The sequence below is a fragment of the Calypte anna genome, chromosome 6 (assembly GCF_003957555.1).
Source record: "Calypte anna isolate BGI_N300 chromosome 6, bCalAnn1_v1.p, whole genome shotgun sequence".
Lineage (NCBI taxonomy): Eukaryota > Metazoa > Chordata > Aves > Apodiformes > Trochilidae > Calypte > Calypte anna.
Window position 1 is genome coordinate 22134990 of NC_044252.1, and position 138325 is coordinate 22273314.

The 138325-nt window shown below is 50.7% G+C and overlaps 8 protein-coding genes across 10 annotated transcripts; 2 read left to right on the top strand and 6 right to left on the bottom strand.

Moving 5' to 3' along the window:
- Window positions 1–5962: 5962 nt before the first annotated feature.
- Window positions 5963–11955, bottom strand: KAZALD1 (Kazal type serine peptidase inhibitor domain 1). The gene is given in 10 exon segments (XM_030453270.1): window positions 5963–6818; window positions 7052–7199; window positions 8509–8673; window positions 9708–9749; window positions 9751–9861; window positions 9863–9957; window positions 9960–10061; window positions 10064–10280; window positions 11602–11740; window positions 11795–11955. Coding segments are annotated over 10 exon segments (1266 nt in total). The 3' UTR covers window positions 5963–6732.
- Window positions 11956–19079: 7124 nt separating this feature from the next.
- SFXN3 (sideroflexin 3) lies at window positions 19080–23030 on the bottom strand. The gene is given in 12 exon segments (XM_030453106.1): window positions 19080–19172; window positions 19462–19509; window positions 19929–19967; window positions 19970–19976; window positions 20108–20157; window positions 20286–20413; window positions 20815–20900; window positions 21292–21367; window positions 21601–21699; window positions 21869–22039; window positions 22290–22456; window positions 22948–23030. Coding segments are annotated over 12 exon segments (900 nt in total). The 5' UTR covers window positions 22963–23030; the 3' UTR covers window positions 19080–19158.
- Window positions 23031–24243: 1213 nt separating this feature from the next.
- PDZD7 (PDZ domain containing 7) lies at window positions 24244–32163 on the top strand. Its single transcript, XM_030453563.1, has 17 exons — window positions 24244–24301; window positions 24903–25310; window positions 25500–25640; window positions 26049–26223; window positions 26544–26720; window positions 26938–27085; window positions 27316–27376; window positions 27703–28128; window positions 28614–28817; window positions 29017–29058; window positions 29253–29410; window positions 29613–29704; window positions 29819–29910; window positions 30011–30082; window positions 30623–31117; window positions 31420–31520; window positions 31670–32163. Exons 2-17 carry the CDS (start codon window positions 25151–25153, stop codon window positions 31817–31819), a joined length of 2694 nt encoding a protein of 897 aa, XP_030309423.1. The 5' UTR covers window positions 24244–24301; window positions 24903–25150; the 3' UTR covers window positions 31820–32163.
- Window positions 32139–38516, bottom strand: LZTS2 (leucine zipper tumor suppressor 2). Its single transcript, XM_030453564.1, has 6 exons — window positions 38487–38516; window positions 36825–36893; window positions 35344–35811; window positions 34481–34996; window positions 33762–34031; window positions 32139–33680 (listed from the first exon to the last, which is right to left on the bottom strand). Exons 3-6 carry the CDS (start codon window positions 35770–35772, stop codon window positions 33000–33002), a joined length of 1896 nt encoding a protein of 631 aa, XP_030309424.1. The 5' UTR covers window positions 35773–35811; window positions 36825–36893; window positions 38487–38516; the 3' UTR covers window positions 32139–32999.
- Window positions 38517–39574: 1058 nt separating this feature from the next.
- TWNK (twinkle mtDNA helicase) lies at window positions 39575–44204 on the bottom strand. 2 transcript variants are annotated; one of them, XM_030452937.1, is made up of 5 exons: window positions 42819–44204; window positions 42069–42309; window positions 41367–41474; window positions 41102–41243; window positions 39575–40614 (listed from the first exon to the last, which is right to left on the bottom strand). In XM_030452937.1, the coding sequence occupies exons 1-5, from the start codon at window positions 44068–44070 to the stop codon at window positions 40393–40395; spliced, it is 1965 nt and encodes a 654-aa protein (XP_030308797.1). In that variant the 5' UTR covers window positions 44071–44204; the 3' UTR covers window positions 39575–40392. The 2 variants fall into 2 exon arrangements, with proteins under 2 accessions (XP_030308797.1, XP_008488667.2); XM_008490445.2 differs by having other exon boundaries at window positions 39575–40650; window positions 42819–44203.
- Window positions 44205–44253: 49 nt separating this feature from the next.
- MRPL43 (mitochondrial ribosomal protein L43) lies at window positions 44254–45293 on the top strand. The gene is made up of 3 exons (XM_008490444.2): window positions 44254–44412; window positions 44852–44958; window positions 45062–45293. Exons 1-3 carry the CDS (start codon window positions 44282–44284, stop codon window positions 45274–45276), a joined length of 453 nt encoding a protein of 150 aa, XP_008488666.2. The 5' UTR covers window positions 44254–44281; the 3' UTR covers window positions 45277–45293.
- A 40-nt stretch (window positions 45294–45333) lies between these two features.
- SEMA4G (semaphorin 4G) lies at window positions 45334–64348 on the bottom strand. Of its 2 annotated transcripts, XM_030452935.1 has the most exons (17): window positions 63930–64343; window positions 53522–53762; window positions 52365–52513; window positions 51774–51836; window positions 51596–51694; window positions 50433–50526; window positions 50069–50182; window positions 49706–49872; window positions 49384–49553; window positions 49093–49237; window positions 48790–49012; window positions 48588–48703; window positions 48079–48233; window positions 47841–47902; window positions 46513–47750; window positions 46196–46315; window positions 45334–46113 (listed from the first exon to the last, which is right to left on the bottom strand). In XM_030452935.1, the coding sequence occupies exons 2-15, from the start codon at window positions 53646–53648 to the stop codon at window positions 46894–46896; spliced, it is 2541 nt and encodes an 846-aa protein (XP_030308795.1). In that variant the 5' UTR covers window positions 53649–53762; window positions 63930–64343; the 3' UTR covers window positions 45334–46113; window positions 46196–46315; window positions 46513–46893. The 2 variants fall into 2 exon arrangements, with proteins under 2 accessions (XP_030308795.1, XP_030308794.1); XM_030452934.1 differs by having other exon boundaries at window positions 46513–47902; window positions 63930–64348.
- A 12662-nt stretch (window positions 64349–77010) lies between these two features.
- On the bottom strand, window positions 77011–106148 carry SLF2 (SMC5-SMC6 complex localization factor 2). Its single transcript, XM_030453536.1, is given in 21 exon segments — window positions 77011–79802; window positions 80949–81017; window positions 82436–82522; window positions 83927–84004; window positions 84817–84939; window positions 85380–85467; window positions 86169–86266; window positions 87595–87771; window positions 88308–88416; window positions 88844–88985; window positions 90247–90322; window positions 91986–92088; window positions 93752–93919; window positions 94171–94284; window positions 95223–95305; window positions 97613–98184; window positions 98187–98759; window positions 99580–99679; window positions 100655–101352; window positions 101785–101828; window positions 105916–106148. Coding segments are annotated over 21 exon segments (3645 nt in total). The 5' UTR covers window positions 106026–106148; the 3' UTR covers window positions 77011–79769.
- Between the last annotated feature and the right edge of the window lie 32177 nt (window positions 106149–138325).

Genomic DNA, 138325 nt, shown 5'->3' on the forward strand with positions numbered 1-138325 from the left:
TGAGCTGAGGTATAACCAGCACCACCATCCCCACAGACCATCAAGGGCAGGTCCTTTCCCCTGAGTGAAGCTGAGCATGACTAAAGACCAAAACTCATCTGTGTTCCAAGAACAACCCCCCACTCCTTCATCTGGAGAGATGGAGGGGCACTCCAGGCTTTCTTGGGCTGGTGGCACTCCTGATGGCCTTGCACAGGGATTGTCACCTCAAGGGGACAGGGAAGACACCACACTCCCTCACTGGATCCAGGTTCAACATCCCACTCAGAGTCTTAGTAGCGGGCATGCACAGAGTCACATCAGCAGCCCTTGGGCTCTAAAAGCCAGAGGTAGTGGAGCTTTCAGCAAGCATAGATAAAAAGCAGTATCAAGTTAAAGTTCCAGTAAGTTACCAATGCTGGCAGAAGCCAGAGGATGTTACCCAGCATCAGTCCCAGCATGAACCCTCTGCTGTCAACACCAGCTAGAGAGCCTGCCAAAGTTACCCCATGCACAGTCCTGACAGCACTTCAGCCAATCTTTATCTTGCTGGAAAGCCGTCCTTAAGATAGGAGGCTGCTCGCTGTGCTGAAAGGAGCTGCAGGTGCCCTGGAGGCCCTGGCTTAGCTCCAAACTGCTTCTTGGCTGGACTGGGACAAAGTCCCCCATTTCTCACAGCCTTAGAAGGGAAAGGACTCTCTGTTGTCTAATACAGCAAGAGCAAAGCTTGCATTCAGACAGCTGCCTCCCCTTGAGGCTATCCCCCCAAGTCAGAGCACAGGGCAGTCATGCATACATTTCCATAGGGAACTGGCACAGGTAAACCACCTCTCTGCCCCCTTCCAGCTGATGTGCTGGTCTCTTTAGTAGTGGGGCTTGCCAGGACCCTTCACAATTAAAAAAAGGCACTGCTACGGTACAAGACCAAGGAGAGGAAGTAAGCAAGCCACATCCCTGGGGGAAGCATCAGCATTCAAGAGCCCAAGGAAGGGACAGCAAGAAGCCAGTGCCCTTCTCCTGCTAGGTGATGAAAAGCCTGATGAAAGACTGTCACCTTCTTCATCCATCAGACACCCATCACCCGGAGGTGTCTCTGGATGTAGGTGGGCCATCTGCCTCACAACCAGCTTCATCCCTCAGCTGAATCACCTCCTTGCAGAGCAACTGCTTTTCACCAGCCCTTGAGCAGACCCTGGACCTGAAGAGATGTCCAGACAGACCAGCAAGCAGCACACACTCTTGCTGGAGCACCAGCCACCACCTCCTGCCTCAGACTTTGCAGCACCCACCCAGACACACTCCTCTCAGGAGCTCAGCTGCCCCCCCTCTGTCTGCTTTTAAAGGTGACCACAGGGACAGTGAGGGTGTAGAAGGCCTGGGCTGCCCAGGTAGAGCTGAGCTCAGGAAGCTATGTAGGTGAGAAAGTTTTAGGGGAGAAGGACTAAATCCGAGGCTTTAATCTGCCTTTCCAAATGTGCTGTGACACTAGGGCAGAGCTCAGCCAAGGCTGCCTTGGGTGGCTGAGCAGCTGTAGGGGTGCAGCAGGCAGCATTTCACACACTCCTCCTGTCCATGCCATAATCCCCATTCCCCCTGGTCTGGCTCACACTCCATGCCCTGCCCAGCAACCCTGCAGTTCCAGCCTGGGTAATGTGTGGCAAAGCAAACCCAGCTCTGTGTGCCTCTGCAGCCATCTTGGACAGCCTCCCTCCCCAGCCAGCATCCCCCTGCTTGCCGTGACTGATACAGGGAACCTGGGGCTTTTATTAAACTCCTTGCTTCCTGTTTTAAGCTTAATAATAAATTGCATGTCACATTACGGCTGTGTTTATTAAAACCCATTGGCGTGGGCTCTGCTCTGCAACAGCATTTGAATTATTGAAAGCAACCCCCATGGAGACCTATTTGCTGCAAACACAGAAGGATTTATTTCCATTTTGTTTATCAGATGGTGTAAGTGCTGGGTGGAGGCAGGGAAGTGGTCTTGTTCTTTCTATTTTCTGCCTGAACCTGCACAGCAGAGTGAAGAGATGCCACACAGAGCATGAGAGAAAATGCCACGCCCTTGCTGTGGGGACAGAAGTCCTGGGTGTAAGTGGCTGCTCTGCCTCGCTGGTCTCCCTGGCTCTAGTTGGATTCCCCACACCTGCTTGTTCCATGCCTCAGTTTACCTGTTATCAGGGTGAGGTTACAGCACTGCAAGTTTCCATTTAGGCATGAAAAATATTAGCTCAGGCTGGCTGAAGCCATCCCCTGCCAGAAGCCATCAGTCTCCTGTGGCAGAAGCCCATGTTGCAGGGGAACCATCAGTGCGGCTGTGAGGGATTTTGACCCTTTTACAGCCCTGGTTTAAAGCACATGCACAAGGACCGCAGCTGAACAGCTCCGGGCTCTGCCCTTCCCCAGCTGTGCCTTCTGAAGCCACCCAAACTGGTGTCAGAAGTGTGCTCCATCCCGAGGGACAGCTTGGCACCTGCATCCTTCGGGATGGCATCGCCCCTTCCCAGCAAGGCAGAGCTGCTTCCAGGGGCAAAGGAAAGGCATGGAGCAGGCAGGGATAGATTTGGGGGGTCGGCGTGCTTCAGAGGTGCCCAAAGCCCCATGTGCCTTCGTCGGCAGCTCAGCTCAGCCGCAGGGGCAGGCCTGACCGGTGGCTTTGCCAGGAGATGGCACTGTTTAGCGGATAATCGCGCTGGTGGCCTGAATCTCGACTTCTGAGGCAGGGGCGCAGATCTACCTCCCGCTTGGGCCCGGGGGAAGGTCTCGGCCACCCCATGGGCAGCGAAGGTCAGGGACAGCGTGTTCTCACTAGTGGATCATCTGTATCTTCCAAACCTGGTGGGGTATCCCTTCAGACCACAAAGCCTTATGGCTGCTAGGAGTAACTGCAGCACCCCAAACTCTGGGCAGCACCGGAGGGAGGGGAGGGAAGGATGAGGGTGGTGTCAGCCAGCAGGGACAGTCAGCTCGGCTGTTCGGGGAGCAGGGCAGTCTGGTGTCACCACTGGGACAGCTGCCGACTGTCTCGGTGGCCTTCTGGTTTCCAGCGTTCCCTGGAGAAGTCTGGGGATCCGGATGGTATCTCTGCAGCAGAGGCTGGAGTGGTGGGAAAAGCCGATGTCCCACCGGCAGCCTGCAGTAGGGGCTGGATGTGACACAACCCGCAGGTTTGGAACAGCTGCCTTGGAGGCTGCGGGGGGGCTGTTCCACCTGAAACCTCTTCTCCCCAGCACCAAGACCTATGTGTGCACAAAGGTGGACAAAACTTTTGATAGAGTAGGGCAATACCAGTCCTGTCTGTGTCCCTTCAGGGGATGGGGTCCAGTGGGGTTTGACTGTGGTTTTGGCTCTTGTTAGCATGTGTCTTCAGAGCCTTTCAGCACGACAAGCTCCCCTCTTCTTCATCCCCACTGACCTTCATCCCCATGACCTTCAGTGCCTGCACCCCACTCACCCCAGGAGGCCAGGAGGTGCCAGGGTCAGGATGTGCTTGGAGCTGATGGCCACATTAGTGTTTCCCAGTCCAGCTGACCACATCCCTGATCCCAGCCCAACATCTGGGCCAAGCTGCTTTTCTGAGCACTGGCATCTGGGCTGGCAGAAGCTGCTTGGCCCCCTCTGGCCCCACCACCCCCAGTAAACAGCCACCCCAAAAAACATCCAGCAAAGGGATTTGGCACTGGACACTGTTAGGGTACACTCTCTGTCCCCACACTAGCGCCAGGTTTTGCCGGTTCACCAGCAACCTTCATGTGCCCAGAACCTAGCGGAACATCTTCCTCCAGCAGAGCCTGGGGCACCTTCTCCTCAGGGTAGGGGTTGTGGGAAGTATCTGAGCAGCCACCAGCAGAGCTGACCAAACATTTTTAGAGCCAACAAATAACCTCAATTAAGCTCTGTGGCAGTGACCGATTCCAGCCATTCAGCGATATTGGCTCCTTTAATTTTTAAGTGGTTGGAAATGGTATGACCGAGAGACAGAGCTGAGGAGGGGGACATACCAGCCCCCATCATGCCCCCCTGCTGCCCCTCATCTTGGGACAAGCAAAAACCCAATACTGCCTGAGCTGCCAACCAGGAATGCAGACAAATATTTCCGACACTGGAACCTGGGGAAAATGAGACACAGCCCCCAGCTTGGGTAATTTTGGCCAAGGACTCCTGCTTCAGCAGCCTCCTCTCCCAGCCACCATACCCCTGCTGCCCTCCCCACGGGGCAGGAGCTGACAGCATCCCCTACCAGGTACATGGGGGGTACCACACTGGTTGTGGAGCTGAGGAGGGGCAAGGACTAGAGGCCAAAGTGCAGATGTTCACCTGTGCTCAGGCACGGCACTGCCTTGCAGAGCACATGGAGAGACTGACACCGGGATCCAACCCATACAATCCCTCAGAAAGCCAAGTGCTGCACCCACACTGAGCACAACTTGGATTCATGTCATCAAGGGCAAGGCAGGCAGGGAGAGCCTGGCCCTGGGGAAGGTTGGCATGGCAGCCCTGGCCAGGGGCCAGCCCTGGGCACCCGGGGGGGGAGACCAGCAAGCAGCTCACGCCTGCTGAAGTGCAGGGATGCTCTCGGGTTTCCCCGTGGCAGCCTCAGTCTGATCATGGCCCAGTTCCACTGGCTGGTTTGCATGTGAAATGGGGAGGGGATCAGGATGGCTGAAAATACCCCAGCTTCTCAAAAAGCAGGTTTTGCATTCAAACAAAGCAAAATAAAAGCCAACAGCACATTTCTGTCCCTATTCTCTCCTGAACACTCTCTGATTCTGATGTAGCAGCCCCAGAGGAAGCTGAGAGGTAGGAGAAATTAAGATTTGGGTAACTTTTGCATTTCTCCAGCAAAGAAAGGGTCTGCTGCTGGAGAGGACAGGCAGCTCAGCAGGCAGGGCGGCAGTGCAGCCGACTGTGCCCCATTAGGCTGCAGTGCAGGGGCTGGGACTGGCACAGCCACACTGGCTGCAGGAATTTTGCTCTGCTGCCAACTTCAGACAAATCCCTTTTATTTGCTTGTTCAGGTTTTGATTCTGTAATTGCATCATCTGATCCAGCTCTTGAGAAAAAGAGGAAGAAAAAAAAAAAACAAGGGAAGGAGAGCAGCACAGAGCTCAAGTCAACAGCCTTGTTGCATCCTGTCTGCTCCTGCCTGGGGACAGGCCAACTACTTCTTCCCAGGATCTGGGTCCCTGCTGCAGCTCTGGACCTCACTGGAGCTGGGGCTGAGTAACCTGGGGTGGTTTGGTCCTTGGGGTGGTTTCAAGTCTTGGGGTGTTTTACACAGAGATAGGAGTTGGACTTGAGGATCCTGATGGGTTCGTTCCAACTTGGCAGACTGTGAGTCTCAAAAGTCCTGCAAATGTTGCTGGTTTGGGTGGGGCAAAGGTCCCCTTGAGCGTGATCTCAGCCCCAGGATGCCTGTAAGAATGGGTCCTGGGAGCCTTCTCTGTGTTTGAAGGAGCACAGCACAGCTCTGGACTTCCTTGCCCTCTTCCTCCAAAATGACAATTTGCTCTAAATCACCATCTCTGGAAGGCAGATACATTTCCTTTTGAAATGGAGCATTTCCAGTGGAAAAAAAGAGCCTCCATGTCCTTCCCCAGACAGGTACAGAGCTGCTTTGCCCCCTCTGTGCTGACAGGGCTGTGGTCACCTGCGTGGAGACCCTGGTGCTGTGGGGCACAGGACCCTGAGATGAGGCTGGGCAGAGATGGAGTGGGATTCAAAGTGATGGGGGTGCAAAGGAGCCAACCTGATGCATCCTGACTGCAGAGGGGATGGTCTGCTGGGGACTCCCATCCCCAGTGAGGTGACAGGGACAGGACCCACGCCAGAAACAGCTGTGAGCACCAGGATGGGCAGGAGGGCTTCTCAACCCAAGCACCCCGACAACAGGTAAGGTAGCATCCACAGTGTTTGCACTCTCCCTCATGCACAGAATGAGGGAACATTCTTGTGAATACAGGACAGTCACCTGGTCTGCGTTAGTCTTGACTTACATGTATATTTTAACTAACATTAACTGAAATAGCAAAGTAAAGAGCTGCTTGGAATAGAAAACACAAATTTGCTTGGAAAAGGCCAAAGTGTTTCTGACCACATGGGTGGTTGGGCCAACATTGTCCAGGGGAGCAAAGACAGCACTGTGAAAACCACAGGAGTCTGGTTTCCTTAAATCACTACTTTTCCAGCTAAAAACAAACTGGGAAAGAAGGATGTTTCAGCAGCAAATTCCCCACGTCCTGGGAAGAAGCCTGTGTGCCCTTGCCTTGAGGGAGGCAGGTTGTCCTGAAGGAGACACTCAGAGGGTCCCAGCCCTCTGCTCTGGCTTTGCCAAAATAGTTTGCACAGGGCTGATGGCATTGTTCTGTCTTCCCTCTCCCGGGGCTGGTGAGGGTAAGCTGCCTCCACCCCCAGCATCAGGTCCTCATAGCTCATGCAGTGGATGCCCCTGCAATGTCTCACTTGTCACCACATCCCCTCTCAGGACTTGAGGACATGCCCACCCTTCCACCAGGCAGAGCCACCCTCAGCCCCAGCCCTGAGCCACCAGCCAGACAGTGTTCGCTCCCTGAGCATCCCCCAGCAAAGGGATTTGTCACCCTGTTCCCCACCCCAAAAAAGAGGCTGCTGTGCCAGGACTGTTCAGAGAAGGAGTTTTGGGCTAGGACGTTCTTGCTTCTGAGATGTCTCCAACCCCCTGGAGTAGCCACAGTGAGAAAGATGATCTCTGCAGCTGGACATCCCATCTCTGGGCTAGTAATAGTCCTCCTCACTCTCCCCGTAGTCCTCAGGCATCGTTCTGGGCTTTGGCAGGGAAAAGCCTGTCAGGTTGAGCTGGTCTGAAATGACAGCATGGGAATGATGTGACATTGCTCCTGCACTCCCAGAGCCTGTTCCTTTACCCACCAGGACCAAAGCCACATGTGGCACCTTGCTGAGGCATCCCCAGCACAACACTATGCACCACAGCTCCCAACATAGCAGTCCACCCTGCCCAAACTTCCCTTTCCTTTCCCTTCCCTTCCCTTTCCTTGTCCCCGTGAGAGCAGAGGAACAAGGACACAGTGCTCACCTGGTGTCAGGACAGTCAGGCTGGCTAATGCCATCACCTCCCCAACCCTGTTCCTGGCGAAGCAGCAGTAGGTGCCTTCATCCGTCACCTGCACACCCTGGATCTGGAGCCAGCCTGTCACTTCGTATTTCTGAGGGCCACCTCTGAACTGAGAGGATGGAGATTTTAGTTAGAACTGGAGCCAGGAAAGCCCCTCATGGGGCTGGAACAGAAAGGAAGGGGAATACAAGCCCAGGGCAACTCCTTGTCCCCCTAATATACAGAACACCTAATATACAGTCCCACCTTTTCCCACTACCCAGGGGCATGGGGAGAATGGGCACCTTGTCCCTGAGAGGGCCTGGAAGTCCTACTTTGGGCAGGACCCTGCAGATGTGCCCTGAACTCCTAGCTGTGTTCCCAGGTGTCTCCATGTACTTAAACAGCAGAAGGATGCTGGGGCTGGTGCTTTGCAGGGTGGCAGAAGCAAGGGGTGTCTGTGACACAGGGACAGGGAGCCTGGAATGGTTCAGAGGAGCCCCAGGTCACCAATTTTGGCAGACAACTGCTCTGGTGCCAACCATGCTATTTTCTGTTTGTCCCCAGGAAGAAATAACCTTTTCCTGACCCAGCTGGGCTGCAGCTGCCTTTGCAGGCTGCAATTATTGTGCAGTGGCCAGGGGCAGAGGACAACCAAGTCAATGCCAGCCAGGCAGGATAGCCTGCTTGGGCTGAATGTCTTCAGCTGTATACAACCACAGGCTGTGGGGTGGTGGGAAGGCCAGAAGGAAGGAAGGGGAGCCAGCACATCACCCCACAACAGCACTGAGTCCCACCTGCTCTCTAGGGCTCCCCCATCTAGGCCACCACAGATTCCTCTCCATGGGTGCCTGCTGCAGTGCACAACCCCAGTGCCTCTGCCCACAGCCTCTAACAGCTGGGCACACCCAGCTGGGCACTATATTTGGGGCCAGCCACAGGCAGGATGCTGATCCCTGGGCCTGCTCCCTCTGAGACAGGAGCGCAGATCAGAGCAATGGGCAGGAAAGGCCTGCCTGAGTCTGCTGGTGGGAGAGGAAAATAACCCAGGCTGAAAGGGGACTCAGGAGATCTCCTCCAGCCCTGACAGTGGGGTTATGAGTGAAGCCAACAGGAAGAGGAAACTAAAGGCAGAGAGGTGGGAAAATCCCTGCTACAGGACTCTGCAAGTCCTAAAAAATGTTCTGAAGTTGAAAACATAGTAGAGAAAATTGCAGAAGACAGCTGTGCTGATGTCTACCTATCAGCTGGTTCTCATGGTGTGCAGGCTGTAGTTATCCCTTCATATACATCCCCAGGTAGCCAGACTTGGCCAGCCACCCCCAGAGGATGACCATTTTCAGGTCTGATTGCCTCTGAGCTCTGGGAAGGGTTGGGTGACCCCATGGTCATGTCCAGCATCCCTGGGTCATATCCAACATCCCAGGTACACCACTCACCTGAACAGAAATGTGGGGGTCATCTCCAGGAAGCAGCATCTCTGTGCCATCCTTCCTCCACTCAATTGATGCCATGGGGTAAGCAAAGACCTCGCAGCCAAAGATGACATCCTGTCCAGTGACATTCCACGTGTCATAGGGAGGAGAGATGATCTGGGGCTCTGAGGTGGGGGAACAGAAGAGTGGGGTGGGCTTAGATGAGGTCCCAAAGACTCTTCTGGGCAGGTCTGAGCTAGTCCCCTGTGGGGTGGGAGCATTTGGATCACACAGAAATGCCAGGACCCTTTTCATGCCTCTCTCCTCTCCCACCTATAGCAGACCCTCACCTTGCCCCAGAACAAAGTCTGGGCTCCCCAGACCATGAGGATTGCCAACCCTCCTGGCCTCATTTTCTTGTCTGCACAGTGGTGCTCAGGGATACAAGGGGAACAGGAACAGTTCGATAGCAGCAAAGCTACAAAGCAAATACCTCCAGGTCTCACATCCCTTTGCTACAGGAATGGGACGAGGCATCATTCCTACCCACCCCTGCTCCATAACCACCACACAGCATGAGCTGTGGTCATGGGAAGGTCAAGGGAAGACTCACCTTTCAAATATATCTTTGGGGAAAATAATTGAGAACACAATATCTACAGAAAATACAGTCAGCTTTATGCCCCAGGCTGTGTGAGAACACTGGGTGACCTGTGCGTACTGGGGAAGGCTGGAGCGTGCTCCTCCCCCCAACCCACCAGTGCCTGTCCCACTCAGTGTCCTGCTGGGTTTTAAACAGGAGACAGAAATTGTGCAGCCAATCAAACCGACCCAGGTTTCCATTTGCAGGAGGCAGCCACATTTCTTTGGAGCACTGGGCCAGCATGAACCCCCTGTCACCGCCAAGAATTTGCTAACAGTTCCCTGGAACTTCCCCATCTGCTCCGGCAGGACTTGCTGCTTCATAAAACCCCTGCCCCCTCTTAGCAAAGCTGCTCCCAGACCTCTACAGGTACCAGATCTGCAGGAGCTGCCCTGGAGCAGCAGAACAGGGGGGACCCAGAGATCCTGGGAATATGGGTATTCTGTGCCCAGCCCTTGCTGCTGCCAAAGGTGTGTGCTGCCAGGTGAAATAATTAAACCAGATCCCCTGGCTTGTCCCTTCCAAGTGGTTGAACCTCTCTCTCCCTGCCCACGCAGCAGCTCCCAGGGCACTACCTGATTTCGCAGGGCCCCTCGTGGACCACTGTGAGGTTGGCATCAGGTATGGGCACGGGCAACCTCCAGGAACCTGCAGATCTGGGCATAGGTTTTGCCATCAGAGCCGCAGAGGGCCAGGTGGGAGAGGCAGCGCACTTGGGGCTCGGGCACCTCTCTCACGCTGCAGGTCCCCAGTGTCCAGCCGCATTCCAGAGTGCTCCCCACACTTGCCATAGAAGTAGTTGGTGTTGTCCAGGTCACAGATTTGTCCTCCAAGTTGGCGCACTCCCAGCAGCAGTCACAGGCATCCCGCACTGTGCCAGCCAGGCACCCCGCGCGGCACCGGGCACTCTCTGGCCGGCACTCGGCGCAGCCTTCCCTTCCTCCAGCAGCCGCTGCCAGCCCCGCTGGAGGTAATCAGAGGTGCTGGGAAAAGCATCGCCCAGCTGGAGGCAAGCCCAGTGCAAGGAGAGCAAGAAAAGCACGAGGCAAGAGGATCTCAGCTGGCTTGGTTTCAAACATCCTTGCTGCAGGTCCTCTATCCTGGTCCCACCATCACTTGGACAGGATCTCCAGCACTGCTCTGCCTTCCCTGGCTAGATCCAAGGAGTATCCTGGGCCTGCAAGGAGGGAGGATGTGTTACCGGTGCAGGGACAGCCTCCCACCCCCCTAAAGCCCAGCTGGCTTGCCTTGAGCAGAGTGCTATGTGAAGTGCAGGGAAGGGCTGTTCCCAGCTCCCCACCCCAGACCCACAGCCACATCCTTCCTACCTTGGGGCTCCTCAGCTCCTGCCAGGCTCCTCAACCAGCTCCCACCCTGAGACACTGAATATTTCCAGAAGGACAGGGCTGCTGATCCCAGACTCACCAGGTTTCATCCTTTTTCCCTGGCAGCCTGGTGGGCAGAGCCCATCCTGCTGTGACCCACCACAGCCCAGGGAGCTGTGGGACTGGATGGAGCTGGACAGGCTGTTCCACACCGTCATGGCTCAGATGGTTTGTACTCTGTTCCTCAGTTCCTCTCAGGAAACTGTCCTCCAGCCAGGCATCCCTTTCTTCTCCCCATTGCTTTGCAAGAGTCACAAGCCCTTTTTCCTCCCTCACTGTCCAGACAAGTGCAGTGGAGCGGCTGCAGACAAGGGGCTCTTTCCATGCTGGAGGCAGCCAGCCGAGAGAAGCCAAGCCCGCAGATGCTTCCAGTCATATCTGACTTGTCCTCTTCCCCTCCCCATGCTGTAACCACTCTTTTTATGCATCTCCAAACTGAGCAAGGGCTGAAATGTTCCCAAGAGTGCTTTCTGAAGCCCTTCAGTTATCACTTAGGTGACAGGCTGAGCATGGGTGAACTCAGCACACAAGTGGTCAGTCAGCAAGCTGGCAGCAGGTCCAGCATGGTCAGCCTGTACCAGCACAGAGGGGATCCTGTCCCCAAATCCCAAGTCTGCGTTACCTCCTAGGGAAGCTGAGAGGCTGATCTGCTCCTAGGCTTCCCATCCCTATTGGGGGCATATATGGGGTCTTAGAGCCCATACCCACAGGAGGTCATGATGAACCATAACACTTTATGAGCACAATCCAGCTGCCCTCCCTGAGATCGAGTGAAATTACCATCCCCTGGCCCTGGGCCACCCAGCAAGAGTTAGGCTGCAGAGGGGACCCAGGCGGCCAGGCTATCCCTTCCCCTCTTGCTGGGAACAGCAAGCCCACCCAGCTGCACCCCGTAGCCCCTTCACCCTCCAGGACTAACACAGCCTAGAGCTGTCGTGATGGGGATGGCCAGGCTGGTGGTTTACAAGATTACACATGCATGTACCCCCGGAGATAACAAATTGTGAAGGTTTGACCCATTTAGCAGAGACCACCGAGCTCCCCAGGGGTGAAAAGGGCTGAGGGTCCCAGAGCCCTGGGCTTCTTTACCCTGGGCTGCAGGAGCAAGGCTCCATCCCGCGATGCATGTGGGGGGCCAGGAAAGGGGGGAATAATGGCAAAGTTGATCTCTGTCTCCCCAAGTTCCAGGGTGCAGGCGAGGGCTGGTTCTGGGGGTTCTGGCTGAGTCCTGGGAAGGGGCACGGTGTACCTTAGGGTACCCCTGCCGTGAGCCTGCACTTACCGGAGGTGCCGGGGAGCGGCAGTTTCGGGGGGCGGCGGGCGGGCAGGCGCTGGTGCGCAGTGGCCGTGGCAGTGGGGCTGCTGGCCCCCGGCTGCTCCGGCACCCGCCGTGATGTCAGAGAAACGTGAGTCCCCCCGCCCCTCTTCGGGTCCTCGGCCCATCCCCGGACCGGGACTCGGGCTGGCCGGCACCCCTTCCCTGCCGGGGTCCTGCCACCGACCAAAGGCTTCTGCTACTCCGCCCTCCCAACACCAGCACCTCCCCGTGGACCCCTACACTGGAGTCACCCCAAGACGTGTCTCCTATCTCCGGGGTAGAAGGATACCAGGGTGGGGGGCCAGAGACTGACTTTGAAAAGGTGGAAAAAAAGCCAGAGGTGGGCATGACTGGGGAAGTGGGTAAAGCATCCTCCACCTGTAATTCGAGTGGGAAACACAGGCTGAGAAATTGCTGTAATTGAACAGGTGGAAAGTTCATGGGGGATGTCATGCTCACCTCACTCCAGGAGCCAAGTACAGGGCAGGTATTGGGGTGCATGCAATTTCATTACCTTGGCTGGAATGGAGCACTGGTGATGCTGCTGCACACCACAGCAGTGGCAAAACCATGGACCTGGGGCTCCAGTGCCCCCTGGCAAGCTGCCTTGCTGCTCCCTGCCTCAGTTTTCCTGGCTCCAAGGAGCAGGGAACCCAGTGTGCCTATACAGCAGAAACATGCCATGTATTTGTGTCTTGTTCCCACTGCTATGCTGTGGGAATCCCACAGCCCAATCCAGGCAAAGAATTTGTAGGATTTACTTCCCCTGTGAAGTTAGGCGAAGCAAAGCTGTTGGACTCCTTGGAGGATCTGGTTTCCTTTACCACACAGCAAAAATCTGCTTTTGCTTTCCAATACCCTCCTGAAAATTTGTTTCGGGCTCCAGGGCTTTTGCTCAGTCACGTTGCAAATCCAGCAGCAGCAAATGATGGAAAATGTGCCAAGCTTCGGCACCTCTAAATCCACCTTTGTGAGCCAACCCACTCCTCCAGCCCCTCCACCACAGAGGAGGGTTTCCTGCTGGCTCTGCCTTTGGCCTTGCCTCCCGCTCCCCTCGGTGGCCCCCAGCCCCTGGCTCAGGGCGGCCTCCCTCCCCAGCTCCCTTTGGCTGGCCCATCGAGCTCGATCTCAGTGTGCCACAGGTTTTTGGGCCCCACATCCACAAGTCACTGAGCAGCTGGGGCTGCAGCTGCACTGGGGGCAGGGAAAGAGTTCAGAGGGAGAGTAGTGAGGTTTCCTTACCCATGCCCCTCAGAGCTGGTTCAGAGCAGAGAGGGGACAGGCAGTAGGTAATGTAGATGAGGCAGTGTCACTTGCACGTTTGGGCATCCCTGTGCCAAGCACACCCCTGCCACTGCCCCACACTCCAGGCAAAGCAATAGGGCAAGCCTGGCCCCAAATGCCACCTTCAGCCTACACAGCTCCCAGCCAGCACAGAACAAGCACCAGTACTTAAATCCCTGTCACCTCTGAAAAGTAAGGCCAGCAATGGTCCCTGATTATTTGCTGCTCTTGCCATTGTCAGGGGCCAAGGAGGGACAGGCCCATATGCTGCTGGCTTTCCCCGGCCTGGCTCCTTCTCCTGTGTGCCATGGCCCAGGTACCTGGTATGACCCTGGTATGATCCTCATGGGGTTACCATGGCCTCTGGGTGGTTGGATTCATCTGAGCATCATTGTAGCAAAGGGAGGGAGAAGCCATGTCTCCAGATGGAGATGCCCAGGCCAGAGGTGAAACCCAATGACAGACCTGTGCAGGGAAAGCTCCAGCCATGGTGCAACACAATCCAGTGCCTGGAAGCCATGGGCAGTGCTGTGCAGTGCAGTGCAGTTCAGCTCAGCAAGATGGAGCTCAAATGTGGCAGGCAATTAAACCTCCTGTTTAATTAGACTATTGAATGTGCTGATAAGTAATAACAGCTAAGAATGAAGGGTAGATATCTGACCTGTGCTTAACAAGGAGCTATACTCGATCAGACTTCAATTCAATCAGCACAAGCCCCTTGCTGCTCCGGGGTCTTATGGCTCCAGTTTCTGGGGCCAGATTTGGGGGGGAAAAGCATGGTTGCAGCCCTTCATGGACTGTTACCAGGGTAAATGACACTCCTAGCTCTGTGCTTGTTATCCCTCCTTTCTCCTCAATTGCCCAAAGCCCACTGAAGCCCCTGAAATTGGGCTTTGAGGGTGTAGAGAGCCTGAAACACCAAGGCCCCTTTCCATCTCCAGCAAGTTGCTCCCCATTACCATTTTTACCCCTTATGATGGTCCTATTGAAGCCAGGAGTCTGTGGATACTCCAGGCAGAGCTGCAGCCATGGCATCGCTCCAGAGCCCTGTCATGAGGATGTGTTCCTGATCACAGAGCTGTAATGTCCAAAACATGCTGCCCCAATGCTCCTGGCTTCACTAACCTACCTCTGGCCCTGGGTTGATTTCTTGGACCATCCCACAGGGAGATGGGACTTCCAGAAGTTGAGGCCAAGGGAAAAACCCACCCTGGAAAAAAAGGCGGGAGCCAAGTGACTCAATGCATGTCACGTCAGGGAGGGCCAGGGAGCAGTGCTGGGGATGGTGGGGAAAGGAACAGGAGTTATATCACAGGAGGAGAAAACATCACCAGGAGATGCTGGGACAGGGGTGCTACTGGCATACTGCCTGGGGGGCTGGGCATCTCATTTTGATAATAAACCGTATCTCCCTTGTTTCAGCTCAAACACGCTACTTCTCATTTATTGTCATCTGGAGCAGCCTGAGACTGTCAGGATCTGGCCTCGCCACCCCGGAGCTGTGCAGCTCAGTGGGTCCCACCCACATTCTGGGGGTCCACTGTGGGGACAAGGCACGAGCAGCAGGCAAGACCCGCACTGGGAAGAAGCCAGGCTCAGATTTCTCTAGGCTTTTCCAGAGCAAATTCCTCCTGCGAACAAACCCGTCAGCAAATTCTTGGGGAAATGGTTGCAGCTGTGAGCTGGGAGGGTTCTCAGGCCACCCCCGAGGAGTAGTGACCGAAGGGCGAGGGATGCCCCAGGCCGCCGAGTTATATTTTCAACAGAGGCAAGAGCTCAGCGGTCCCGGGTGCAGCTCAGCTCCTTCCCGGCAGGAATCCCTCTGCTTGTACTGGGTTTTTTTCCACCAACACCATCATCCAAGAGCAGGTCGTATAACTGGGGGCCAAGAACTGAATGAGAGGCAGAACCCGGGGATGCCCCCGCTCCACCCACACCCCCGACTGACACGGCCGTGCCAAATAAGGCACCTCCAGGACGGGTGAGCACGGTTCCCACCCCCCGCCACATACCGGGCTCCTTCCGCTCCCTGACTCCGGAGCAAGCAGGAGCACCCCTAAACGTCCTGCCCTCGCAGCCTCTGCCTGCCCCAGCTCGGGGCTGAGCCGGCTGAGGTGCAGGCAGGAGGCTGCGGGGTCTCTGCTGCCACCTCCAGGGCGCTGATGGCCTCAACGCCATCCTATTGCCGTGACACTTTTGTTCCTGTACCCAGGGTTTGCAGACCCTGGAGCAATGCATGGCCACCTGAGCTTCCTCGCAATCTCCCTGCACCCCTAAAGAAGTCCACGCCCCATGAGCCCACCCTGGCGAGACCCACAGAAACTTAATGTCCTGAGGGGTTTGGGGACTTCCTGAGTCCTGGGGACCCCTCTGCTCAGCCTAGCCTGGGTGCATGGGCTGCTTAACCCCTCCGGCTGGGATGAGTGTTCCAGAGGATGTCACCAATTCGGTGGCACCATGTCCTGTGGCAGATGTCCCCCTCTGCCCCCAGCCTCCATCAGAGCCAGCGGGGCTGGGACTCAGCCAGGGAAGGTGACCCACCACCAGTGCCCCCAGCACTGGCTGCCACTGGGGAGGGGGAGCCTGCCCACCCCCCTAGAAGAGGCTGGCCATTTCCAGGCGTCATTAAAGAGCAATTAGCTGGAAATTAAGCTGAGAACAAGTATTGATTAGCTCATTAAGGCTGGGGGAGCCGGCTGTGGCAGTAGGGATTGCTGCCGCTTGCCCTCATTATGGACAAGGTTAAAGCTTGCGGTCGGGCAGCTCATTAAAAATGTCAGGGGGCAATCGATGTCCCTGGCCCAGCACCCCCAGCACCCCTGGGGACACCCAGCCACTGTCTTCTGCAGGACTGTCCTGTGACCTCTGGAATGAACTGGCACAAGAAAGGATTGGTCATCCTTCCCCCCCACATCCACTGCTGCATCCTGGGCTCCCCAGCAAAGGTAGTTGTCACCTTTGGGCTTCTCAGCCCCACAAAACTATCAGCTGGGGGGTAATCTTTCTCTCCTCTCTAATCAGGTGTCCTCTTAACCCAGTGAAGTGACTGAGCCTGTTCTCTCTCAGCAGTGCTGTCAGCTCCAGGAATGGACAGCCAGTGTGGCTGGCTTGTAGGCAGCACCCAGACCTGCTTCCCACCAGAGATGAGTTTGATGTGTCTCAAGTCTAGCAGTGCCAGCTTGTATGGGGGAGTCAGGCCAAAGGGGGTCTGAGGAGTTGGACAAAAGCAGATGACGATGTGGGACAGATGAAGAACAGCCAGTGGCTCTGTGCAACCAGGTGCTGCCATGCCACCCTGTGCTGCACCTCAGCCACACAGATCCAGGTGCTCTTGAGATTCGCCCAGATGGGCCAGGTCTAGCCACCCTGAGGCTCTATGTCTCTAGTCCCCTGTACCCTCTGATGTCCCTCTCATCCCCACCTCTGCCATGGCAGCCATTAGCTCAGGGCCAGCTCCTAGTCAGTGCACACATGGAGGGTGTCTCCACACAGGCTCCTGGCATGGGGAGTGGGGAAGGTGTCATCATTATTTTTGTTTTCTTTGCACTGTCCTAGAAATATATTGTATTCTCAGCTAATCCCGTTCAATTACACCACAATAAAACACATAATAAAAACGTAATTCATTTTTCCCGAGCGCTCCATCTCCCTGTGTCTTGGCAAGCTATTAAAAATTTGTCTTCATTTTTCTGGCAAGAGCCTTGTACCTTTTCATCTTTAATTTATGAGAGCAGAATAGCTACTGACAAGCCCTTATTGCACAGCAAGGAGCTGCATTATTTATAAGCCGCCAATGGCTGGCTCAGGGGACATATATGCAATATGCTCGGGACAGCAGGAGAGGGGACAGATCCCCAGTGTGCCTGTCCCAATCCACGCCCCCACTCTGAGTAGGTGCTGGGTGCAGGTATCCTCCTGGCCACCCCCGGGGGAGGGGACACCCCTGTCCAGCCTCTGCAGCCTCTGCGTACCAGGAAAGCTATGGCATGCAGTGGCTCTGGGCTGCCTGGACCTTATCTCACTTGCTGTATCTGCCCATCTTTGGCTTTGCAGCAGCTCTCTCTCCTGTCCTGGCTTGGTGTGGCACTTCTGCAGAACATGGTTGCCTTCATTTCTCCTCCCCTTGCATAGACATTTTGTCCCTTGAATACCATGTTCAGTATGGGGCCCCTCACTACAAGAAAGAAATCGAGGTGCTGGAGCATGTCCAGAGAAGGGTAACCAATCTGGTGAAGGGTCTAGAGTACAAGTCTTATGAGGAGAGGCTGAGGCAACTGGGGGTGTTTAGTCTGAGGAAAAGGAGGCTGAGAAGAGACTTTATTGCTCTCTACAGCTACCTGAAAGGAGGTTGCAGCAAAGTGGGGGTTGGTCTCTTCTCCCACATAACAGGGATAGAACAAGAGGAAATGGCCTCAAGTTGTGCCAGGTGAATTTTATACCGAGTAAGAGAAACAGGAGAAATTTCTTTACTGAAAGGGTTGTTGGGCACTAGACCAGGCCACCAAGGGAAGTGGTGGAGTCACCATCCCTGGAGGTATTTAGATGTGTAGATACGGTGCTGAGAGACATGGTTTAGTGGTGGACTTGTCAGTGCTGAATTTATCAGCTGGACTTGATGATCTTAAAGGTCTTTTTCCAACCAAAACATGGCTAACCAAAACAATTCTACAATTCCCTGACATCCATCACTACTTCTGACTGCCCAGGCCCGTGGGTGACACAGCTGCTGCTCACGGGCTTACTAGGGTCCTGCCACAGCAGCAATGTGCTGAGAGCTGTGCATAGAAATCAGGATTAAAATATCCTCATTGGAGAGGCAGGCGCAGACCTGGGGCTGGGATTGAAGCAGAGCATCGTGTAAGCAGGCTGCAAAAGGGGGTGGCAGTGTGGGCAGAGCCAGTGGCAAGCTCTGGTCTCTCCACATCAGCCTCGCGTGGCAGTGAGATGCAAAGCCTTTGGTGCTAAAAAAAGCCCTCTTGACAGCTGGATGAGCTTAACCATGAGCCAAGCCACCCGGCACTGCTGCAAAGGCAGCAGGCTGGGAAACAGGAGCAAAAGAGATCCAGGGGGCACAGGGCACCCCAGGAGCTGAACTGCCTGGTCCCTCCTGCTTCCAGCCTCACCCCTATGCCAGTCCCTTTCCACCATAGACAAACTGGCAAGCCACATGCTTCTCTTTGCTTTTATAAACAACTGCCTTATTATCTGATACATATAGGTACATTATACATATATCAAAAAATAACCAGAGGAAATCACAGTGCACTTAAAGCTATTTGAGAAGGTCCACCTGAAAGCAAGTGCTCCAGGAGGGGATAGAATGACCTCTTGGGGGAGTCCAGCCCTGAACAGAGATGCCATTAAAATGAGAATAAAAACTGGAACTCTCTGCTGGATTTAAAATGTGCCATTTCTCTGGGGATGGAAGGAGCAGAAAACCCAGATTAAATCCCTGTAACTGCCCAGAGGAGAGCAGAGAGTGGGCAGAGAGCACACGCCCAGGCTGGGAGAGCCTCCCCCTACATTTAAGCCACTGTCTGCACTTGAAATTGTTCACCCATGGCTATTTGGGTATGGGGAGTTTTCCTCTCCAAAAGCTGCTTTGCCATCTTTGGGCATCAGCTTCTGAACCACTGGGGACCTGGGAGGTGCCTGCAGAGGGGTTTAACCCTCAAGTGCCATGATTATTCATTGTCTCCTAAAGCTGGTTTATCCATTGTCTCCTAAAGCACCATTTTCTTTCCCACCTCACATCCCCACTCGCCAGGTCCCTGGTGCCAGGTAGAGAGCTCGGCGCAGTGCTGTATGGCTGTGGGCATCCCGGGAAGCAGGGCTGAGCACCTGGGACCTATGAACAAGGAAAAGCAGCAGCAGCCCCAAGGGGCTCCAAGGGGCAAAGCTCAGCGATGTGCTGGCCCAGTGGCTCCACAGCACGCGTCCCAGCTGCCCCGGGACCTCTGTTCAGAGCCCTTTGTTGAAGTAGACTGTCTCCAGCCATGGGTCTTTCTCCCGGATCCGAGCTTGAACTTCAGGCTCCAGGCGGCTCACAGACATTGAACTGCCGAGGGGACACAGATGCAGGGAACAGAGATGGAACACTTACTGGGAACCGTGGATTGGGAAACCACCCACTGCCACCACTTCCCCACCTGCGCCCCACAGGGATGTTGTCCCCTGACCACTGGGGGGGAACAAGTTGTGTGCACAGTTTTAAGCCTCCAACCACTGGAAGGAGCAAGAGCACCTCCTGGGGGGGGCTGAGGGCACATGGAGCCTACACCACCCCCTGCTTTACCCCATGCCCTGCCCCATGGGGCTGCACAGGCGGGCAAGGTGCCAGTCCATACCTTTTCTGTGGGAAGAGCGCGCAGCACAGTGGGGTTGCAAACACCAAGCTGCAAATAAAAGACACAGAGAGGAGAAGTTGGGCTGCATATCATTCGCTCCCATCTATGGCCTGACCTCACCCCCATGCTGGGTGCTCAGCCAGGAAAGGGCTAAGTAGATGTCCTCTCCACACTCCAGACCCTGCATTCAGCTGCATTCAGCAAAGCCTGTGTAACAGCAACGCAGAGGAGCCCATGGCAGGCTTGAGACACCAAGATGAAGCAAAATAGTTCCTGGCACCAGGACCTTGTATCCCATCTCATCTGCCTGGGGAGGCACCACCCTGGGTGACCTCCAGCATTCCCCCCAAGGAGCTCTGGTGTGGTTCTCACCTCCCCTGCCAAGCAGACCCTCTGTCAGCACTGCCTCCATACTGGGGCTTGGTCTGCACCTGGTGCAGCAATGGCCATCAATGCAGAGTTACTACCAGAGTCCACCAGGCCAACCTGCAGAGGAGCATTCAGTATGGGTACCGCTGCCGTGGACAAGAAGCTGCATGTCAGTGGGGTGGATGGGGTGGGAAGATGTTTATTCCCAAAGGGATGCCAGCACTGTGACAAGATGGCGAAGATGTCGCCCAGCCCACCCTCCCGGGACCACTAGTACCTTCAGGAAAGCTCTCTTCTCCAGTATATTCATGATCACTGGAGGGATGGCTGGGGCAGAGAAGCAGGACATGAACTCCCAGTGCTCACAGCCCCCTGTCAGCCATGGGACCCCATCCCAGGCTGCTCAGGCACCAGCTACAGCCCCCAGACATGGGTGGGGGCGCAGGGACACTCACCCATGGCAGGGGCTGCCATGCCAATGCGGGACACTACCACCTGGAAAATGGCCTTCTGGGCTGCAGCTGTGGACTCACCCAGGCGGTTCCCATTCTCATCTGTGACAGGGATCCCCAGCTTGAGCTCTCTGCAGGGAGAGTTGAGGTGAGAAAGCCATGAAGCATATGGGGTGGTGACATCAAGGGACAGGGCAAGGACACAGCACAGGGGCATGTCTCCAAGAGGCTGACATCCACCTGTATTCCCCATCCAATGCCTGCATAGTAAGTCGGGAGTCTCAACTGGACCTACATTCAGGCTTGAGGGGCTCAACAGGGCTAGATTGGGATGGGGAGCTCTCAGCCACCTTAACTGATAACCCTTTGGGATGCAACTAAGTGCTTGTAACCTCAGACCAACCCCCAGGGGAAGGGATGCCAGCAGAGGAAGCCTCTTGCAAGGCCAGGGCACTGATCCCCATGTTTCCCACCCATGCGTAGTGAACCCCAACATGAGTCCAACACCCCCTGTCACAGCCCAGGGACTCACCTCTGTCTCATCAGCGGGATGTTGATGCAGTTGGCAGCAGCCACAGCTGCAAAAGGCACGTACCGGCCAATGATGGCTGGCAAGTGCTGGGGGAGCAAGCAGGGAGCATGTCACACAGAGGATCTGGAGGTAGTACTGGGTGTTCCTGTGTCTCCTACCATACCCCTGCAAGACCCTGAGGTGTCCCAGCCCCACCAGGGAAAACATCGCCTCCCCCCTGCAATACCCAGACGATGAAAGCTGCACACCCCCGGGAGTGTCCCCTTCCAGCCCTGGAAGGAGGCTGAGGGCTGAAAAAAGCCTGGAGAGATCTGGTTGGGGATGTAGTAGGGCTGGAGGGACAAGCCACCTCCAGAGCCATCACTGGGGAGAGGGGCAGTCTTGTGGGGATTCCCTGAGAAACATTTTCTCCCCTGCCCCAGGTGATGGGGTGTATCTCTGGCTCAGTTCAGAGCTGACAGTCGAAGGCCACCTCACCTTGGTCAGAGACTTGAGCCCCAGTGCTGTGACAACAGCCCCTGTGGTTGCACTCACATAGGCTGTCCCCAGTTGGCTGCAAGAGCAGAAGGTGATACCAATAAACCACATTTCCCCCATCCCACCACCTCCCCAAACAGCATGCTCTTCAACAGCATCAGGATAGCTGGCTTCCTTTCCAGCTCTACCACTAACTCTGCCAGCCCCCCACTGTCCCCATCTCACAGCCCCTCACCATTCAAGACGCTGTTTAAGTCACCCTCCTGGCATTCTGAGGTCACCCAAAGACCTGGTCAGAGGGACACTTACCTGGGGGTGATGGGTGCATCCCCACTGCGGTTGGTGTAGTTAACAACAGCATTGAAGGACTGGTTGACCCACTGCCAGAACAGCACAGCCGGCGTGGTCCTACCAGAGAGAGGATGGTGCTGGTGACACTGGGGGATGCTACCTGTGCTCCTATGGCACAGTTGCATGGCTAGGTAGGGGACACGTGTCCCCTCCTCACCTCAGGGCCAGGAGGGTTCCCCTCCTTGGAACCCCTCTCCTGAGCCTGGAGTGAGAAAGGGACAGGTACCTGTAGAAGGTCAACATGCAGCCAGTGATGGTCATGTTCATGGGGACCTGGGCAGACATGCGTCCCACAAGGATCATCTTCTCGCCCGTGTCAGGGTGGAAAGCCGAGTCGTAGATGTACTTCGCCCGCCAGAGCTGGTCCTCTGTCAGCCCTGGGGGCACCACGCCTGCCCTGCCAGGTAAGGGTAGTACCTGTTGGTAGACCCTCTACCAGCACGCATGCTCTACCTGGTCCCTCACACTATGTGGGGCATCTGGGTGATGTCTCAGGGACCATCCCAACAACTTGGAAGGCTGCTTTTAGCTGAGGGAGGCCAGCCCTGCTCCTGTTCCCAGCTCTGCTCCGGTTCCCAGCCCTGGGGATGACTCTGAGGCCATGTCCTGCCCAGAGGCAGCACTGGGGGTACACTCCACTCCACTACCTGTAGTCCTCCACCACCCGGCGGGCCTCCTCCAGCGTGGCCCCTGAGAGCAGCAGGTTCCGGGGGTCGGTCACCATGAAGAAGTGCTTGGCCCGGCCCTGGAAGGTGCTCTGGTCCCAGCGGGGCTCCTGGATGTTGATGGTGGCAGGCAGGGATGGTGGCATCTTCTGTGGTTGGGGGCAGGAGAGGTACAGTTCAGTGAGATGAGGTGTCTCTGTGTTCCCTCCCTGCCCCCTGCAATCCTGATGGGCCACCTCTGGAGCTCCCCCAGCCTGGGAAGGATGCGGGAGCCCCTTTTGCCCACCCAGCAGCCTTCGGGTGGGGTGATCCCCGCACTGAACTCCCGCCACCCTGCCAGCTGTTCAGTGGGGAGCACCCCAAACAAGCAGCCAGGCCCACCACGCCCAGCAGGGCACCGGCCACAGGGCGGGGGGGTGACAGGATCCGCCTCACGGGGCTGGCGCTGCTGCCAGACGGCAGGAGGGCGAGGAAGGAGGGAAGGAGGAAGATCACCACGGGAAGGCGCCGCGACGCGGGTCACGGTCCCATCTCCACGGCCGCCCCTCCCCCCCTCTGCTCATCGCCCAGAGAGGGCATCCCCCTACCACGCGTGACCGCACTGCAAGGTAGCGGGACCCGGGCCGCCCACAACACTCACCGCGTTCCGGGGCATCGCCCGCCGTGCTCCAGCCACCGCCCCGCTCCCGCCCGCCGCGATGACGTCCGGCTGCGTCAAAGGGGGGGGCGGTGCCGCGTGCGGGGCGGTGGGGGCCACGCGGGACCGGGCGGGCGGCGGCGGGGGGGGCGCGGTACGTGTCAAGCCACACGCGGCATCTGCCCCCCCCCTCCCCACTCCCCACTCCCTCACGCCCCCGTCATCGATTGCGCGCGCGGGAGTGCTCGCGCGTGGGGACGCGTTCTCGCGTGGGTGCGCGCGCTCGGGTGGGGACGACCGCGTGCGTCCACGTGGTTGCACGCGTGGGCGCTCACGTGCGTGCCGGTTCCCCTGCGCGTGCCTTCAGGCCGGGCTCGGCCAGTACGGCTTCTCGCGGGGCGTGTACACGCGGGGGCGTCGCTGGCGAACTCGTGCGGACGTGGGCGCCCTTGCCCCGCGCGCGCCTGTGCTCCTATCGGCGTGCGCGCGCGTGTCGCGTAGGTGCCCACGCGTGTGCGTCGGGCGCTGCATGCAGGTGCGCGCGGGTGCTCACCGCTGCGCGCGCGAGCAGGGCCGTGTCCTCGCGTGTGCCCCGCCGCGCGTGCTGGGGTGGGCGTGAGCGTGAGTGCGCGCGCGGGCGGCACACGCGGGGCTTGCACGCGGGCTCTAGTGGGGGGAGGCGCGGACGTGCATGCCGTGGGCGTGCGCGTGCATGGGGTGCGTGTGCATGTGGGTTCGCGTCCCCACACCGCCCGAGCCCGGCGGCAGCGGGAGGAACCCCCCGCTCCGCCCCCGCCGCCCCCCCGCACTCCCCCCGCCGCCTCCCCCGCCCCCGCGCATCACCTGAAACCGTCACGGTGTCGGGTTTGTGCCGGCGGCGCCGGGCCCTGCCGGGGGGTCACGGGCAGCCTGGGGTGGAGGCGATGCCCCCCGGGGAGGGGGGACACGGGGGGACACCGGTTCGCATAACTGGAGTGAGCAGGGGAACACGGCAACCCCCTTCCCCTGGCCGTGCCTCAGTTCCCCTGGGTGCCCGGGGCATGCTCCGTGCTGAGGGAGGGACTCGGGGAGGGGGCACGGAATCCCAAACCCCACGCAGCCCCTTGGGGGGACCCACAACCCCCACCCGGCTGTACGTGGGAACACACAGACATACTCAGAACCCCCCCTCCAGCTGCAAGGCCGGCCCTGGCAGCTCTTGATTGACAGCTCCCGGTCCCGATGGTCCCGCCGGTCCCTCAGGGACAGCCAATCTCCGCGGGCAGGGGGCGGGAGGCAGCGCTGTCCCCCGCCCTCGCCTCTCCTCCCCCCCCCGCGCTGCCGGGTGTCTCTTTCGCAGGTGGCACCATGGGGACAGGTGAGGAGGGCATGGGGCTGGGGGGAGGGACGGCGGCTGAGGGGTCCCCAGCGACCCTTTGGGGCGGGGACACCGCTGGCTGATGCTGGGGAGTGGGCAGCGGTGGGGACCGTGGGGGGCTGGCAGGCGGCGGGGACACCGGCGTGTCCCCCCGGCCGGGGCCATCATTTATTTATTGAGGTCAGGCTGGGTTGACCGGGGGACGAAGCGGGGAGGGCCGGTGGTGGCGTGTCACCCACGCCTGGAAAATCCCCGCGGGAACTGCTCCGGGGGGCAGCGGGCCCTGCCACACAGAAGCCCTCCGGCGTGTAAATCCAGAGGCGCTTTCCCCGACCCCGCAGCAAAGCCTCCTTAGGGAGGGGCCGGGGGCTCAGGTCCTGCTCTACCGCGTAAAGCTTCGATCCCTGCGTCCCCTTTCCGGAGCTTTCCGGGTTTACTCTGCCACGCAAAGCCCCTTTGCGCCTCCGCATCGTTGCCCCGGGGCAGGACCCTGAGCCCGATGCCCCACTGTTGGTACCCAGGAGACAGTTTGTCCCCCAGGGCGCTGTAGAATGGGAGGGGACAGAGCTAGAGGTGTCACGAAGCTCCTCGTAACCTCCAGGCTGTGCCGCTCCGTCCGGGACCCATCCTGCCAGCCCCATGCACCCAGGCCAGACGGCCCCGGCATCGCGCTGCTAAGAGGGAGGGGGTGCCCGAGCCCGGGCATGTGCTGCTGGACTATGCCATGTGTCCCCCGGGCCGCCGGGCAGCCTCAGCCCTGTGAGGACACGGCCAGCCCCGAGCCGGACGCCAGGACGCCAGGCTGCCCAGTGCCACCATGGCCCAGGGCTGGGACATGGGCTGTCGGGGATGACGTCAGGCAGCCGGTCATGGAGCTCCAGCAGCGAGGTCAGTCTGGCCCCTCGCTACCTCCTCAGCAAGCAGAGCCGTCTGCTCAATGGGACCACACGGACCGGCCGCACCAACTCCCCCATGGGGCGCGTCATCCTTATCAACACCCCTATCGAAGGTGCGTGGGGTGTCCTAGCCCTCTGCTCACCCACATGGCCAGGAAGGAGGGGGCAGGACACCTGGGTTCCCTGGGTTTGGGGGCAGGGAGATTTGCCTGGGATTGGGGACACCCCCAGCAAGAGAGACACCCCCCTGTCGTTGCTCACACCCAGCCTAGGTGACAAGGTCCTGTCCCCCATCCCCACAGCCAGCAGCAATGAGAGCGACATCATCAATGCCATTACGGTGGAGAAGAGTGCGGATGGCAAGCTGGGCTTCAGCGTCCGTGGAGGCTCTGAGCATGGGCTGGGAATCTTTGTCAGCAAAGTGGAGGAGGGCAGTGCTGCAGGTAACTGGGACAGGGTCTGGGACATCAGTGGGGACAGGCACATGCCAGCAAGACCCTCTGGGAAGCTCCCAGTGACATGATGCTGCAGTGACAATACCATCTTTCATAGGTGGCAGGCTACCATTTTCTCCCTGCCACCTCTGGCCATGGGGTTTTCAGGTTTCTCCCAGAGAAGGGCAGGGGAGAGGAGTGGTCAGCCCTGTGCTGATTGGTCTGAGTTCCATCCCTAAGCCACAGCGAGGTGACAAGGCCCCCCTCCATGTCACAGCCTCAACGCAATTGCCACCCATTCCCCACATCTGTTTCCCTGGGGTTTCAATCAGGGTGGGGGCATATTTAGGGAGGGGACACCAAACAAGGACACTGGTGGTTGATGAGGTGTTCAGCTGAGCCATGTGTCCCTCACAGAGCAGGCCGGGCTCTGTGTTGGTGACAAGATCACAGAGGTGAACAGCGTGAGCCTGGAGAACATCACCATGAGCAGCGCTGTCAAGGTCCTCACTGGCAACAACCGCCTCCGCATGGTGGTCCGGCGGATGGGCCGTGTGCCAGGCATCAAATTCTCCAAGGAGAAGACAGCATGGTGAGCAGAGCATCCCCAGTGCCAGCACCCCAAAGCCCAACCCTAAGAAGGTCGTTGTAGAAATGCTCATTGGGGAATGATATGAGGACAGGGAAGATCCCAGAGCTGGAAGACCCCAAGGGTGGTGAGGCATCAGAGGTCTCTGACAAAGGTGGGCAGAGTCCAGGGTGGAGTAGAAGATGATACAGGAGTCTTGGGCAGTCAGGGCAGGTGTAAACACCATCCTCAACACCCTTCATCTCTCTTCTCCATGGGGTGATACCAGTGGCCCCACCCTGATGGAGGATGAGAGCCCTCCCAACACTGTGCCCATGCTCCAGGGTGGATGTGGTGAACAGGCGCCTGGTGGTGGAGAAAAGTGGTTCAACGACATCGGAGAGCGGCTCTGAAGATGGGCTGCGACGTATTGTCCACCTGTACACCACCTCGGATGACTACTGCCTGGGCTTCAACATCCGTGGTGGCAGGGAGTTTGGCCTCGGCATCTACGTCTCCAAGTATGGCCGCCCCGGGGAACACGAGGGAGTTGTGGCACCCCTTATCCCTGCTGTGCCCACTCTGGACTCAGCAACCCCACCTTGGCTGATCCCCTCACCACCATAAGACTGGGCACCACCACCATGGGTGCTGGGGGAGCAGGGTTGTCCTGGTGTGGGGTAGAAGCAGAGCTCCAGTGAGGCCTTGGCCCCATCCTACCCCCATCTGCTGCCCTAGGGTGGACCCAGGAGGGCTGGCAGAGCAGAATGGCATTCGGGTGGGAGACCAAGTCCTTGCAGCCAACGGAGTCAAGTTTGAAGACATAAGCCATAGCAAGGCAGTGGAGGTGCTCAAGGGGCAGACCCACATCATGCTAACCATAAAGGTACCAGCGCTGGCCCCACAGAAGCCTCAGGGTGAGGACGGGGGTCTGCATGTCCCCATGCTGGTGCTGCACCAGCTCAGCCCAGTGCCCATGGGGCTGGTGCGGCTGCTGGCTGGTTGGGTTTCAGGCAGGTGGGAGGGTTGGGGGGGATGCATTATTCATGGCTGGCACCAGATCGGGTTCGCCCTGGGCAGCTGGTGCGCACTGACCCCCTCATCCTCTCCACCTAGGAGACGGGTCGGTTCCCTGCCTACAAGGAGATGGTGGCCGAGTACTGCTGGCTCAGTCGCTGTAAGAGCACTGCTGTGCGGGTACTGGCAGGGACACCGGGCTGGGGTGTGGGGGAGTTTGGGACCCTCAGGCAAGCAGTGTCTAGTCATGCTGCCCCCACAGTCCTCATGGGCTTGCTGGGTCCCTCCCAGCTGTCTCCTACTCTTGGAGGGGACACAAAGATCCCTATGTGATGGACAGCAGCCAGGTGATCCCCACAAACCTATGGGACCCCGCATGTGACCACCAGCAGCCTGTGACCCTACAGGTCCCCACATGTCCCTTCTCCTCAGGAGCTCCCTGTGGCTTCACAGTGTGTCACCCATGCCCCCTCTGTGCCTTTGCAGTGACCAATGGGCAGCTGCAGCAGCTGTCTCAAGCCTCGGAGACCAGCTCCTCCATTTCCTCCTACTCCTCGGGGCCACCACCGGGGGCAGTGAATGGGCTGGGGACAGCCACCTCAGCACCCCCCACCCGCACTGTGGATGTGGCCATCTCCACAGAGGATGGTCCCCGGCGGGGCTGGGTGCGGGAACGTGCTGAGCGGGCCATGCAGACTGAGCCGGCTGCCGAGGGGCTGCCAGAGACACGGAGGACAGTGCGGCCCCCCGAGCTGCTGAAGGACACGGCCATCCGGGGCCAGGGTGCCCGCGAGCTCCATGGCACCTACCCACGTCGGACCTTCACCCACTCACCCAAGACGGCGCTGCTGCTGGCCCTGAGCCGGCCCCGGCAGCCCATCACGCGCTCCCAGAGCGACCTCACCGTCGCTGGTAGGCACCAGAGTATGGTCCCAGGCATGGGTCTTGCCCCTGGCTAGGGTCCCTCACCAGCCCTGCACCCCCAGTCCCGCAAGTCACACAGCTCAGCCCCTGCCCCATGTGGAGCCTGTCCCCTGCTCGAGCATCTTAAAGCTTCTGATTCACAGGGATACCTGGCCCCACTCATGGCATCCTACAACCAAGTCCCTACCCTGGCATCCTTTAGCCCCCAGCCTATATGGGCCTCTGGCCACCAGCTCTGGGCATTCTGTAACTCTGCATAGCCCCAGCCCTGTTCCTGGGGCTTGCTGGGCATCCCAAAGTCCAGCCTGAAGGCCTCTGGAGACCCCCCCCCTACACCCCACAGCAAGACTCTCTTCCAGTCAGTGCCTCCACAGTAGCCACTGTAGGCCCCCCGCCCAAGCTCCCTGTCCCCAAACTCCATTTGGGGTGGCATCCCTTGACCTCTCTTCTCCTATCCTGCTCTCTGTCCCCAGAGGAGAAACGGAAGAAGGAGAGGCCAGAGGGACAAGGGGCACAGGGGGCTCCCCCAGGGCTGCACCGCTCCAAGACGCTCGTCAACCTCTTCTTCAAGGGGGGCCGTGCTGCCAGCCAGAGCTGGGCCCTCCCCAGCCAGGAGCCCCCCACCTCTGAGCGCTGGGCACGCGCCAAGTTCCCGGGGCGTCCCGATGGGGACAGAGGTACCAGGCTGGGGGACAAGGCAGAGTGGGACCCAACTTAGAGCTGCTCCCCACTTCTACGGGCCCAGTGGCACCACTGTGGCATTCCTGGCATGGAGGAGGGCATGGGGAGGGGGTCCCCAAGAATGCAGTTTTGGCAGTGAGCAGCAATACCACTGCCCCACCGCTCAGTGCTTACCCCTCTCCATCTCCCTTGCAGTAGGCGCTGTGCAGAAGTTTGTCATTCGGAGCTTGAAGCGGGGTAATGGGGATGCCCGTGTGTTGCTGGGGGGCTGCAGGGCAGGCTCTGCATGTGCCTGACCCCACACTGCATGTGTGTGTCTGACCCTGGCATGGAGTGACTTGTTAGACTGGTGGGCATGGAGGGGCTTTTGGGGTGCCCAGGGCAGTCCATGCCCTGCTGGCCACCTCCTCTTTTGCTGTGCCTCCCCCCAGACAAAAGCCGGCGTGCCAGTATCCTGGGACCTGGGGGCATCGCTACCCTGCAGCCCAACGGCAGCGACCCCGAAGCTCGGCTCCTGCTCATCAAGGACTCCGCAGCTCGCCTCCTCAGCCCCGACGAGGTGACGGCCGTGATCCGCCACTGCTCCCGGGTACATATGGCAGGGCATGGGCAGAGTGCAGGCAAGGCACAGGCAGGGCAGGGCAGTGCTGGCACTGTGGGCTCATCCCTGGGTAGCTCCTGCATCACGGAGGGACACCACAATCAGCCCTATGTGCCCACATTAGGTTCTGGCAGGTAAGCTGAGGCACAGGAGACACACCTGTCTGCTAACATTCCTCCTGCACCCACAGTACCTGCATGAGGGCAGCGTGGAGGATTTGGTGCGGCCACTGCTGGCCATCTTGGACCGGCCTGAGAAGGTCCTGCTGCTGCGGGATGTGAGGTGGGTACTACTGGTACCCTGGGAGGGTCTGGGAGCTTCACATGCACTCTTCAGCCCCTGTCACAGTCCATCGCAGAGGCTGCCACAACCTGTTCCCTCTCTTTGTCCTGGCAGGAGCGTGGTGGCCACCACGGACCTGGGCCGTTTTGACAGCATGGTGATGCCCCTGGAGCTGGAAGCCTTTGATGCCCTGAAGAGCCGCTCAGGTAGAGACTGGACCCTCAGGGACTTTGGCCAGTGGGGGGAGTGTAGCAGGCAGGAATGGGTAGAGTTCTGGGTCTAACCAGTGGCTCTCCCTGATTGCAGTGCGCTCACCTGCTCTCCGCCCAGCCCACCATGATGTCCCCCCCAAGAGACACCTCATCACACCAGTGCCTGGTGAGTGCCACCCCACAGGGTCTGCTGCCCAGTGAGGAGGGTGCAATGTGGAGGGGGTATGGGGAGGACAATCTCGGGGAGGAGGAAGGGGGCTGGAATGGCTGTGTGCAGCATGTTCCTGGGGAGAGGGCATGTGGTGTCACCGCATGCTGGAAGGTCCTGGAGTAGCAGAATCTGAACACTAGCCACCAGGGGTCTTGAGGAGGAGGTCTGGAGTCCATGGAGAAAGCCTGAGTGCCTGAGAGTCCCTAAGTGTATATATATCTATATATTTGTGTGTTTATATATATATATATATAGAGAGAGAGAGAGAGAGAGCGTTCTGAGGGTCCACAGGTGTCCCTGGGATTCTAGGGAGGGGAGCTTTGGGTACCCATATGTCCTTGGAAGAGCAAGATCTGAGGCCCTTGGTCCTAATGGGATCCCTAGGTGGTAGAGGTCCCAGGGCTTTGGGTTCCTCAAGGGATGCCTGGGTTGATGGGGTCCCAGGGATCAGGGCTGTATGATTCTGGGGAGATCCTTGAGCCCCTCTCATTGCAGACTATCGGGGTGGGTTCCTGCTGAAGCCGGCAGGGGCCCCAGAGCCAGAGGAAGCCGGGGGGCCACAGGCAAGCCCAGCCCGGCCATGGGCCTCCCCCAGCCCCCGCCGGCTTCACCCCCGCACCTACACCCCACTCCCCGACGTGCCAGTGGATGCCTATGCCTGCACCAGCAGACCCCTGCCTGCCACCGGCCCCCGGCCCCCCAACTGGCTGCTAACTGAGCCCCCCCTGGGTGAAGGGCACAGGCAGCCACGCAGCCCCTGGCCCACCCAACAGAAGGAGTCCCCTGGGACAGTGCCCGATGGAGGGGACTCAGTGCTGGGGAAGCCCCAGTGGGCACGGCCCCCCCTTGCACCTCTCTTTAGAGGGACAGGGGGTGAGGCAGGGGCTGGGGTGCCCACCAATGGTCCTAGGGATGCTGGCAGGGAAGAAGAAGAGGAGGAGGACTATCGTCTGCTCACTGTCACCCTCTCCAAGCTGAAGCACTCACTGGGTAGGTGGCACATGGGTGGGACCCCAGGGGTGGGGACCTTCCTCCTGGCATCATCCTGGGATGGCTGGCACCTCATTGGCAAGGGGCACCTCATTTAGTGGGCAGGGTGCAATACTCCAAACACTCCTCCCAAACCAGTAGGGGAGAAGAGGAGCTGCCCCTAGCTCAGCCCCTTATCCATGTAGGACCTACAAAAACAGGGCAGGATGGAGGCATGCTTGCCCAGGGGAGGAGGTGATGTGCCTGGGAGCAGGGGGGATTCCAGCTTATGTGGGTGTGAGGGTTTCATGGCTCACTTGCAGGGATCAGCATCTCCGGTGGCATTGAGTCAAGGGCACAGCCAGTGGTGAAGATTGAGAAGATCTTCCCTGGGGGAGCTGCCTTCCTCAGCGGCATCCTTAAGGTACAGAGTGACCTCAGGGAGACCCAGCATACCACAGGGGGTGGGCAGGCATCCAGGCACCCCTTTCTTTATGCAGATGGGTTCTGGCAATCCCCTGGCACCAAAAAGTAGCTGCGTTTGACCTTGCTCTCTTCCTTTGCTGGGGCCAGGCTGGGCAGGAGTTGGTGTCCGTGGATGGAGAGAGCCTGCAGAATGTCACCCACCAGCGGGCTGTGGACATCATCCGCCAGGCCTACCGCAACAAAGCCAGGGAGCCCATGGAGCTGGTGGTGCGAGTGCCTGCAACCTCCCCGGAGTGATGATGCAGCCCCTCTCCTTGAGGAGCCATCCTGTGCTCCAGCGGAGCTAGATGGCTCATTGCTGCACCAAGCTGTGGCCAGTCTCAGCACAGCCAGAGTTTGCAGAGCCAGCCTTGTCCCATGGGCACAGAGGAGCTGCATGCAGTGAGACCCGAGGAGGAGGCACCATTGGCAACACAGGAGGACAGGAGGCCTCTGACCCCACTCTGGACACACAGACGCAGCCTTGAAAAAACACAGCCAGGGGCTTGTTTTTAATCAATGTTTTCAGGTGGTACATGGGTGAGCCAACAGGACACCACCAAAATAAAGTTCAAACATTCCCCCACAAAGCTGGGGGCGACCAAGCCAGAGCTGGACACAGCCAGGCTTTTCCTTTGGTTTGACCCCCCCTGGTGCCAAACTTGAGCCCCCCACCTCTGCCCACCTCATGGGCAACCCTAGGGTCCCCAGCTGACACCCCAGGCACCACACCCCTCTCCCCTGGTGGGTTGAACATCACAGGGGCATGAACCAGGCTTTTTTATTTTTGGGAGGAAGCAGAGGATTGGTGGGAGCATGGGTATGGGAAAGGCACAGAGGGCAGTCTGCCCCATGGCAGGGGTGAGGGGGCACAGACAGGTGGGGTGTGAGCTGGGAGAAGGTGATATGTTTTGGTAGGTCCTATAAAAATAGAGTTATTTAAAATGGCACAGAACCAAATCCCCTGACAAACACACATGTGGCAGAGGGGAGGCCACCATGGGCAGAGACAGGGCATGTGTTGTCCCTTCTGCAAGTGGGGAAGTGGCTGGGTGACTGTCAGCAGGGATGAGAGGGAGGGAGACAACCCAGTCCTCCCCCTGCCCAAGGTGACCCTGGCTGAAGACAGCACTGCTAATCCCCCCGGGTGCTAAGAGGATCAGTAGGAACCAGCTCCGGGTAGCCCTGAGGCTAGGACTCAGCACTCACCTGGCCCCACGCCTCATGGGCACCCCCCCACGCTGTGGTGGGTGCATCCAACACCTCCATGGTGCGGAGGGGGCAGTGCCTGCGGTCCTCTCTGCCCCCTCCTGCTGCCAGCAGCCTCTGCAGAGCCAGGGGGCAAACCAGGAATCCCCTGTAGCCCCACTGCTCCCAAAATCCCAGAGGCTGGAGGATCCCTTTGCCCTCCAAACGTGGGGTGAGGGCAAGCAGCACATCAGATCTCAGTGGCCGTGATCTCCTCAAAGGGCAGGTCAGAGCCTGGGGGGTCACATGGCTCTAGCAGGGGGTCCTCACCCTGCAGCCGGAGGTGCTGGAGCCGCTGCTCCAGACGCCGGTTGCGGCGGTACATCTGGATGTAGCTGTACTGCAGCTGCTTCTGGTAGCGGATCACCCGCTCCTTCTCACCCTGCCATGTGCCCCGTTCCTGCTCGAAGGCATCCCTCTGCTCCTGCCCACGCTGCCGCTCCAGGGCCACTTCTGCCTGCAGCCGCTCCAGCTGCCGCCGCAGCCCCGCGCTGCTGCTGGGCTCCTCACCAGGCGGGGAGTATCCTTCACTAAGTGGGGGGCACCCCTCACTGGGTGGGGGGCATCGCCTGCGGGCAGCTTCCCGCAGCCCTGCCACCTCCTGCTCGAGCCTTCCAGCTTTGGCACGGAAGAGGTCAGCTTCGCTCTTGCGGCGCTGCAGTTCATTGGCGCAGACCTCCAGCTCCAGCGCCTTGAGGCGAGTGGCCTCCTGCAGCCCCTGCGCCCGCCGCTCACCCGCCTGCAGCTGTGCCCGTGCTTCCCGCAGCTGTGCCCGCAGCCCCAGCAGCTCAGCCCCCCGCTGCGCCAGCTCCCCCTGTGCCTCCTTCAGCTGCTGCTTCAGCAGAGAGATCTCCCCCGACTTCTGACACACCTGCAGAGGACAACAGGGCTCAGGCACGGACCAGGACACCTCCCAGCTAAAGCTCGAACCCCTCGCCAACAGGTGACTCACCTCCCACTTGGTCTCCTCCAGCCGGGGTGCTAGTTCGTTGCGCTCGCGCTGGAAGGAGGCACAGCGACGGTCCAGCAGCTCCCGCTCCTGCAGCAGCTGGGCCAAGTCCTCTTGCAGCTGCTTCTTCTCCTGCTGCAGCTGCAGCACCTGGAGCTGCAGGACCTGCTGCCCACGCTGGGCTGCCTGGGCTGCCTGCCGTGCCTGGGCTGTGCAGCGCTGCCGCAGCCCCTCCAGCTCCTGCTCGCAGCACCGTTGCTTCTCCTCGTACACCTGGAAGGAAGGACAGACATGCTGGTGGTGCAACATGGCACCTCCCCACTTCTGCTGCTGTCCCTGAGATGGGTACCCCCTGCCCACAAGGAGGGGGTGGCATGTCCCACACACACACAGAAGAGGGGTCCTGAAGGAGTGCAGTGTAGCAGTGCCTCTGCTTCTCATGTTCCCCATCCCTTAGCATGTTTGCTCCCACCAGTTTAAAGAGCTCCCACAGCCTCACCAGTCAGTACAGCTGCCCCCTCAGATCACAAAAGGGTTCCCCAAGAAATATATTACACCACCCACCAGAGGAAAAATCCCTCCTCCCAGCTTCACTATAAAAACAATCCCCATACAAGGGATCCCCAAGGGGGTTCCCTCACCCTCCAACCGAGGAGGTGACATTCACACAAGTTACCACAGGGAGAGGGACAAACACGGGACAATAGGATCCCATAGCATACCTGGCAGATGGCCACCTCATTCTCATCCAGGCTGTCACGCAGGAGCTGCAGCTCAGCCTCCCTCTCCCGCAGCTTGTCCTCCAGCTCCCGCACCAGCATGGCCTCCTCACCAGGCAGGGGTGAGCGCCCGCAGGAACCACTCTCTGAGGAGGGTCGGCCCCGGCCACTCAGCGAGCCTGTGCTCTTGCTGGACGATGAGCGCCCACTGTCCGAGTTGGAGGGGCGGCAGCCTCCCGGGGGGTCAGAGGGGCCATGAGGGGTGGCTGACAGGACGCTTGCCTCAGGGTGCTGGCTGCAGCCCGTGCTGTAGGTGGGCAGGCTGGAGAGGGAGTTGCGTCCCGAGTCCGAGAGGGTGCTGGCACGGCAGCTCAGGGAGCCAGGCTTCTCAGCACCCAGCAAGTGGGTGAGGCTCACCTGGCTCTCCGAGAGACCTGAGCGAGTGCCCTGCTGGGAGCTCCGGAGCTTGGGCACCACTGGCTTGAAGGCCATGGGACGGATCAGAGTCTTCTCCATGTTCTGTCAGGGGAAAGAGGGGAGAGCTGGGGGGCTTGGGGACCTACGATCCTCCCAAGGAGGTGCCTGGAATGGTGATGAGGGGCTGGACAGCTCTGCACTCAAAAAGAGAGAAGACCCAGCTGCTGTCTGCTCCAGTGCCCTCCATGGGGTGCCCCGGTGAGCTGCTCTATACACCTCTGGCACAAAGAGGGGAATATCAAGAGCACGGCAACCACCACACCCCCAGGGACACAAAAAATGCAGCTATGCAGCCCTGGCTCACATGCCCAAGACGACAGCCCCACATGGCACAGAGAGCAAAGCCAAGATCCCAGCACCCACCCATTCTGCTCCCAGCCCTCCCTCACCTCCTCCAGCTTGCCAGAGACCGGGACAAGCTTTGGGGGTGGCCCCTGGAGGTGACCACTTGGAGCTTGGTCATCATGGGGTTCATCAGAGTCACTGCAGGGGCTGACCGGAGAGGCAGAATCAAGCCAGTTGCTGCAGAAGCTCCCATTGGCGTAGACATGAGTGACGCTGGGCACAGCTGCACAGGACTCCTCAGGGGGAGGCAGGTTCTGGGGGGTTGCCCTGAGCAGCCTCTCCTGCTTGTGGAAGGAGGCTGGGGGAAGCTCCCCATCGCAGGGCTGGCCGGCACGGTCGTGGCGGGGTCGGCTGGGAAGGAGGCTGCCCACGCTGCCCATGGTTGGGGGGGGAGAGCGGCCAGTGGTACGGAGATGTGTGGACCCCTCAGCAGCCGCCTCGAGGGGCACTGGCAGTGTCTGCACGATGGCCATGGTGGGGCGGCCCCCAGCGGGCAGGGGCACATGGGCAGCCTGCAGGCAAGGGAAATGGTGTGTTAGAGCCTTGGGCACCACTGCCATGCACTGCCAGTGTCCCCCACAGAACAGGGGAGACCCCAGCCCCCTGTGTACCATCCCTGATCTCATGGGTGCAGGCCAGGCTGAGGGGAAGCAGGCAGAAGGAGAAGCCAAACAAACCAGAACAAAACTGGAATTAGCTGGGAGGGTGGCACTAGCACTCCCCCAATCCAAGTTCAGTACTCCAGGGGAGCAGCCCAGGGGGACCAGGGGCTGTGGGGTGCTGGTGGCAACGTGGACATCAGTGATGCCATTCTGCCTCCTGCCATGCTGTGGCATGACCCCACCACAGGAAGCATGCCAGGGCTGGAAGTGAATCCTGAGAGGCCCATGGAGACCTGGCTCTCAGGCAGCCAACCTGCCTGCCCCACAGCACTGCCTGCCTCACAGGGCCCAATAGCAGAGCCCTGACAGAGATGGGGGGCAGCCCCACACAGGCTGCCCCACAATGCCCATCCCATCCAGCCACAGCAGGCCGCAAGGTCCCTTACAAAAGGCCACCAAGGTGGCAGCTGCCAGGCACGAGTGGTCCACAATGTGGGCAACAGGATCCTTCTCAGCCCAAACACATGGGAGCCCCTCCATCTCACCCCTATGGCCCCCTCCATCTGGGAGGGCTCTGCCAGTGCCCCTGCCCCAGCCTATGCCATACGCTCGCGTGACAGTAGCCAGCCAAGGGCCGGATCTGTCCCCCGCTGCCTCATTGCATCTCGCACATGGCTGCGGCTGGCACAGGGTGCAGGCGGGGGGGCAGCTGCCGGCATGGTCTTGCCCGCCAAGCTGTCACCTGAAATCAATCTGCCTGCCAGTACCCGGGAGGGGGTGAGCAGGGGAGAGATGCCAGCCACCCCTCCCACCATCACCCCCACCCACACATGCCACCTCCAGGCACCGTGACCTTACATTGTGCCCATGACACCTCTGGCAGGAAGGTAGGTGGCCCCCTACCCCTGTCCAGCACCACTCACTTTGCCAGCTGCTGCCCATCCGTCCGGTCCACTCGGGCCTCCACACCACGAACACGGCTCTGCTGGCCCCTTAAGTAGAATGGAGAAAGAAGAGGGCACTGAATGGCAGTGGAGGTCCCCATGTCGCTTGAAACCCCCCCTGCTAGCAGGGCCAGGACAGGCAGTGCACAGTGTGGCACATGGGGCAGCAGGGGAGCCCGGTGGCAGTGACGTTACTCCCAGCACCCAGGGAGAGCTGTGGCCATCCAGGATCAGTGGTGGGGACCCCTCATGGCTCCCCCATGGGGACCTGCTGCTGCCAGAGGTGCAGGAGCAGGGATCAAGGACCAGGCAGGGACACTTGGGACATCTGGGAGGTCTTCAGTGGCAGCCAGTCAAGGCACAGATGCCCACCCCAGCGAAAGTCCTCGAGGAACATGCAGGTCAGAGGGTCACCCCTGGGGATAGCTGGATCCCAACATAGCCACAGAGGCAACATGGCCACCACCGGGGCCCCCTGCTTAGCAGTTGTACGAGAAGGGACTTCATCTTCTCCCTCCCAGGACCCACCAAGACGGTCCCACTGCCAGACGAGGGGGGAAAGTGCCTGGGAAGGGGGTGGCCATACTGGCCAAGTGGCTGCGCCAAGGAAAACTTCCCCCCAGCCACCCAGTAAACCCAATCAGCAACCACTTGCTCCAGATGGAGAACAGAAAAGTCAGACCCCACTGTTCCAACCTCAAAACAGCAAGAGAAGCTTGCTTGGGCTCTGCTTGGCCAGACCCCCACCCCAAGCTGCTGGATACCTGTGCCTCAATGGCACCTCAGGACCTCCCAGGGCAGGGGGAAGCAGCTCCCCATCCCTCTCCATGCATCTGGCATGTGTGGGTTGAACATCCCACCATGCCACCATCCCCTCTATGCCCTCCACATCATGAGGCTCCCACGGTGGTGCTGCCCCTTGTTGCCCACCCCATGCACCCCCCTCTCCTGCACTCCCACCTATCTCACATTGCCCCACTTAGCCCAGCCTCTCAGGCCCTATAGTACTCCTGGGCCACCGCTGCCCCATAGCTCCCCCACAGTGCCCTAAAAAATACCCCCAAAGTTCCCTAAAGCGCCCCACAGAGTTCCGGGGCTGAACTGCCCCACAACAGCCCCAAAGTACCCCAGGCCACCCACAGATTGCCTCACAGAGCCCCTGAGTTTCTGTTAGCCAACAGACCCACCAAAGTGCCCGTAAGACACCCCCAAAGTGTTCCACAGAGCCCTTGGGCCTCTGCTGCCAAAAAGCTCCCTTAAAGTGTCCCTAAAGCACACCCCAAAGTCCTCCAAAACACCCTTAAAAGTGCCCCACGGCACCGCTGGGCCTGCATTGCCCCACAGCTCCCTCAGAGAGCCCCTAAGACCCCCAGAAGTGCTCCGCAACCCCCGAAACTGCACCGCAAAGCCCCTGGACCACTGCAACCCCGGAACAACCCTAAAGCGCCCCTGAAGCACCCCAAAGTGCTCCAGCGTCGCCGCTGCCCCCCAAGCCCCCGGGCCCCCCCCCCCAAACACCCCCAGCGCCGGAAAGCACCCCCCTCCCTCTCCGAAGCTCCCTCAGAGCCCCGACCGCCCATGTCTCGGCCCGATCGCCGCCCCGGCCCCCCCGGGACCCCCGGCCACGGCCCCCGCACTCACCGCGGCCCCTCTGCCGCCCTCCCGCGCCGCGCCCCGCCACAAGCCCCGCCCCCGATGAGGCTCCGCCCCTTGCACAAACCACGCCCCTCCATATGCTCCGCCTCTTACTCAGGCCCCACCCCCCGAGCGGGCTGGGGGTTCGGGAAGCGAAACCCCCGTGGGTGAACACAGCACAGCATAGCTCCTACCTCTTAGATCACAGCGTACCCCGGGGCCTGGCGGGGACTTATCCTCTTCATTGGCCCTAGCCAAGCGCACAGCCCCTCTCCCAATGCTCTCTGTCCCCCAGGGTCATACCCCAGGATTTCCCCCCACTGAAAAAAACCAATTATCTGGGGAGCCCAGCAGCCTGCCAGGGCGGCTGTGAGGGAGCGTTCTGCCCCCCGTTTGGTATCATTACCATCCTCATTTCTCCATGAGGTATTTCATCTTTTGTCAACCCCTAGCTCTCTAGCCCCAAACTGGGGTAGAATAAAAATAACCCTGCATCATCCCCAAACCACTGTCCGTGGGTGGCCCCTGACCCACGGGGGACTGGGGTCACCCAGGTCCCCTCCTCCCCAGGCCCGGCTCCATCATCCCCTCCCAGTCCCCCTGGGAGGGATGGATGAGAGACAGGGGTCCTCCCGGCCATTCCCACAGCCCCAGTTCCACCCCACTGCCCTCATCCTGGGCTGAACGGAGAGGAAACTGGGGGCCAGGGAGCATCCTTGGGCTGAGGACACACACTCAGTGCCCCCACCCCTGCTTGGGGTCCTGGCTCCCCTCACCTTACCTCTGCTTCCCCGGGACCCTCCTCCATCACCTGCCTTGGGGGAAGGGGTCGCGGGGGAGTGCTGACAACAGCACCCAGCGGTGCTCCCTTGGAGAGCTGGTGCACCCCGGAAACCTGGGGCTGGGTGTGCCCCTCATTATGGCTCAGGTCAAAACTATTCCTGGCATGGAGGATGGGAATGACGCTGGGATTGGGGTAAGAGGCTGGCACCATGTCCTCTGGACCTCTAGACACCCTGGTCCTCTGGACTCTGCTAGTCTAGGGTCCCTCCAGCCCCAGGGTCCCCTAGTCACAGAGACAGTGGCACAGGGAAGGCACTCACCTTTGTGCTTTAATAAAACTAAGAAAGGGAAGAAAAAAAAAAAACAAAGGGATCAGAGCAAGATCTGGCCATGGACCTGTCCCACCACGGCAAGAACTGGCCAGGTCACAGTATTTGCTGCCTGCAGCCCAGAGGGCAGCGGGATGGCCATCCCCCAGCCCAGGAGAGCCAGGCTGGGCTGCTGGTGATGTCCCCGCAGATGTGAGCCAGGGGAGACCCCGAAGTCAGCACTGCCTTCACCCATAGCTCCCACCATGCGGAGCTTCCACCCCCAACATCCAACAGATACTACACAGCTTTGGAGCTACAGCCCCCCACAACCTCCCACTCTTCCCTCCAAACCTTCCCCCACGCTGGTGCTGTCCCATAGACCCCCACCCAACATCCATCCCCTACAGTCCTTTCCACCGGTGACAGCCCAGGATCTTGGCTCCACTATAGCTGCAATCTCCCCAAGTACCAGGTCCAGAGAAGGTCCTGAGGTGCAGGTCACTGACCTCCATCTTCCAGACCTGCTCTCAGCTGACTCCACTCCTTTTCCATGCTCCCAGCACCAGTATGGAGTGTCCCACATTGTCCAAGTCACCCTCCCCTGGCTGCTCTTCCCTGGAATAAGCCCACTCCTCCTTTCATGGTGGCCCCACATCTCAGAAACATCATGCTGGTGGCCATGAGGTTTGTTTGTGCAGAAAAAAGGCCACAGCGGTGTGTGGCTGCTGCTCCCAGGGGAGGGGGTCTGGTGTACCCCAGCCCTGTGCTCTCAGCACCAGTCCCTGTACCTGACAGATTGAGAAAGAGACCTGCCAGGCTCAAAGTTTCTTGGAGGCTCCTGAGCCTCCCTCCGGAACTTTCTTGGCTAACAGCGCCTTCTCCTCCTTCATCTTCTTCACCTTGACCTTGCTTTTGCCAAAGGATGAGAAGGAGAGTGAGGCCTTGTTGAACTCCAAGGGGAAGATGCCCACATCCCCATCAAAGCGGTTCTTGGACACCTGCAGGTATCGTTTCCCTGGCCCCGTCATCAGCTTACGGTCCTGCAGGATGAGGACATTGTCAGCCTCCTGGCTAGCCTGTGGGAAGGAAAACATCTCCAGGAGGATGCTGGGGACACAGCCGGAATCACAAGGTTCAGAAGTAATCACAGGCTGCCTGCCCTGCTCCTGAGAGCCCATCCCTGTATGCACCCTCCCTGGCTCCTCTTTTAATTATCTCACACAGCACATCCTACTTGGAGTCAGCAAGCATTAATTAACTGCATCTGAAACCCCAACAGAGCTTTAGCTGGCAATGGCTTTGCACTATCTGCATCTCCCTGCCAAGGCCTGGCCTGAGGGACTCTGCACCTCTTCAAGAGGTGACAGGAGTCCTGAGGACATCCTGCCCTTCAAAGCATCTTTCAGGTCCCCAGAGATGACTCAGAGTACTGGACAGAGCTGGGGACAGCTGCCTGAGGTATCCCAGCCCTTTCCTGGGAACACACTGTGCCTGAGGAACAGGATGGGCCACCTTGGCCCAGCTCACCTTTGCAGAGCCAAAGATGGAAGCCGTCTGCAGTTCCTTCTCATCATCTTCCTTGCGAGGATGGATGACCAGTGTGATGTGGCAGGTGTTGTCTGTGGCAAATTTGCGGAAGGCACCAACAATGTAGTCCTGGGCAGCGAGCCTGCCACAGCAGCAAGAACAGGGTCAGAACTGAAGGGACACCCGTGCAAGTCCCCAGCCCCTGCCATGACAGCTGCAGGACCAGCACCAGCAAGGAGGGTAGTAGAGGAAGGAGAAGGGCTACCTGTCCGAAGAGAGGTGCTCGTGCCCCATCATGAACTGGAGGTTGTCAACGACCACATGGGTGATGTCGTACATGTAGACAGCGTGCTGCATGGTGTCAATCACTGTCCTGCATGGGGGGAACCCAGTATCGGCCACAGTGATGAGTGGAGGTAAGAAGATGGCAAAATGATAGGCAGAGCAGGAAAGCACCAGGATGGCTCCTGCTGGGCCCAAGGCACCTCCACATGCCCACTGTCAAAGCACTAGGACACCCCCATCCCAACCAATAAGGGCAGCTGGATCAGGAGGAGCCAGCTGTTGCCCATGCAGTCTCAGCCCACCACCCCACCATCCCATAGGAACATTTAGGGCATATGGGGGAGTTTGGAGATGCCTGTATACTTCCTCAGCAAACAGCATCGCTGCCTGGGGATGCACATCCTGCCAGGGGCTGAGGCTGGCTTTAGAGCAGCCACCCAGCACAAGAACAAGTCCCCTCCCTCCAGCCTCACCCCAGCAGGAGGCTGTTACAGACCCCACAACAGCAAGGATGTGGCCAGTTGAGCCATGCACCCCCCACATGCCAACTCCAAGCCAAATGTGCCTCATGACAACCCCAAATTCACAACCCAGAGAGGGAGCAGAGCCCCAGTTCCCCAGGGCCCCTCAGCACACATCACGAGGGGTAAGCATCACTGAGGATGAAGGTGTATGACCCTACTTGATGTTCTGCTGGCCACGGAAGGTCATGAAGTAGAGCGGGAGGTCCTCAAAACGGTCAGCCCACTCATCGTACAGCTCCAGCCGCTCCTCCAGGCGCTGGGCAGCAAACTGTGTCAGCATGATCTTGGCCAGGCGGATGTTGCTGATCTCGAAGCTGCCCCACAGTGTGCACACACCCTGCATGCACAGGTCCAGTGCATACTCGCTGATAAAGGTCGTCTTCCCACTGCCTGTCGGGCCTGGTGCAAGGACAACAACAGGCAGAATTAGCTGGAGGAGATTCAACCTGTCCTGAACACACCAGGGGGTTGTTTAGAGGTGGAAGCACTGGGGAGTGGACTCAAAGCAGCCCATCTGCAGCAATCCCACCATAAACAAACCCATGTCTCACTCCAGGCTGAGTGGTGGGCACGCACGTGTCACGTCCTGTGGCCAGCAGGCCCCTGAAGGGAAGGGCTGGGCAGACAGCAGAGGGCACAGAGAGTGCTCAGATACAAGGCAGCCAATGGGAAACGGGGAAAGGAACAGCTGGGAATTCTGGCACTGCCCCAGGCATGGAGCCCATCCTCCTGCCTGGCCCCACTGCAGACAAGAACATACCCCAATCTCTTGCACATGACCGCAATGGGCTCAGCTGAAGCCATGAGCTGAAAAGGGACCAGGAAGACTCACAAGGCATCACCCCCAGGAGAGTGAAGCCACCAAATTGCTCTCTGCTCCCCTCATCCACCAGCTGTTTGCCCATCACCTGTGAAAACAGTGAGCTCCCCCCTGCGATGCCCTTTGAGGAGCTTGTTGAGCTCGGGGAAGCGTGCCCACTTGATGCCAGCCACCTGCTCGGTGTTGACCAGCTCCCCAAACACCTCCTCGCGCAGCTGCCGGAAAGAGACAATGGATTTGTGGCTGGCAGGCAGGGCAGCACGCAGGATCTTGGTGAGGTTGAGGCCCTGGTTCAGAGCGTCCAAGGGCCGGGGCTGCAGGTCTCCGGGGCGCACCAGGGAGCAGCGCTTGAGGTTCAGCTTGCGAGCAAAGAGCTTGGCAGCTTCCCAGGAGCGCAGGTCCTCTCCCAGCCACAACGTGATGCGCTTGAACTGCTCCAGGTAGGGGAGGAGGGCAGGGGGCAGACAGGTGGCCCCTCGTGGCAAGGCCACACTGGCCACCCCTGCAGCTTGGTGCAGGGCCAAGGCATCCAGCTCCCACCCAGTTAAGACCAGCTCTGTGTCTCGGCGGCCAATCAGGGGCAGCCCAAAAAGATTGTGGTAGGAATCTAAGCGGGGCAAAGTCTCTTCCATGTACACTGTTGCATCCTCCTTCTTCTCTGCCCGCATGAGCTTCAGCCCCTTCAGGCTTGCATCACGAGGGCTGAACCAGGGGAAGACAAGGGACTTGGCGGTCCTCAGGTAACGCACCCCAAAGCGTTTTAGGGTGGCGTTTGACACCAGGGAGATGCCAAACATGGCCTTGGTCTTGCTGGTCTCCTCCTCGTCCAGCAGCTCCCAGAGAGGCAGTGCCCGGTCCCAGATGCAGCGGGCATCCTCAAGAGCCCGTCGGTCGTCCTCCTCTGGCTCCTCTGAGCTGGCGGGGGGAACCCCACGGTGATGCAGCTCCACATTGGCCTGGAAGTCCTGCCAGGTGCCCTCGGCCAGGGTGGCCGTGCACAGGAAGCTGCCCGTCATCTTGTCAATGAAAAGGGTGTACGGGGCGCCGGCGGCCGGCGGCTGCTCCTTTTGACCCTCCGTGAAGAGGCTGGGGGTGTGCAGGCAGCTGTACCCGTCGTGGAAGGGGATGCCCTGGGTGCGCAGGTACTGCCGGATCTCGGTGATGGAGACGGCGGGCACGCGTCCCTCTGGGGAGGGCAGCACATCCTTCTTGTACCGCCGCTGGGTGAGGCGGCCGGGCGCCCCGGGGCTGAGGGAGGCCGCCTTGCTCCGCGTCCCCCCGCACAGCAGCGGCAGGAGGCGCCCGGAGGCCCTGCAGGGCCGCAGCGCCACCACCGCCATCCCGCCAGCGCCCGACCGTGCCGCAGCCAACCCGCATGGGGGTCCCGCTCCCGGCCCGGTCCCGCTCAAGCCATTCTCACGTGGAGCTGCGCGGACGCCGCCATTCCCCCTGTCCCCCGCCGCCGCGCTCCCGCGTCACTTCTCCGCGCGGCCGGGAGCGGAGGCTGCGTCACTTCGCAGCGCCGTTCCGGTTCCGGGTGAGAGTGACGCCATGACGAGCCGCGGGTCGGCCAGCCGGTTCCTGTCCGCTGTCCTGCACAACGGGGTGGGACGCTACGTGCGGCAGCTCCAGCGCCTCCAGCTTCTCTTCAGCCCCACCTCGGCCGACGCCCGCGGCGCCAGGTACCGCCGGAGGCACCGTACCCCCTGTCACTGAGCGCCTGCGGTGGGAAGAGGGGGAACAGGCCGGGTGACCTCTGACCTCTCACCCGGCGGGCGGGGGCTTAGGAGGAGCTGTGGTGACCTCTGACCTTTCTGTATGGGGAAGGGGGAAGCACTGCTGACCCCAGGGGTGTGGGGCCCGTGACCTCTGGTCTTCTGCTCAGTGGGGCTGGGGGGAGAAGGCAGTGCTGACCCCCGTGCCTACTGCGCAGGACAGGCTGGGTGATGACCTTTGACCCGCACAACGCCACTCACTCTGCACTGTGACCCCTCCCGTGGGCAGGGGCACCAGGGTGGAGGTGACCCCACCTGTGGCTTTTGCCCAGGGGCAGGGGGTGGCTATGGTGACCGCCACTGTCTCACCCCGCTGGCGCTGACATCACCTTCCTCCTCCCTGCAGGCAGTTTGTGGAGGAGGCAGCACTGGAATTTGCCCAGAAACACCCCGATGTCGTCCTTTATGTCAGCCCCCACTCTGAACGGGCCCCGGTGCTGGTGGCTGAGTACTGTGAGTGCAGGCTGGGGGGCTCAGGGGGTGGGATGGGAAAGGGGGAACAGCAGCTGACCTCCGGGGAGCAGCCCCAGCCTCACCCCCTTCTGCTCTGCCGCAGTGAATGGAACAGTGCGGGAGGAGCTGATCGCCAGCAAGACGTGTGAGGAGATCCTGCAGCTCGCCACCAAGCTGGCCCGACAGTCCGGCCTGGACATTATACGCATCCGCAAGCCCTTCCACACTGACAACCCCAGCATCCAGGGCCAGTGGCATCCCCTCACCAACAAACCCTCTGCCCTCACCGTCCTGGGCCCACGACTGCAGCCCAAATAAAGCCTCCACCCCCCCAAGCCTCTGCATCCATCCTTTTCTCCTGTCCGCAGAGAAATGCTGCCACACCGCATCCTGACAGAGCCGTGTTTATTGCTGGGGGCATGTGGGGCTGTGAATGAGGGGTGTCAGACACAAAGGGCAGAGCTCCTACTTGGGGGGAGGGGGTGCTTGGGGTAGCTCACCCCCCTTCTTGCAGGTAGAAGAAGGGTGAGAGCAGGATGGGAGAGCCCAGGTGTCCAACTTTTGCATTTTCCTGGTCAGCCTCACTCTTCTGGGGCAGGAAGGCTTGGGCTGCAGCCTGTTTGGGACCTCACGGGCTGCCACCTCTTGCCTCCACAGCAAAGCTGGGCTCCAGGCAATGTCCTCATCCAGGAGGTGCTAGCAGAGTACACACTGGGAGGGGAAGACACACACTCCAGCAAGTCTGTCCATCCTCAGCTTCTCCATTGTCACTGTCATCTCCCCAGGGCATGAGATGCCACCCCAGTCCCATGGGTTCCCCCAGGAGGGTGCAGGAGCAGAGGTAGTTGTGGGGATTTAGGGACAGTGGCCGCCCATAAGAAAGTGCCATGAAGAGCAGGATGCCCCAGAGGGCAGCAGCAGGGCTTCTTCTTGCCCTGAGGACATCTCCCCTCTCACACCTCCCGTGAGAGACAGGGCTGTGCCTGAACCCCCAATTCTCCAACGGTGCCACACAGAAGGGCAAATGTGTGGTGCCTGGGGGCACTGCAGGTGTCAGGAGGATGCTGCACAGGTCCCTCACCACAGGGTAAGGCAGTGGCTGCCTGTCCTGTGGCCACTGTATCTTGCTGCCTGCTGTTGCATCCTGCTCGTGCCCTGGAGAGAGGGGGCAGAGCCTTGTCAGGGCTGGAGGTCCCAGGGGGGGCACCTCCCTAGGGCACCCAGCTCTGCATCTTACCTGGAGTCTCTTTGTAGTGGGGACCTGCCACTCCACCAGCTGTTGCAGGGTGCTGGGAGGTGTGGGTTCCTCAACCCAGCTTCATCCATCGACGAATTGTCCTCTCCCAGAGAGAAAACCCTGGGGAAGGAGATGTGGGAAAGTGGGCAGGGTCTGGCAGCCACTGGGGCCACGTCTTGCAAGATGCATCCCCCATGGCCCCTCTCCTGCCTGTGAATGGGCAGCTGGGAGAAAGGCCGCTGGCCCCCTGCCAGGAAGGAACCCCAAAGGGTACAAATGTGTGGCAGCCCACAGCCCCCTCCATGCTCCTCACCCACCTCTCAACAGCCATCCGGGGATGCCCAATGGGGCAGGGGATGTCCACATGTCCACGTCTCTCTCTTGCCTGGATGGATGGACTGACAGAAAATCCCTCCCCCCTGTGTTCACCTTCAGCCAGGTGCCAGCTCCTGCCTCCAGCTCATGGCCACCGTCGGTGAGTTTTTATACATAAATAGAGCTCCCAAATTTAAATAGATTCTTTTTCTGTACAGCAAGTCTTAAGAGTGAAAAGCCAAAGGAATGGCCGAGCCCGGGCCCGGCCCAGCTCTGCCATTCTGGAGGTAGTTTTGCCTGAGTCTTGTAACACTGCTGGCAGGGCGTGGGAGATGGGGCTGGAGGAGAGGGTCCTGCTAGCAGCAACCCCCCCCTCACGGCCCCTACACGGAGCTCTCATCCAGCTTCTCCACCAGCTGCGTGTGTTTCCGCTTCTCCAGGATCTTGCTGAGCTCCTCAGTGAAGGATGCACTGTAGAGGGGCGAGGCCAGCGGCTCCTCCTGCTGCTGCAGCAGCATGTAGCTGTTGCCATTCATCTTGCGAAGGACGTTGGGCAGAGCCCCCACGCCGTTGGTGAGCTCAGCTGGCAGCGGCGGCGGTGGCGGCAGTGGGGGCACAGCGGCTGGCAGCTCCTTGACTGGGGAGGTGGCAGCCGTGGGTGCCTCACCAGGGATGATTCGCAGGCAGCCATCAGGGTAGGTGAGCTCTTCCTCCTCCTCCTCCTCCTCCTCCCAGCGGCCCTTGCGCAGACAGTTGGCCGAGATGGTCTGCAGCTCCACGCTGGCTGGCCGCGGCTCCCCAAGGACGTACTTGCCCTTGCGCTTCTCCAGGCAGGACATGTAGAGGAGGATGGTGCTGAGCACGCCACACAGCACCACCAAGGCGACGATGACAGAGATGTAAGCCACCTTCACATCACCACCTGCCTGGCTGGCAGCGTGAGGCGGTGGGGCGGCCGTAGGGCTGAGAGGCAGCTCAGGCAGCACGGTGAGACTGTAGGCAGCCAGCAGCATCCGCAGACCTCGCTCCTCCCCGTAGCAGCGGTACTGCCCACTGTGCTGGGGCAGCGTGTCAGTCACCAGCAGCCCGTCCACCCCCACACGCAGCCGGTCCTGTCCGGTGACTGGCACCTCTGTGCCATTCAGTAGCCAGATGGCTCGTGCCAGGTTGGAGCGCTGGTCACAGGGCAGCAGCACATCATCCCCCTGCAGCACCGTCCGGTTCTTCCAAGGCAGGAAGCCTGTGGGGGTATGCACTGCCTCACACCCCTCCCAGCCACTTGGAGGGGCAACAGTATCCCCCGCTGTCCCGAGGGGCAGCATGGACTCACCCCGCCCAGAGCTGCTCCGGCATCCCTGGTTGCCACTCTCTATGTCCTGCACCAGCCCTGAGCTGCAAGATACAGGGAGCTTCAGCCATACTGCCCTGGTTGAGACCACCCTTGCGGGGGGCGTCACAGCCACCAGCAGACTTGCCACTGGATGCCAGACCCTTTGGGTGGCACTAGGGTGACTGTGCCATGGGCTAGGGCAAGTGGAGGGTTTGTGGGAAGCCCGGTGGGTCCCTACCTGTCCTCAGCAGTGGTGATGGCACAGCAGGCCCTGCCGTCCCAGGCGCAGTAGGGGTCCCGGGCAAGGATGCAGTCATAGCAGGTGACGTACCTGGCACAGGAGGCCAGAGGCACCTGCAGGACCCCACTGGCTGCCCCCACGTACAGGCTCCTCTGAGGGGGAAAGGACTGGCTCAGCACTGCCCTGGCACAGGGTGGCTGGACTGTGGGGTGCCCCATGGTGCCCAGAGATTCCCATTCCCCCCCAGCCCAGCTTTCCCTTGGTGGGGGTGCAGGACCCCCACTTACTGTCAGTGCACACTGCCACAGCTGGCACCTGGCAAGGAGGAGAGAGCCAGGATGGTCTCTTTTCCCAGACTGTCCCACTGGGGTCTGACATGTATTTCCGGCTGGGTGACCCACTAGTCATGTCCCCCACCCCATCCCCCATACAGCTCAATAGCAGCTTCACAGCACAAACATGGCCCCTGTGTGGTGTCCCTGCACTTTTTCCATCCCACCCCTCACCTGGGCCTGGGAGATCACCAGGCTCTCCACAGGCTGTGGCTCCCTGAAGACTTGCACCTCCTCCATGATGTGGATGCCAGAGCCCACCACCACAGCCTTGTGGATCCAGCCATCCCCTGGAGAGCAGAGCAGTGGGTTCAGGAGGGAGTGCGGGATGCCCCTCCTGCCCAGCAGAGCCCTGGCAAACTCATCCCATGCTCACCTGTCCCCATGAAGAGAACATCATAGGAGTGGCCATTGAGGGCCCGCACCCTGTCCACAGCTAGCTGACTGTATGCCACATTCTTCTTCACCACCAGCGGCTCCCCACTGGTGGGCTTCACCTCCTCAAACATCAGCGGGTGCAGCTTGACAAAGTCCAGGACGCTGTTGGGCAGGTCCTGTGAGGAGTTGTAGCCCTTCCTGCGGGAGTGGTCCGTGATGCACTGCCCAGGGGGGAAATGGGGGTCATGGGGGAACACAGCTGGCCCACCCCCGCCCCTGCTCCTCACCCCCAGGCACTCACAGAGCCAGGCCGGGGTTCAGGCACCGCACCATCGTAGCGGGACCACTTGCGGGCTGAGTCCTGGAACTCCATGTAGGGGCCCTCAAAGGCACGCTGCACCGCTGAGATGCTGTAGCGGCACACGGCCGAGGCCTCCATGGTCCTCCTGGGGGCAGAGCCCTGCCTGAGCCCAGGAGCTCCCCTCCGGCGTACCCCCAGCTGCTCAGTACAGGTCTGCATGTCCCCTCCAGCATCTCCAGTACCCCTGCGCTGCACACTTTTACCCCCACCCACAGCTGCTGCCCCACTCACCACTGTGCTGAAAGGGTGAAGGCAGCATAGAAGACAGTGCTGGCCCAGCCACCCCCATCCAGGTTGCAGACACTGCGCAGAACCTCGTAGTAGGGGATGTAGCAGACCAGGCGCGCCTTCATGAACGACGTCCACTTGCGCTGCAGGATCTTCTTACCCCCCACATCGCTCTGGGAGGGCGCAAGAAGCATTTCTGCAAAGGCTGGTGGAGGTGTGTGTTCCCTGCCTCTTCCCATGCCTCAGTTTCCCCCAAGGTGCAGGCATGCAGCCCCTACACTGGGAGGAGCAGCTCTTAGCTCCCTGTAGCTGAAGACATGCCTACCTTGCAGACACGGGCGACCCGGGCAACCCGGGCCATCTGGCTCTTGTCAAAGAAGGACGTGGTCTCCTCACCCGCCCGCTCCGTGAAGAAATAGTAGATTTTGTCATCATCACCCACAGGGCTGTCTTTGCTCTCTTGGACCAGCACGGAGGACACGAATTCAGCATCTGGGGATACAGAGTGAGAGGTGGAGATGGGGAACCCACCACAGGATGGGGGATCTCCGTAATCAGTTTCCCCTGATGTAACAAACCACACAAGACTCCAACACCACCCCCACCCCTGCTCCATGCTCCTCGAAGCAATGCACAGCATCCCACAGCCTGTGACACCAGTCCCAGGGGACACGCAGGGCTGTCTCACCGTTCAGCCAGTGCAGCGGGGACTCCTCCGTCTTCAGTGGTCGCTGGTGCAGGTTCCTCCGGATGTCAGGGAGGCTCCGAAACTCGTAGCGTGTGGCCGTGTACAAGCCACCATCTGGGCAGGGCAGGCACAGCAGGCATGCATTAGCATGACCCTGCACTCCAGGAACAGAACAAAAAGCCACCCACATCCCCCTGCCCCAGGCAAAGAAGAAGGAAGAGAAGAAGGACCAAGTCCTGGCTTGCTAAAGCCCCCCACATACAGGATCTGCCTGGCTGGGGACCCCTCTGGGTGCGTTGGGGATGAGGCCAGGGTCAGCAGCATCCCACAAGTCCCTGCCAATCCGGGGAAAGGTGCTGCTTACCCACAATGAGGCCAGTGTAGCCACGGGCAGGGTCGTATGGGCACTTCTCCTTCCCTTCCTCAAAGTGGGACGGCAACATGAACCTGTCAGCATCCTGGAGGGGGACAAGGAATCAGATCAGGCCAGAGGGGACAGATCCGTCTTGCCTGCCGGCCCCAGCCTCCCTGCAGGGAAGGGACAAAGAGATGCCCACAAACCTTCCCAGCAGCCTCTGGATGTTCAGAAACCACACAAACAGCCAGAGCCCCCAGCCAAGAGTGGAGAGAGGGCTCAGGGGGGAAGGGAAGCCCCAGCACCCCACTTTGGCATGGCAGGGACACTGGGCAGGAGCCAGCCAGCACAACCAACATTCCCAGCAGATGCTGCCCAGGTGGGATGGGTCCCCCTGGGTAATGTCCCTGTCACAGCAGGAGTTAGTTTCTTTGGGGTTTGTAGTTCAAAGAGCATTAAATAATGATGGGGCCCTTCCAGCTCGGCAGCTCCTCCACCTGACTCCCAGGGTGTGCAATGGCCAAACCAGACTGGCGGCATGGCCACGGGAATAGGCATCATCTCCTCTGGGGTTCCCTGGCCTCACTGGGGACACGGTCCCCAGCCTATTTGTCTCCCAACTTGGGGAGCGAGGTGGGCAAAAGGTGGCCGAGTCACCAAGGAGCCACTGCATGGGGGTGAAAGTCCCACTTCTGGGTGGCCAGAAAATCCCTGAGAGGCTGCTGAGTCAGCCCCACCACTGTCACCCTCACTGCCACCATCACCTTCCCAGGGCATGCTTGCCACCAGCCACCCTGCAGCCCCTGCTTTGGGGAAGGACCTTGCAATAGCAGAGGCCAGTGACCAGCTCCAGTGCTGGCACGACCCACCCTGCTTGCCCCACTGAGTTCACACATCCCCCCCATGGCACCAATCCACCCCCAGCCACCTTGCTATGGGGTCAGAATCAAACCTCAGCACGGTGGTGGGGACTTTGGGCATCTGTGTCATGGTGACAGCATCCCCAAACTGACCCACCCCAGCCTGGGTCACTTACCTCCCTCCCGAGCCGGAGAGGGGCTGGGGCAGAAAAGGGAGTGGGGCTGCAGGTGGAGATGGTGGGAAAGGATACAGGCTGTACCACCCCAAGCTGATACAGCAAGGGGGAGAGGTGACAGCCCCAGGGTACTCACAATGGCAGCGCAGAGAGGGTGGAAAGCGTAGGTGCCGCAGGCGTAGAGGTGTGTGCTGTTCAGTCTCTGCAGAAACCGCACATGGTTGAAGCACTCGGTCTGTGGAGGGGGAGGGCAGGCGTCACCACTCAGGGAAAGCAGCTCCCCCGGCACCCACCCACCCACCCACCAGCTCTACCTTGTTGTTTTTGCCCTTCTGCAGGCAGTCCATCTGTTTCTCTGGGGAGGCTTCCCAGTGGATCTGCAAGGGGAAGAGGGACTATCACTGCATGAACTCTCCCATCACTGCATGGTTCCCCCAGCACCACAGGCTCCAGCCTCTGCCAGAGATGCTAAAATCCTCTCTTCTATTTAGAAAGGGGATGGCTGCTCTGAGCATGAGACATGACCCTGCCCACATTCCCCAGACCAGGGCAAGCGCCCAGGGTGAGTCCCACACCCCAGCCTGTGGGCAGAAACCCCACAGCACCCACAGGAGCCTGGAGGATTTTGGGGTGTTCTTCCTGAGGGGAGAAAAGGGGCATGCTTCCCCCCTGCCTCTTCGTCTGACAGGATGTTCTTGAAGCAGGTAGCTCGGTGCTTCTCCCATCACTGGCTGGGGACAGGTACCCACAGGGGACCTGGGGCAGACCTGGGGACAGCACCTCCAGTCAAGACTTGAGATGGCAAGCAGAAGAATGAGCAGGAATAGAATGGCCAGAATTTTGGGCAGGGACAGGGCAGGGCAGGAGAGGACAACCAGCCATTGGTGGGCAGAGGCCAGGCTCACCGTGCGGTGGGAGCCATCAGCCACATCGCTGGAGTTGAGGGCGAAGATGGCTCCCCTGGCGCCCACGTAGAGGATGCCCCGGCTGTCCTCCAGCAGCAGGGTGCTGTAGTTGAGGGTGTGCACACTGAAGCGCCGGACGCCTGACAGCTCTGCAAAGGGAACAGGAAGCTGAGGGGGTACCCTGGGGCAGGCACAGTGCAAGCCAATGAGGAAGAGAGAGGATGGAGTCTCGGGGGTGGGAGCTGCGATGTCCATGCCCAGCATGGACCAGCTAAACTGTCTGAGTGGGGAACTGTTGGAGGAAGTGAAAACACCAGTGGTGACCCCAGCTCTGCAGTGAACCCAGCTGTCTCAAAAGGAAAGATGCAAAAAATCTGAACTAAAATTTATGCTTCTGCAGCAAGGCTGGCTACTCCCTGCCCACTAAGCTGAAGGAATACCCAGTTTGGTGTGCTGAGAAGTGAGGTGGGACTTGGCCCTGTCCAGAGGGACTCCAAGCCATGCTTGGACCCTCCCACTGCAGCAGGAGTAAGTCCTGTGGGGCTTAGGACCCCAGAGACAGCTGGGAAGGGAATGACCCCCTTGAAAGGAGGCACTACCTGGGGAGAAAAAGGGACCTCATCTGCAAATTAAACCCTCTCCCATCACTGATTGCTGAGCTGGTTTACAATAACAAGGTCAGCAAAGTCAAGTGCATGACCAAGGCATGATGACACTGCAGGGCTGGCTGACACCACAGAGGCCAAGAGCCCAGTGGCAATCAGAGAAAATCATGTATGGAAGCTTCCTGCTGACTATTTGGGCCATGAGAGCCCATCCCAAGTGCAATGCCCAACTCAGGACACTCTCCAAATACTGCTGGGCAGGGGCAGGGGCTGGCCAAGGCAGGCTCCCTGCATGTCCTTGCCTCCCCCTTGGCTTCTCGGGAGATGCTCCATCCCCCAGTGCACACTGATTCAGGGCACCTAATGCCAGATAGCTCCAATTTCTGGAGCCCAGAGGACCAGAGCCTCCCCCTGTACCCATTACCCCATGCTGAAACACCCATTCCAGGGGGCTGGCAAAGGCTGGATGCAGTCATGACACACTAAACCTGGGTGCTGGGAAGATCCCAGACACTAGCACCCTCACCACCACCAAGACCCACCTCCCCTTACCTTCAAAAGTGACTGTTGTCCTGGGGGTGGCATCCAGGTCATTGGCAGACCGCCGGGATGGGTAGCCCATGGCTCCTGCTGCCGCCATGAAGAGAGCTGTCAGGAGATGGGCTGTGCCTCTACTCATCTTCCTGCTCCCCCGGTGATGACAGCTGCCCAGCCCGCTGCTGCTGGGCTGGCACAGCCAATCCTCAGGATGGGCTCCCCAGCTCTCCAGGATGGGGCCAGCCACCAAACCCTCCTGAAACACAGAGCACCAGGTCAGAGCACCTGTTATCCCCAGCATCTCATGGGCCATCAGGCTTGGGAAGGAGCCAGCCGCACACATGGATGGACCCTTGATCAGGGTCCTCAACCTGGGAAAGCTTCAGGGAAAAGCAAATCCTCCTTTGGCAAAGGGGGAGTTGAGGCACAGCACAGGGAATCGAGCCTGCAGCCATTAAAAGGCAGGGAGAGGAATTTGAGGAGAGCAATCCCCTGCGACATCCCTCCAGCTCAGTGTCCCCTCTGTCACAGCAGCAGCAGTCACTGTCTGAGCACTTGGTTTGGTTGCTCAGAGGCTCATTTTCCTTCCACCTCCTCCTGCAGCTCCCCCTGACATGACACAATTCATCAGAGCCAGCTAACCCCCCATTTCATTTTCACACCCAAAAAGCAGGCACATGTTCCCCCAAAAGCATAGATCTGATCCCTTGGCGCACCAGGGTAATCCAAGCCCTGCTTGCTTGAGCAACTGCGTCAGGACGAGGGCTGGGGGGCCTCTGAGGAGCCAAAAGGTTCTGCTCCTTAATATGGCACAGCTGGCCATCTCCTGCTGTGCAAGATACTCGTTCCCAAACTCATTCCCCTCCTGAAATGACATGACTCTCGAGGGCAAAGGCAGAGAAGGATGCTTCAGGCACGCAGTAATGCAGGGTGAAGGACAACCCATACAGGAGCCACTTGGTATCTTCATCAAGCCTTTTCAAGCAAGAATAGTTTCCCCACCCCCAGAGTGTTTTTCCACAAGATTTCAGTTTCTCTTTCATCCCAAGCTGCCTTGAAGCTCAGACTCCATCTCAGCTCTCAGGTTCATGCATCTGAGCCCTCCCAAATAACCTCCCATCCCTCCCAGTTGTAACAAGCAAAGCCACCATTCTTCTTGCAAGTGCTAAGGAAGAAGGAGACAACTGGGAATCCCCAAGCAAAAGAGCTCTCCATAAGCAACCAACACCTATCCATTTGCTTGGAGGCAGGGGGGATTTATTTATATAAACCAAATACCAGGCCCTGTAGAGAAGCTGTTCAAACATGCTTGGTGCACATGGTTTCCCTGAAGCAAATAGCTCACCCAGGTCTCAGGCACAGAGGAGGCAAAACCAAAGTGAAACAACAGTGAAAAGGGCTTTGGGGCTGAAAAGGAGAAGCGAGGGGCTGGATGTGGGATCTTGCCACAGTATGGAGTCTGAATTGAACTGCAGTTTCCTTTAGGGGAGTTCAGAGCCAGATCTCGCACCTGCACTGGCCACTGCCCCACAGCATCCCTGGAACAGGGCAAAGGGGAGATATCCTACTCCCTCCTTCCTGCCTCACGGTGCCCAGGCATCAGCCCAGCACACAGTACCCATACAGCACCCAAGGCTGGGGCAAGCAGGGTGCTGCACATGGGGCTGGGTTCCCTGGGGAGCAGAGAGCAGTGACCCAGAGTATCCTCCCTCCAAGGAACTCCATCGCAAGTAATGGGCCTGGCAGGGTGACGCAATGTGGCAACTGGGGATGGAGGTCAACAAGTTGCTTTGGTGGCACCCTGTCTGGCACAAGCCACCAAGGATTTTGGGCAAAGCAAGTAATGACGTCACATCTGGAGCACCAAATAGCCCCATGCTTACACCTCTACATCCCTCCAGTGTGACCAAGGCCACCCCGCGGGCTATGGGGACCCTTCCCCAGGCCTCTGCACATGGTCATGAGCCCACAATCCCACATAAATCACGAGAGCTGCTGTGCACCTGGGCTGAGAAAGCAGAGGGGAGGGACAACCTTCTTAGGACAAGACAAACAACCATCTCTAATAAATGAGTAACAGCCCTGCGAGCTGCTTGCACACTGCTGGGCATCCTTGCCTTATCACGCTCGAACAAACAATCCCTGAACTTTGCCTGCTGCCCAGCTCCCAGTGTGACAGGGATTGGAGCTGGGAGAGCAGCCGAGCAGGGAGGCAGGGACGCTGCTTATCGCAGGGCAAGCGCAGCATTGTGAGCCAGCCCCAGCTAACAATTAACCAATGTGAGCACCCAGCCAGCACCAGGGGGAAAAAACAAAAATAATGCATTCATCTGTGTACAGGGCTCCCAGCTGGACAGGGGGAGGGGGGAGCAGCCTCCTGGAGTTCTTTACTTTTTCAAGGGAAGAAGCTACACCCATTTCCAAAAGCTCCTTTGCCCAAGATCAGATGTAACTTTGTCCTAAATAACATTTAATCAGTTAGCTGTAAGAGCTAGTTAATATTTTACCCAAAGGGAAGGGCTGTTCTAAGTTTCTCTATTTATTTTATTTTTCATACCTAGGGTGGAGGAGAAAGAGCAAGAAGGTACAGAAAGCCACCTTGGCTCCACTTAGATTATAACACTGGGCTGCAGCCACACCAAACCCACCTTGGCTCCACTTAGATTGTAACCCTGGGCTGCAGCCACACCAAACCCCCCCAACCCCATCAGTTTCCCCTTGGCAGGGTGGAAGTTCAAAGCACTGGGCAATTGTGAGGGCTGGGGTGGGAGACAGAGGAGCTCTCAGCCTGTAGGACCCACCAGTTGGGCTAACGGCGGTTGGGTTGCCCAAGCCTACCACTTCTGTGGGAAACAGGAAAACCCAGGAGACGGAATGCCACAAAGCTTTTGCTGATGGAGAGACATAGAACAGGGAGAGAAATAAGCTGAAAAACAGCAGCAGCTCCAATGAAATCTGGGGTTTAAGATAAAAACTGCCTTGAAGAGCCTATTCCATTCTCAGGAACGAGCTCCCAAGCCCCTCAGCACCTCACCTACTTCCCAGAATAGGGGAAATTCAACATGGGATCGAAAATCTGGCCCCAGCTCCTGCTCTCGCCAGGGATGCTGAAGGAGAAGGGAAGTTGAGGAGGGATCCAGCCGTGGGGTTGAGGGTAGCCCTGAAAGCAGGATGAAGGCAGGAACCGGCTGCTCTAATTGCAATGTGCAGTGCCCAGAGGGGCCGAGCCTCTACTACCTCTCTCCTACCACTGGCTGAGGATGCCAGGAGCCAGAAGCTGAGCAAGCTGGACCCAGGAACCAGCTCCCACCGGTGAGATGTGTTTGCTGGTCCCTGGGAAAGGCCAAGGAAAGCAGTGGGGTGGCAGAGGCAAGCAGGCATGTGTGAGCGTGCAGGAGAACGAGCGAGACCTGGTCAGGTCAGACTGGGTTTACTGGGTCACGACGGAAGCTGTGTGAGTGTGAGTGTGACTGTGCTGGCCTCAGCCTCCCACCACCAGCCAGCACAGCACAGCACAGCACACCCAAACAAGCTGGCCCAGTCGGCACCTCCTTAAAATCCCCATGACCAGCAACTCTGAAGGTGCAAAAAAAAAAAAAAAAAAAAAAAGCTTTTGATGAGTGAATTTCCCAGCAGAAGGTCTTGCCAACCTGGATCTGGCCAAAGAAAACAGCCAAGAAACTGCATCCCTCAATGGCCATGGCACTGGGAGCTGCCGCTGGCCATGGTGGTCCCTTCCCACTGCCCCCTAGTCCTCAAAGCCACAAGACAGGAAAACCTGTGAGCACAAGCTGTGGTGCATGGAAGCTTCCTGTCAGTGGGGCTGGCAAACATGTGGCTTATGGGCCCCCCATGGCAGCTTCCTTGGAAGTCCAGCTGAAGATGATGCTGGCTATTAAAATAAAGCCAGGGAACTTAAAGGGAACCCAGGAGAAAGAATGGAAACACCAGGTGGGAACAGCCCTTCTCTGGCTCATCCCCAGCATCCATCCTGGATAGCAGGACAGATTTGCAAAGCAGACTCAGGTGCTTTTCCATCCTGCCATTCCTCAAGACAGCTTATGGTTGCTCCACTGAGCTCTAGTAAAACACAAGCAGGCTCCTAGAAAGGACCTTTCTCTTCTACTCTTGGACTCTGAGCATCCCCACGAGTGAGTGTTGCTGGCTTCCCAATGGAAGCTAGAATTCCCAGTGTGTCTCCTCCAGATTACAAGCTTTCAAACCAGCCTTAACATAGCTCCTGGCAAGGACTGCACCAGGAGACACCATTTACACCTTGCTTTCTTATGGTGGCCCAGCCCAATCTTCAAGGCCCCTGTTGCAAATTCAACTTTATTCATTGGGATCCAACCCAGGATGTACCCCCCCCCCAGTCCCCTCAGCTCTCCCACCACTTGCTCCTTGAGCTGCATTCCCACAGCCCAGCACTGTTTTACCCCCCGAGGACCTGGATAAGTTGCCCTCAGGTTCAGCCAAAACAGCCCGACCCATTCCCCATGTCTGGGTCAGGGGGAGAAGACACCCACCCCGGGGGACAAGATGGGGAGAGCTCCCAGCTTTCTGGCATAGGAACAATCCAGGGAATGACAGAAAAGCTATCCAGAGAGAGGAGAGCCCAGCCTGTGTCTGGCTGTGAGCATGGTGTGTTTTGGGCCTCCCTTCCCCTGGAGCCAGCCGACCTTGGGTGGGAAATCCTGCGAGATGTGGGAAGAGGCACCAGGATGGAGGTTGCCAGGCAACTTTAATTCATCCCTTGACGAACTTCCAGCACTTTGCTTCTGCTGCAGAGCCCAACAACCAAATGACAAAACAACAGCAGGCCCACCCCCAGCCCACAGTGCCCATCTGTCCATCCATCCATCCATCCATCCATCCATCACAGGTGCTTGCTCATGGCCCTGTGTCTGGGGTGCCCTGCAAGGCGATGGGTCTCCCCTGGTAGCATCCCCAAAGGTCAGCCCAGGACGAGCTGCCCTTCCCAGCAGCAATTTGCAGGGGTAGGATTTGACCCGTGGGACTGAGCTGGCGCTGCCGCACAGATATTTCTCAACCACCCAGGATTTTTGTCAACAACAGCAAGCAAAAAATGCTAACTTGCTGAAAGCCCTGTGGGAAGAGGGGATCCGTGCTGGGTTTAGGGACTGGGGACAGGGAGGGAAGGAGCATAGTGACCTCCTGGGAGCCCCTCGCCGAGTTTATTTTAGTTGCTTCTTTAAACAAAACCACGCTGGACCCTGAGGCGCTTCAGTGGACACGCACGAGAGCTGTAGTGATTCAGGAGGCAGATATATCCCTTCTTTACCCAAATTTGGGATTCAAGCACAGAGGAGGGGAGGGAAAGCAACATCAACTCCTCTCAAGGAGCATCCCACACTGCTCTCAATGCAAAGCCCTCCCCCACGGCACAGCCACCAATGGGGCCGGGGAGGGCAGGCAGCCGGCACCAGCGGGCGTGGGAACAGGCTCCGAATCTCCCCAGCACGGCACAGCCCCCATGCACTGCCGGCAGAGCCTGGTGCCTCCAGCAGAGGAGATGGCCCAGCTCTCATACTACCAGCATCATGGTGAGGAGGAGGTGCGTGAAGGCACAAAGTGATGTATGGGCCTTTTTAAGGATGGGAGCCACACATCCAAACATCCCTGAAGACATGTTTGAACCAAGAGCAATAAAACTAACAGCAGCTCAATTTCTAACAGATTTGCCCAATTGTCCCCACCCCCAGCACGGTGGCTTTATCTCTGTCCCTCTCCAGCATCCCAGAAGAGGATGCCACCCGTGCAGCCAGCGGCAGGGATCATCCATGGTGCCCCCCTGCATGGCTGCAGGGATTAAGGCCCTTCAGCTTCTCTTCAGCTCCCCATTTTCACTGTTCTCACAAGAACGTGTTCCTCTCTCTCCTCCATCAGGTCAGATCTGATGCAGGGTGGGAGGTTCGAAGGGGCTGCCAGGCAGCAATGCAGTTCACTGAAAAGTTTTTGCCAGGGCTATCCCAACATTTTAATACATACCCAACCAAGAAAACCAGCTGAGACAATAAGGAAAGCTGCTTCAGCCTCTCCATGGGCAGGAATCACCTGCCTGTCATGGGGACAGTTTTGCTCCAGCATCTCACAGAACACTGCAAGCAGATGACAAGAGCACGGTGCCTGGGGCAGCAGGAAAGAGCACTCCTCTGTTCCCCATCTGTATTGAAAACCCACCAATGCCAGCCATCAATCAAAACAGCTACTTGTTCAGCTCCACCACACCAAAAGGCTTGTCAGAGCTGTCCCAGGAAGGAAGGATGCAAGGAGGTGAGGCTGAAGGACAAATGCTTGCAGCAAAGCAGCAGGACTGGGAACACTAAGGAATGGCCTGGTCAGCCCAAACCCAGCACCCCCGGGTAGGGCAGCAAATGTCCTCTCACAGGAGCAATTCCATGCACGCTGAAGGCTGTTTGGTTCTTGCAAACCAGCAGTGAGGACACAGTCCGTTTGGCTTTTCCCTCCCATTCAGCACATCTGCCCCTGCAGAAACCGCATGGCAGCAGCTCTGGGTCAACTCCTCAGCCCAGGAGCACCTGAGAGCCCATCCAGGAGCTGTACAGGAACCAGGAACTGAAACTGGAGGATGCCAAACAACAGTGGCCTGACTGACTTCACCACATCACCAGCCCCTCTCCATGTCTAGCCCATGCCATCCATGAGGGCAGCAGAGTGCAGTTGCTGAGGCTCAGGATGTGGGGTACAGACCCTAGGGCTCCCACCTTCTCCATGGCAGGGAAGAGGCACACTTGGTGCTAGTGACATCACCCCCAAACCTCAACATTTTCCATCCTTTCCCACCTCCACTGCAGCAGGTCAGGCTTCACTGCTCACTGCCAGCCCTTGGGCAGACTGGGTGGACAGACGGACAGTTGGAAAGACAGCCCTCCACATCACAGCTAAGTTTCCCAGCAAGGAGACAATTGCATCTCAGTGGCCCAGTGCTGGATGCCGTCTGCAATTCAGCCTTCAAAGGCTTTGTGTTGTCTCCAGGGCAGAATCAGGAAGATAATTGTAGAATTAAACTCCCAAGAACAATTAGAAAGGAAACAAAAAAAGACCCCAACCCTAAATATAAAGGGAGATTTCAAAGCCAGCAGATTTCAGGGCTTTTTGATGTATTTGAATCCATTTGCTTGTCCTCGTGGCTGCACTTTGTTTCATCTCACTGGGCTCATACAATGCAAGACAAGGAATTAACCCATGTGTTTGTTTAGAGCCGGTTTGTCTTCCACTTTCTTTCCAAAGTCAGGTTTGAGTTTCAAAGACGTTTCTTGGCAGCGCCCAGGGTTCCCACCATCGGCGCAGCGCAGGGTTTACCTGAGGGGAAACTGAGGCTCAGAAATCCCACACAACCTGAGGTCTCTACAGAAGCAGAGGTAAGAGCTGGAGCACAAGCCAGCTTGCCTGTCATGAGCGTAGGGCTTTCTGCAGCAAGCCTGTCCCTCTCCCTTTTATTTATTCCAAAGATAAACTGTTTTCTTTTCAAAAGTCCAGCAAAAACAGATGACAGAAGCAGTTTTTTGGCTCTCAGCTTTAAAAACCTCTTCTTGTTTCCTTGGCTTTCTCTCCAACAAAGCTTCAAATTTAGGGTCGAACCCAACTTGACATTCAACTTCACATTCAAAACTGTACAACACAAGGCGGTACCACCTTGCCTTTCCCACAGTTGTTTGCATACCACCAGTTTTGCTTCCCCAAAATCAGCACCCCGTCTTATTTGCACAGGTTTGGCTTTGCAACAGGCAAACGAGAGCCCTCCATCAGGAATGGAGAGGTGGGGTTATACCCGAGGGGAGCTTCTAAACAAGTCAGAGCACACCCTGAATCACCAAGCAGTGTCCCCACAACAGTAGGTAACACATGACTCTAAACCCTTGGCTTCCTTTGGCTCTGGATGGTGAAGTTCAGGCCGCAGGAGGATGGAGGGCGCGTGTTTGGCAGTGACCTTGCTATCCCAAAGCCCTCGTGCTTATAAATCACCAGCAGTGGTGGCGGGGTGGGACGGCGGTGGCATTTCCTCCCAAAGCACCAGCAGGGCAGGGAGCTCTCACCTTTGAACGGGACCAGGCACCCGCCCAGCACCCAGAGCAGCAGCCAGCCCCTGCAGGGGGGGATTTATGGGAACACAAAAACTCTCACAGTATCGTCCTCCTGTTCCCCAAGAGCCAGCAGGCCCCCCAGAGACCAGCACCCCACCACCACACCACCCACTACACGAGCTGCTCCCCAACAAGTCTCATCACGATGCCCAGCAGAGCCGGAGGGCAAGCAAGGGGAGGGAAATTCCCAGCACGCAACCAGGCGAGGCTGGAACCCCGTCTCCACTCCACTGCTGCCCTCCTGGCCAGGGTGCCAGCAGACCCCACCTGGGCCAGCCCTGCTGAGCACACTGCATTGCTTTTTCCCAGCACACGACCTGCCAAATTTGCTGAATAAATCTCCCAGCCCCAGCAAACCCACTACATTCCTGGTGGGAAAAGTGGTGAAAGGTTCAAGTGGATGTTGGAAAAGGCAGGGGAGCAGAACAACCCCATGACACAAAGCCCTGATCTGCAGGAATCAAAACAGTTGTTGGGATTTGGGTTTTGCTTTTTCTTCTCCCTCTGCTTGCAACACAAAAACAAAGTGAAGATAGGGATTGTGGCAGACTGGGGAGCAGTTCCCTGTCCCTCATTCCTCCAGGCAAAGCAAGCCCAGCCAAACCAAGACAGAGAGTTGTGTCCTGCAGAACACATGCACGGTATCACCCAGGTTCAGGTGGGGTGTGCAAGCCTGCACCCACTGCAGAGGGAGACAAAGCAGCCAGAACCCGTAGTAGTAAGCCAACTAGCACAGAAAATGCCATGGTTGTTATTAATAATTTCCCTGCCTCTGGGGGAATTTGCTCTCCTCATCCATTTTGGGCAGTCTCTTTGTCTTTGGTGACTGTTTTTCTTGGCACCTAAAGAGCCCTTTCATGGCCTACCCTCCCACTTCATGATCTCAGTTTTAAAGGTCAGGTGCAAGCCACTGGCCCACCTGGGTACTGATCGGGAGAACAAAAAGACCCTCAAACCCCAGTGCTGCCTGGATGCACGGTAGGTCCCTTCTACTGCTGTGGTGGCTGGGAGATGCACCTTGATCCCAGCACAGACAAGCCCCCAGCACAAACTGGTCCCTCCCACCCAGGGGCATTCACAGCCCCCACAGCAATACATCCCAAGGAGATGAATACGAAGAGGACATGGCTTTAACAAGCCATGTCCCATGGCTCCACACCTCCAGAGGCGGAAGGGGTGGAAGGCAGGATTGCACTGCACCACCTGCATGGGTTTAGTATCTCTTTTTTCCAGCTGCAATACCAGCTGTCCCGGGTAACACTCGATCCCAAATACTGCCAGCAGTCGCCCATTCCTGCAGACTCTCAATCCCTCCAATCTGCTGAGGAAAGAGGCTGGGGTGTCTGTATCTAGCCCTTCCCCCAGGAGCTGGTACTCTGGCTGCAGTTCCCACCACCATCTTCTTTCAGCCCCTCAGCATGTTCCCCATCACTTCTGCCCAGGCTCCCAAGCCCCACCGCACCCCACAACCCAACCTGTCCCCAAAGCAAGCTACCTGCACTGCCACCAGATCCTGCCACCTCCTCTTCAGTCTGTCACCCCCAAAACCTCATTTGCACCAGACCTGCCCTGGACCCCTCTCTATCCTGCCCCCAAGGCTCTGCTCCCCTGCTACCCCTAAAGCATCACTCCCTGGACTTTGACCCCAGCATGTCAGATGCCTGCTCCTCCTATGGACCCTGCCTCTGCAATCAGCACCCCAAGCTCTACTGTGCATGCAGCAACCACTACCCAGACTGTGGCTACAGATTAGCACCCGGATTCAGCACCCTCTATCCTGCCTGTTGACCCAGGCAGAGACCCAGCACCCTAAATCCACCAAACCCTGACCCTGCCTGAAGATTTAGCACTCAGACCCAGCACTCCCGACCCTACTTGCAGACTCGGCACCCTGCCTGAGCATGCAGCACCTGGTCGAACAATCAGACTCAGCACCCCAGATCTTGCCTGACGACTCAGTGCCCAAATCCAGGACCCTAAACCCTGTCTGCAGACCCAGATGCAACACTACAGGCCTTACTAAGAGACTCAACACGCAGACCCAGCATTCCAAATCATGCCTGTGAATCCGGACCAAGATCCACCACTCCAAGCCCACCACCCCCGACCCTACCCTGCGGACTCAGTACACAGCCATGCAGCACACAGAAACAGCACCCAGATCAAGCTTCCCTAATCCTGCCTGTGGCCGCGGCGCCCATACCCAGCCCTCCCGGCCCTTTCTGCGGCACCCGGATCCCGCACTCCGACCCAAACCCAGCACACGGCCGGCGGCTCTCCCCGCTCACGTCACTTACCCGGTGCGGTGCGGAGCTGCTGGGCTCGGCGATGCAGCAGGCGCGGGCGGCGCGGCGCAGCTCAGCTCAGCTCGGCTCGGCTCAGCTCGGCACCAGCACAGAACCGGCACGACTGTGCGCAGCCCCGCGGTACCGCGCTGTGCTCCCGCCTTGTACCGCCCCCTGCCGGGACGCCCGGGACGCCGCGTCCGCTACCGGTCCGGAGCCACCGGCCCCCTGCCCGGGCTGGAGCGGCGGGGAGGTCTCCCCGGCAAATTGCTGTTCTCCCCAGCAAATGGTGGGAAGCGGGAGGCAGCGTTTCCCGCAACGGAGACGCCGCCGTGCAACCTCCCCGGCTGAGGGACGGTCAACAGCCGGCACATGGGGCAGGCTGGGGGAGGTGGGGGGTGTTGCTCAGCAAGGGAAATTTGAGTTGCGCAGCCCCTAAAAGGCCTCTGGCAGAGGAAGCTTTTTTCAAGCCCTTTACAGGACTAGGGAGCCAAAGGGATGGTAGATTGCGTTTGTGACTACAGAAGAGCATTACCGAATGCAGATAAGCATCATCCTGCTCTGCCAGCACAGCACGGGTGGTGTCATCACACCACAGCCACCCAGCTGGCACTGCGGTGTCCCGCTGAGGCTTCTCAAATCCCGCATCACACACCTGACTGAGGCACCGTGCCCCATCTTCACCCTCCTGTAAAACATCCCTCCCCGTTTATTCTGCGTTTACCCATGGTGGAAGCTTGTTTCCAAACGCGGGCAGTCAATGGTTTCTCTAGGGCCACGTGTGGAGAAGCCTTTTTGTCCTGGGTGGCTTCTGTGGCTCCTCCCCACAGGCAAGAGCTGCCAGGTTCAGGCCTGTGTTTGCTTTCCTTTCGCAAGCGCTCAGTGCCTGGCCAACCCTCCCTCCTCTCCCGCTGCAGGAGGCAGCAGGCCTCCCGAAAGCAAAACCCTGAGCACTATGTGTAATCAGCAGGTTGGATCTAGGGCAACTGGTAATCAGCTGGAGCTGGGGAGATGTTGTACTGCACGTGCTGGATTACGGCTCCCAAAGGTGCAGTGGTGGCCAGGTGCTGCCAGCCCGTCCTTACAAAGCCATACGATGCCCATTCCCAGCACTGGCTCATCCCCTCTGCTCCACACCAGACCTCCACAGGGGGTGAGGTCTCCAGAAAGGGAAAAAGGGTCCCCCCACCCCCACACCCTGCAGACCTGGAACCAGACCCTTGGCAGGGCTTAATGCTGAGTGGTTTGAGCTGAAGTTACCCAGCATCAATCTGGTGATGAAGATCAACCGCTGCTGAGACACCCCCCTCCCCCCACATCCCCCATTGCCTGGACTTTTTGCCTGGGAAGGGCAGTGGGGGCAGGGTGCTCTTGTGGGGAGCCTGGCTGACAGTTCTCGGGGCCACTAAATGCCAGGGTCCTGCCTCCTAAAAACATTGTAGGTATGAGGGAGAGCATCAGAGGCTTGAATTTCCCCAGTCTCACCACACTGATGGGTCTCAGCCAAGGAGGGACCCATTTGGGTGATTCTGCAGATGAGGTGGCTCCCACCACCCTCGTGCACTCACCAAGGAGCCACTAACCCCTAGCCTAGCTCAAGATGCTGGGACGTGTTCGATGTCCACACTCCCAGGGACCCCAGGAGAGCAGGGCAGGCACTACCCACCTCTTCCAGTGCTCCCTGTTCTTCCTCCTTCACCTCCTGTACACTCCAGTGCTTGATTATCATTTCCTCCTGTCCTTGGGCAAAACCCCAGCGTCTCCTCCACACCTCGCCACGCCTCTCCGCCCACCCTGCGGAAGTGGGATGCCCACACACCAGCAGCCGGGCTCACCCACAGCCCTGCCCAGCTGGACCCAGAGCGCTGCTCGGGCAGCATGAGGGCAGGCTGAAGCAGCAGGCGCTGCCCGCAAGGCAGGGATGCTTATGGCCAGCCTATTATACCCAGGGATGGGGGTGTTAGGTGTTGTGAAGCTGCCAGTCAGTCTCCCATAGCTCCTCTGAACCCCATCCCCTACCTTAGCATAGGAGCAGCTGGAGGCTGCACGGGCAGTTATGGGGAGAACCGGTCTGTCAGTACTTGGGAAGGGGCTGCCCAAGCCTCCCTGCTTCTCCAGGGCTCTGTGTACATCCCATCCTGCATCTATACGCCCTGCCCATCGCCCTCCCACGTGGCTGAAAGCTGAAGCCGGCACAAATTGGAGCTGCGTTAGCTCCTGGCTTCACAGTGGGGTAATTAGTGCATGAGCAAAGAGCGAGCAGTCTGGCGCATTCAGCGTATTTACAGGCCTGAACTTGCGAGGCTTTAAATTAATTAACACGAGTCATCAGCAGCTGGAAATAGATCTGTTTTCAGAGTCTTTGCCTGCTTTGCTGTCCCCGTGAGATTATCTGAAGGAATTTAGGGCCCCTCGAGGTTGAAGGCCAAGGCCATGCTCTTATTTGCAAGGCTTTCCCCAGAGCCGGAGCAGGACAAAGGCGGCAGCCGAGCTGGAGCCGACTCTGTCCCATGCCTCCATCCCTGCTCCGTGGTGGAGCAGGGAGGTCCTGCTTGTACTCCAACCTCAGCCTAGAGCCAGCAAGGTGCTGGAAGAGGAATTTCCCCCCTGAGCATCCCTGCAGCCTCTGGGATGGCTGGAGCAGGGGACCCTTTACATTATGCCACAGAACTTTGGGAAACCCCTCTCCCCACAGCCACGATGGGAGGTTTTGTCCATAATTCTCCAGATAGCCTTTAGGAAAAGGAAATACTTTAGTGCCCTGATCACCAGCCCAGAGTCTAGTTACTCTTTAATTTATTTCTGTTGTCATTTAAACACCACATCCCACAGAGAGAGAGGATTGGGCAGAGCATATTTGTCCCTTGGGACAGCCACATCCCCATCAGGGTCAGCTGCCCCTCATGGCACAGCCCCACTGCTCCAGTGCATGGCCAAGCCAGGAAGATGCTCATGGTGCTCCCACTCCACTGTCAGGTTCACCTGTCTCTTCCAGAGAACCCCTACCCATGGCAGAGGGCAGAGGGCCCCTTTCACCCCTCTGATAACAAGGAGCCAGGATGAGGCCATGGCAGCTCTTGTGTTTCACTTGGCACCTCACCCCCCTCCCAGCTGGCATCCCAGATGACAGGAGGAATTACAACAGGGCCACAGCCCTGTGAAATATTGATGGGATTAGCAGGGATCAGCTCTCCCAGCAGATGTGCCCCACTTGCCCTGTGCCCAGGAGCCGATGTCCTGCGGGTGCTCGGGTTGCAGCTCAGCCCCTGGGGTGGTAGTGCTGCTCCGTGCCTGGCCTGCAACAAGAGACATTTCTCCAGCCACCACCAGCCTGCAGCCTTCCCTAAGAAGCCATGGTGAACCCCAAAGCAGCAGAAAATGACATGCATTATGTTGCTTAATGCATGACACTCCTGTGCCTGAGACTCTGCTAGGGATGAAGCATTGTCTGGTTTGGTTGTAGCTCAGCATCCAGTGCCACCCTGGCCCCAAAGGTCCTCCCCTCTGCCTGTAGCCCTGAAACATGCTAACTAACCCTAATTCCCCTAGGCTTCATTCCCTCCATTCCCCTTGCCCCCTCTCAAGTTAATCCCACATTGCCAGGACCATAGGGGATAACTCATGTGTGGGGGTGTCCTAGGTGGCTGGCAGGAGACCCTGTCCTCCCACCACTACTGTATGCCCCCACTCCCACTGCTGGGATCCAAGCTAAGCTGAGACGAGAGTGTCATTATGGATCATGGCAGAATAAATACAAACAATTTATCAGAATTGAATAACAGCCAGCATTAATTGGAAATACACTGGCAGAGGCGCACACCATGGCAGCAGTGTGGTGTGAGACCCCCACTTTTGGATCTGCAGCACTGACAGGGTGTCAGTGCCTATCATACCCATGCGGTTCACCAGGATCTGCAGCCGTTGGTATGAAAATGCTTCCTGAGGCAGGTCTGGCTCCTGCCTAGCAGTGCCAACAGCCTGCCTTTCCCTCACCCCAAGCAAGAAAAATGAGATAAAACCCCAGCATGTGGGATTTGGCTTGCCAGCTTCTGCAGTCCTAGGGGCAGCAGGCATCTGACCATTTTAAGCTGCTCTCCAGACTGGTTTGAAAGCCAGCTGGGAGTTACAAAATCACAGCACTCCAGGAGCTGGGGATTTATGAAACCCTCAAAAGAGTTGTGAAATTCATGCTAAAGCCGCACCAGCCCACGTGGTGCCAAGAGGCATGTTATAATGTCAAAAGCACTGGTGGAAAAACAGGTACTTTTCCCTTTTGACATGAGAAAGCAACTATGAGCAAACCAGCCTTTCTCCAGGCTCCTCCATCCCTCAACCCTGCTGCAGGACCATCACTGTTGCTTTGCAGAAGAAAATTCCAGTGGGGAAGCACACCAGCCCCACACCACAGGGTTGGTCTCACTGCTCCAGTAAGCTGTCACCTCAGTGGTCTCCTCTACCCACTGCAGGACTAGCCTGCCCAAGCTCCATACCAACAACCTCTGTATGGCGCAGAGGAGCAGCAAGAGCCACTGGCAATGCCTGGAGGCCAGTGATGGCACTGAGGTTTCCCAGCAGCTGAGTACACTGTCACCAGGCTTGGCTTTGTTTCTTGAGAGCGTCATGCACTCATCAAGCCAAGCGTGATGCTCCACAGATAAGCCCTGGGGAAAAAAAAAATTCCAGAGGGCACAGAGCATGAAAGGCTCAGGAGCCTCTTCCCTTCAAGTTATTGAGCAAACTTTCCAAACCACTGTTTCTTTGGGCTGAAAGCCAGCAAGGAAAATTACAATTGCAGAAGAATTTGTCTGAGAAAGTTATAATGAGCTGGAAAAAAGCAGGGGCAACCCAGAAGACAGCAGAGCAGCCAGCTCCTACTGCAGCCACTCCAGCCCAGGGCTTGGTTTTGGTTAGTAGGGATGGGACTTTTTTCTCCAGATCAGTACAGCCGTGGAGCTGCTGCCCCAGCTTCCTGCAAGATCAGATGCGGAATTTCACCCCTCTAAGTGTTTGGCAGTGGAAATTGGGATGTTGTGCCCAAGGCCATTTGTTGATGAAGGCTGCCAAGAGCTGGTAGATTCAGCCATGAAGCCGAGCGTGGTGCCAGAGTGGATTTTCTCAGGAGAGAAGCAGCTGAGTCACAGCAGCCTCCGACCCGTTCTCACAAGCCCGGCTTCAAGAGTCGCGCAGGAGTTCAGGGAGGACAAGGCACTCACACGGGGAGCCGGCGGGGTTTGGTTTGCTCGACTGCAGACCTCCCCGAACCAGTGGAAAGCATGTCTCTGGATCAGGATCTGTCGGCAGCACACCTGCAGGGAAGGGCTGGCAAGACGGCAGGAGGGCAGGCTCCTGACCTGCCTTTCAACCGGGCAGGTCTGCCTTAGGAAGCTCCACCAACACCGGGGGGGGGGGGGAAGGGGGGGCGAACACCAGCAGCCGCTGGGAATCCCGTGGGAGACGTGAAGGTGGCATTTCAAGACCCAGCGTGGGGTCTCACCCTGGCTCTGAGGCAGAAGCAGGACCAAGGTGGTTGCTGGTGGGAAATGGGCAGAGCAGCAGCGCCAGCCCCAGGAGACGAGGTGTGGCTCCAGCTCTGGGCAATGGGTTCAGCTGGACATTGGCAGCTCCTCTGCCCATGCCCGCTGCTCCCAGTAAAAGCAGGTGGGATCCAACCTGGCAGGGGAGCATGGGTGGGTGTGTGTGTGTGTCTGTCTCCCTGTGTTTTTGTAGCCCCCTGCATTTTCCCCAGCACGGCAGGTCAGCACACACTGCCAACAGCAGCACCACACAGCCCTGGGAATGCACAGGGGCTGGAGCACCACTGCTGTCTTTCAAGAACTATGCTTCTGGGTGACCTAGCCCACACCCTCCAGAGCTAAAGTCAGGAGGGTGTAATGACCCCCAGCAGCCATCCTCTAGGCCAATCCACACCCCCATGGCTTCATCTTTTGTCTGCCTGAGCCCCTGTTCTCAAGTGGCCTTTTCCCAGCCCTGCCTGCTCCAGACTGAAGCTGGGTTTGACTGGTGGGCAGCCTGCCTCTCCTTTCCAGGCACTGAACCCCTAGGGTGCCATCATCTCCACCAAGGAAGAAATAACCTGAACAGGGCAGTAAATAACCCCCTGCACGGGGGCAGAGCACTGGCAAGCAGAGCCTGGCACATCCATCACTCTCAGTTTTCCTTTGGTTTTGACACTCAGATAGGGGCGAGGAGGTGGGGAAGGAGAGGAGCTTCCAAAATTTATGAGCTTGGATTTAAAAATACATCTCTGAGAAGCACTGCAAAACCCAGAGATGAGGAAGGAAAGTGGCTTAAAAAGCTGCCTTCAGGAATTAATGCAAAAGCTGTGCCTGCCTCAGAGAGAGGAATTTGAGAGACCACTGTGGCTGAGGTCGAAAACCGTGTCCCTATTGGGATAATTTTGAAAGTCACAGCTCTCCGTGCCATGCATGATAATAGAAATGAAAGGTAGAGGTAACAAATGACGTGTTAAAATCCCTCCAGCCCTATGGTAACATGAACCTTAGAGCAGATAGGATTCAGGCAGTAACCTTCAATCTCTTGTAGTTTCTCCTCTACATCCCTGACCTCCCACTGCTCCACACATAGCTGATCTCCCAGCCCTGTTTGGAAACAGATTTCCTTATGCAAATAAAAGAGCTTGTAGCTGTAAAATTAGCTGAAAACATCTCTACCTCAGGGAACCACATATCACAAATAAAGCCAAACGAATGTCAGGAAGAACAACCATGATATGCAAGTTCTTGGTCTTTACAGATGGACTCTTCCCCCAGCAGGGTGCTGCAGAATGAGCAGCTGAAAAATATTACCCAGTCATTAAAAACATCTAAAAGTAATTTAGCCTGAATGACAAAGATGCTTAAAGCAAGTTGTCTGCTGAGATAAAATGATCTATTTCAAGCTTGCCTTTTGTTGTAGTTTTCTGGTAAAGTCGGAAGGGAGTGAAAAACACTGAATGCCCTGGTGCTGCAGCAGCAGTCTGGTGTGGGGACTGTCACCATGAACTGACCTGATCACAATGGTCATTCTCCCACCTCTTCTGCAGGGATGCTCAGAATGCACAGGGAAGGTGTACCCCTGGGCCACTGCCACATCTCTGCTGAGCTACAGTGCCTTTTGGGTTGATGGCTTTGCCATGGAAACATCTCCCTCCTATCAGATCTATCAGCACATGTCCCTAAAGCATCCCAGTATTTATTACATGGTGATTTTTTTGGTTTCCTGTAATGGAGGCCAGAAATTTCCTCTTCCCATGTTTTGGGGTTTTTGGGTTTTTTGTTGTTGTTGTTGTTATTAAAAACAAACACAAAACAACAAACTTCTGGGTTAACCCAACAAAAGCATCACATAAGCACAAGGCTCCTCTTGAATCTCATAAGGAGATCTCTTGTAAGCTTTTTAGATACACAGAGCATTTCAAATGCCCAGTGTTAAATATTTTAGGTGGAACATAACTCTTCTAAGTGTAGCCAACCTTGCTCTGAAGCTTAAAGTCAGAGAAATTTCTCTGGAGCTTTTGGGAATCGATTTTCTTCGTGCTGGTACCCATCTCCCTGTACTGTTCAGCTGAGTTAATGTATTTCAAAGCTTGATTTTTTTTTCCATCTGTCTATGTAATCAGATTTTGGAAAGCTGTGGTGAGATGCCTTACAAGCAGTTTTTGCCCTCAGGTGTTTTCTGAGCCCACTGCATCCATCAGATCCTGGTGCTTTACACATATATATACAAATGGTATGCTCAAGAATCAGCTGAATTCCTTTGATTCATGTTCCTGCATATCCATACAGCTAATTTACCTTTAAAACAAAACAAAACAAAACAAAACAAAACAAAACAAGAAGAGGGAGCTATTAAGAAGGACAGTGTCAAGGCCAACAGAATGCTGGAGGGCTGTGTTAATGAGCTGTGCGGTTGCTGACCTCCAAGTGCCTAGGCTGGCTGGAGCCAGGAGCTGCTGTCCCAGCAGGGCTGACTCAGTCCTTCATCATGCAGAAGCAGGCTGTGGATTCCTGCACCTCTCTTTTGGCTACCCTACCCCCTAAACCCCAGGGTCTGTGGTTAATCCCACTTACTCCAGCCTCCTGCAACAGTGTCTTCTGAGTGGGTTCCTGCATATGCTGAGATCAGGCCAACCCCCCTGCCCAGCTCCAGCTGCACCCCTGGGTGCTGGGGAGAAGGCGAAATAACATTGTGAAACATTGATAAATCCATCTGCCCTTGCATCTCACATGAAGGCCTCTCTCTTCGCCTCCTGCAGTGGGACAAGCACACTGCCTTCCCCTCTGCCTGCGCCAGCAATGTCACCAAGCTGCTGTCTCACAAGGACACTTCCAAGGCAAGGGAGCAGGGATTTGCAAGACACCCATCATGATCGTTTGTTCTTGTCATTTCTAACCTGCAGGGTAAAAAGAACATCAGAGCACTTCAGGCACGAAACAACAAGCTTTGTAGGTCATATTGGTGTATAAAGTACCATTAGGAACCACAGCACAAAGCATGAATAATACTCCTTTTATTCCACCGTGTACCTCAACGCCCTTTAAATAAACGCATATTGTTATTTATGGATGGGATTTGTATGAGATGTCTGCTCAGGGACACAGGGCTAAAGCCGAGACAGCAATAACTGTGCTCTCTCCCTTATATGCAAGACAGAGCAACCACAGCACTATCTGAGAGGCTTAGTGTTAGTCCAAGGCATCCCAGGCAAGCAAAGAGCAGAGAGATCACTGTAAATCTTCCTTGCACAGATTTATCTCTATCCACTAAACCAGAGCTGCGAAACACACGTTATCCCATGCTACCCTCCCTCTCTGCAAAGGGCAGCAGGGTAGGAAAAAATTCAGAAGGATTCCAGGCCTCGAAAAGGACCTTCAAGAGCAGATCGCATCATTTCTAAAAAGCAGTGAGCAGTCAACCTCGACGGCTTTCCTTAAATTCTTTCAGCACATAATGACCTCGATTGCCAAAAATGATCAGATAACGCCACGGCAGATGCAGCGGGATGCGCAGTGAGTCACCTCCCTCCCCAGCACGTTGAACTCCCTTTTGTCTGCGCGGTGGCTGAGGCCACGCTCTCAGCTGGAGCAGAGTGAGGTTGCCCCCGTGAGGTAAACTCGACACAGCAACCAGAGAGGGAAAACGCCGAGTTCTGGTCTGAAGGTACCAAGTAGGAAAGATTAAATATATATATATATATATATATAATCTCTTCATACCCCTTTATTTTTACTACTCCCTAGCAGCAAACATCTCTGGATGGTGTGGGAGGAAGACCAGGTTTGGCATGTGGTTGGCTGGGTGCTGTTGTGTTCGGCTCCTGAACCACACAACTTGTTTTCCTAGTCTCCCTTCCTGCTTCATTAGAAAGATTAAAAAAAAATTTTAAAATTTAAAAAAGTGCCACTGGGTTTTCCTCAGTCATCACTGAGACATTTGATCCCATACACCTCACTCAGCTCCTTCTGGGCAAAGGCTGGCAGCACCTCCAACTGCAACTTCTGCCTCAGGAGCAGAAGGGGAGACACAATCACAGACACAACAGACAGTTTGGAAAGTGTGAGCACCACATGAAATCCCTCAGCCACTCACATAAACCACAAAGGCAGCCTACATGCTGGACCAAAATCCCAACATCTTGGAAGGGTGTACAGGAGCAGGACAGATGCCTGGAGTACCTCCCAGGCCCATGCTCCACTCTCCAGGGATCAGCAGCCTGAAGCTTTCTCAGCCAGGGATGGCTGCTTTGATTTCAAAGACCCCGACAGATATTTCTGCCATGAAACACTCTTTGAACCTTTATGCATCCATAACATCCTGAGGCAAGCAGATCTGCAGCTCCTTTTGCTTGCTTTGAGCTTTCCTGCTAATAAAAGAACTACAGAGTCTGAAGCCAGATTACAGAGTGCCATTTATACTTCTATTTACCCTTTTTTAGGCCATTTGACTGTTGAGCAGTCCATCTGACTTTCCAACACCACAGCTGTTTCTGAGCTAGAGAGACACAAGTGTCTTAAGGCCACTGCAATTTATTCCATGTCTGTACACACACATGCAGATTTCATCCCAAAGGGCTAAAGCTGTGATATAAACCATTCCTAGAGCTGCTTCTCAAGAGGTCACAGCTTAAATTCCCCATTTGAGATGTACCCAGGGTACTCACTGCTCCTGCATCAGGGTCCTCGTGGGTCCGACTGCCTTGCTCAGCTGGAGAACATCCCTCCATGCCCAGCACCGAGCCCCTGCCGCAGCACCCCAGCTCCCCGTCAGCTCCAAACTGGAAGCGTCATCTCCAAAATGACTGTCGCTTGGCTCCTGCCAGACTCTTAATTAAGAGGAGGGCTGACACAGTTTCTCAGCAAACAGCATTTGTGTACTGCCAGGAGAAACAGAATGAGGGCAAGAGAAAAATAGGCTAATAATAATAAGATAAAATCAACTGGAAGGAAAAACACATTGCGCTGTGCAAACTTTACTGTAACAATGGTATAACCCAAAATACTGAAAAAACCCTCATAAATTAGGTTAGCACACAGGGGAGACAGGCAGCTCTCCACAAGCATGGTGAAGAGCTGATATACAGCCCACCTGCCAGGCCTCTCCCCACACCTGGGTTAGGGCAAGGGGGACAGGCTCAGTTTCCATCATTCAGATGAATGTGTCTCGGAGCCCAAACGATGTCAGAAGGGCCCACAGCAACCCTGCATGATTTATGCTGCCTTTATGAAAACTTACAGTGTGAATAAAGCACAAAACTTAATGCCTAGCTATCCTCTCCCCACTGCTGAGCCTGGCAGCTTTTAGCTATTATTTTTATTCCAACCACAGCCTGGTGGGTCAGCCCAGAGAGGAAGGGGACCCCCTGCTCCTGCCTGCAGTCTGAGAGACAAGACTTTCATCTCCAAGCAGGCTTGAAGAAAGCCAGAGACCCAGAGGCAAAGCCACAGAGCCTGCAAGCTGAGCCCCAGCTCACAGCACTCCCAACTTGGGTGAATGATGCCTGCCCAGTAGCACAAAACCACAAAAAATCCATTTACCCTTTCTGCTTTTCTCTGCAAGAGGGAAGGCACATGGCTCACCCGGGTTCAGGAAGCTGCAGCGGTGAATGCAAAGACAAAGGGAAGCACTGGGAGAAGGGTGTGTGGGAATGGCCCCGTATCCTGTAGCCATCTGCCCTCCCCTCCCCACTACACGGGCCAAACCTGTCTTGAGAAGCTTTGGGTCTCCCCTCAGGCTGATGGTAAAAAGACGCCTTGATGACAGGGAGGGCAACAATTCCAGTTTCCATCCCCTCCCCTATGACACTTCCCTGTATGGAACTAGGAGGCAGCAGAGAATCTGGAGATGAAAAACTAGCAGCAGCAGCAGCTCACCATGCAGACAGGGGAGGAACATAAAAGAATAAAACACATCCAAATGCTGCTTAAAAGTAACCTGAAAATGCAGCTTAACCAGCAGCCTGAAAGTATGGGGACTACCTTTCAGCACTCAAACCAAAATACCATGACGGGAAGATGTGACTGTTTTAACTCTGTCACCACTCAGTCCTATGTTGGATATCAGATAAAATATTCCCTTCCAAATTCCCTACTGCAAAGGCAAGGAAGTGCTGGATGAACAAAGCAGGAGCCAGGCAAAACTAAAAGCACCTTCTCAAGGAGAAGCCCTTCAAGGAATTTACTTTCTCTAAAATCCTTACTCCCATTGGCAGCCCACAGCGTTCCGCAGCTCTGAAAGCCCTTTTCAACACTAGATAAGAAGGGGCCCCACCAGAAAAGCTGGCAAAACATCCACAAGGCAAAACTTCAAGGTATTTCACAGCCTGAGGGGAAGATGGGAAAACGGCAATTTGAGCGTCATTAAGAGCATTCTGATAACTTAAACCACAAGGAATTATCTAAATCCACTAATGATTGTCTGACCTATCTAGCCAGCTCCTTTGGAGCTCCAAGGACAGATCCCACAGCAGCTACCACAGCTCCTACAACTTCATCAAGACTCAGCTCTCCAGGCTGGCTCACACACAGTGCCCAGCCAGACCCGAGTCTTTTCTCTGTCTTGGGATGCTGCAACAAGTAGATACATGTCAGAAACTGCCCACCTGGCACAGTGGGGTGTTCCCACCACAGAATCTTGGGCAAGAAGTTTCTCAAGAGCTCATAAGCCCAAGGAACAAGTCCCCAGAGGAAGTAGGAGGGTTATTTCCAGCAGCACCCTTTCTGATTCACCCCCTCCAGTGGGAAAAGAAAGTGGCACAAACACTAAAAACCAGTGGAAGAATAAACAAAAACAAAACAAAAGCCCAAGCTACAGGATGCTATACATACAGCTGGTCCTGGGAAAGCAGAAAAAAACCCCCAAAACATAAAAGACTAGTGCTGATACCAAGGGTTGAGACGTTCCCGCTAGTGATGGGGTCAGAAGAATCTCTGTAATCCTGCTGCCTAGAAGCCCTCGTCTGAATTTCCAGAAGACAGCATAGTCCCAGTCCCAGACGCTATGCCCAGCACCCGCCTGTGGGCCAGGACACCCAAGAGCCAGAGCAGGCTGCTGGTAGATGTTAAGCATAGGCACCTTTGATGGAGACAGACCTGGCTTGTTTGGGCTCAACTGACATGCAGTATCCATCCCTCATTATTTTTAGAAGTTCCTTTTTCCACACTGAAATGCTACCTTTCAAGTCCTGTATCACATGACAATCTCACCATCTGCTCTACCAGTAACAACAGCACACTTCACGTTTGTTCAAGTCACCTCCTTTTCCCAAAGATCCCCTCAGCTCAACTATCAGCTTTGAGGACTTTGGAGAGTTCCTGTAGCCACGACACCAATGAAGCATACATATCCTACTGACCTTGAAGCCAGACCTACCTGCAAGTCATTAATCACTTCTTAAATCCCCATCCATTACCATGCTTCACAACACCAACAATGAGAACATGAGATGTGCAAAGAGTTTTGCTGGCTGAAAGAAGTGCTCTCTTTTTTAAAAAAAAAATTTTTTAAGCCATACAGAGGTTTGTCAGAACCTAAACAAAAAAATTCAGAAGAGCCACAAGTGTGTATTTTATAGTCAGCCTTTAATTTTTTCTCTGTGACTACTGCAATAAAGTGCAACTAATTTAACATGAAATGAGATAACATGGCTCGTAATACAACCAACATAATATCAAAAGATAAACCTCAGTGCAAAATGCTTATCTGAAGACAACCAAAGCAGTTAAGACCTTTACTCTGCAAACAGCCTTTTCCAATGCATGTAACTTCTGGCTGGGAGCCCGTAAATGAGTCGGCAAAAAACCAGCAGGTTTGCAATTTCACTTCCAGGAGCCCTGGAGCAGGGCACAGCTCAGCAGTCCCTTGTGAAGAGCCGGCAGTGATGCTTTGGGATCGTCTCTGTAAGGATACTGATGAGCTCCAGTTCAGCCTATGTCTAGACTTAAGCAACTGGGGAATTACTACTCAGCTACAAAACATATGGAAGAACAGTCCAGCCAAAGCAGGAGGGGGAGAGAGGAGGAAAACACCAGAATGTACACACAGGCATTAAGCATGAAAACACAGGACTGGCTGAGCTAAGAATGACTTCAAGGCCTTCTCCATTTATAGTAAGCTAATCAGCTGTGAACCCCAAAACTACAACGTATGTTGAAAGACCAAAATAGGACCCACAGCCATTGTGGTTCTTTTGTGAAACAAAGCTGTGGAATGCCCAATTTTGTTCAAGGACATTTAATTAGAAAAGCATGTCTGGTTTTATTTTTATATTGTTCTATTTAATAAAAGTAAATATCAAAGTGGTTATTTAATCTGGAAAAACCCCTCAGCAGTTTGAATGTGCTTTGAACTGCAGTACAAAAGCTGTTCATCTAAACCCCTCCCCTTTCCTTCTCCAAAATATACAGGACAGGAACTTCAACTTTACAAGGTAAGAAAATATATACATTACATACAGTAAACATATTCTGCAATGTTTTTTAAATTTTATACAACATTAGTGACAAAAAATATAAACATTAATAAAATTACATACAACATATTAAACCAAGTAAGTAACTGCTACCAGAGGGAAGGCTGATATACTATCCAAGACAGGCAGAGCAAACCATGGTGTTGCCATGCCTATATAACATGTAACTATTTTTTTTTTTTTTTAAGTCTAATGCAGTTCTATTGCCAAAGATACCCTTTGAGGTAGATTCTTCCAATTCTTAAATAACATGTTGAGATTAAAAACAGGGCTTCCCCACCCCTCCAAAACAATGCCACAAGCATAACTTTTGTTTGAACAAGGATGAGCTGATTATCCTGTGGACAGAGATGCTGCAGTCTTAGGCTAACTCTCTAACACTTGTAATGAAGAACAAAACATTTAATATGAATTTGCCAATAGAACACTTTCCCTATAAGACACACGTCCATTCTGTAGCAGTTCCTTTACATGTAATACACATACTTAAATATGAAGGTTAGTTGGGGCTTTTTGAGACTTATTTTACATTCTCATCTTGGAAAGTTGTTGGGAATTTATCATACCAGTTAGGGTAATCTACAAAAATTAAAAGAAAACAGTTTTTAAAAATGCATGTTGATAATATTAAAAACCTCTGTTGTTAAGAGAATTTTTGTTGGTGCTTCTACACAATACCTAACTTTCTCTTCATATATACATACATCCTACAAACAAACCAAATACAAATTTACAGTGTAAAATTTAAACAATAGCATTTGCAGAGAACACAAAAAAAGGAGATGCTGTCTTCCTTTGGTTATTTTACAACAGCTGTTGAGGCTTTGCACACACACTGAGTGTGCAGGAAGACTTCACACAAAGGAACACAGACCTCATGTAGCTTTTGGCTCTTACACATGTGGGCAAAATGCTCACCTTCTCACATCTCCATTGAGATGATATTTTAGGATTAGTATTTTCTCCATTTAGAGAAAGTGCCAAAGCCAGGTAACAAATAGAGATATGCTTGTTTCCTAAAGAGTAGTACAACAATAATACTGGTATAATACGATCTCTTTTATAACTTGTTCTTATAAAAACACTTCCTGTGAATTCACATTCACTGCATAAAATAAACTGATGCCAGTGGATGAGGAAGTTAAAATGAATCGTTGTAATGACAAATTCCATTTTGTTAGTTGATACAATACAATCACAGAGCAAAGAAGCATCCACTTAACCTGTTTGGGCACAGCCACTCTTAAGCTGTTTCTGTGCTTAAGTGAACACAGAAGCAATCACTTGTTCACATGGAACTGCTGTGTTTTGTATTTTTTAGTGACATTGGATGATACCAATTCCGCTTTGCATGTTAACACGTGCAGGCAATTGTCTTATTCAGCCCTGTTCTGAACCACTTCCTCACCTGCTCACAACAGGGTAGGTCAGGTCTAATACCATTTCTGAACTCACATTCCATGTCACCAGGCAGTTCTTTCCCAGCCATCCTAAAACAATGCTTGGAGGTGTGTGCTGGCAAGATGATGAATACAGTTTTCAAATGTCTTGTGATTAACAATGGACATGAAAAGCTTTCCTCTGCTTTCAACATGCTAAAATATTTCTAGCCAATTCAGACAGGGTTGTAGAAATAGTTGTTACTTTTACAGTTTACCCAACTTAGTACTTCAGAAGTATTTAAAGTAAAGCAATGTTTAGCAAATTAGATCCTTGGCTTTCTAGTATTTGTCTGACTCCAGCTCAGGTTCTATCTCAGGTGATAGATTTCTTCTGTTCCGACCAAGATGAAGCTCCATGTATTCTACATTTTCCTTGGTTTCAAGAGTTTTTCTATTACTTTTCCTGAACTAAGCAAGATTTAATTAATCTGGCTCCCAGAAGTCATGCAGTTTTCCCTAAAGAGGAAAAAAGTGTAAAAACAAAATGGTAAACAAGTTAGAAAACCAATAATGGAAGTGTAGAATAGGCAAGTGCTTAGCTTAAGATTTTTACAATGTGTAGCAAAAGTCCCTAGATTTTTATTTGGGAACAGTTGCCAGCTTCAGCAAATGTGAATCAAATCCAAATTATCTCTGAAAAAACAACTCAGAGAGCTGCACCATCAACTTTGAACAACTGCGAAGTAGCTTCTGCAACCATGTGTTACTAGTTCCCCTTCTATATTGAGGAATGTTGCACATTACAAATTTTGTCTTTCTTGCACATTGCTGGAAGAGATTAACAGTCTTTACAGACAGATGGTTGATTACACAATTTTTAACTGAAACCAATACTAAGCATATATGTATAATTTTAATTTTATCTAAGTTATACACTATAATACCAGAAAGCTAAGCTTTCTCAAGACGGGTAGTTTTATATTCTACAATAGGACTCAAACATTTGGTTTGATCAGATTACACAAAAACACCTTACAAACCTAGACTGGAAGCTCTGAATATCAGTAGAAATTATCTGCCTATTCCACCCAGGACAGCTAAGGCATCATGAAGGCAAACATTAATAAGAGACTAGTCATGACATCATTTGCTACTGCATACTTTTACAGAGCATGAAAGGCTTTTCCTAACCATTGAAGGAAATTTGACACATTCAAAGGGGGAGGAGTTATCAAGAGATGTTAAACACATGTGGACAGAGCCCTGGACTCAAGTAGTGTTGAAGTCACACATTGCCAGACCACAGCAGGAGGTGCATCACCGCATTCCTGCCCCAGTATCCTCCTTGACACATCTGCTAATGACTATAACCAGAGATGGGCCCTGTGACTTGACTCTGTACTAGTATTTTAGTGTATTAGGCAAGCCATTTACAAAAGCAGAAGTTTTAAGGATAAAGATTAAATCTTGATTTTATCAAAGTCAGTAAAGTAAGAACTGTATTTAATCTATTCTAATACATCTAAGTGTATTCCACAGCCAGGCCATTAAAGAAGGGGGAAAAAAAAAGTCTCTTTACAAGAACATGCTATTGTCAAACACTAAAAAATGAGTTAAATGTACCCTGAAATACAAAAAGAGAAAAAGTTTCAGTTACAGTACCTGAGTAGGCCGAGTGGTTTGTATCATATCTTGCCATTTGCCATAAATCCTAGCAACTATATCTTTTACCTGCAAATTCAGATGGATTACTGTAGCCAGTTATGTTAAAAAAGCCAAGATCATACCCCCCCTCCCTCCCACCTCCCAAATCTGTGAAACCCTGGATAATCATCACTTGAGGAAAAAATGAAGCTTAGGAGGGAAAAATTTTACAGCTTGCACAAAGAATCAAATCACCATCTCAACTCCAAGCAGATCCCCATAATTTGGGACTCAGAATTGAAAGTCATGTACTCAACACAAACACATTACAGGTACATGACTCCCCACATTAAGTGTCTCGAATCAGCATGCAAGCCTCTGGCTTCCAAACACCCACCTCATCCTTCAGGTGAGTTTGGTTTATTACACAAGTCTGATTGTACCTAGCAAAGGAGCCTACAACAACAATCACAAAGCCAACTTTGCAACACTGTCTGCTTCCCAAATTAATTCCTTATACATAAGGAATAAAACTTTGCTTTTCCATAACTAATCACAAACAGGTGTTTAAACCCATTAAGAACTAAGATTTGCTTCATATGCTATGTTAAAACTCAGTGCAGTGGTGTCCCCTAGAAGTAACTGTACTCTAACACAAATTAAATTATGGGAAAAAAACAGACTAAGATTTTCCACTCTTGGCACAAGGGCAATAGAAACAGAAGTGAAAATGACATGAGATCGCTTTCAAAAATCCAAGGCAGGATTGATTAATTTGTTAGAAGTACTCTACAAATCTGGTTTTATAAAAACAAAAACCACAACAAAACAAACCTTCTTGAAAAGCAAGGATTCACACAACCCTGAATGTCTGCTTTAATGAGGAAGCTGAGGCTTTTCAAAACCGAGGTCAGTTACATTATCACTGATCTGATCTGGCTTGCTATGACAGCATGCAAAGTATGAAAGTATGAAAGTCACCAAATTAGGATTATCATTAGCAAGGCCCACAGCACAAAGCCAAGGGAAGGCAACTATCCAAGCCTGATGATACATCACATACACTGTTGGCTTAAATCCACATTTTTAACTAACTCATTAACATGAAAATAAAAGACATACAAACAAGAAAGGCTGGGTTTTTTCAGTCCTCTGTATTTTGCCCTGCATGTAGCCTCTGCTATTAAACATAGTCAACTATCAGTGACTGCCAGGAAAAGAAACAGAGAGCTCTGCTGGTCCAGAAGTTGAGATGCCAGGCTAAAAGGAAAACAAGCTCACATCTGATAGTTAGTAGTCTTGCTATTAGCAAAAAGAGTATTTTCAGTGCACTAAAACAGGCATATGCTTATTCTGTACATGCAAAGACACAATGCAGACAGAGAAACCAGGAAAAGAAAAAAACAAAACCCAAACTCTTATACATTTCCAGGGCTGGTATGAGGGAACACGACACATCAAGAACACACACAAAAAACCCCAAAACACTAACTTATGTGCCTTACCTTAGTTCGATAAAACAGTCTTGCATCTTCCCTAATATCACATTTTATGTGCTTATCTAAGGCACCACAAAGCTTCAGTAAGTGTTGCTAAATAAGACAAAAATATACAGCTATTTAAATTTGTCATGTCAAAACTTAAAGCTTTCTTCAATTATTTCAATTTTAAAATTATATGCTTATTTGATTTTTTTTCAGAAATATAAACTAAGGGAGGAGAATAGAAAGAAAACAAGATCACAAGTTCCTCTAATCAGTTGCTGGTAAGCACCCAGCAAACCATGTCTGAGAGTTTTAAAAAATAGTTTCAAACTACAGCAGAGCTATACATCACAAATTTTCAAGCTCTTATTAGCTTATTTGCAAATCCTTTCTGTCCCCAAAGTAGCAAGTACAGTGATCTGTTCAGATTTTTTACCAGTGGAAAAAAGGTCTGAAGTTGCAATACATAAAAATAATAATTTCAGTGATAATGACTGAACTTTTGTACGAACTGGCTAAGCAGGCAAAACATGTCTGCTGTACTTTCATTTATCTCTAGATTTCTGATTACTTATAACAGTTGCTGGTTACAGTTGCCACAACTTAACCCCTCTAATGGGAAGAGGAGGAAAAACGTAAGTTACACTGATTTTCTACAAAGTCTACCCTGCACAATATTCAGCCACACCCCTTCTTGCCACTTGATGGCTAACAGGTCAGAGCATAACAGACTTCATTAAGAACAGAGAAAGAAAAACTTTCCACAAATCTTCAGTACAGTAGTTGTTAAAAAAACATCTCCAAAGATCATCACAATATAATTGGAACTATTTTTTTTGCAGAGACACTGAAACTGAGACACTTAAGCCTCAAAATGTAACCCAACAGTACTGCTTTGCCTCTTTCAGGTAATTTGACATTTTTCTTAACAGCCAAGAGTGATTTGACAGAGCAGAAGGTGGACACAAACACCTTACAGCAAGCAGCTCACAGCAAATGATGACAAAAATCTTAATAGCATTACTGAAAGGCTAAGATGAAAGTACTGCTAAAGAGATACTCACACCACATGGTGCAAAGAACTATCACCCCAGAGATCAGAAGAGATACAGTCCTAACCCCAGCCCACAGAATCACACTGAGTTCAAACATATTTTACTGGGTATTTTTTAAATGGTTTTCTTCTAGACTGAAAAAATTTCAACCGTACTTCAAATGTTCATGTGATTATCAGAATATTCTTAGAATTCTTATGTTGAGGTAATCAGTTATTTTCTGAGAAAGAGTAACAAAATGAATGTCTTACTGATGAGAGGCTAATAGTTTGTAGTATTCTATTTGTAGAAATGGAAAAGAGGCTTCTTCCACTGCAGTAAGTTCAGAGAAAGGTCTTCTGCATTTACTTTGCCTGAGAAGAAGTTTCCATCGGTGCTAATATCCACTGGTGATCATCTCTCATACATACAGTAGCCTTACAATAGCGTTACAAAATCTAAAGATCTGGTTACTTACCCTTTGATTAGAATTTACACTGTCGAAGAAACTAGCTTCACTGACTAGATGAAGAAGGGTGTATACCAAGTAGTATGCCTGGAAATAAATCAACAGAGCTTTAGCAGTCAATACACAATCATAACTCTTCACATCTAAATATATCCCTGTCTTTGTTTTCTGGAATGATTCTTCCAACAGCCACATCAATGGACAAACATGTCTACCATTTGCCTAAATAACTGATTTGAAACAGTACATTCATCCATTAGAAATACTTTAAAACACTGCTTTAGTGTTTAAAAAACTTTCGGTAGTTTTAATTACTGAAAATTAAATTCAGCTGTTGGCTTTATATTCTCATTATCTACATCCAGATAAAAACACTTGCTAAGAGATTCCATTATAGACACAAATAATCAAACCAATACTCCTTTATTTTTCTGGATGGATGAAAATACTAAATCTTTCTCATATTTGCTTAGGAGAAAAGATTAATAAAAGAGTTATAAATCTCTTTCTGAAGCCTGCAGTTGAAGGTCTGGCTCAGTATCAAACAGTTTCCACTGATTACATCAGAAGGGAGGGAGGCTAGTCTTCTCATTACAAAAGACAGGACTCAGACATCCATATGCCTTAGCCCTGCAGAAAATCAGATGAAAATCAGATGAAACAAACTAATACAACTTCTTCCATCACACACTGGTTCTTTCCTTCCTTCATGGCTATAATAAAAACTGAACATGAATAATATTTTAATTAGAGATGAAATGCAACAGAAGAGTGTACGCACAGTTCCATGCAGAGAATTGTCCTCAGTTAACAAAAATAAAAAGAAACCCTCTAAACCCTTTATGCAGAAGATGCATAAAAAGACAAATGCAAAAAAAGAGCACTGATCAGCTATATACCTTCTGCTCCAGTTCTGTATGAAGCTGGTCTTCATCCATATTTTGCTGCTCCAGTCCTTGACTCATCTTCCTTACTAGATTAGAAGGCTTCATGTACACAAGAAACTGAAGCAGAAGAGACATCTATAGATACAAACATTAACAAATGGTATAGGTTTACTGGCAACAGAGCAGTGGAAAGTAAGTGTCACTACAGTATTATTTGTCCACTTTGACAAAAACATAAAAGTGATCTTTAATTAAAATGTCAGTCTTCATGCTTTGGGTAATTTTTGCCTATTCACAAACTGAAGTGTTTGTACATTGCCTCAAAAAAGATGAGCACTACAAAAACAAGAGTGACTCCCCATGAACACAAAGAGAAGGCTGGAAGAAGTGTTGACCTCTTTATATACTAATGTACAAAACATGCATGTACAAAAATACTGACCTAAAAATTAATAATTGGTCATTTTTCAGAACTCTTCAAAATAGCCTTGCACTATTTAAACATGAACCACAATCACATACACTTCATTTATAAACTGTGCAAATTATACACAGAGAACAAATATATGCAGTACCTGCTTGTCACTGTCATCAGGTATTTCTATATGGTTTTTATTAAGAAGTTTTGCAATCACCACTAGGCTAAGACGTCTTCTTACTTCCCTGAAAAACAATCAGAAAAAAAATTCTTTTCCAGAGAATTTCTTAAATCCACTGTGTTTATACAAAGTATAAGGCTATTCATGGCTTTCCTAAGGATAAATTGCCTACAACTATTAAACTGCATTTCCTGAACACAGGTGCTATTAAATTAGTAAAGAGATTAGTGAAATATAAAGCAACCTTTTCTCACTGCAGCTTTTCTTCTCTACAAGGAAACACTGCTAGATACTTGCCTCCAAACCTGAAACTGATGACCCAATTAATTCTCCTCACTCAGATACATTATTATTTCAAAGATACAAAACTCTTTAACAGATTCTACACTTAAACCCAGACATGAATCACTCAAAGAAACTTAATTTTTGGTCATATAGACAGGAATTAGAGTAGGTGATAGATGTCAGAATCTGAAATTGCAGTCTTTCTTTACTATAAGGTACCAGAAAGTCTGCAGTCCAGAAAACTACACTTAAAATAAAAAATAACCCTTTTTCATAACAGAGGTGATCAAGATACTATACACAAGAATTAAATACAAATATGTAACACAGAAGAAAACTCAATTTAACTATTTTTGAAGTGCCATGTAACTGCACCTATTGCCTTTAACAGACTTTGCACTTATACAAATAAAACTAGCTGCTAAAGATACAAATAAATCTGTTAATGATCCTACATATTTCTGATGTTACAGTCATTACCTTCCACGTATTATCCAGCCAGGCACCAGCTGAACCAGCCACAGGAGATTATGATGATGACTGGAGAGTTCACTCATTGCCAGGCAAAGCTCAGGCATCTTTAAAAGAACAACAAAAAAATCCCCATACTTAAGAACGCATCCAATGGACGTTTGTTTTATTTGCAAAGGAGTATACATCCACTCCCTAGAAAAATACACAGCATAAATGATGAATTTGATCTAACATGATGTGCATAAATGTAATTTGGCACTGTACCTGTAGTTAGGTCTGCTAAGTACTACTTTAAAGCAGAGTATCTGAGACCAGTTTGTTTTTCATGACATTTTATCAGCTTAATGCAATCATATCTTCATTCTTTCAGAGAGCCATATTAGACATACTGCTATTTAAGTAAATACAAGATTGAACTTCAGTAAAACAGTTCCCTTGCAGAAGGGGACAGGCAAGCATAATGTTATTGTCCTGGTTTGGGCCAGGATAAAGGTGATTTTCTGTATTGTACTTTTGCTTTTAGCTAAGTCTCTTTAAGTAGTTGCACTTGCTGAAATTAACAGCAAGTTTCTCAGACAGTGTGTGCTTCTAGGAGTGATAACACTTGATGTTTATAGTTACTGCTAGAGACTGGTATGCAGAGCCAAGGACACTGCTCAGCTCTGAGGAAAACTTTTACCCTCCAGAAGGAGTAAAGAGGTCCCACCAGCACCCCCCTTTGGGGAGTAACAGACAAGATAGATGCCAGAACTGACCAAACAGAGTATTCCATCCCAAATATGTCATACTCAGTATAAATTTGAGGGATCACGAGGGCCAAGCGGGATTTCCTGATTTCCTGCTTCCCTTCCTTCAGCCGGCATCCTGGAAGGATTCCATCCATTCATCTGCCTGTGGTCCTGATCTGTGCCAGCCCATATCTGTGTGTTCCTGCCTCCAGTTCCTGACTGCTGCCAACTCCAGGAGTCCAGCCTGGACTTTCCCAGGGCTGCCCTGCAGCCTCGGTGGAGACTTGAGAGTTATTGGGGGAAAAGGAGGGAGGAATGTGGTTTCCATTTTCCTGTATATTTGTATATATTTAGTAATTTTTCCTACTTATCATTACTGTTTCATTAAAGTTGTGTAGTTTAGTTTCCAACCCATAAGTCTCTCTCCCTTATTCTCTCTCCTTTCTTCATTAAGGAGGAGAGAGAGATTAATAAAGAGCGTCTGTTATCCGGCTTAATTGCCAGGCCAGTGTTAAACCGTGACAGTTATGCAACAAAAACCCAGTTTACCCTCCTCAATCCCCCAAAAGTCCAAAGCTCCCAGTTTGTATGTTACATTTTCAAGCAGTATTTTTCCAAATATCAAGAGAAAAATGAAAACTTCATAGGTTTCCTGAAAATTAAGCTACAGTTTCATAAATCTACAAGATTATTTATGAAGTTACCTTTGTATCCCAGTCTTCTATGCTTATGAGAAGCTTTATGAAAAGGCACTGAAAATCTATCAAAGGAATTTGCTTTAACTTTTTCTCCAAGCTTATTTTAAAAAGCAATAGAAGCAGCAGCAGTATTTCCTGATCAGTATATCCACTTTGAATTACTGTTGCACAGAAACCTAGAAACTTTAAAAGAAATAAAAAGCATTAAAATCTGAATTTACTTTATCTGAAACTGATTTACCTTACTTTAAGGTATGAGGAGAACTTAAGTTTTCCACCCTCACATTAGAATAGGCCTCAAATGATACATTGTTGTTGCAACAATTGTGTACTAACATCTCCCCTCCTACCAGTAATTGCCCTTTTATTTATTTATTTATTTACACCTGAAGGCTCATTTCCTAAAAAATGTCAACATTCCCTGGATATGACAGTAGGAGAAAGATCTTTCTCCACTGCACAAATAATCCTCATCTGAATGAATGACAGACTGGCAGACTCTATATTCAAGTAACAAACAAACGAAGAGATTTTTCCTCAGTTCTTCTCACATATAATCTCTGCTGAATGTGGATCTGAAACTCCACAACAGCATGTAATCTGGGGCATGTCTAGACTAAGACACCAAGGTTTTTGCTTAAAAAAAACAAAAAATACCAATAACCCCCCACCACTAACAGCCCAAAAAATCTCTTCCATACCAGCTTGAGTTTTCTCACCTTAATCACATTAATTAAATTGTTTTCTGGTAAACTGGAGAATGCTGTACTGGCAGAGGTTAGGTCTTCTCTTGGCTGTTGCTTGTTCACTGTTTCTTGCGTCTGACTTCTAATAAAAGAGACACTAATCTGAGCAATAAATCAACAAATTAGAAGCCCACAAAGGCTTACTTGCATTAACCTGAAGAAAAAAATAAAATCCCTAGGTATTTCACAATGCATTTACATCAAAAGAATCCTCAGTTACAGAGCACACAAACCTATCTATACTTGTACCCAATCACTTAAAATTTTGCCTAGCTATTCAGGGAGCAATTCTTGTTAACCTCCATTAGGAAGGTGCAGGACAAAGGACAATGTTCTGATTTGCTAAACAAAGCCTGCTGGGCAAGGATTTAAAGTTCTGGCTTATTAACTCAACTAAGACCTAAGTTCTAACAATCTAAAGAGTATGTCTTGATAGAAGGGAGAGGAAATAAAGAAGAACCTTCTGAGCCTCTGGATATAAGCAATAAAAGCAAAAGGAAAACACTTACAAAATATCACATTCGTTGAAGTTGGGCTGAAGATGCTGCAATGGAAAGAGAGATCTGAATGCAACACCCATATTGACAAAAACAGCTGACACATCAGCTAGTGAAGGAATCCATGGTTTAGACTGTTCATCACTGATGGAAGCTACAAGTAAAAGAGTACAGATTAGTTTTAAATTTAGTTCTCAGCATTATTCCCTTTTAAGGAAAAATAAGCTCATCAGTCTGCATCAATTCCACCATCTCTCATCTCAGAAGAGTCAGTTCATCAAACAATATACTTATTTTCAGAGCCAGGAGAAGAAAAAAAAGGAGTCTAACAGTATTTTACACTAGACAAACATCTTGCCTATGTAACAGGTGAATTACTTTGAAGTCCCACCAGTTTTCCCCTCACAGCTCAATTTCATCACAAACAGGAGAAGCAAGGAGACAAGATTTACTTCTAAAGAGAATCCTTAAGCTACTGTTCTGGATATAGGTAAAAGGGTGTTACAATGGGACTGGACATGGAGCTAAGATTTGAAACCAGGTAACTGTTCCAGCCTTAATTCTTTGAATCTCTTCCAGCCTTAATACTTTCAATTTTCATTGATCAGCTTGAAAGGTTAATTCAGAAGCTTAATGTCAAACCACAAAATAAAGGAAGCAATATTCTTTTTCATATCAGCTCACAGTTCTATTTCAAACAAGGTTCAAAATATGATCTATTTTGGACAAACCTCAGCAAGTACTTCAAGAGAACTGCATTATATAAACAATGTCACTAATTCATTTACGCCTGCCAGTTGACTTCTGGTCGCTCTGAATAAAGTGAAGACATGGGGAACCCACAAATGGTACCAGGGGAAGTCTTTGAGAGTACAGATAGAGGGCAAAGCACACCAAGTACAAGCAGCAGTATGGTCTGAAGAAGATCCTTGAACATGTTTCAGTGCAAGTGTATGATTCTTTTAACTTTTGCCATTTATCTGGAAAGTTATGCAGTGGTACATGCTGGCTATGAATACATAAAAACCCTCTTGCAGTCCTTAAGCTATGAAATTAATGTCTGCAGCTCCTAAAGCAAAGACGGAGAATAAACTTTTGAGCAGACTGGGCTTCTCTTCAGATCAATTCTATTTATGAAATAACAGAAGTGAGTTTAAAAGTCTTTTTACTGAATGCACTGCTTTGCAAATACAACATGCCAGGACCACATCCTGTGGTACAGCTTGCACACACTCAGTGAAGACCAACTCCTAACATTTGTGCGTTATGTAAGTAACAGAAGAACCCAAATCCATGCCAGAATCATGGAACAGTGCCAGTGACATTTACTTCACCCCCAGCACCTTTCTATATTTCTTAACAGAAGGGAAATGACTTTATTTAGGTGGTCAGCTTTTCATCATTCAAATACTCACCATTTTTTAGTGTTATCTCCATCAATTTATCTAAAATCTGGGTGGACACACAATAGTCAGGATGAACAGACATCACCTGTGGAGAGAAAAGAAACTACACATCAAACACAAGGTTGCATGATGGAATCAGTTTCATTTTAATTAAAAAAATAAACCAACTCTTTAGTAAAACAAAGTAAGAAATAGTAACAGAAAAAAAAGAAACCCCAAAGCTTCTAAAGCAAGGCAGAGGGTACAAAATACTGTGAGTATTAATTACTTCAAGCAGTGCACAGCTTATACGAATAGTTTAATTATTTCCAATACCAAAATGCTCCATGTTGAATCTGCTGGTTCATAAGAAGGTACTGTGGGTTAAGAGAACGGAAAGTATCATGTATCCCTTTGCATCTGTGACCAAAGTGAACTCCTTGATCAGAAGCAGGGGAAAAACAGAGTTAACTACAACCTTTTCCAGACATGGAAAAAGTTGAACATATGCAACATTAAAGAATCAGAGAATTATCAGAGTTGGAAGGGACTTCTAGAGATCACCTAGTCCAACTCTCCCACTAAAGCAGGATCCCCTAAAGCACATTACCACAGGACTGCATCCAGGTGGGTTTTTAGTATCTTCAGAGAAGGGGACTTCAACAGCCTCGCTGGGAAGCCTGTTGCATAGTGCTTCATGCAACATTAAACCAAAACAATGAATTCTTAGTTTCACAGAGAACTCTTAACTACAAAAACATGCGTACAAAGTACAGTTCAGGTTTCCTGGAGCACAACATTAACCCAGCAAAAATATAATCTTTTTCTCCTCTAAGAGCTGGACCTTTTCCTGCTGTGTAAGTGAGCTGAATCGACTCATGCTTCTTCCTTACCAGAGGAACACCAGGGCTCACAAAAGGGGTGGAAGTCAATTTTACTAGCTGGAGGGAAGTACATGGAGGAGCAAAATGTTTCCCTTTTGGCAAGAACAGAAAGCCAGTCAACAGACCAAGGCTGCAACTTTACAAGTGATCCAGCTTTTTTTTTTGTTTCAGGAGCAATTAGAATGTGGGAAATAACCACACTGGAGATTGGAAAGGTAGACTTTTGTAACGAATAATGAGTAAAAAAAAAAAGTAAATTCCTGGGGATTAAGGCACTGACACAGTCATCTCAAAAGCAGATGGCCACCACAATTCATCTGAGAATGGCTCCAGACTTTCCTGACCCACAGCGCACATCAACTTTTTCCAAATTGAATTTACCTGCTAGCACGGGAGATCTTACGATTTACAAAGTGATATATGTAGAAACAATACTTTGCATACTGCAGCAAGTTTGGATTAGGGTTTTTTGATGTTTTTTTTACGGTAGAAGGAAATAAGATTAACATTTGTTTGAGATTTGGTCCACACTCTTACCTCCTGAAACCTCTTCTCACCTGGCATGTACTGTGCCCTTTTCAACTGCACTAACACATATGAAGAGGGACAGGGATGAGCATCTTTGCAGTCACTGAAGTGCGGAGAAAAGTTATCCCTAGAGCTTTACCCCTAGTGACAACCTAAGTATTCCAGACTGAAGAGTAAACGAGAATCCAGAATAAAAGTTTTTTTTATTTGGATTTACCTAATTCTATTTTGATTTACCTAATGTAACAGACTGACATACTTGTTCTGATTATTCCTGCTACAACTGGCTTGCAGGAAGAATATTACACCTGGACAGAGTATAACCACATGTAGTAAGTGTAATAAGTGTAGTCTTACCTGGAAAAGCCACTTTAGAATTGGCACAGGACAAAAGATACAATTGTAAGCAGAACTGAGAAAACCACTGATAACTAAAGAAAGCTGCTGTGTAACACCAGAACTATAAGACAAAGATGGGGGTGGGGAAAGAGAAGAAAAATTAATTAGTGGTTGAATCAGCAGTTTCACAAGAACTTCACCACTATTCAGATTGTCATCAACAGCAAACAAAGATCTGAACATCCAAAGCTGATGTTGTTCTTATGCTCTTAGGTATATGAAATACTATAGTAATTAAATCTTAACAAATGTCTTTTTCTCCAGAATGCTGTACTACATAACTTGGAAATATTTGTATTATTAGATAATAACAGCCTCACGCAAACACTGATTTACACTATTGTACTATGAACCATTATGCCTGTCTACAAAGACAGGATGTTATGCGCAAAGAGACCAGTGAATAAGATTTTTTTTTCACATCCAATAACCTTTATCAACACTTTTAGAAGAGAAAAAAAGGTTTTATTTAAAAAGAAATATTTTAATTACAGAATTTGAAGGCAAACTAAAGCAATTAAAATCTGACAGTCTGGATGTCAGGTATCATAAGCAGCAAAATTAATGGTATCTGGTTTCCCTACATACTCTTCCTTAGGTTGTTCTCAGTATCTACTGTAACAAATAGTTCTGTTGAGAGGTCTGTTTTCTCCCTATACCTTCTACCTGTCTGATGGAGCAAGTGGCTAGGAAGGCATCCATTGCCAACTGCACAGCCAGAACATGCCAGCTGAGCCAAGTGGGAAGAGTGCATAAGCAATTAAATCATAATTGCTTTTCATAAGGGATGATTCGTTTAATTCCTATTCCTCCAGTCACTGATCTACAAGATACTTCTGAAGTTTATATCTTTGTGTCTTCAAAACATATTAAAGAATTGGCCTGAAGCCAAAAGAGTATAATCACAAACATCACTTCCTCAAGAGATGAGGACAAGTGACTCTCCTCTTCACACCTATAATAGCACATACACATGTACACAAAATCTTTTAAGATAAAAAAAAATTCTCTCAGTTTCACTGGTGGAAGTTTGGAATAAAATGCCAACTGAAATAACAAGGATTTCAGTATTTGCACTTGGGATACCAGGCAAAAGTTTGTCTGGCCATTTGTAGCCTAGCAGACTCATAAATACAGAATCCAAACCCCTATGTGTTATAGAACAGCTGTGTATATACAGAGACACACTGCCAGCTTAGTGACTGAATCTAACAGATGTCAGGAATTGTGACTTTCTGCAACCCTCATTAGGTGGAAGTTAAGTCATAGGCCTATTCAGGATGAAAACATGTACAAATCTTTCATGCAACATTAGTAGGTCATATATCAGTTGACAAGAAAGGTTTTCTTTCTGCCTTGGGCTAGTTAAGCTTTTTTTCATTGTAACATTTCACTTCTGTATTTATCTTCCACAAATTTAGTCAGGTTATCAATGATAGCCCAACACGGCAGAAATATAGAAGACATCAGAACACCTCTTTTTTCCCTTGTGTCTCATTTAAAATGTTTTTGAAGAATTCCATGAGGAAAGGAGAGAGCTTCAAGTAGCTGTTCTCTGTTCTGTAAAGCTAATCTGGAAAGAGAATTCCAGGCAAAGGGGGTGAGTCTTGCATACTTAGTAAGACAAAGCTCATGTTGCATGCAAAGATACTAATTTTTATTAAAATTGCTAAAACTGAAAAGTTGTACAAGTAAACACAACAGCATGAAGAAGATATTCTTACCTAAGAAGGAGCTTTTCTATAGGATTTTGAGGGATGAAGTGAAAATTCCTAACATCAAAGTTATGTTCATTAAAGATTTTCCCAGAGGTTGATAAATCAAATATATCTTCTCCGGGGTGGTAGTCAGGTATGGCATGACCTATCACTGAAAATCTCTTCAGAAACTCCCTGTAAAATTAAAAATTGCTTTCATTAATATAAACACTGAGAGGCTAACTGCTGGTTGAGACAGTCATTTTCAGATGATGAACACACTACCATTATATGAAAGCTGAACTGTTAAAATACAGTAGTGTTCAAGAAAAAACACCCAGTCCCAAAAGATTATAAAAATGGTTACATTAAACATACTAACAACAGATGGAAAGAGAAATGGAAAGAGAGATGAGACTGGAAAAACAAAGGATTTAATTAATGACCTGTGCTCTTCTGAGAGATTTTCATCTCCACTGCTATTCTCATCTTCTCCATCCGAACAATCTGTTTCCCTTCCTTGTATGTCTTCCTGTAACTGCTTTTCCAGTTCATCTACCCTGAAATGATAGTAGCAGCAGAACATACCAACATTTAGTACTTACAAGAGAAGGCAACAAAATTTAAGCTCTGAACGTGAACCCAGAAGTCAGTAGCCAACTACACATGGCTAAAGCATGTGAGACATTGCATCTGTGTAAAAATCAAGTACCTTCCTATTCCAAGATACAAAGTGGATGTTTACCAAAATCCAGTGAACTTATAGTGGCACAATCTATCACTAGTTTATCAAAGACAAATACACTCAATCAACTGCTGATAAATTTTTTTGTAATTGCACAAAACTTTGAATCTTCTGGATGGCTTGGGGTTTTTTTAGATCTTCTACTAGTAAGTTGTTAAATAGTATTAGTTGTAGAAATACTCACTACTCCGTAGTATTTTGCCAGCCCAGAGTTACAAGAATCAGATTCTTCAACCAAAACAATAAATCACCCATATATATATATATATATATATATATCCCTATCACCACCACTTACCATTAGTACATATAGCACATTATACTTTTACCCAAAAGTTCTCTTGCAAGACTCGTTAGTTCAGCTCACTGAACTGCATAACTACCCAGATACCAACAGTCCACACAATGTTGGGGAAACCAAAACTGAACTACAAATGCCTCTGAAGAAATTGGTACAGTCAGGCTACATAAATACTTCTATTTCCTGCCTGATCAGCAGCTGCTAGCTGGCTCAGTGGGTCTTGAGGGGTAGACAGATGCATCAGAAAATCACTCATTACTACTTGGAATAAGCCTGTCATTCAGTTTTTACTGTTAAACTGCACTCAGGTCCAGTCAGATGTACATTGGTGGCATCAGCAAGCAAACCTTAGATTGCTGCTACCAAAACTCCATCAGTTTCAAGGAGACAAGGTAAATCTAAGCTCCTGCAACTCCATCCCAAATTTTTCAGAGAAGCTTTAATAAACAAACCTTTTAGATTCTTCTTTCTCCTTTAAGAGATGTTCTAAGCTGTTCACATATGACACCTGGCTAATGACAGGAGGCTTAGAAAGCTGCAAATGAAATAGTAAGAAATTAAAAAAATATCAGAAGTGATCAATTCATTCAGTACTAGACAATAAGCATCAAAATAGAAATCTCTTCCACCTTTAATGGTATTTTATCTGAGGATAAAAATCCAAAGGAGTCCCTGAAAAACAGGATAATTCACAGTTTAGGTTTCTCAGTTCCTTGAAAATTTTATATAGTGGCCAAATCTCTCTGTGATTAATTTTGAAGTAACTGCTTCCCAATGATCTGAACAGGAAAGCAAGTCTCTTCTTCTCTCCCTGGGACTGACCTTCAGCTAACGGTCCCAAAGAGCATCACAAGTCCTCTACCTCACAACTTCATCATCATCATTCACTCAGTCCTTGGGAAACCCCATTCATATGTCTGAGACAAGAAACTCCAAAAATGATTCAGTTCCTCTTTGTTACTTTCAGGGCTCCCTACCAAGAACCAGTGTTTGCTAAATCACCTCCAAAATCATCAGACAAAACAAAGCTTCCAATCAAAAACCTACTGCAATCCCAAATTAAGAAGCTAATAAATACAATGAAAGAAACAAAACAAAACCAACACACACACACACACAAAGAAAGTCTTTACCTCTAGCAAAATTAATTTATCAGTAGCTGGTGTTTTATTCAGCTAGTGGCAGACAACACAAATTTTAAATCTTTTATGGCCATGATTCAGTTCTTTGGACAACCAGTGCCCTTCTGACACCATCATCTTACATTGCAAGTCTGTGAGCTCCTTCATTTTAGGAGAATGCAATGCAATAAAAGCATGTCATCTCATTGGGGATTTTCTATTACCCAAAGGTAATGGAAGTTAGTTTAAGAAGTTAGTGTCTACCTGTTAATAAAAAGCCAATTAATAGAGCATTAATTTTTGTTATTCAGACATATCTTTCTAATGTAATAAGCAGCATTGTGTGGGAAAGCTGAAGACCTCCCACCTTATCTTTTATGTCTTTAATATGTCTGAAAAAACTGTTGAACAACTGAGGAATGAAGACTTCATTCCAATGTGCACATACCCTGCTTTTTACAAGACAAGAGAAGAATACTGCTATATGTAAAAACCATGGTAATGGAAACATCTAGAACAGTTCTTAACTGTTTAATCTCACTTGGCCATTAATTATGCAGAAACAGAACAGGTCCAATGTTGTAATCACATACATATTCCACAAATATTTGATCTAGCCTGCATCTGTTTATCAGTCTCAACCATTAATCATATTAATCATGTAGACATGTTGGTTAAAATGGTGAAATACATATGTAACATAACACATCTGATCTGTAACATTCTTCCGTAATTCATTCTAAGGACACACAATTATGGCTGTTCAACATCTGCCTACAGAGATAGTAACTTAAGACAACACATAAGCCATTCCAGAGATTTAAAAACAGTAGAGGCATGAGAGCATTTATACACATATTCTGCTGATTGGTACCTTAACAGCCTCTAAGAATTTTAACTCCAACCCAGACAGATTCAGTACAAAATCCTTTTCTATAAATGCAGGCATTTCCAACCTGTTTTAACTTTGTCAGGAATGCCACACTAAGTCCTAAGCAGGAGCTCCCTATGTAAAACGTTATTTTACAATAAAAATTCAAAAATCGCTCCTTATTTGACAACCTGTTATTGAACAAATAAACTAACTTTTAAAAACACAGATCTATTCATCACCATAATATCCTGTAAACTGAGATTTAAACATTTCATCTATCCCGTGAGCAGAAATCCATTTTTTTAAATCCTTTCTAAAATACTTCCAATTTCCATGAAATTCAACCTCAAAGAAAACATCACACTTACAGATCAAGAACTTTTACAGATTTTAGACAACCACACACCATGACAAGGATATACAAGTTGCAATCTTTTTAGTGTCTAGATCTAGATTTCTTCTAGTTAATTTCAACACAAGAATCTTACCTGATCAGGCAAATTAAAACATTAAGCCCCACATATCTTTAAATGCAACCTCCTGCCTTTTTCTTTAGGGGGAAAAAGCAAAAAAGAACTTCTAAAACCCACTGAAAGGCATACAGCTGATACAGTCTGGCTGCACAAATCATCTTCCAAACACTCCAAGGACAAGCACAGTAACAAGCACACCCTTTCTCTGACTACACTGTACTGTACGGCATAGAACCCTTATACTGGGTAACCAGTTTTTCAGAGAAATAACTCAAGTTTTCACACATTACAAATGCAAGAAAAAGAAATACAAAAATACAACAACACAACAAAGCTAATGCAATCCTTTGTTTGTTTGCTTTCTAGCCACTTACATGAAGCTCCAGTAATGGAGTCATGGTGTCCTGAGAAAAACTGTCATGACAAGATTCTTTTGGAGTTCCCATCTCTGGTTCAGGTGTTGAATAGAGAATTTCTTGCAGTGGCTTGAATTCTACTTCATCATCGTCATCATCATCATCTAGACTACACTGCAAACTCTCATCTTCACTATCAAGGCAGCTTTTTGATTTTCCATCCAACTTGGACTTGTCTGCACAGGTGCTTTTAACTTTTAGCTCTCCTGAGTGTTGTGAAGACATATGGCCACTGCCCATGCACCCTTCTTTGAAAGCCAAAGAACGGGAAACAGTTTTACCAGTATCTTTCCAGAGAAGCTTCCCAGAACCTTCTGCTGAACAAGAACCAGAAGGACTTTGAGCATTGTATGTTGAAAAACTGTTGCTGGATTGGACACTGCAAGCTTTACTGTGCATACATCTTTCTGGTCTTTTCCCATCTTGCTCCTTCTTTGCATACAATACCTGAGATAAGCCAGCATTCTGGAGAGGAGATTCCACACTTTTTGAATGTGTTACATGGTGGAGAGAAGGCAACGCAGTACTTTTTCCTGAGAAAAAGGAAGGGACTTTTCCAAGAAAAAGCATGAGTTTGCCACCTGCAATTGATTCTCTTTGGTATCCACAACAGAAAGGTGGTTATTTTTATCGGGACTGCGTGCAGCATGTGAAGATGACAAACCTACAGAGGAGGAATTATTTTTCTCAATTTCATCACTTGAGTTGAGGCATTCCTCTGGAAGAGTAGAATCATGTCTAGGTAGAGCAGCAGCCTCCATCAGTTGCAGAACACCACCACAAGTAGACTTTAAAAGGATATTTTTTACAAAGTTATACCTCTTGTTTCTGCGTTTTGCACATGATCTGAACGCAGGGTCATCCAAGCTCGATACATCAGATTTATTTGAACTGTCTGCATCCACACTCATGGCACCACATTTTCTTTTCCCAGGAAGGTCTATTTGTTTGGATCGCCCAGAAGACATCTTGGATCTAAGGCAGCGTGAAGGAACAGACTGGTTCTTCTGCATACCGGCAACCACCTCAGATGATGCTCTTATTGCATTTGGAGAAGATGCCTCATGTTTTGAAACCTGCTTTGGCTTTGGTCGAGATGGATCATCTAGGAAATGTTTAAGAAAAGCATAAAGGACTGTTACCACGTTTAAAAAAATAAACCCATAACATCTTACCATTAAAAAAACCCCTAACTTTCTTGCTAACGTCTGCATTAGGTTTCCTGTTCATTGTTTAAGTCAGTTTTGCCTGAAATTTTTATCAGAAACGACAATACTTCCATTCTGCTTAAACACAGTGGACCACAATTAAGACTTAGCTGACACTGTGCTATTACAATAGTATTGTAACTTACATGGAAATAAACTTAAATCCTTTTGGTTTTAAATCTGCTCAGTAACCACTTCAGAACATTTTTCAGAACATTCCACTAGAATCCATCAGTCTTTGGAAGCAGACAACAGCACAGTTCAGATACATGACTGGAAGGAAATCCTAAAGATTCAATCTTGTATTCATCTGAGTTTTTATAAACTCAGTTCTGCACACAATAGAACAAATTCATCTCATTAAATAGGACAAAAACCAACAAGAATATCAGCTCAACTTTAGTATTTGGTTCAGTAAGAATGTTCTTTTTGGATTAGGCTGGAAGTCAAAATTTCTCGGCTAACACAAATGAGGACTTTCAAAATGGAAGAGAAACCAGAAAATATAATCAGGGATTAAGGGCTTAAGACAAAAGAATATAATGACTTCTAATTAACTTACTAACAATCTGTGTTTTTTTAATAAAATCCCAAATTACTTTTAAACCTCTTCAAGATTGCCATATATTAGAAATAATTTGACTATACAGCAGTAATTTTTTGACAAACAGAAAAATGTAACTTCAATGGAAAAAAAAGAGATACTAAGTGAAGAACCTGATTGTTTAATTAATTCCATATTAGCAGAATTGCTTCTTCCTGAGGCAGTGTCCCTTGAAACAGAATGTGGTATTTTTCTCAAAGGACATCCATTTCCCTAAAAATAACGATGGAGAAAAAGTTAATTGCATACTTTTTAAATTTAGGATGTTGACATGTTACACCAACTGCTGAATCCAGCACAAGACTAAGTTCCACACCCCTCAGATATATGGTAACATACTTCATTGCAAGACAAAACACAGCTGCAAAGATCTCAACAAAACGACTCTCCACAACCCAAATTTTTAGATTTTTTTTTCTTCAAACTGGCCTCTAGTTCTAAACTGCTCCAGTTTTAGGGCCATTAGCAACTTGTGTCCCTGGACTGTATGGCAACACAGCCCAGCTGGCTTTCCTCAAACAAGGCATTAGGAACTTAAGTACCAACATGACAGGCAAGAAAATACTGAGGGAGGGGTTGTAAGGAGAAAAGGAAACACAAGCTAAACAATCTTTATTGTTCCACTCATAGCACATTATGGAGGCACACATAATGATCTTCCTTGCAAGTAACCAGCAAATTTTACTTGTTATAAAAGTTGATATAATTCAACTACATACTTAATAGGATCACTCCCACCTCTGTCTATAAACTCTGGCTTAAGTCAGAAAATCTGAACTGCTATTAACAACAATTTCTAACTAGCAGAAATTTGCCAGGCTGTTCCCTACACTACACTGTAAGAAAACACAAGCTTATAAGACATTCAAGATAAAGACATTTTTTCCTAAAAAATACAATTTAAAGTTACAACTTCCATTGCACTTCCATGTTTGCATCTAATCCAGAATATCTCCTCTGCTTTTAAAACCAGATTTTTTGTTTATTATAAAATAGTTAAGAACCTGCTAACTCAAGCACAACCTAATATTTACAGAGGAGTAGAAAATGAAGCAAAAGTAGACAAAATCTTTTCTTACACCTGAAAAAGGCAGCACCAAGAATCTCATATTACATTGAAACAAACAAACAAAAAAACACACACAATGGGTCACTGATTTCCACCTTTAACAACTCTTCTAAACACACCTGATGTGATACACTTGTTCCTGAGAATGGCTTTACAGGATGTGACTGAGATCGTTTAATTCTATGTTTCTTCTGCTTCCCTTCCCTGCAGAGAGCTTCCAGTGACAACTGAAATTCAGAGTCGGTTGAAGCACAGGGCAGTTTCATAGGAAGACCTGGGTTTTGGCATGTAGAGGTGTTGTTTGCAGTGCCATTATTTCTTGTACAGGCTTTCCGAGTATCAGCTTCTGATGATTTGTCAGAGTCTGAACTACTCTCATCCAGATCCATACAGTCAGTTTTCTGTTCCAAACTATTTCCACAAGACAATGGTGGTCTTGTTACATCCACACACTTCCCATTTCTTCCCTGTTCTGACTTGGTAGTTTTCTCCTTTTTGGCCAAGAAACAGCTGCGAGGGTCTGGGTTAGTAAGTTTTTTAATCACAACTTTTGGGTGCAATGAACCCAGTGCCTTGCACACTCTGACATTCTCTAAAATGTGCACACTGTCCTTTTTCTCCTTAATTCCTCTTCGAAAGGCATTTACCACATAGCTTGTGATTGGTGTTCGGTCTGGCATCTTTCTTCTGAACTTCTTTGGAGAAGATATTTTCTTTTCAAAACATTCACTATGTAAAACTGACCGTCCAGTTCCTGCATCTTTTACATTTCCTCTCTCTGGTGAGCACAACACAGTTCTGTCTTTATAGCTAAGATCTAAGAAAGAAAAGACAAATTATCCACAATCACAGTAATGGAGAAAAGAAGTCTCCTTGCACTGTATTGATATTTATGTCTCTCTCACATGCAACACAAAATTAATTTCCTTAATTACTTAGATTTGCTTGTCACACAAGCAGTATTTCATATCAAAGAATATAATTTATGTCATAAACAACTGAATATAGCTTAAGCATGAGACAATAACTTGAATAACTACATCACTTTATAAAAATTCATTTTAATAGAAAAATTACTTTTTTCAGTTACATTATTTGAAAAAAAATTACATATGCACATTTCTACTTATTTGGTAAGCTGTATAGGTATTGCTGCTCCAGTTTGGAATAGAACTGGACTATGCTTCTGCATACTTGCATAATTAAAACTTATATAAATATCTTCCATTTAGAAAACCCAAATACTTACCTTGGTTTAAAACTGGTTTGAAGAACTCTGTAATGGTCTGGTTTCTGAAGAAAAAACATAACTTTGTCTTTTTAAAAGAACAACACCTAAATGTCCATACAGTGAATTTTGATAAAATTAAAATGCTGCTGTTTATTTCTACATAATTTTTAAATGCCAGATGGTTTTATTTCAGATTGGCTTCATCAGCCAAGCAAATATGAAGACTATACGTCAAGTTTCCCCACACAAAATGTTTCTTTTATCATCCTAGTAAGTCTTAACCATCCTTCCAGCTTCAACTAAGCTTTCTTAAATGGGACCTCACTTGTATCTAGTATTCTAGTTGAGACCTCACCGGTACCTTATGTGGTGATCTTAACAACCTCCCATCTCCTCCGTCAACACAACTGTTCACTCCCACTGTAATTCACTGTAAATTTTTTGTAAGGGGTAATAATGGCAAGCAGCTGACCTTACTAACACCATTCGTGACCAAACCCTCATCAGTGTATTACTAACTGCATTTAAGCCTTAGGTTAAAGTCTGCCTGCAAATTTCTGACAATTTCAACTAGCCCTATAACTTTCTTGTTGTTGTCCAAAACTCTTTAAGCACCATTTGTTGCTTTTTTCACACATCTGGTCCCAGGCTGGCATGCAAATTCCTACCCACACTATTACCAGACTTATCAGCAAAAACTTGTATCAGCACCATCACAAATAAATGCATGTGCAAGTGGCCTCTCTCCCAGCACCCATTACTGGCATCTTCTGGCTTTTAACGGAAACAGCAGTCTACAGCTGTATTATTTTTAAACATACACAACAATTAATAACTTTAAATCAATGTATTTTCTCTAGCAAGTGTAAGTGGGACATGAGAACACCAAGGCATTCCTCTGTGAGTGAATGTCACTTCCAAAAACACAAAAAATGATTGAACATTAAAACACATCAAGAACTACAAACTTGCAATCATCATCTTCTCCCACATGGCAAGGAAGTTCACTGACAACTTCAAGGCTACCCTTATGCCTGTTTTTGAAGTGTCTCCAAGTTCCAACAAAATATTGGTGTGAGAAAGTAAGAATAATGCAGATTTGTTTAATAAGGTCTTCCATCTTTTGCATTCTTTCTGTGGCTTCCAAAATAAAGCTATATTGTTACTGTCTGCACAGCAGTGACTATAAAGGCAAAACATACTCATTCCAGAATGAGCATTCAAGCATCCAGACACAACTGAGCTTTCACAGACTCAATAACCATTTTTGAAGCTCAGGCCAGAAGAACCCACTACTCATTTGTTCAAACTAAACTAAACTGAACTAAACTAAATTCATCCTTTCCATAAACTTATTACGTCCACTATTACATTTGCTAACTAACATGTTTTCTGCATTTTTAGCACCTACACAACTACAAAAAGTTCTTTATATTCACTGATGTGTCTATAACGGGGCAACTGGCAAGCAGTGATGTTTGAGAATACTGCAACTCCATAAAGAGCCACCTGTAGTCTGGTTATATGAGTGCATAAAACTGTCTGTTTGCCTTACCAAACTACTTGTCAATGACTTGCCTCCAGCCTGTCCCAGCTTAATTTGACATGGCCAAAACACATCAGTTCTTCCCACCTACTGAAGCAACAGTCAGCAACTGTCAGTTCAACAGAAGGATCCAAAGCCTAAGCTGCAAGTTAATTCACAGTTACTGCTGTTGCTGACTGATCTGTCTTTCAGCCACAGACCAAGTCCCACTCTGACACCCTGACCTCACCCTCCCACCAAGGTGCTCTCAGGCTTTAAATCTGCAGGGCACTCCCCATGTTTGTGACTCTTTTCTCAGCTGTAAATCCATTCTGCGCCCACAGCTTCCTGCCCTGCCTATCTTTCCAAACCCCTTCCATTTTCCTAACTAGGCAACTGTACTTTTTCCTTCCAGGTTAAAGCCCCACTTGCAATACCAATCACTGTCAACAATCCAAATCTCATCTTCACTTACCTCACTGATTCCTCTCCACACTGGAATCTTTACAACAAACCAAAACTGTAATGTCCTTTTATCTTATTCCTTCTTTCTGCATCCACTACTTTAGAGTGACTGCTAATCTCCCCCCCTGCATCCAGTATCTCAGGGTTCTTTTTCCTGTCTTGTATTCTAAATGAAAGAGCTTTGTAACAAAATTAATAGAATAATCCAGTTATTTGGATTGAAAAGGGCCTTAAAGATCATCCAGTTCCAAACGCCTGCAATGACAAAGATACCTCCCACTAGACAAAGTTGCTTGTTCCATAATTATACAAAGCCACGTACAACACAACAGAGAGAATGGAGGCACTGCTGCTAAAATCAAAAGGTTTGGGGTTTTTTTCTCCTTGGAATAAAAGTTTAACCTTAAATGGAGAGCAATTTTTTGTCTTAATACTATTTCTTTAAAAGCGCTTATCCACTGATGTTTTCTACTTTGCATTCTACTGCTTTTGGAAGAACAAGTAATAGGAACTGTCCAACTAAATCAGAATAATAGTAAGCACTGTACTGTGTATCAGAAAAGGAAGTGTACTAGAAACTTCAATCAAAACCATGGGTGGAAAAAAAAGAAGGCACGTGATACAGTAAAAGGAGGAGCAGGTGAAAGTACTGAGCTTTCCAACATTCTTTTCACATGAAACTACAACAAGATATGTGTTTTTCTACCTCCACAGGACCATAGCTGCTTACAGACTATTCATAAGTGGATTTCCACTAGTGTTTTAATAAGCAGTGAAATAATGAGCCCTAAAAGAATCAAAGACAGAGCAATGATAATTGCTAATTTTTTTTTCTTTTCTACGTAACATGAAAGTCACAGTTGTTTAATGTACCTTTGTAAACAACTGGGTAGCTCTGGTTAATGGTGTTCAGCAAAATCTTCATTAAAAATTATTTGACCATTTTTTGCACAATCTCACCTGACACAGCAGCAAGACCACTAAAAACCCAGGTAAGTCAGAACCACAAACACATAATCTCACTTGACAAAGAAAAAACATAGGCAGCTAGGAGGCATACCTTTCAACTCTTTCATAATTAAGGGCACAACCTGCATGAAAGAGGGAAAGTTATGCTTTCACTTGTTTAAAAAGACAACCCCTGAGTATTTCTTAGTTAGTAATTAGTATTTACAGCCACATCAGTGGTTTCTCTGCCTGAATAAAAACTACTTTTGGAAGTCTGTGCTGGCAACACTAGCAATAGTGCAGCGAAAGCACCGCCACACAACACTGGAATGAACTAGAAAACATACCCAGTATTTGACCAAAATCGGTCTTTTTGATAATTCTAACACAACCAAAACAGAGTAGTCCCACTTCCTTGGGAAAAAGAAAGAAGTGAAACTGAACTTTTACCTTCTCTCTTTCCTTCAAACATCAGGGCTATGAAAAAAGATGTTAATTATGATTTGCCTCACAGTGCAAGAAACAAAACTTACTTAACTCATCGACCTGACAAGCCTCACCCAACCTTTAGCAGCATCTGGATTTCTGCTTGGTAGAAAGACTGTCACTGGAGACGTTGTCTTCCATCACCGTTAGCAGTGCAGCTCAGAGCTGTGAACCAAAGCCGTCCCCAGGGCCGAGCTGCTGAAGCTCACCGAGCTCCACAGGGAGGCGGTGGCAAACCCCGGGCAGGAGGCGGGAGGACAGGTGAGTACACGTGGGAGGACCGCGTATTTTGCGCGATGCGCTGAAGAAACTAGTCAGCAGCTGCTTCAATTTATTTATACCCTGTCAGGTTCATGGCTATCAAGACACCTTTCACAACAAACTACCATCAACCCCTCCAGGGCTGCCGAGTACACTGAGGGGGCACCTGCCGACCCTGGGGGCTGGCACAGCGCTCCGATCCCTGACAGCCTCACACCACCATCCAAGCCTGGCCAGGGCTGAAAGGCGGACACCAAGCACAGCACGGCCAGGCTCCCGCAACCGCCAGCCCTGGGCAGCGAGACCCCAGCCCCCGGCCATGGCGCCAGCCGCTCCACCCGGGCGGGGCACACCGGAACCGCTCCTCCGCCCCGGGAGGAGGCCCGCTGAGTGGACCCGGTGCCTCGACGGCCGCGACCGCCTCCCACGCTGCCGTCCGCCCCTCACCCACACCCAGCCGGTACCTGAAGTCTTGGGACGCCTCTGTGACCGCGGCCGCCGGCGTAAAATGGCGCCGGGACCTGGTGACGGGTGGGCCCGGCGATGGCACGCCCACGCGGAGCGGCCGGGTCATGGCGCGGGCGGCCTGGATCACCCTGCGCGGCGGAGGGAAACGGGCAGACCGGATGCTCCCGGCACCATAGCAAAATCCGCGGGCTTGAGCGACCTTGACCCCGTGGGTGCGGGCGGGAGACTACGGGGACGGGTTTTCGGTGTTTTGCTTTTTGGGTGTTTTTTGCTTTGTTTTTTCTAAAGGCTCAGCCTCTGATTGGCTGAGCTGGCGAAGGAGTAGCGCCTCCCGTTGGTTCTTTGCCGGCGGAGGCGGGACGGGCGGACTGAGCGCGGTGGTGAATGGCTGCGGAGAGAGCGGGCGGTGGGCGCGTCCTTCCGCGGCCGGAGCAGGAAGGGCGGTTTGGCGCCTTGGTCTCCTGCCACTCAACGCCCCGCTCCCCATTCCCGCTCTCTGATTGGTGCTCACAGCGCAGGCCCCACCCCCGCGCGAGGGCCAAGCACCGCCCGGCTCCTTCCAGCCGCTGCCTCGGTCCCGCACGTCGTGGGCCCTCACGGCGGCTCCGCCACTCTCGGCTTTGTGGGGGGGCTGCGGCTGCCCCTATCCCCAGGGATAGGGATTGCGGGGATTGCTGGATTCACCCGCAAGCACAAGTGTCCCGTGAGACAGACCGTCAGGGACCAATGCGCTGCGTGTCTTACAGCTGTGGTAGGAGGGTTACAGGCTGCAGGTTCCATCTCCACAGGCGCTTCAAGGTCTTAGGAGGCTAAAAAGTTGGGAAGGGAGTAACTTTTCTGAAATTGCCCACTGAAATCATGACAAAGGGGAGATTCTTGAGGAATATCACGCATTAAGCAGAGGCCTGACATAAGAGCCTTGAAGAGATCCGTGACTCAGGAACTAAGAGGACTCCAGCTTGCATACCTTAATAACTATTAATCTCCTGAAGATTTGCATTCTTGGGAGATGACAAAGGAAACACTGTGCCTCAAGGGCATGAGGTCTGCAGAACTCAACAGAAACTAAAGAGGGCAGGGGGAGATGGAGACCACCAGCTCAGAAATGCCCTCTCCTCAGTCATGACCACTGCTCACTGAACACGTGTCTTGGTTTAGAAGGACGCTGTGCATCTAAACAGGAGTGGTCAAGTAACCAGTGGGACTGGTAGTGATGTTATAACCAGTAAGTGTAAATAAAGGTGTATCTTGGTATCTTGTAGGTGTATCTTGTATCTTGCTAAACGGGATAAATACACCACAGCTTTTTGTATGGGGTGTTGCTAGCTTTGTGGATGTAACACCTAGCATGCTTTTCTGTGCAGAACTGGAATAAAGAAATACCTTGGCTCCATGTGTAGGTCAGATTATTGCAAACCATTTAAACAGAACCAATTTTGGGACAACAAAAACAGCAGGCACACTTCCCCATTCACAGCCTGCTGGCAGCTTCACCCCATACCTCACTTCACCCCTAGCCTTAAAGTTCACTCTTTGTGTGATGGCTTTATGTGCCTCACTACACTTTGTCCCAAGGGTCTGAGCCAAAACCCGGACTAGATGACCCAAAGATCCAGATTTGCAAGTCTAGAGAGTACTGTCATCAATAGCATTCTATGCAAATTTACATCACTAGTCTATAAAAATTAGCAGCATCAAAACATCTTCACAGCTGTAGCTCCAACAGTTAAAGCAGATACAAGCTAATCCCTGCCCTTGGTCTGCAGAAATAGGTAACGTGAACAGAGCTTTCTTCATCACAACAGTGCTCCTGAAGGATATCTGGGGCAGTTCATGCTGTAATTGGCTTTGGTTTTGTTCATTCTACCACACTAAGAGTGGAGATGACCAAAGCCACTTTTCTGTTTTTCTTGTATCCAGGAGCACCATGAACTCAAGGAAAAAGGAAAGGAGGGACCCATGTGATGTCTCCCTGCCTGAAGTATGCTGGCCTGAAGCATGACAGCAGAAGTAAGAGCATTGCAGAACTGAAAGCACAGGTCAAAATAGGAAACTACTTTTTGAGCATCTGAAGTGCCTGAGTCTGTCATGTACTTCATCCCTCTCTCTCACCCTGCACTGTCCTTCAACCTGTTTTTCAAACGCTTTCATCCCTGTAATTTACGATGTCTTAAACCCAACCTCAAAAGAGTAAAACATTTCTTGCCATTACACCATTTACCTTGCTTTAACTCACCCTACACACATTCTGTCTTCAGCTGCAAGCTTTATGCCCCAGGGACCATCTATGACTAGTGTGTAGGAAACCCAGCAGTAGGGGATTCCACCGTTCAGCAGGACACTTAGAGGCACACAAGGACACTCAAATCCATGTTTGTGCTTGGCGCAGCTTCCTTGAGCAACAAATTAGTAGTTGGACTTGCTGTCATACAGTTTTGCTTGAAAAGACAATAATGTGCATTTTAATTACTGTTTAATAATGTGTTAAGGCAAACTTTCATGCCCAGTGTTAGCCAGGAATTTCATAAATACTTTAATTTCACATTGAAGGAGCAGATGAAATTAAATATAAACATTTGCTTTACCTTTTGGTTTAATACAAAATTCCAGTCGACCTAGCTGTGTGTTAAGTTACATGAACTAGAAATGTAAAGAGTAACAAAAGGGCACAAAAGAGTCAGATGCAGAGTGTACAAGTTTGCAGGAAATGCAGAGACCCCAAGCAGCTCCCATGCTGCACTGGTGATGCCCAAGTAAAGCCATTTCTCATAAGGAGCAGGCAGCAAGGATACAAAATCCAGTAATTTTCTAAATATAATAATTTTGTTTATAATGGCCTACTCATGGCAAGTGTATGACATATAATCTTTGTGGAAAGTATTATGGCACTGAAGACAGCAGAGGGGAAGTAAGAAAAAGTGCAGCAGCTGTAATGTTGTAGGTTGGTTTTTTTCCCCCAAGCAGGAAGATTGTGTAAACACAGACACAGTTTTTTTAAAAAATAGATACCCTACAGCAGTCCCCAGTTTCAATTAGGCAACAGCAGCCACTAGGTATACAAGTACCTCAATCAGTAAGTGATCATAACACTCAAACTACATTTAAATTTAAGTAGAATAACTCTTATCCCCACAGATAAGTTTGCTCAAGAAAGAGGGAATCTTACTTTTCCTGACAATTTGGAAGCACTTTGCTGCTTACAGTTCCCTTCCTCCAAGTTCTGCAAGCTACAAGACATCTCATGACTGGCTTTGAAGAGACTGAAAAATCATTTTACTCCTGCCCAATCCCATAGTATTGATTTTTATTTTGTATTAGTCCTTCCCATCATGCAGTCTGAACATTCACAAATAACAAAAAATTTTGAAAAAGGAAAAATCTAGGAAACTTGTTAAGGTTTTGCAAGTAGATCTGGAAGTATACTGGGGGTATTATGCCAGATATTCTTTACTATTTATTTAATCTGTTCCTTAATTATGTTCCAGAATGATTCATGCTTTTATTTTCAAGCAAAAGCAGGATTCATCCCAGAGTGCAGAGGCTTTAAGCAGCATCCACAAGGAAATAGGTTCCCTGCAGCACACCTGTATAATCATAAACTGATTTGTCCACAGCCATTAACATCTGAAACTTGCTCACATGTAATCACTATAGTAACATTTTAATGTAGATGTTCTTAATAGAGTTAAAAGCCCGGGATCCAGGAAGGATTATTTTGTCAAAGAAACAAAGCAACCATTTCTAGTCTGAAAGAAACAGCCCTTAGGCTTCTGAAAGTTTAGCTGGACTCAAGGGTTGTCCAATTTTCACTTCAATACATCAGTACTTTCAGCCTTTCTTCTAGAAAACCACCCATCCCCTCAGAATCACCATTCCTTAACACCAGAAACTAAGTCTTTCTGGTCTTCCAAAGGTAGTTGAAATCATGCTATAAAAAAAAGCCACACCAGTTTTCTGAACTACTTTTTATTTCTTTCAATTTAAGAAGCCACAAAGATAGTTAATACCTCAAATTCATTTGTAAAAAATGAAGCAGGTTGTTCCTTCCCCCTGTAGATCACTCACACAGGAGGTTCTGTGGAGACCTCTCCTCTTCTGGCAGAAGAGACATTCTGAGGCTGCAGCCATTACCCGTGCAAGGCACTTCTGCATTGTTGTCAAGGGGCAACCAGAGCAACCACACACTGACCATGCACAGAGAGACAGCAAATCCCTCGGGGAGAGCCACCCTCAGCAGTCAGAAGAGGCTGTAACCTATGCTCAACTATTAACCCTTAACTTCAAGATATTTGTAAGAAGAATACAGTTTTCCAGGGGGTGATTTGCAGCCCTAATCTAAACAAAGGAGAAAGTGTTGCAGGTTTCAAAGTCATATAGCTTATGGAATGTGGGGCATTGCAGCGATTTTAAGCCATGAATCTGCATTCACTTTGCAGCATGACTGTCTCAAGGCCCCATATGAAATGCTTACCCTAATCACTTTCTTTGATAAAAAAAAACTTTGATAAAAAAAAAAAAAGGACCGCCTATCTCATTAATGTGTCTGTTTACTTCCACTTTGTTTTAATATGCCTAACCTCACCATAGACACATCAGAGTGCCAGTTGTTCAAAATCATTGACCTTGCACTACCTCAAAGGAATCAAAGTGAAAACAGAAGATGTTTTTCTGAAGCCTCCTAGAACATTAAGTACAATAACAGAAGCAAACACAAGTAGTGAGGCTGCCAGAGTAAAATTTCTCTAAGGAATCACACGGAGTGACAGGTAAGGGCAAAGGCAGGTATCATCTTAAGTCTTCTCCCCATGGGGTCTACGCTGTTTCCTGATACAGAATAAAGTTTGGAGAAAGAGATCAATCAACATTTATTAGCATACCTTTTATTAGCCTATTACTGATGGATATGGAATATTTTTATTTGATTTATGAAATTTACTTTATGTAATATACACTGAAATCATAGAATCACAGGATGTCAGGTTGGAAGGGACCTCAGGGATCATATGGTTCAACCCAAAAAGCATCACCCCAGGGACTTTAAAGCACATGATGATTCATTATTAGTTTTGGAGCTGATTTTCATCATGAAGAGCATCAATAAAGCAGAGTCACAAAGCTGCTAGGGGCTTTTCCTTCCATCGCCCTTCATTAGTGCCAGCAGGAAGGTCAATTTTGGAGATTTTTGGGGTTGTTTGGGTTAATATTTTGGAGGCCTGCTCTGCTTTATTGATGAGAGACCACCACCGCTGGGTCACTTCGCCCCTTATTCATATCAGAAATGAAATTGTTTTATGAAACAATGTGCTGTATGAAATCCACATTGTAAGGTAAATGACTAAAACAGACTCTTTCCTGACACTAAATAATAGGATGTTGATTTGGGCTTATCTAAGCTGTGTCAGGCATTATGCATGTAAGTAGATAAGCTCAAGGAACTAAAGGCCTTGCAAATGGAATCTGACTAAAAATAAATGGAATCTGAGCTAGACTTACAGCCCAACATTATGCATGTGTTGGAGAAGGGATTAACAAAAGAACATCCTGGAGGACTAACCTGAAGACCACCAAAAGACCCACCCACCCCCACCTAAGAATACAAATATTACAATTAGTTCCAGGAAATCTGTTGTGTATTACAATGAGTCTATATACACATGTCTAGAAGGATAACATAAGTCATGTCTGTTGTGACTCATGTCATCCACAACTTTGAGAACTCTTGTGCATCCAGCACTGCAATAAAGAATGTCTGCCTTCTAAAACTTAAAGACAAGTGTTAGAGAGTTCTTCCAGTGATCAAATCTTATGGTATTATTACATTAGACTAACATAACTACCTGGATAGTAACTTCAGTTATGTTTGCAATTCACACACGTGCAATCACTCATCATTGCCCAGTGGGGAAGGCAAAGCTGACTGCCTTGGTATCTCACATAGAGGCTCCTATGGATGTGCCAGTGGCTTCAGGGTTTGTTTGGGAAGCTCATCTGTTTTCCGCAGATGCAGATGTAATCCTGTAATCTTTGCCAGCATATAGCCACCACCACCACCACCCCCTTCTTGGATGTGGCCCAAGTTGTATGACCCATTGTTATTGGCATGTATGCTGATGACCTTGTGTAGATTGATCTATGTCCTGGCACCATCAGTTGCTGCGGATTCAGCAAGACCTCTTGGCTCTGGAGTTTAACCTTTCCTGAGACACTTACACACACTGCCTCTCAGCATGTCAGCTTTCTGATTTCCAGTAGCTGTTTCTCCATCTATTTGCACCTATATATACCCATTGTCTGTTTAAACTCAGAACACAGTTTTGAGACACAAGTTTTCCAATTATTTTCAATACACGTGCATTAATCATGCCTAAGTACTAGCAGTTCATGCTGTATACCCCAGTGCTATTTCCAGAAACAATCATATACTACTACAGTTGTTCTTTGAAAGTGTTATCTTTGATGGCTGTAGATACCTGCATGTTAGTCTCTTACTTAGGTGCATATTAGTCATGTTTTTAAGCTTCTCCTTATTTTAGCTACACAGCTCTAATAATGAGGTTTCCTCTCCATCACAGCATTGCTTTGGTTTACCCATACAATAGATAAGAGGGAGGGACGTGAAATAAAAAACATCTGTCTCAGCATCCATGGTATCATATACCATGAGAAAATATAGTAAGTAATAGAAAGGAGGTGACATTTGAATGCACAGTAAGGAATGGATAGAGACAGGAAACTTTTAGAAGATTTTCAGTGTTTCTCCTGGGAAATCACTTTTAAAACTTGTGCAGATGGTGGAAGGGATAAAACCTGCATTGGAGGAAGTGTTCCAATATAGGCAGCCATTACACTCTACTGCAAATGTAAAGGAGACTTCTGAGTGCTACACAGGTGCTTTGTTTTTGTAAAAGTAGAACACTCATTCATAAAAACGGAATAATAGTGTTCTCTTAACACTTAGGCTGGCTTCCTCTGACTGAAACATATACTTGAGCATGTACCTGAAAGCATAGCTGCAGCTCACACAAACATACCTGAGCTAAGCCTGTGTAAACTCAGGTTGATGTCCTTTTCCAGGCATCTCCAGACCCAGCTTCCTGCCTGCCTCAGCTCTTTGTTTCCTTTACCACCAATTTGCTGTGTGGTGAACCCCAAGTCATATATTACAACAGATATTACAGATATTACAACAGATATTGCATATATTACAGCCACATATTACAACAGAGTTCAGATACAGACATTCCCTGGCATTCCCAGTTTTCTTTTCTTCTACCTTTCTGGACAGCCTCTCCCCTTTCCACTAATATTATCAGATCTGAGGTTTGGTGAAATTGCTACTAAGCATTCCAGGAACCAATTTTACACCCCCTTTACAGGACACTGGTACCCTGACATGCAGCTCACAGAGCAGAAGACTGGACTTTCATTGAGGTGAACATCTGGAAAGAATATTTACAGTGCCAGTTTCAACTGCTATAATAGTTTTATCAGCTGGGTGTTTTCATATCTCAAACTGAAGTATTTTCTCTTCTTTCAGAGCCTGCTTCACCCAGGGAATTGGTATCTTCTCAGCTGGCACACTAGTTCCCTTTTTTTGACTGGACAAAAAGATGGCAGCGTTACACTAATGTGCCAAGGGGACATATTGTGTAGAAAATATGTCATTGCTTTGTGTACCATAATAGTTCTATTACATTAATATACATTTATTAATAATTTCATAGTTTGTTCACACCTTTAACACACACTAATAATTTTTCCAACATGCATACCCATTCCCACAACAGTTTTAATAGAAAACTTATAATCTATCTAGGTCTGCTTAGTTGCACCTCTTCTACTTCTCCTATATTATATCTTTTTATTATTCAAGCCTTTCAAAGTCACAAGTGCCAGGACTCGCAATGCTTAAACTTCATAGGCAGGAGCCATGGAGCCACAGACACAAAACTTCTTTGTCACAACCACTTGAAATATCCTGGTTTACAGCTTAAGGAAATAAAAATTAGAAATGGCCTTCACCTGTAGCTTCTTCAGACAACATCTATCATGTTAACATTCACCAAAACCAATTCCTGTCCTTGCTGATCCCCTTCTGTGGGGGGCTGTCTCATGTAGAGGAGGTGTGTTATATTCCTGATTAACATCCTGTTAATTGCTGATTACTTCTGGGAAGTGTAATCAACTTACACAAAGGTCAAATACCAAAACAAATAACAATGAAGGGCAATCCACTGCTAGCAGTCGGTGAAAGGGGTTTTCCTTCAACTGTTTATCAATGTTTTTATGGCTTTTTCTCCACAACATGAATATATTGCTTTAAGCTTAACGTGCAACAGAAATTTTAGTTGCTAAATTGAATTAATTCAGGTGCCAGGCCTCTCTCCTTTTCTTCCTCTTACATGTTATGTTGTGACTAAACTCTTAAAAAAACCAAACCAAAAACTCTTTTGCAAAGATTGTGGGAATCCCTCAATCAGCCTCTGTTATTTTATTTCTTCTGCAGAGATCTAATGAAGTTGTGGGCTGCTCAGCCTTCAAAAGAGTTTTTAAATGCCTCCTGGGACAGGAACATAGGAGTCACAGCCTCCATCAGAAATAATCAGATACAGGACATTTGATGTCTAGACCAGAGGAGCAAACACTTATACTTCAGATCCCTTACATTTCCTTACTACTGTTTTTATCTTAAACTCCATGTCTGTGGGTGAACAAATGGAAGGCTGATATATCAAAAGCAGCAAGTACTAGCAAATCTTTTCCAAAGGACTTTTTCTTCAGTAAACCAACTAAGTCTGCAGGACCAGCCATTTCACTGAGAAGCTGGGGACCACACAGCTGTCATTTCAGTGAGGAAAAAGCCTAAGCATCATCATGGCTCAGAGAGAGGCTTGGAAAAAGCAGAAATGCATTAGAATTTTTAAAAGAGGTTAGGCCAGCAAGTAGACCAGCTGGGCTGTTGAAGTCTGTGCTAGTAACAAGGAAGCATTGGGGGTATTTTATTTCTGTCACTGATACCATAAACATGCCTGGGATACCACTTGGCTTTGAAAAATCAGACAATTACTCTAGCAGATCAGTTAGGGACACTTAACAAACCTGCAAGGGGAACACCTGCTTAGCACTTAGAGCTTGCATTTGTGTTAGTCTGGAGTTTCTTAGTTTTAGGATCAATAACCAGGGTGGCAGCAAGGTGTGTAGACAGGCTTTGAAGGGACTGCTTCCTCCTAGACGAGTTCCAAGAGTCATCTCTCACCTGGAAAATGCTGTAGGTCACAATATACCACATCCATGTACCTGTTCCAGGAAGGCTGCTGTTCAGATAGAAATGCAGATTCATAGCAGCAATTCTAATGTTTATATGAAGGAAAACACCAGCAAAAACTATTAATCAAGTGAGGGGTAGACAAGTGGCTTGTATTGACAATGAGGAATGCAATCAGCAACAATTAGACTGAGACTGACAAATAAGATGTAAACATCATGAAGCCTGTGCTCTGAGAATGCCATGCAAAATCAACTCATTGGGAGACCTGTGTTCTGATAACAGGAGGAGGGTGACAGAGTTACATCATCTTGTATGCACCAGTGCTGTCTGCTCTAACAGAAAGGCAAACTGGTTGTAAGAATGCTCAAAATGAGAAAAAGGGCAGCCACCTTGTTAAAACTAAGATTCCTTGGGAAAAAATCTCAACAGAGCAAAAGACTTTCCAAAAACTACTTCAAATAAGTTAAAAAAAAAAACCCGAAGCAGCATGACCAAGAGGAACCCAAAATACAGAGCAAGGAACAGACAGCCAACATCTCATCTTTTCTGTTGCACAAATGATCCTTGTTGACACACATCTTGGAGCCTATAAACATGTGGGTATGAAAATGCAAGTGAAACATTAAAAAAAATGAGTGAAATAAGTTTTTTTTAAACTAAACTTCCTCTTTCATGAAGATCACAAAGATTTCTGTTAAATCACTTTCCCATTAAATAACTTTTTTTTTTACAAGCATAGGGCAGCAAGGGCAAACACCTCATCTTCCTATAGTCTAATATGTTTTTCTGCACCTTCCCAGTCTAGTACTCCAGCAAGGTCCCTCACACTGTCCAGTATCAGATAGCTGAGTCATAAGCTTCTTCTTGGATCTAAAGCCAAATCACTGCTAGAAATGCATAAAATTTGTTGGCTAGAATAATTTCCACCTAAGATAGACTAAGTATTGCTACAGCACACCACTAATTGCTCTCTGAGTTCCCTTGATTTACAGTTTTTCTGAAGAACAAAGTGCAAACCTACACACAGTACTACCATGACAGCCCTGAGTAGAAAATTGAGACTATTTCTCAAGATAACTTGTCATTACAATCCCATTCTCCAGTGCTCACTATCACTCACAAATTCACAACTGTTTAAAAACATAGTCTGCAAATAGAAGTGTGCCTTCTATGGCTTTATATGGACTTTGAATAAGAACACTGAATGTCCTTGGACACTGGACATGCTCCTGTAAAATTTTAACCAAGAAATACTTCTCTTCTGACAACAAGGTCTTAGTAACTCACCTAAGTAAGCACAATATAGATACACACAGCCAGAAACTTGTGCAGTTCAGACAAAAAAATCCCCGTTTTGCAGGCTGTGTATTAAGACCAACAAATACCTCAAAGTACACAGTATGTACACAAATCCAAGTCAGCAAATTCTGTTCTGTAGGGCTACATTGTTAGGGATATCTGTGCTTGGTATCTTCAAAGTGTCTTCAGGTATACTGACGCTACTTGGAGTCTCACCTCATAGCAATAATGCATGAATATACTCCAAGTGACCAAGCCACAGGCAGCTAAATGCAACACAGCTTTGCAGAAAATCCATCTGCTTTTTGTGAACGTTAGATATGTTCAGGCATAGTGAAAACTAAACTGAATCAAATAACAGTGGAAGAATATTTTCATGCTCATATCAAGTCTCAGGTGACACCTATCAGAGGCAGGATTTAGAAGAAGCATGGAGGCAGCTACTTCCATGCAGACACCTAGCAAACAAAACACTTGCCCAGAACTGCTTTTAGCACTTTCTCCTAGAAATCTGGTAGTCTCCATGTCATAAAATAAGAAATACCCAAAAGCTCTGATACAAACCAAGTATGCCTTGAGTAGCTGAATTAATGAAGCTTCAGTTATCTTTGTAGTTGTTGTTCCTCATTCCTTCATAACTCTCTATCTCAGGTTTCACCCTCCTATTGCAAAGGACACAGCACGTGCTTGAGCCAAGGGCGTGTTGATGAGCGAGTGCAGATACGTTGTTGCGACTGAATATACAAATATCCATTAGGGAATTAGAAATCCATGAAACAGGAGTGCTTAGACTAATAAATTATACAGGTTTAACACTTTTAAACAACTTTCTTATATTGGCACTCATCAACAATCCTCTTCATGCAAGTAACTCAAGACTATACAACATTATCACTAGATACAAGTTCTTGAACATAGCATCGTAGAGGGGTTTGGAAAGGACCTTTGAAGATCATCCAGTCCAAGCCCCAGGGATGATCCACACAATCATCATATATCCAAATTAGCCAGTCCTTTATCCTAAATTAGCTGTGATCTTTCGTTACCATCGAGCTTATGCTATACAGTCAGTACAGTCACTATGACCTTGATGCTCTAAGTCATAGATACTTTCAGGCCCCAGAGCTCTTCAACAGGGATAGTCAAAACTGAAGTAGGCACCCCATTTCTTCCCCTGCCCAAATGAAAGATCTTACCGATCTAAGCTTGTTGAATTTCTGGCTAGTGGCCAGCCCTTGATACCCATGAAAGGAGGTTACTTTCCCAGGCTCTGCCACATGCTTTTATCACATCCCTGCCTGGGTTTGTCCCTCGCTCCTGTTTGCTAAGCAGCTTCTTCCTTTCTTAAAAAATAGTCCTAAAATTTAAGTCTTTTTTTATTTTCTTAAAAATAGTCTTTTACCAGCTTTTAAGGATGAACTTTGTGAATAACTGAACATGAATAAGTTGTTTATGGTTCTGTCTCTCCACTTTCAACCTGTGATTATTTTCAAAGACTTTGCTATCTCACACTTAAACTGGGAGTCATAACAAGCAGGTCCCAAGCTTGGTCCTAAGCTTCACAGGCAGTTCTCATAACAAGCTGATAAGTGGCCTAACAATTCAGGAGTAGAACCTCGTTCTATCTTCTGCCCAAGGTGAAAACAAACAGATGCAGAAGTTTCAGTTTGTTTCTCCCACAGGTACAGCAGGTTCCACTGTGGCTGCAGCAGCCATTGGGTAACCGGCTGTGGTTCTGCCACCCAGTCCTCTGGGACCTAGGTTTGGATGCATTTTCATTGGCCTTGGAAAACAATTTTTCCACAAGGACCTTTATATATATTGCTTCAGCAAATTTTAAAAAATAATTAAAATCAATCCATCTTGGATTATGCATCTCCTGCTTCTCTTTACTTTTCAGTTTCTACATTCAGTATCCCCAGCTTGGCTGAAGAGGAGATACTTGGGGTTCTCCACCAGACTCTGCTTCATGTTTTAATCACTCTGAGCCTTACTAAAACAGGCTCCCTCCACTACAGCATCCTGCTTCCAACCAAACCTGGTTGTAATTTCAGAGTTACTCTGGAGAGCCAGCCTGAAACATATATAGGTATTTTTCTCAGTAGCTTGTCTGCCACTTATTAATCAGCTGTTGACTGGCATCTACCTAAGTGGTCTGTTTTGATCCATAGGTCAAACACTGAACTAAGACAAACTGGTACAACTGCAAGATAAACCTTGGGAAACATGAGTGACCTTCTAAAACCTGCACTGACTTTTTAAGTTAGTATTTTCAACAGACTACCTGACTTTGATTATCTGAGTATCATCTCCAATAAAGAAATGGGCTGGAACTCAGGTATGACATTATTATACTGTGTGACAGACCCAGTTTATAATTAACTTGTAATTTTACATTAAAATTATATTTATCTTGTTTATAAAGCCAGAGGCTCTTTAAAAGTTTTGGTTTTATGTGTAAGCTTTGAAAAAAATGAGGGTTGTTTTAGTATACAAAACAAGATACTGCATGAACCCACCTAGAAACATAAAACTATGAGCTGGTAAAGCTGAGCATGAAACATTTACAGCTTCATTAAATAGGCCACAACAAGAAAATAAATGATTAATACTCAGTAGGTATTCTTACATAAATCAACCAGGCCAAAGGAGTTATCTTTAATTCTTTTTGGTAAGAATTTAACTTGTAAAAGACTCTAATCAATTTAGTTCCACTCATATTCAATAACAGCCAAACTGAGCAGAACAGTTCATTGCTCTCTGCCCTCTGCAAAAGGCTACCACTGCCTCAGCTATGTCCTAGTGCTGTGACCACACCATCACCCATTTCCATCAAAGCACCTTTTCCTGACTTATTCATTAGACCTTTTGCTAACCCAGATGGTTTAGCCTAAAATGTAGAAAACAAGATCCTTCTCCATTTTCCCCACTAATAGTTCAGCTCACATGTGCTTCAATTTAACCAAGTTAAAAAACTTGTCTCAGTTTGGTTGATCTTGGCAGGAATATCTCAAATCTCAAATGGCCAGGAATCTCAAATGGTTTGTGCATGCTCCCTCTTCCTAGCAGCCAAGCCCTTCAAGAAGAACAGGGTGTACATTTGCAGTGTGTGTGCTTGCTCCTTCTCCTGTATTTCTGTCCTCAAAGTGAGGAGCTGAGGCCCCTCAAAAGCAAGGAAGCAAAGCCATTTTTTTTTGTCAGGCATGGAAGGCATTTTTCCCTCTCATTTACTCAAGAAAGCCTGATTGCTTCATTATTATTGATAACTGCTTTATTATTGTTTCTTATGTAGCACTGTAGACAAGTGCAAGGCATTGGACAAACACAGCAGCCTCTTGCTCTTCTTTTGATTTGAGGACTGGAAAAGCATCCCTCAGGAAAAGGTTCTGGTGGGAGTTTAATCCCTGGAAGGGAACCCTGCTGCAATACCATCCTCATCAGCAACATCACCAGCTTCCTGCTCACCATGGTGCCCTCAGCACCGTACCAGACATCCATAAAGCCCTGTGGCAATCAGATTGCAAACTGAAAATAACCCAGAGGCAACAAGAAATGTCTGTATTTTAGCACAAACAGTTCCCTGCCTGCTGCAGTACAGGGCTGCATTCATGTGGACATGAGAGGGAGGGCATGAACCAGCTGTGAGGGAAGGGAATTTGCTTCTTCCTCCCCCATCAGCAATAGCACTAAACACCAGCCTTCTGCAAAAACAAGACAAATTGAAGAGATTTAAATACCATACTCAGTTATGAAAAGAAAGCAGACACTATTCTAGAGGGCATTTTGATTTACTCCTAATATCTATTACAGGAACAGGAATAATGTTTAATATCAAAAAAGCCAGACTGAAGTGAAAAATACAAAACAGGGAAAAGACGCCAGTGGTTAACTAGTAGAAAAAATTATCAGGGGAAATATTGGTTCTCATTTCCTGATGTCTGCAGATCTCTTTGGAAAAAATCGTATTTTAGTTTAGCATAAATCAGTGGGCTAATATCAAGAGAGACATGAAGAAATTGCATGGTCTGTGAAGGATGGGATGTCAGTATGTGGTCTAACATGCTCTGCCTGTTCTGCAGAACAGAACTCCAGGATAGGAAAGATTTTTTTTGCATCCACATGCACATGGATCCTGTGCTGCAGAGCATTACACACAGACAGCTGGTACCAAGTCCCACGTGGGGCATTCCACAGCTGACCCACACACTGCTGCATGTTCAAAGCTACATGCCAGCTTGTGTCGCATCCATTTCCCACTTCTCATGCCAGAATATGAAGCAAGTTCAGGCTTTTCTCCCTCTTGCCCCTTGTGAGAAATTATCTCAGACAACAGTGTCTTATAAACCCCATTATCACTTTTAGTACAGTAGAACTTCAGACCACCACACAAAACCAAAAACATTTCCTTTGGCAGGAAAATATTAACATTGCCTCTTATTTCTCAAGAAGGTCTGACACAACAGAACCTGACTGCCATTTTTTTCTCCCCACTGTTCTCTAATTGCTCAGCTGATTGGACAACATAACCAACAAGCAGGAGGTACAAGTAGCTTGGGAAAGGCCTGAACAACCTTTCTACAAATGTGTATCTTCTGAATTCCAACACTTTTGTGGATGAAATATTTTTACATGGCTACAATTGAGAAGCATTTCAAAATTTAGTAATAGTGAGGAAGATCCATAAGTTGCACCTAATCATTAACCAGTTTAGGGATGAACAAGTGATTAGTAGAATGCTATAATTGAAACAGCAACTTAATTACAGATCCAAGAATGACAAGATTCACTCTAACTTACTACAAAATACAGATACATTTTAGTTTAGGGTATTAAAACCAAGCCACACACAAAAGAAATGTTTGGCTCCAGTGAAATTCTGTACTCTGAAGGCAAGTGTGGCTACTCACACTCACAGCTAGGTAGCCAGGTGACTGAAAGAGGCTAGTCTATAGTAAAATACCTATCCTATAATTTGGAGTAAGTACTCGGGGAATAAATGAGCATTCCCCACTGGGAAATCATTGAGACACCCTAGCCCTCCATCAATGTTGTCAGAGGATGGTCCTCAAGTGTTTTATGCCTGAGAGGCATCTCAGCTCAGGGGCTACTCTGGTCACAGCCCTCTGCAATCCAGGAGAGCTCAAGGAGTCTTACATAAAATCATTATTTATAGGGTCAGACATAATTGACTTTTGCCATCTGCTTTTCCATTTTGGCCCAACTTGGATGATGAAATATTCAGGTACTTTTTGCCAGTTTTACAGACCCAGAACTTGGTAGATTTTGAGTTCTGCTATCAGCCCCCCACCTTCAAGCCATGACCCAAGTGTAGATGTAAAAGGCTGTCAGGAAGTGACTGATTGCTGTTGCCTTTTCCAGGCAATAAGGGAGGGGCAGGAGCCAGGGGGTGCCTCAACATTCTGGTCTGCTGCTTACGATCTAGACATCATTGCTTTTCCCAAAGAATAGAGGGAGCAGGAGCCAGGTACATCAAGTGGATGTCTCAATGCCCTGAAACACTGCCTTTTGAAATCCATCCCTGACTTGTCTCAGGTTGGTGTGTGGCCCAGGGAGAGGGAATTGCATCAAGTGACTGAAGAGCAGGGTTTACACCACCACAAACAAGACTAACATATATATTCCTTTACACCTCCACATAGCAATCTTCCCAGCAATTCCTTTGGGTACCCTGTTCCAGCAGCTAAGCCTCACAGTTATACGCTGCTATTTATAACTGTGAAAAGCCTTTATTGGATCTTTCAGTGCAACTTAGCAGTGTCAACTCAAACATTGCTAGAGTTCATTCCAATTTAAATACTGCACACAAATTTAAGCAATAAATGAGGTTTTACCTAGTAAAATCTAATCCCTCCAGTACAAAAAGATCTCCTCCCTCTCCCATTACCAGCCTATCACCTCTCCAGTCTCCCAGACAGTTTAATTTTGGGAGGTATGCACAGATTCCCCCTCTGCCCACCAGCACTAGCATTGCCAAATAAAACATGTCACAGAGTCACAGGAATATATAGGTTGAATACTCCTATAAAACCACATCACAATTCATCCATCAAGCAGAAAAAAGTTAACAATCTTAAACACCTGCTCCCACCTGACACAAGATCCCCTCCCCAGCATGAGACACTCAAGCAGCCTCACCTGCAGTGACCACTAACACTTCATGGTGTTCAAGGAACTTTCTCTTATGCTTCCCCCACCACCCTATTTTCATTAAGGCTCTGTAGCAACTCAATGGGATGTGTTTATTCTCATTAGAAGACTGATACATCTTAAACACTGTCAAGAGAAAGCAGTTAAGCTCAGAAGAGTCTTCGCAAACACAGCAGTACTCCAGATTTCATGTGAGAGGAAAATTATGCTGATCCTAAGTGTTCAATACTCAACACATGGATTCTAAAGTGACTGGCCTGCTTTTTCCACATAGTGCTTACTGAAGTGCAGATCAGACATCACAATTCCTTCATTTGAACTGAAACTGAAAGCTTCAGTCTTCAAAGAGGCAATAAGTACTATTGTCCATCTTGATATAAAATCTGATTTAGGACTCCCTTTGCGCTCTGACGAGCCTGTGTTGACTGTAAAATTAAATGGAAAATATTCTTTTATTGGAGGAACACAAACACTTGCTACTGCTGTGAAAACTGTAGGGTTTGACTCACAGAAGACTTAATGAATCCTCTCCTAAAGACATCATGAGCAGGTTAATTTGTAGATAACCTCCCAAGCAAGTGATAGCTCTCTCAGTGCCCAGAGTCTGCAGTGTCTTCCAACGATTCCCTCATCCCCAGCTATTCCTGCAGTTCCTTCCCCACACTACACTTACATCAGGCTTCTGGGTACAAAGCCATTGATTTTCCTTTTTTCCCTCTGGCCAACCAGGTTATTACAAAGTAGGATGAGGCAGGACTCAAAGCCTGATGAGCTCATATGGAGACTCTGTGACAAATACCTTCCTCCCATGCTGCTGACACCTTTGTGGACAGAGACTTTACTTCATCCTCTCCCTCCAGGGTACAAACATGTGCAAAGTTGCCAAGGTTTAACACTGGGCTGGCAATTAAATGACTGACAGATGCTCTCTATGAAGCCTCTCCTTTCTGAGAAAGGGAAAGGAGAGAGAACAAGGGAGAGAGACTTATAGGTTGGAACTGCACAGCTTCAGTGAAACAGTAAAGAAGAGAAAATAAAGAAATATATAAATATACACAAATAAATGCAAACCCATTATTGCTCTCAAACTAGGGTAAGAGTGCTTTAGTTCACACTATCAATGCTGCCTACGTGAGGACAGCCCACATCTCTCACAAGAGACCTGTGGGCTTATCAGTGTGCAACATGAAATCCAGGCAGGCACCCAAAACAGTGCTTGCAGAGGTGGTTCTGGTCAGAAAGACACAGCTGTTCATCTGCGACCTGCTGGGGGTTTTGATGCCTCCAGCAGGTCTCAGATGTGTTTTACAGCCTCAGCTGTCCTGTCAACCTCAGCTTCAAAATGAACTGGTTCATTACAGCAAGGCAAACTGAGGAAAGCAGGCTCAGTTTGCTGCTCTTCTTGCCATATGACACAGTACCCTGGCTAGGACACTCAACAGGAGAGAAGATTCAAGACCTTGAGAAGCCCTGCTGAAAGGTGGGAAGGCTGCAAAATGCTTTCAGTACTTTCATACAGCTGAAGGGAAGAGCAGATCCCCCAAGGGGAGCATTTTCATCTTCTGCTCTCAGTGCAGTGCAGAGCCAGAAAATGACCCAGAGATTGTGTTCCCTTATTGCCTGTGTTCATCCTGCTAAAAGTAAATTTCTCACATACTTTGAGGTGTAAACATGAAAACACCAAGTTTTCCATGGTCTGCTGCTGGGCAGGGACAGTACTTGTTGGGACCACCCCTGAAGATGGCAAGGCTGCATTGTCTCAAGTTTGCTAAACTGGGCTTTCATGTAGGATCTGGAGATGAATTCTCACAGGGTGATCAAACTACAGCCAAGCAGTTTGGTTTGCATGGAAGATACCCTGGTTGCCAGGGCAGTCTCACCTACAAGAGTGTGGGCACCCTTAAAGGTTATCGTGAGCAAAATGCAGGAGAACTGCACCAAGGCGGGAGCTCCCAGAAGGTGTCAGTACAGCAAACAACCATGCAAGGCCACAGCTGGCACCAAAACTGTGAGGGCTTCCTGCAGGGAAGAGAAATAGATAAAAAAATAAAGCACTGGACATAAGTGATCATGTGAACATTGCTCCAGAAGTCTTTGAGGCAGATGACTCAAAGTAAGCGCACTTGAATTTTCCCCCTTTCGGTGCTGTTCTAAGTCCATGTTAGGAGGGAGCCCACTGGGTCAGCCAGGCCTGATGCAGGAACAGCCATACCTGTACCATCTGCAGCCACTGCTAACTCATGAACAGCCCCAGAAACCCACTACTGCTGATGAGGCAGCTTTCCTAGGAGCAAGTGCTATGCTGGAGCAGCTTCCAAGGGCTGAGAGAACCAGGCAAGCCCAGCACACAGACCTTGGCATTTAGGCCCCCACACAGCTTCATTCTTTTCACCTTGTAAGTTTGCTTGGGCAGTAGTGCTTGGGAAAAGTGCAATTAAAATGAAGAAAAATCATTCTCTTTGTCATGTAGCGTGTCATTAGTATTTCTTCAAAATTACTCTTCTCTCTATCGGGTCACCGAGTCTAGCAGAAGTTAATCAGCACCTCCAGACCGAGCAGTGCAGTAGGAGGTCCCCAGCACCACTCCCGTGCCTGTGCAGCCCTCTAGTGCCCACTCCCAGCCGTGTTTCTGCATCACTATTACCAACACCAGTGGCCATGTCCCGGCTGAGCTGCCACAGCTTTCTATCCCTGCCATGAGGAGGACTTGCCGCTCCTGAGAAGCAGCTTTGCACCCCGAGGCTCACAGCACTTTTTAAAAAAATTAAAAACATTCTAACTCTGTGGGTTCTAGTTGCATCCTTCACATGAATGGGCTGCCCAGGAGCTCTCTTCACCTGCTGCTGTTCCAGATCCACCCAGCCACGAACCTTTCCTCAGCATGCAGAACTAACACACCCACATTCAGATTGAAGGGTAACATCCCCTACAGCCCACAATTTTTTCTGATTCCTCTAATTCATTGACGAGTGCTAAACATTTCCCCTCCCCCCCCCTCACCCAGGGCATCAGCTCTGACTTGGGATGCTAAGAAGCCAAGGCTTCCTCAGGACTTCTGCTCCAGCACTTCAACACTCTGCTTGTGACCCAGCTGCTACTGTCCTCTACTGTCCTGGGTGTAACTTCACTAACCCCAAAGGTAGCATCAGGGCTGCAGCCTCTGGGTAAGGTCAGCCCTTTGAACCTACTCAGAACATACATCTGTGCCTGGAAGGCTTTTAGATGTCTTGTGCTCTTGTATTGCCACTTACCTCCAGCTTCTGCTCCTGGTGACTTTCTGTCCCCAGAGCACACCTCCAAGTAGAACCCAGCTTTCCCCAGATTCACACCAGCAGCAAGCTGTTGTGTTTGCTAGGACTTTTATTTGTGTCCCACAGGTGCAGGAAGCTTCCCCTTCCTGTCTTCCACTGGCTCATCCTAACGAGGCCCGGACCCCATACAAATGCTCTCCATGTGCTAAATGGAGTCAGCGTCATCCTCCTCTCCTGCTGCAGCCCTGGGAGCTCAGCACACTCGTGTCAGCACAGGGCAGCTTGGTTTAAGGCTCTATGCATGGTTGCTCTGGCTGCACAAATGGAAGGTAACACAGCTCTTCATGGACACAAAAGCTTTTATTTCCTGTCATTTATTGCAGATGGAAGCAACGTTTTCTTGTGCATTGTGCTGAGATACTGAGGGCTCATTTTAGGTGCCTGAACTCTGCCTAGCACCAGAAGACACCTGACACAGCCCATGGTAATGGTAGAAGCATCAGAAGACCCCTGCGGACCCATGTCCTTCTGGAGGCCAAGTGGAGCACCCCAGGCCATCTCCCTGTGCTTGGACAGCTGTAGCTGCCCACTCCTTAGTGTAGCAAACCCAGACCCAGACCAAACTTCTCCTTCTGCCATGTCTAAAGAAAAACATTTATTTTTGTGTATCACCTCTTCATCAGCCAGCACCCTGCCTAGCAAACAGCACTCTGGGTGCTCCCCCCAGCTGGGCTGCAAGGAGCAGATCTGTGCTGCTGCTGCTGCCATGGGGTCAGCCACCCACACTTATGGGGATGGGGTACAAAGAGGGGATGGGGTACAAGTCCCAAGCTGTGGACCCCCCCAAGCAGTGCCAGCCCCGGCACCCATCCCTGGGGTGCCCAGGTCTGATCCCTGTCAGGTGTTCTCCAGGCAGCTTTCAGTTGCCTGGAAAGCTTAAAAAGGCTCAACTTATGTGTTTTCCTTCCCCACACAGATGATTCACTGCCCTTCCCTCTGTAAACAGTGGGTGGATCCCAGCTGGATTTCCGGGAGTGACACAGCCTGGATTCCTGGCTTGGGGGGCTGCAGCTCCACACCTCCTTGTCCTCCGAGCCTACCTTGCACCAAAGCTCAAGTGCAGGAACAAACCTGTAGTCCATGCACACTTGCACAGTATGCACAGGGGAGGAAAAAGCCCAGTGTGCCCCAGGCCAGGCCTGGATGCAGGTGAGCTGCTGTGCATCCCTTAATACACTGCACCCCTCACTGCAGTGTTATCCCTCACTGCACACCCGGGTTCTGCAGGGTCCTTTCCCACCCCTGCAGGAGCAGCCCATCATCGCAGGCTCAGCAGGCTCATTGCATCCACTTAATGCTGCCCAAAAACAAGTTGATGCTAGCTAAGAGCTACCCAGCTCTCACCTCCCACTGTGTCCTATTTACAAGATGAGGGCAAGAGAAGTGCTGGCTAAGCCCAAATTATTCTTTTTTCCAAGGGACTAATTGCAAGGCTAGCTGCAAGGAAATACTTACAGATGAGCTGACATTTCCCTTGACGTTCCTCATCAGGCATTTGTGGATGTGGAGCAGTGTGGGAACCAGCATGATGCCTGCCCCACACCAGGCAAACCCCCCCCTCCCCCATCACGTGTAACACGGTCCCTAACCCAAAATCACCCTGCAAAATTTCATTTCATCTCGGACAAGACCTGAGGCAGGCAGGACCATCCCTGCCAGCCCTCTTGGGGCTGATTTGGGTCATCTGCCCAGGGACCCTGCATCCCTGTGCCCCAGCCCCGGGCGATGTCTGGGGGTAATGCCATGGTTTTAGCCACTAGAGGGAGAAACAGGAGGTCAGATGCCACCGAGAAGCTATGTGGGGTTCCCGCACTGTGCGTTGAGCCCCCTATCTAAGCACTGATCTCTTACCCTGCTGGGTTGATGCCTGGGCCCAATCCTGGTCTTGGACCTATCCTGGGACCCATCCTGCTCCAGCTACGCAGAGTGCCTGACCCTGGCCAGGCTCCTTTTCAAATAGAAACATGGTTTTGTCCATCAAAGGGATTTAAACCTCAAGGAAATGTCAGCCCTAGGTGCAGAGCATAGGGAGAAGCTATCCAGGATGTTTGGAAATAAAAACCAAGCCCCTAGATTCCTTTTTGCATTCTTTTCATTCCTGGAGAAGACATTTCTACCCTATGACCTTCAAGGTGTTTCCTCTATCCCTGCCACCTCCCACTGCTGCTGGGAAAGCTGGCCCTGACACCTTTCCTCCAACCCCTCTGCCACCCCTGTTGGAAACCTGGGCTTCTGCTGGGGCAGTGTTTGGGGTGCTCCCAGCCCTTCATCCTCCTTGTAAGCCCCTCCTCAATCAGCCTAAATCCCCAGAGCAGCATTTGCTGGCCTGGGGCCACCACCTGCAGACCATCACCCCAAATCCTGCCCTGTTTGCAAATGCAAAGCTCAGAGGAGGACCATCTCCAGCCTGACCACTTTGTGGAGATGCTGAAACAGAGCAATGCATGGCCAGCATCCTGCTTTGCTCCTTCTGGTAAGAGGATGGGCTTCCCCACAGCCCCACTCGCTTTTGCTTTAGCTTCAGTTTCACCAGGCAGCTTTCCCTGCTGGGAAACCTTCCTGCCTCCCAATGGAAACCCTCTGGAGCCAGTAGTGGATGTTGCCCTGGCTTCTGGCCAAGTGTGACCAGCCCAGGAGGCTCCATCCCCGGGGTTCCTGTAAGCTGCCTGTGATGCCCCATGCAGGGGTAACGGGAGGGGGGATCGACTGGAACTTGCCCATATACAAATGCCTTCAGGAGAATGACTCAGTTTGTGGTTTTCCTCCCTTCCCCGCCAGCAGATTTGGCACTCAAAGACCTTCAAGTCTGTTGTCAGGCAGGGTTGTGCTGGCAGTGGGGCAAGGGGACACCCCTGCCTTCCTGTGCCCCCCTCTCCCCAGCTCTTCTCCATCTCCTGGGCTTCTCCAGCCCCAACCATCCATTTTATTCCTTCTGCAAAGATCCATGGGGATGGGGGCCAGCTGTTGGCATCAGTGGACCGGGGCTGGAGGGGAAACAGGAACCTTGAGGGGAAAAACAACCGAGAAACTCCCTTCCCCCCCCCCACCTCCCAGCCATGCTTACTCCAGGGCTGCCAGGACTAAGTGAGGACTGTTGTTTTGGGGTACATACTGCCTACTGCATCTCTTTAGGGACAGATCACGGTCGTTCAAAGGGGTAAATGTCATCTCTGGCAGTCACACCAGTGAAAATCCTGTGTGTTTCCCTATTCATTTCCATTTCTTCTCTGTCCTGATAATTTAGGAAATCTCAACCGATTTCTATCCATCTGGCCAGAAGGGCAGAAGGTCTCAAAGGATGTGAAAATCTAACATGGGATAAAAATAGTCATCCAGGTGCAAGGAGAGCCTGAGCTTAGAGGCACAGCCTGAGTGAAACCCTGTCTGTGTACAGAAACCTCTGCAGGGGAGAGAGGCAGAGAGAGTCCCTGTGGCAGGAAAATTCACGCTGCAGGCTGTGCCTTCGCAAGGGGAGGTCTCTTGCAAGACATCACTGATGGTGTAATCATGGCTGAGCTCTTCTGTAGCTGTGCAAGCACTCAGCACAGGGCTCATTGGGCAGGAGCTAAGGAACTGCATGAGTTGAAGAGATGCATCAGCTTCCCCTGGGGCTGCAGGGTTTGAGTGCATCTCCAGAGCTGCAGAAACAGCTCATCCCATGGGACACAGTGTGATGGGGCTATGCACAGGTCCTTCTGGACTTTTTGTGCACAACCAGGGCTGGCACCCCAAGAAGTCTGAGAGCAGTCTGAGCACCAGCCGAGCCACCTGTCCTGCCATCCCAGCTCTGAGGCTACTGGTGCAGCCCCTCAAACATGGTTTTGAAGGATCAGGTGCCACAGATGAGCCAGGGCTGCTCAGCTCTTTCAGTGAGGGCATCTCCAGCCTCATGCTGTGATAGTTTCACTGCAGAAAAAGAATTTGGTGAGCCCAAAATGCCCCAAACACTGCATTTTTTAATCCCAAGGGCAAAGCTGAAAGCTGTGGTTTCCCCCAGCTATTACATTACAGGAGGAAAAGGGGCATGCAAGTGGTTCTGTTGGCTTAGAGGAGAGAGAAAAGGAAAGAAGCACAAGAACCAGACACTGAATTATTCAAAGCTTAATGTCCTCAAGGTGAGACCTGAAGATGACCTGAGTCTCGGCTAAGGCTTGAGAGTGGGATTAGCACTGTATTAGACACCTTTGAGTCCACATCAGAGAGAAACTTCCCCTGGGGAGGGGCAGCTGGTGCTGGCTGGTCATGAGCTTGGATTCCCTTTGGGCTTCTCTAGTGTCTATTAAGGGCATGAGCAGCAACTAGTCTCTGTAACACCTCCAGATACAGCCTGCTGTACACAACTTGGGGCTGTGTGGGAGAGAAGCCTCCTGGGAAGCGATGGCATCTCCTGGGAAGGGGCTGCATCTCATCCCATGGCAAATCTGGGGAAGGTCTTGTCCCCTTTAAGCCCCAGAGGCTGTGGCTGGCCACTGGGAGAGTCCAGCAGGCCATAGCATTTTCACCAATCCCCTTTCCAAGTGCCTCCCCAAGGCACTGGGCATCTGCAGCTTCATCTAAAACCCTGCAGTACTGTGGGGCTCAAAAACTTCAGCTCAGCCCTTACCTTAAGGCCACTTGCTGCTTTGAGCAGTAACACTGAAAGGTGTTTTAATTGCCCAATAATTTCTGAGTTCTAAAATGCACCCTGGTCTTTCTGTCTGGCTTTATCAGCCATCACAGGTGTTCAGAGGTGTTTTTTTTAACTTCCTTTTTTCTGGACAGGCAGGAAAATCCAGATTCCATCTCTTCCTCTGCCCCATCCACAGAGCTGGAAGGTGGATTTTCTTCACCCAGGGTGAAGCTCCAGCTCTGCAATGGGCCATGTCCATCCCTTACCAGCACTGCCCCCCCTTCATGGGACCTCCCGAGGGCAAAACTCCCCATGCCAACCCTGCTTCCCAGCCAGGGAGGCTGCAGGACTCTCTTGCTTTCCCCATAAGTGCTGAGCCTCCATGCTTCTGCAGAGTGCAGGCAAGGCTGCTCCTCACTTGTGTTTCCCTGTCCCTGGGGACCAGGGATGGCATTGAGTCTTGGCTGCTCTAATGTCACAAGGAAGGAATGAATCTGAGCCCTGGTGTCTGCTCTTGCTCTCTCACCTCTGCCCAGGAGAGCCACAAAAACTGGGAGCTGAATGGTCACCCAAACGCCAAGCATACCCTTCCTCCTCGTCCTCCTCATCCTCTTCCTCCCATGACCTGCATTCTGGCAGCCAGCAAACCTGTGTAGCTCATTCCTCCCACCGCTGCAGGGACCACCGAGCCCTTTGGTGCGGGTCCAGGAGCTGCGGGGATGGAGTGGTGGGTGCTCCTCAGACATGCTGCAGGTGGGAGGGCAGCTCAGCCTTGAGGAATAGATGAAATTCCAGCTCTTTGAATAACATCCCAAAATTCCTATCCAACCCCACCAGGGTGGAGACATGGGGCAGAGAGTGGCAGACATGCAAAGCTAGGGCTTGCAGCCAAGCCTACAGCTGGGCACCAGAAAATACCCCCTGAGGCCCCCAAGCTGATAATGCTGGCTCTTTTTAGGGATGTGTATGGATAAATGTGTGGCTCCAACTTGGTCATCTCCACCACGCAGCCTTCTAGGTTCTTCCCATCCCAAAAACACATAGCAGTACCCCAAAGAAAGGAAAAAAACACTGTGTAAATGTTATCTAAACCCACAGGGAACCCCTGAGGTCCGGGCAGGGGTGGTGCAGGCACACAGGCATGCCAAAGCATCTCACCATCCTGTTATCAATTTAATTGCAAATTTATCAGTTCTCTGTGGTGCAGGAGGAGTGGCTGTGCTTGCCCCACCAGCAGCTCAGTGCCGCAGCCTCTGCCGGGGCCCCAGATTCCAGTTTCCAAACCGCCGGCGGAGGGGAACCCCAGGGGACCTGACGTCATTTCTGAGCTAAAACAATGGTTGGGCACTCAGCAGCTCCAGGGGAAAGGACGGGAAGAGGATGCTGGCCAAGAGAACCTTATGGAAAAGGAATCCCATCAGGCAGATGCGCTCCCTTCCCCGCAAGCCAGAGGTAACCGGAGGGTGCTACCTGCCTGGCCATAATGTCCAGGGGATATTTTCTAATGATGTCCCAGGTGAGGGGAACCATCTACCTGTGATGCAGATGGGAATGCTGCTGGATTGAGTGCTGGCCCGTGTGCTGCTGCTGGCAGGGCTCTGTGGGCTGAGAACAGACACCACTCACCACAAGTGTCAGCAGTATGGAGGTGACCCCCAATCTGGGCACTGCCACCACTCGCAGAGACACTAGGTTACAAGAGGGGTTAGATAGGCACTGGCAGGGTGAGGCCAGGGTGTAATCGAGCCTCAGGGGGGGAATCATCACCCTCAAAAGTGGAAACTGGGCCAGCTGGGCAGCCACCCCTGAGCTTGTGCCCAGACATCCCCCTCAGCTCATCAGGGGAGGAAAATTCTCCCAACCCAAGAGGGTCATGGAGCACTGAGCAGCCCAGCACAATCATGGGGCTGTGCTGCAGTTTCCCGGGCAAGCATCCCCCTCTCCATCATCCAACCCTTCCCGGGAAGCAGAGGCTGCTGGGGGCCACGGCCCTGGCACGGGGGTGCCGGTTGCTCCCTCCCACGGCTTCCCCTTTTCTCAGAAAGCCTGGAAACCAGAGGTGAAAGAAGTGGGTGGAAACTGCGTGCTGCCGTCCAGGAAGAGAAGTGAGTAAGTCGGCTGCAATATTTAACAGTGCCTCCAGCCCCGCCGCTCACAGACCCGCCTCGACGGGAGCCCCAGCTGCCGGGTGAGTACCGGGGTGATGCCAGAGGGGCTGTGCCGGAGGGGGAGGGCCGATGCTGCTGGGTGCAGGGTGATTTCTTGGCTTGGGTGATTTCTTTCTCCTCCCCGAGGAGCCACAGCCCGGGCGGTGAGGAGGGCAGAGCAGCGGGGATGTGGTCATGTCTCCTGGTCGGTGGCAACACACTCGCTCCCTGCTGCAGGCAGGGAAGGGGGAGAGAAAATGCCAGACCGTGTGTGGGACATGAGCATCTTCGCTTTTATCCCTGGCTTTTTTGATAATCTGCAAAACTGGACCTGTTCTGCTAATTTAAAGAGCGGAGGGGAGGTATGTGACTGTTCCTGCAAACTTCCTGGGAAGATAAAAATGAAACACCCTGGATGAACACCCCAGCCACCATGTCAAGTTGGCACTGGTGGCTGCACAGCACCCACCTGACACCGCTGTTTGGCCCTGGGCATGTCCTGGTTAATCAGTAATCTCTGGGCTAATTAGATGGACACACCAGAAGGTGGGAGCTGCTGCTTTTTCAACCACATAAAGTAATAAACTGTGAACTGCCAAGAGGTAGCTGTGCCTGGGGGCTCCTGGCAAGGCAGCCATGACCCCTCCCAGAGCAGCCACTTATGCTTTGACTCCCGTGGGAGCGAGAGGGAAGCCCTAAAGCTCACCCTGTGTTCCCCACAGGAGTGAGGATAAAAGCCAGAAAGGCCTGAATTGTCCTGGCAGATCAGAGCTGAGCTGATGCAGCACTTATCTCCAGGTGGATGCTGGCAGTGCTCATGTGTCTGCTTCTCCTCATCTTCCCATCATCTCCCAACACGGCTCACTGATGGGAAATGTGGTCCTGGATCTGTCTCTGCTGTGCTCTAAGGGCCATGCTGCTCAGCTGGGTTTTTTGTCTTTGCTGATAATATTTTTCCTACTTGTTGCAAAGAAAGGAAATGTGGTATGCTTTTTTTTTCAGGGAAGGCAAAGTGTATCTCACACAGCCACATGGAGAGTTGGGTGCTGGACACATAGAGCTGGGGGGATCCTGTCTGGGGTGGCTCTTATGGCACTTTGATACCCAGGACCCATAAGTGCTGCTGTGGGTGTTCTCTAGGACCCAGCTGCTCCCAGCTTCTGGCTGGCCTTTTCCAACCACTGCTACCCTGAGGCCTTGGAGCCTCCTGCCCCCAGAGCAGAGGCTGAGGGGCTGCAGGTTAACTGCAACACAGAAAACCCAGCAGCAGCAGCAGTGTCCCACTGGGCACCCACTTGCCTGGGCTGTCTCTTGACCCACTGGCATTTTCAGGCTAAAGTCAGAAGCCCTGAGCACCACTCAGCCTCTTGCCTCCTGTGCTGGAGCCCAACTTTTCCATTGTACTCACTCTTAAGCATGTCTGTCAGCTCCAACAAGCTGTTACCCAGCTGCTGGGATCAATGACAAGGCGTCAAGTCCAGACAAGGTAGGACAAGCCCAAGACAGCCAGCACCAGAAGGGGATGTGTGCCAGAACTTGTATGGGGACATTACACACCCTGAGCCAGGGGAAGAGGAGGATTTAAATTCTGCAGTGTGGCAAGGGCTTCTGTCCCAGAGTCAAGAGAAGCAGATGGCAGTGTGGCCATGAAACCCCCACCTGCAGGGCTGATATAATCCTCCCAGGAGCTGAGCTGGGGCAATGGGCTCAGCATGTGCTGGTCACTCCATAGCTCAGTGCTGCATCCTGACATCCTCAAGAAAACATGAGGTTGAGCCAGGGCAGGGTATATGCACACCAACAAAATATACAGCCCTCAGACAGCTCCTGTATCTCTATTCATCCCTGTCCTCCCTGACATTACAAAGTGCCCAAGCTCCAGTGCAGACCAGGGGACAGGGATATTCCCAGGAATACAGGGCCAAATCTAGCCCAGGACCTGGGGTGCAGGAACAGGGGGCAAATCTGGAGACACCAAGGGGCAAAGGTGAATCTCAGAGAAGGATGTGTGCCCAGCACACACAGCACAGAGGAACCTGCATGAGCATATAGAAAACACCATGAAAGCACCTGCTCTCAGGAAAAGGGATGGGTCTGGAAGCAGGTGGTCAGCTAAAACTGTCCCTTTGCCCGTGGTGCAGAAGCCCAGCATGACTGAGGGAGGTCACAGCCTCCTGCACTGTGGCTGCCTGTGGTGGTGTGCTCCAGGGAGTGCCTACATCTCTCACTGCTCCCAGGGCCCTTTCATCCCAGGGGTGCTGTGGATGCAATGTTGTGGGGACATAGCTTGCAGAAAGCCATGAGTGAAAGCGAAGAGTTGACGCTTGTCTAGGTTTGCATTTCAAACCCTCCTTTCTGAGCTCAGCTCCATGGGATTCCCATTGCACCCAGCTTTAATAGCCCCTAGTGCCTTGTGGCAACAGGATGCCTCTGTACCCACAGGCAGGACATCAAAAGGGAAACTTGCATAGCAAGGGGAGGAGGAAGAGTGGGGAGATCATCCCACTTTTCTGAGCTTGGGGGGATCAAAGCTATTGAAACCTCACTGCCATGCCATGGTGGTCTGAAAACAGACTTGGTCCCTGAGATGTCTCATCCTGACAACGCATAGCAGGATGAGGGAATACTGAGCAGATCACTGAGCACTGAGCAGAGCTTTACCCCATCTCCGTCCTCCTCTTCCCTCTGGCTACTCACTGCCACAGGTGCTCCCGAGGATGTACCAGGGCTGGGACCCACAGCCTGGGACCCCACGGCTTTTGCAACAGGGCTTGGCTTGTCTGAGACACTTATTGAGGTGGTGAGTTCATGATGCCTTTGCTGAACTCAGATTCCCCGCAAATGGATTAAAATAGAGCCCTGGGCAGGCTGTTGGGCAATCATGGAGTTAGCTCCTCGTGCCAACAGTTCCTCAGTGCTTCCCCTGCCAAAATCTTTGCTTGTGCTCCAAAGCAGTGTGTGTCATTTCCTGTCTCTTCTGCTGATCCATCAAACCTGAGGGCTCCGCTCCTGCACTGCCAAGCCACCCTGTCTTCACAACTGTGTCAAACTATTGAGTAGTCAGAAAAAATGCCTCATCCTACCTCTCAGTTATCAGCTCAGTCCTTGGGTTTGAAATTAACACCTCCTGCTGAGGGAGGAGTCTGGCTAAATCTGCTGTCAGTGTCAGCACCCCTGCAGTTGTTCATGGGGGTCCCCATGTGTCATCTGAGTCTGTCCCTTTCCATGCATGAGCTTTGCAGCCCAAACTGGAGAGTGAGGGCAGTGGGCAGCCTCATGCATAGCTGTGGAATGCACCAGCATGTCCCAGCTTGGCCTAGACTGAAACAGATCCCTCCTTGGATCTGTTCTCTGACCTGCCTGGAAAAGGCCTTTTACTGCTCAATTTTAAGCTGCAGAATTAACCTCTTTCCCCTCCCAAACAGGCAAGCTCACTTGCCTCATAGTCCACCTGCAGTACCACCTACTGCACAACCCATTTCCATCCATCAGCTGAGACATCCCAGTTCCAGGGGTTCCCACAAGCCCTGGTTTTGGTATGGTGGGAGCAGAGGGTGGGTGCATGGGACCACTGGGTTGCTCCTGCAGCTCTGAGCATCCCCACACAGCTATGGCCCATTTTCAAATGCACAGGCAGTGGAACAGTTTAAGCTGCAGGATGTGTTATCACTTGCACACAGGACATAGGCAGGATTTCCAATGCACCTGCAAAGATCAGCCCCATCTGGAAAAGGGGGTATTTCTCTTACAGCTACAGCAACTTTGCAGAGCACAGGCCTGACCTGAAGCTTTGGAGCAGCTCCAAATGACAGGATGACTCGTGGAAACAGCAGAAAAAAATAGCAGCCCAATTGAGCAAAGTTTCCAAAGAAAGTTATGGCTGCATGGGCTGCTTCTGGAACAAGAGGTGACAGTCCTCTCCTTGCAGCAGCTTCCTGTTGCAGAAATCCATGTCAGCTCAGTGCCTGCGCTGTGTTAGAGACATCATGAGCTCTTTTCTATTTTTCTCCCCTTTGCAGATGGAGGTGCAGCTGGCTGGGAACAGGGAAAGCCAACTGACACTGGCTGCTTGGCTCTGAGAACTGAATTCCATAGGCATTAAAGTCTCCAGAAATGCCCTATGGATTCAGTTCTGCAGCTGGGTAGCAAATATGCCTCAAACCTTCAAGAAGAGAATGTCTGTGAGCTGTTTCTGCAAGGAATGTGTGAATCTTTCCTCTCTCACAGAGACCAGAGTAGGGATGGAGGTGAGTTACAGCCATCATGGGAAGCCCTGCATTCAGAGAGTTGCCCCAGGCAGTGGCTGCTTGTGTTAAGCTTTCTCTCAGGGGAAAAAAAAGCCCAACTAGAAAATATTTTCTTCCTTCTAGAAGTGAAATGGCACTTAAGAAAACGAGTGTGCTGCTGCCTCCCAATGTACATATGTGACTGTAAACCTCTGCTAAAAATACACATTGTCAGAACAACAGCCTGGGTGTGCCCTGCGATCTCCTGTTCAGAGTCCAGGCAGCAAAACCAAACAAAACCTTGGAGAAGATAAACAGGACAGGCTGGGTAAAGTGAATGGTGTGCCCACTCCTTCCTTGCACCCCCTGGGGACATCCCCAGCAAGGACAGGTATTTGGAGAAGATTTTTGTGGAGGCAATGGGGTTTCTTTCTACTCAACCATCACATACCTCTATGAGACTTTAGTTGCCCGCCTTGAGTTTTGGGGACCTTTTCCACTATTAACACAATCCAAAGCTGCCACCATCAATTTATTGGCTTTAGAAGTGGCATTTAGGATAAATTATGTAAATCCTTGTAATTTGTGGAACATCTGATCATCACTATAGGGAATATGCTGCTAGAAGGGCACAGAATGCAACACCAGCACTGCAGCACAGCTGCTGTGAACAAGGACAGTAGATCTCTCCCCATGTCTACCAAGGCAAGATGCTCTGTTAACCAAGGAAGAATAAAAAAACCAAATAATAATAATTTTAAAAACCCAAGCAAAACAAACAAACAAAAACCAAAAGGCAGAATTGCTGCCTTTTTCCTATACTGGATCTGATTAGCCACCAGTCATTAGTGGAGGCCTTTTCTGGCCTTTTTTCTTTCTGTAGATATGCATTAGCTGAGTTGCGAGCCATGGGACCAGGTTGGTCTGAAGTTTCTGCAGCAGTTGTTCTGGTTCAGCCCTCTTGCAGCTCAACTGGCAGCAGAGCTAACCAATTTCCAAGAATCTAATTGGGGAAGGAGAAATCCAGATAGTTACCTATTCTGACAGTTGCTTACTCAAACAAACTGTTGCATTAATTTAAAAATATCCACTTGCTTTGACTTGATATCAATTTAGAGTCACTAAGGGCCTCTAAGAGCCTTCACAGGCTCCTATTCTCTACCCAGTTCCCTCCCCACATCACAAGGCCTTTCTCCTATATGGCATGTTTGGGAACAAAACAGGTCCAGAAAGGCCCTGCTGGTCCCTAGAGAGGAAACTGTCAGGCAACAAACTGGGGCAAGTCGGGGGTAATGCCAAACAGAGCAAGCAGAATAACTCAAACACAGCTGGGCAGAAGTCAAGTCTAACTCTTTGCAAAAAGGTGCCAGATCTGGTT

Bases quoted from the DNA above. Each gene is read 5' to 3' on its own strand.
- PDZD7 (XM_030453563.1), top strand. From the start codon at position 25,151: ATGACGTCAGGCAGCCGGTCATGGAGCTCCAGCAGCGAGGTCAGTCTG. The intron at 27,377-27,702 runs GTAAGAGCACTG...GTGCCTTTGCAG, and splicing joins GTACTGCTGGCTCAGTCGCT to TGACCAATGGGCAGCTGCAG. The intron at 29,911-30,010 runs GTAGAGACTGGA...CCCTGATTGCAG, and splicing joins TGCCCTGAAGAGCCGCTCAG to TGCGCTCACCTGCTCTCCGC.
- SEMA4G (XM_030452934.1), bottom strand. From the start codon at position 53,648: ATGAGTAGAGGCACAGCCCATCTCCTGACAGCTCTCTTCATGGCGGCA. The intron at 49,238-49,383 runs GTGAGTGGGGCA...CTCTGCCCCCAG, and splicing joins TTCACCCTTTCAGCACAGTG to GAGGACCATGGAGGCCTCGG. The intron at 47,903-48,078 runs GTAGGGACCCAC...TGTATCTTGCAG, and splicing joins ATCACCACTGCTGAGGACAG to CTCAGGGCTGGTGCAGGACA.
- TWNK (XM_008490445.2), bottom strand. From the start codon at position 44,070: ATGGCGGTGGTGGCGCTGCGGCCCTGCAGGGCCTCCGGGCGCCTCCTG. The intron at 42,310-42,818 runs GTGATGGGCAAA...TCCTTGCACCAG, and splicing joins GGAGCTCACTGTTTTCACAG to GCCCGACAGGCAGTGGGAAG. The intron at 41,475-42,068 runs GTAGGGTCATAC...CCCCCCATGCAG, and splicing joins CGTGGCCAGCAGAACATCAA to GACAGTGATTGACACCATGC.
- LZTS2 (XM_030453564.1), bottom strand. From the start codon at position 35,772: ATGGCCATCGTGCAGACACTGCCAGTGCCCCTCGAGGCGGCTGCTGAG. The intron at 34,032-34,480 runs GTATGCTATGGG...CCTTCCTTCCAG, and splicing joins ATGAGGTGGCCATCTGCCAG to GTGTACGAGGAGAAGCAACG. The intron at 33,681-33,761 runs GTGAGTCACCTG...TGTCCTCTGCAG, and splicing joins TGGAGGAGACCAAGTGGGAG to GTGTGTCAGAAGTCGGGGGA.
- MRPL43 (XM_008490444.2), top strand. From the start codon at position 44,282: ATGACGAGCCGCGGGTCGGCCAGCCGGTTCCTGTCCGCTGTCCTGCAC. The intron at 44,413-44,851 runs GTACCGCCGGAG...TCCTCCCTGCAG, and splicing joins GCCGACGCCCGCGGCGCCAG to GCAGTTTGTGGAGGAGGCAG. The intron at 44,959-45,061 runs GTGAGTGCAGGC...GCTCTGCCGCAG, and splicing joins GGTGCTGGTGGCTGAGTACT to TGAATGGAACAGTGCGGGAG.